This window comes from Poromitra crassiceps (assembly GCF_964638095.1).
Source record: "Poromitra crassiceps genome assembly, chromosome: 7".
Classification (NCBI taxonomy): domain Eukaryota; kingdom Metazoa; phylum Chordata; class Actinopteri; order Beryciformes; family Melamphaidae; genus Poromitra; species Poromitra crassiceps.
In genome coordinates, this window is record NC_139628.1 from 17,354,971 (window position 1) to 17,499,149 (window position 144,179).

At 46.3% G+C, this 144,179-nt stretch overlaps 2 protein-coding genes across 2 annotated transcripts; both read right to left on the reverse strand.

Annotated features, from left to right (window-relative positions):
- Positions 1-27,287: 27,287 nt before the first annotated feature.
- LOC310779775 (uncharacterized protein) lies at positions 27,288-50,274 on the reverse strand. Its single transcript, XM_083640270.1, has 6 exons — positions 50,191-50,274; positions 49,648-49,797; positions 48,852-48,974; positions 45,364-45,523; positions 30,336-30,514; positions 27,288-27,895 (listed from the first exon to the last, which is right to left on the reverse strand). The coding sequence occupies exons 1-6, from the start codon at positions 50,242-50,244 to the stop codon at positions 27,368-27,370; spliced, it is 1,194 nt and encodes a 397-aa protein (XP_083496396.1). The 5' UTR covers positions 50,245-50,274; the 3' UTR covers positions 27,288-27,367.
- A 6,830-nt stretch (positions 50,275-57,104) lies between these two features.
- On the reverse strand, positions 57,105-88,888 carry LOC310779448 (uncharacterized protein; the record flags this gene model as incomplete). The annotated part of the gene is made up of 10 exons (XM_083639981.1): positions 57,105-61,349; positions 61,845-62,096; positions 67,515-67,775; positions 69,965-70,219; positions 77,235-77,504; positions 79,335-79,583; positions 84,809-84,956; positions 85,572-85,694; positions 87,263-87,357; positions 88,882-88,888. The coding sequence occupies 10 exons, from the start codon at positions 88,886-88,888 to the stop codon at positions 61,249-61,251; spliced, it is 1,761 nt and encodes a 586-aa protein (XP_083496107.1). The 3' UTR covers positions 57,105-61,248.
- Between the last annotated feature and the right edge of the window lie 55,291 nt (positions 88,889-144,179).

A 144,179-nucleotide genomic window follows, 5' to 3' on the forward strand; every position in this document is an offset into this window, starting at 1 on the left:
GCTGGTCCGAGTGCGAGGAGGTCCGCCCTGTAGCTCCTGTGAAGACGCAGGAGCCCGGCCTCCAGGCAGTAAAGGGAGAAGGAGGGCAGCCGGCTGGTGCAAAGGGCCGGTTCCTGGCCGCAGCACTTACTCTCCAGGTCGGAGCCCATGGCCCTGCAGTTTCCACACACACACCAAACGGGCACTCCTCTGTACCGCGCGGCGGTGCCGTACGGGCGGCACCGCGGCTGGTACGTCTCCAGGGCATCGTAGACCAGCCCTGGCTGCTTCTCGAAAAGAGCCTCTCCCAGCTCCCTCCACTCCTCCAGGGTCATCTCTTGAAGCAGCCTCTGTAAGACGTGATGCAACACAAAGAGTGACAGCTTTGATCAACACATCACCAATATCCATAAACGTTCCCAGCAGAGACTCCACACATCATCCGAAAACTCAGAGCACCTCCTGTTACTGCTATACAAAACTATCATTCAACCCATCCTCCTGTACTGTTCATCAACATCTAATCATTTGTATTTTTTATTTGTTAAATCAGGGTCTAAAATTCGGCACAGGATTGTGGATATCGCGCATATTTTCGGAAATTCGCGCAGATTTGGAATTTATAATGCAGGAGAAGTCCCACATTTGTTTGCGCGCCGATGTCTATATGTTAAGCCGGAACGAACGTTGCTGAATACAGACGACTCGTCGGACACATTACACGGCGGACTGTTGGCTGTTGTGGCTAGTGAACGTTAGCTCAGGCAGCGGTGTAGCAGCCTCCCCGCTCAGCAAGCAAACCGCTTGTTGTGACCAAACATCCTCGCATTCAAAGCACTTCATACTCCATAATCATCATCATCATCATCATAACTAAAAGGGAGCAAGTGGGCTCTGCAATTTTTGTCCCAGAAGTGATGTCAGTCAACTGGAAGTGATGTCATCAGTGATGCCACTTGCGTAATTGTGCATTGTGACATAACCGATGATGTCATAGGCATTGTGACATCATCAGTGATGTCATAAGAGCAATTGTGATCTCATCAGTGATGCAAAGTTGTGACATCATCAGCGATGTAATAAGAGCAGGTGAGCCCGCACAGCGGTCGAGCTGCAGGGCGAGCGAGGGAGCAAGTGAGCCCGCACAGCGGGTGAGCCTAGGAATCTAGTGTGCGAGATGCCTAGTCCATATAAAAACCCGCCATGCTTTACCCGAAATCGTGTGAAAATCGGTGAAAGGACTTTGATTGAAAACGGCTTCCACCAATAAGTTTAGACAACTTCAAGTTGTGTTAAATACAGTCGTTTTATATGCTGTAAAACTGCTTTCAAAAAATAAAACTAAATATTTGTATCGTAATTTCAATGTGTAATCCAGTTTTATTTTTGTTAAACTGGATTTTTCTCAAATTGGTATCGAAAAAAGTATCGTTCAGGAACCGGTATCGAAGTCAAGGTATCATATCAGTATCAACATTTTTTTTTACGATACCCAGCCCTAAACATGACAGTAAGAAAGGCAGATGTAGTAGTGAGCAAAGATGGATGATTTAATATCCCATAGCTCTGACCTAACCAAATCTAACTGACATCACTACTGTGAACACAAAACAAACAAACAAAATTGAATTTGGGGCGGCCACATTTATTTCGGGACGGCTTAGATGGACGGTTCGAGGACGATTGTGAAAAGCTAGTTTTGAGCCCTGGGCTCATAGCATTTTTTCTGATAAATTCCAGGATTTGTTTGGTTCTCATACAGGTACATTCAGGACACCTAAAGCAGGAGTTTGCAGTCAACTGGTTACAAACTCCCTCTTTAGGGCTTATAAAAGTATTGTCTTCGCTGAACATCACTCCAATGGAAGTTAGCAAATTCCCATTTTATTTTATTTTACTTTTGTTTATGCCTATGTAGGTGTGTCCGCACAATAAGACACTTTGAGCCATTTAAGACAAAAGTGTTGCAAATAATAATGACCTCTACTTTTATTTATCTACAACCACCACACCTACAATGTACTTTTATTTATCTACAACCACCACCTACAATGTACTTTTATTTATCTACAACCACCACACCTACAATGTACTTTTATTTATCTACAACCACCACACCTACAGAAATGTACTTTTATTTATCTACAACCACCACACCTACAATGTACTTTTATTTATCTACAACCACCACACCTACAGAAATGTACTTTTATTTATCTACAACCACCACACCTACAATGTACTTTTATTTATCTACAACCACCACACCTACAGAAATGTACTTTTATTTATCTACAACCACCACACCTACAATGTACTTTTATTTATCTACAACCACCACACCTACAGCAATATACTTTTATGTATCTACAACCACCACACCTACAATGTACTTTTATTTATCTACAACCACCACACCTACAATGTACTTTTATGTATCTACAACCACCTACAACCACCACACCTACAGAAATGTACTTTTATGTATCTACAACCACCACACCTACAATGTACTTTTATTTATCTACAACCACCACACCTACAGAAATGTACTTTTATTTATCTACAACCACCACACCTACAGAAATGTACTTTTATTTATCTACAACCACCACACCTACAATGTACTTTTATGTATCTACAACCACCACACCTACAATGTACTTTTATTTATCTACAACCACCACACCTACAATGTACTTTTATGTATCTACAACCACCACACCTACAATGTACTTTTATTTATCTACAACCACCACACCTACAATGTACTTTTATTTATCTACAACCACCACACCTACAGAAATGTACTTTTATGTATCTACAACCACCACACCTACAATATACTTTTATGTATCTACAACCACCACACCTACAATGTACTTTTATGTATCTACAACCACCACACCTACAGAAATATACTTTTATTTATCTACAACCACCACACCTACAGAAATATACTTTTATTTATCTACAACCACAACACCTACAGAAATATACTTTTATGTATCTACAACCGGAAAAATCAAAAAAGTCCGGCTCGCGCCTACAGCCTGACGACGACCAGAGGTTGAAACGCGTTGCGTCCCTTGTGCCCTTGTCCTTTCTTGAAGATGTACTTTGTATTAACTGAATAAGTATACCTGTACATTACTTCTTTATTAAATTCTTCTATACGCATCAAGAAGCTTCCTTTTTCTATTTACATGTATCTACAACCACCACACCTACAGAAATGTACTTTTATTTATCTACAACCATCACACCTACAGAAATGTACTTTTTAACAAACTGATCCATAAGGCCAGGGACACTGTGGGTCTGGAGCTGAGCTCTCTGACAGCGGTGTCGGAAAAGAGAACGCTGACCAGGCTACGCTCTATCATGAACAAAGACTCTCACCCACTCCACGGCGTGCTGGTCAAACACAGGAGCACGTTCAGTGAGAGGCTGATCCCACCCAGATGCACCACAGAGGCACAGGAAATCATTCCTGCCTGTGGCCATTGGACTCTTTAACGCCTCACTAAGAAGAGCACCTCGGAGACACTCAGTCTCTCTGAGACTGAGTCAGCCTATAGGTTAGCTGTGCCTTAGTTACGTCACACGTAATGTGCAATTTGATTTAATTTAATTCCAGTAAGCACCTATTTTATTTTATTGTATTTTATTTTATTGTATTTTATTGACTGTTTTTTATGTTTAGGGAGATACTGTGTGATACTGTGTTATGCTATGTTGTGTTATGTGGATATTTCATGCCTGAGTGCGAGCAACTGCAACTTGTCCCAATTTCCCCTCGGAGATCATTAAAGTCTTTCTGATTCTGATTATTTATCTACAACCACCACACAAAAATTTTACTTTGTATTCGAGTTCTCCCCTAGAAGTGATTTTGGTGTAGATGGGCCATTGTATTTAAGCAAGCAGTATTCTACCACCATATAGTGACTAGGGATGCAGCGGTATACCGTTTGAAGGTATACCGCGGTTTGAAAACGTCACAGTATCAAAACCACTAAAATTTGCCGTCATACCTTCTCCACGGTATCAGCTGTTTCCCCAAAACAAAATGCCCAGGTCGCTTGCAGAGTGCAGCTTACGTGGCCCCTCCCCCTGGCTGCATGCCTACCTAGACTAGAGCACAGTAGAGAGGAGCCGCAAGGACCCCTCTGAACTTTCCCCCATCTAAAAAGATGACGTCGGCTGTATGGGAATATTTCGGCTATTGTAAAAACACAAATGGTCCGCGATACCGTGAAACCGTGGTATTTTTGTCCAAGGTTATCATACCATCAAAAACTCATACCGTTGCATCCCTAATAGTGACCTGTATGCAGTATATAGGGAGACGTTTATTTCATCATCATTGTAAACCCACAGCACAGTAAGGAAGATGTGAGATGTTGTTCTTCATAGATCTAGCTGCTAGAATTTAGCATCTTAATATTATAGGTGCTCTCTCGAAGTGGGTCTGCGGTCCACCCACCACAACAACTCCAAATCCTGTGGGAAACACACATTCCACACCTTGGTTGTAACCAAGTTATCGGCTGTTTGTTTACTTCCAGCCACAGATATAGCTACATGTGCAAACTTCATATGTAGCTTTAGCTAATCGCTGCCTGCTGCTAACGTAAGGTCATTTGCCAAATCTCGCGAGAGTGAGTTGCTGAGACTGATGTGTCTGTCTGAAAGAATGCCCGTTTAGTGTCAGAATATTCAGAAGATATGTGGCTTGTGAAAAAATGGGTCCAATATTTACTTTGGTGACTATGGAGCAAAATAATCAGTGGGCATCTGAGATCACGTTCACTTCTCCCATTGACTCCATTAGACTCAGGACCTGCTGCTAGTCTCATAAGGGGCCGTGGCAGTGACACAGATACAGGAAGTGACTGGAGCTGAACCATCCCGCTCTGAATATATTGTCTCTGGTTTGACCATTTCCTTCAATAACTGTTGTGGGCTTTCATGGTTTATGTAGATGATTTATCATTATACCTACTGTAGGGCTGGGCGATATGGCCTCTAAAGAATATTGCAATATTTTTCGGCTATATCGCGATACACGATATACTGTATATCTCGATATTTTTGAAATCTCTCATAAATGCTTGATTTAACCCTTCAGGGTTCATACACATTTTGACCAATGGATTTCCATGACTTTTCCATGACTTTAAACCAAATTTCCATGACCAAACATTTTGTAAAGTCTCGTGTATACATAAACTAGAACGACTGCAACGCAGACTTATGCCTCCGCCATTAGTTCATTCTACAGTCCAAATCGCCATTTGAGGCAAATTGGAAGAAATTCCGTCAAGGCGCTCCTGAGATGTTGCGTTACAGAGCTTGAAAATTGGGTGTGTGAGAGGTCACAGTGACCTTGAACTTTGACCACCAAAATGTCCTTGAGTCCAAGTGGACGTTTGACGCAAATTCAAAGAAATTCAAAATCAAAACATTCCTGAGATATCGCGTTAACAAGCTTGAAAATGGCATTCGAGAGGTCACAGTGACCTTGACCTTTGACCTTTGATAACCAAAATGGAATCAGTTCATCCTTGCGTCCAAGTCGATGTTTGAGCCAAATCAGAAGCAATTCTATCAAGCCGTTCTTGAGATATTGCGTTAACGAACTTGGGAATGGCGTTCATGAGGTCATAGTGACCTTGAAGTTTGACCACCAAAATGTAATCAGTTCATCCTTGAGTCCAAGTGGATGTTTGAGACAAATTTGATTAAATTCCGTCAAGGCATTCCTGAGATATCGCGTTAACAAGCTTGAAAATGGCGTTTGAGAGGTCACGGTGACCTTGACCTTTGACCACCAAAATCTAATCAGTACATGCTTGAGTCCAAGTCGATGTTTGAGGCAAATGTGACGAAATTCCGTCAAGGCATTCCTGAGATATCACGTTAACAAGCTTAAAAATGGCGTTCGAGAGGTCACAGTGACCTTGACCTTTGACCACCAAAATGTAGTCAGTTCATCCTTGAGTCCAAGTCGATGTTTGAGGCAAATTTGATTAAATTCCGCCAAGGCATTCCTGAGATATCGCGTTAACAAGCTTAAAAATGGTGTTCGAGAGGTCACAGTGACCTTGACCTTTGACCTTTGACCACCAACATCTAATCAGGTCATGCTTGAGTCCAAGTCGATGTTTGAGGCAAATTTGATGAAATTCTGCCAAGGGATTCCTGAGATATCGTGTTAACAAGCTTGAAAATGGCGTTCATGGGGTCACAGTGACCTTGACCTTTGACCACCAAAATCTAATCAGATCATCCTTGAGTCTAAGTGGATGTTTAAGGCAAATTTGATGAAATTCCGTCCAGGCGTTCCTCAGATATCGCGTTAACGAACCTCGTACGGACGGACGGAAGGACGGAGAACCCGGATCCATAATGCCTCCGGCCTGGCTATCGCCGGCGGCGGAGGCATAAAAAGTCAGTGAGTAAACATATTCTATGTAATGTAACTACTAACAGATTACAATAATTGAAAAACTAACATGGTCATTTAGTACTAAAACACGTTACTAGCCCCAACACTGACGACAACAAAGATCCTAGTAGGGCTGGGCAATATGGACCAAAAATCATATCTCAGTATTTTTAGGCTGAATGGCGAAATATGATATATCTTGGTATTTTCTACAAAGTTTTCAATTGTAAATTGGGCCGGGCGATATGGACTCTTACAAAATATATTTACACAATGGGATTTTTGATTTAAAAAAATCATCAGTGAATAATGATATAATGAATAACGTTAAGTGGGTAAAGGCAAATAATAGAACAGCTAGAACAGCCTGTCTGGTAAGCTCATAAAATGACTTTACTGCAGCCTTTAAAACCAGGAAAAGACGAGTATGCAGTATCACGATATTACCATAACAAAATCTAAAACGAGATCTAGGTCTCATCTAGTCACAATATTGGCCAGACCTAACCTTGAGTGCCACGCAGAAACGCTGAGACACAATTTGCAGAAAAACATTATTAAAGTTGATTATCAATCTGCTTCTTTAAATGATGTAGTGACAATAAATTACTTCGTTTTGAGACACGCGCGCACACACACATGCACCTCGCTGTGTTGACTTGACTCACTGGGGTTGACTTCATGAAGCCGACGGGTTTGGTGCATGTTTTGCAGATAAACGTTGTTTGTTCAACATCGTCCTTGCGATACCCAAACCACTGCCAGATGATGGATCCAGTGCTGTTTCTTTTAGCAAAAAATTTGTCCGCCTCCGGCTCCATTTTCCATACCCATTCTCTACTACTGGCTCTCAGGTACCTGCTCGTCTCGTCCTCCACGCTGCCTTGACAGGGGCGGGTCATGCCTTCGCCATCATGGGGGAAAAAAATATCGCTTGACGGTGAGTGTCAAGCAAGGCAGCGGGCGAGTGTCTGTGACGTCGCGTAGCGCCGGCGAGTGTGTCTGACGCGGTTTGATGCGTTTGACGTATGCATGTGATTCCCCCTCCCTTCCTGTTTGTTGAGTGTGAGAGAGGGAGAGCTGACAAGAGGAAAAGTGAAGCGAGTCATGCCGGCGGCTTAAGTTATAAACAATGCGTGACAATTATACTCGAATGTTCGCAATATCATTTACTACATCTCACGTGGCACAAGCCGCGATACATCGAGTATATTCGATATATCGCCCAGCCCTAACCTACTGTAGCCTCCATGTAATAAAAGATGGTTCAAACCTCTGTCTCCTCTCTCCGGCCATTACGGAACGCCTCGACACGGTCTTCATCAACTTCCTCCACTCGAGCTGCCCCAGCTCCGATGTCGCCGCCGTCATCATCCTCCTCTTCGTCGTAGTCTTCCTCCTCCTCTTCGTCGTAGTCTTCCTCCTCCTCTTCGTCGTAGTCTTCTTCCTCAGAGTCCTCCCCATGTTCCCGCTCCCACTCTTCCTGCATGTCCTCCATCAATTCATCCAACTTGCGCTCCAACATGCTCTCAATATCCTCTCCTGTTGGGGTAGAGCAAAACAATTTGATTAAATTATAAAATTATTGAAAAAGTTGCTCTGATCCACCAAAATGCCCCCTGCCCTCGTCTTCCCTTCAGATCCATATACTAATGCTAAGAATTGGGAACAATTTTCAAGTCCAGAAATCCTGGTTCCATCCTTTGTTTTCAAACTGCTGCTATCAATGCAAATATTGTATATGCCTATTTCTTAGTTTGTTGCAAAGAACCTATCCACCTTATTTTTGAATGCCCCACTGTAAAATAATTATGGGTACAAGGTCCGGTTTAACGTGACTTGATTGTTGCAGCTTGCCATTTCGCCACTATTCAAAGCATGGCACCCACTCTTCCCTAAAGCAAGGCACCCATAAGCTCTATATGTGAACATGTGCTTATCTGGCAAAATGACTCATTACTAAAGGCTTGCAGCCAATTAAATTAGGCATAGTTTGGTTGCTTAGAAATTGACATATGTCCGTTTGCAAGATGTGCGTCTATATTTCTCATTCTTTCCCCACCTCCTCCCTCCCCCTGCTCTCTTCTCCCCCACACCCCTCCCCCTTCCCCTCTCCTGCTCTCTCCTCTTGCTCCCTCCCCACCTCCTATACCCTCCAACATCTCCCATTCCCTCCCCACCCCATCACTCTCTCACATTCCCCCTGCTCTTCCCCCTTCTCCTGCTCTCTCCTCTGCTCTCTCTTCATTTCTATATTTTCTATATTATCAATTGTTCAAATCTTATCTTTATTCTGTATATTCTTGTTACTGTGTGTTAGCTCGAATCAGCTAGACATACTTTCTGTGAAGCCCTCTGAGACATGCTTGTGAATTAGGGCTATATAAATAAACTTGACTTGACATTTCCTAAAACGGTATTCTACTTGATTTGAAAACTCTGCAGGCAAGATGGCCGCCTACACTCCCTTGTAGCCTGGCTGAATTCCTAGCCCATAAACTAACATAATTTGGCCAATAAGTATGTAACATACCAAATAAAACAAACGGTAATGTCTTTATTTGATGTAGAATGCAGAGGACATGCAACGGTTTCGCTAAACTCGCGTTCCAGGAATATTGTATTTACTGCGCTGCTCTAAAATAACGTTAGTGGCGCGCGAGTCAGAGAGCCTGTTCGTCCTGGAAGCCACTCGCTTTCCGCCAGAACACAATCAATTTGGGGGTGGAACACGCCAGGATTGGCCAACGCCAACGCCAGTGCCCAGAACTGTCAAATAAAATCATAGATGACCCGCCTCCCAGTATTTTCAGTGTATCAGAGATAGATAGATAGATAGAGACGTGATAAATATAGCCACATTATAAACAACAAACTAACGCTGGTGATCCGTATGGAAACAGTGTTACTCGAAATGGTTAAAAGTTATATCAATTTGGTCATTCAGTGGCGTTTTACTGCCATGTAACATAGCTAGCTAGCCGCTAACATTAGCCACAGTAGGCGATTACACAATTGCGCTCTTAAAGGGATATTTATCGACGAGATTTTTGCCAAGCTGGAGCTGATTAGTGATTTGCTCCGTTCGCCGAGACAGGTGTCAAGCTGTCAGCAACAAGGCTGGGAGGATCACACCGGAAGAAGCACCCATAGGCATCATGGCAGCTAGAAATAAGGTGGATAAAGAAGGAAGAGACATTGGCCCAATTCCAATCCGCCCCCTTACTGACTCAAGCCCTTAGAGGCGCGTTCACGTGAAGGGAGTGAGGGTTTAGGGATGTCCCACGGTGAAATCGCAAAGTGAATGAGGGCTCAGAGTGAGCCCTTTCTGCCCCCTTACCGTAAGGGCGCAGCTATGGCCACTTAGGAAAAGGGAATTGCCCACAATGCATAGCGTTGTGACGTATAAAACGGGGAAGGCTGCAAATATCTGTCAAAAAAATAAAAAGAACACACGCGCGAAACGAACGGGGTGTTTGCGAGTGCGCTGGAATGCCTTAATTGACAATGAAACATTACATTAATAGGGATTTCAGATTAGACAAAAATATTATATCAGAGGAATGCAAGTAGTTATTTTACACAATCCTAGAATAATCATCGATCATTTCTATTAGGCTACAATTGCAATCCACAACTTTTTTGATGAATGAGAAATAGTTTTACCGAATCTGTAGGCTATTGTACAGTATTGACATTGTGTATAATGTTGGGTAACATGTCATTATTATGCTTATTTTAATTATAATTACACATGTTGCAGATTGCAGATTTTGCAGTAGGCTACATTTATTTTTAAATGAGCTGTTGTCCACTCGGAGCCAGAGCCTGGATGAGAACAGACTCATCAGGGAGTCTATTCCTCAAAGCGTCTTGACAATAAACAATATATAGCGAACCCCAAACCTGCCAGAGTCAACATCATCTTGTCAAGTGCAAAGGGCTCTGCTGTCCCAATCCTCTTATTTATCCAATGTGGATCCCTTCCACACTTGATGACTCAACCACTTTCAGATGGCGGCCATTAGAGGGACTGAGGGTTCAGGGCTTGAGTGTTTAGGGGGCGGATTGGAATTGGGCCATTGTATCATACCAACATTCTATGGCAGTGGTTCTCAACCTGGGGGTCGCAAGATTATTTTGGGGGGTCGCGGGGTGGCTGCCCATTTTTTTTTTTTTTTTTTTTCCATTTCATTATATCTCCCATGCAAATGATATAGTCATATAATGATTATATGACTACACTATATCATTTGCACGGGAGATACAATGGAAAAAAATATATAAGAAATAAAAGAAAATCATTTTCGAGGAGATGCACACCGGCTGCGCAGCCCTATGCCACATACGGCGAGGGCTTTGACGCCGGACTATGATTTCCGCTCGAGTCGCAACAAGGAAACACACTCAAGGTTAGAGTAGGTTCTCAAGGTCAGAGTTAGTTTTGTTTTGAGTCGTTTTGTCTTCATTAGAGTACTTTAGCCACGGCTGAACTCTCACCTTCATGTACATAGAGTTCCTCCGATTCAAGCTCGCGGCCGTTGACGTCGTAGAGGTCCACGTAGTAGAGCTGGGGGACCAGCTCGAAGATGGACTCTCTGTAGAAGTCCAGGTTGGTCACCTCACAGTTGTTCAGGTGAAGGGACATCAGCTTGGGAAGATTTTTCTGACGGGGAGAACATTCAAACCCAAGTATGAATTAATCTGTCGGAGGTTCCCTCCACCTTTTCACCAATGAAATTATTAGAAAACAAAACTTCCATAACACCTTTGCACATTTCCCATGACCACATTTTTTTATGAGATTATGAGATCGGAAGAAAATCTTGCCAATTTCTGACTTTATTTTTTTTTTTAAAGTAATATACATTAAAAAAAAAACTAAGATTCTGATATAAATCGATAATGGATAATATTATGATTGATATGATTGATTTCAACTGTATCCCACAGCTCTTTTAGCAGCTAACTAGATATTTGGCAAATGGCTTTGAAACATAAAACTAACGAGTGCAGCCAAAATCCGTTAGGCGCCTTTTTCTGATTGCCACGCCTCCTTTTGGCCAGTGGGTGTGGAAAGTTGAGCCACGCCTCCTTTTGGCCAGTGGGTGTGGAAAGTTAATCAGTGCTAAGTTGGCCCAGCCTTTCTACAAATGAATCGGTTTGGAAGTTAGGCACCTTTCTGTGATTCGACATGCCCATTGTTGCTACACCACCTTTTGGCCACTGGGTGTGGAAAATTAATCAGTTATAAGTTGGCCAATGACCGACTTATCTACAACGTTTTGTGGTGTTAGGTGAATCCATGTGGAAGTTACTGTACTTTTGGCCAGTGGGCATGGAAAGTTAATCAGTTCATCCTTGGCCTATGACCAACCTTTCTGCAAAGTTGCGTGGTTTTACGTGAATCCGTTTGGACATTAGGCACCTTTTTGTGATTCAGAATCAGAATCAGAAAGACTTTAATGATCCCCGGGGGGAAATTGGGACAAGTTACACGCCGATTGCCAGGCCCCCTTTTGGCCGGTGGGTAGGGGTGGGGGGGTGGGGTGGGAATCGATTCTTAGATGCATCGAGATGCGGACGTCGACGATTATGAATCGATTCGCAAATGTCAATAATCGATTATTATTTTAGGTTCGTTGTAACGTGATGTCGATGCAGCGAAAAGGCGGAACTAAACTGCGAGCACGAGGCAGTGCCCGGACGGTTTACGGCGTGGCGCAGCCGAGTGCAAAACAAACGCATGTGAAGATGGCAGAACATGAAATCAGACATGAAATCAGACACAACCAGTCAACAATCGAGCAAGCAATGCTATCAAAGCATCCACCCAACTCGGGAAAGGGCGAAACGAATCACAAAATCCATCGCAACTTTTATTGCCATGGATATACGTCCGTACTCAGTCGTTGAGAACCAGGCATTCCACGCTATGTTGTGCACTTTGGAGCCGAGCTACGACGACGTCCCATCTGGCCGGTTCTTTACTGACACAGTGATCCCCAGACTGTACAACGAGACCAAAGCCAAAGTTATGGACTCACTGAAGAAAGCGGGGAGGATATCTCTAACTTGTGATGCGTGGATCAGATCATCCATTGTTACTGCGCACTTCATCACTGAGCAGTGGCAGCTAGCGTCTCATGTACTCCAAACAAGAGTGATGACTGAGAGCCACACAGGTGCAAATGTGGCAGAGCTGTTACAACATGTAAAAGAAGTGATTCAGATTGAATAATGCTGAAGTGACGTTAATTTACTACAAGGATGCTGCTAAACTACAGGCACAACTGGCACACTTGTGTTTCTTTTCCTGTTGGTTCTTTGCAATGCTGGGAAATATGTTGGCAAATGTAACCTTCCAGTTGAGACATCTCTTCCATTTGCTTTGTTAATAAAAGATAATGGAAGTAAATTCATCTGTTTATTTTAATTATGGATAATTACAATGCAATTTAAATTCACTTTATTTTAAAAGTAGTCACACAGTGAGAAAAAAGAAAGCATGTATTGGAGAAAAGATGCATCTATAATCGATGCATCGAGATTAGGGCTGGGTTAAAAAAAAAATCGATTCTCCGATTTTGAATCAATTTTTATTTTAATCCTTTGATATCGATTCATATGTCCAGATATCGATCTTCTTATTTTTTGATTTTCGGCCGTGAATGCACCACCAGCCTCTGCCTCTCGTTCTTCGTGCATGCGCAAAGTGATGTCTCTCGGTGAAGTCAAAACATGCAACATGGCCGACGACGGCAAAACTAAAGGCAGATAATCTGGAACAATTTCAGATTCAAAGACAAAAACGAGCTTGACAAAAGCAAAGCGATTTGCAAGATCAGCCGACCGGGTCAGTGTGTGAAGTGTTGCGGAAATACAACAAATATCCGAAACCACCTGTGTGACCTGATGAGACATCACCTAGCGAGCCAGATCTCCTGCTATCTGAAGGCAAGTCGTCCGGACTGAAACAAAATAGACTGAACGATTCATTAGAATTACCAGCCAACTCTCCACGTGCCCTAAAAATAACCGAGGCTATACAGCAACTTTCATATGCATATATGCATTTCATATTCTCCTGCTTCAGCCATTATCACACATACGGTTGTAAATACAGTCAGGGACAGCTCCTCTCTACTGTGCTCTAGTCTAGGTAGGCATGCAGCCATGGGGAGCTGCACTCTGCAAGTTACCTGGGCACTTTGTTTTGGGGAAACAGCTGATACCGTGTGTCATATGTGTGGAGTTTGCATGTTCTCCCCGTGCTCCCCAGGGGGTTCCTCCATACATAACCCCCCCCACTAAAAACATGCAGAAGATCGTCATCGTCATCCGACCAGTGACGACAACATCTGAAGTTGGTCCGCGGGCGCTGGAAAGAAAAAGCGACCACTGCTCCTGGCCTGCCCCTCGGAGGAAAGGACAAGCCTGGATGGGTTAAATGCAGAGGACACTTTTCACCGGCCACCGTCAGCATGAGTGTGTGTTTGTGGCCGCATGCATGTGTTGTGGTGTTCGTGTGACAATAAAAGACGGGCTTGTCCGTTACGACGGGGGGGACGGGCTTGTCCGTTACGATATACGCCCGTATTCCGTTGTGAAAAATGAGGGCTTCAAAAGGCTCCTGAAGGTACCTGAACATGAACTACGTTATGGTGCGACGCAAACATCTGACTGTAGACCGCTGCTGTAGGCATAATCCCCAACATGTATACATCTGTGAAACAAAGCATCAAAATGAAACTGCAGTCAGCAGAGAGAGTCGGCGGCATCACCTGTGACACCTGGACATCCAATGGAATCGTACATGACTGTTACCTCTCACTATATAAACAACGACGAGTGGAGCCTCATCTCTTGTTTTGATATGGAGTAGTGACTGACTGCATTACTTTACTAAAGAAAGCACTGGTGGTGTCAGTCACTCTGCTTGTCACACTGATGCTGACTGGAGAGTCTGCACAACGTGCAGCACATAGCACAGCATTGTGTTGTTCAGGGCTGTAGTTTGATTGTGGGCCAAATGGTCATGACAAAAATAAATTAAAAAGTATATTTGTATTTCATAACTGCTTTGGAGTGAATTCTTAATGTAATATTTTTTAATGATGCACCAGGTTAGAGTTGCTAGTACAATTTACAGCTTTTGTTCTGATAATCTTTTTCATATCCAAGCAAAATGTGTATTTTAACACGTTCACTGCCATTGACGAGATATCTCGTCTTACAAAATCCAACGGTTGACTGCCAATGACGAGATATCTCGTCTTAAAAAAAAAAAAAAAGAATTTGACGATGGGACGTGGATCAACGCCCCCCACGTCTCCTATAAAAATATTGGAGCCACCGAACGTGTACAACCCATTCCACCGACCCACTAAGTGGCGACAGTGCTCTCCAGACTAGAAAAAGCAGAGCCAAAACTGCAGGGGAACGCGCGAGGAAACCATTCTCTCATACTGTAAAATGGATTGGCGAAAACTCGTTCGCTTTCGCGCATTATCGCGCTGGGAGCTGGCGGTGGGGGATTGCAAATTTGCATAATAGATTATGGGTGAAACACACTTTGAAACACGGCAGAAAGCCCACAATCGCACGCAGGCAGCTTCATTGGAGCTGAGATCAACCGAAAACCCAGAAACGAACGAGCCTCATTCTCATACTGTAGGCGAAAAAGCTTTCACGCTGGTGCACACGGGCGCACAACGGTGGGGGGTTCCAAAAATAGACTGGGTGGAAAACACACTTTGAAACACGCAGCATAAAGCCTAGAATCGCACAAAGCTTCATCAAAGCTCTCAAACCCAAGAAACGAGTGAGCCCCATCCACACTCGGGGCCGCCAGGGAGGGAGGCTGCTCACTGCTCAGACAGGCAGTAGAAACTCGCTTGTGACAAACGCTGCTGAAAGCCACCAGACACGCCCACGGAGGGAGGAGTTTGAAGGAGAGGGCGTTCAGAACTATATTGTTTAGATGTCTGATCTCTCACTGATGCCAAAAATAAATGGTTAAAGTGACTGTTCTGCCTGTTTGATTGAATTTCACAAAACTGCGATTATCTCAGCTTTCAGTCTCAGACGCTGAAACCATGCTGTACTCAACGGCTAATATCTACATAACTACTAACTCTACAAACTAACTCTTTTAGACAGAGAAAGCACACATTCTATTAGTACTTTTGTGAACTTTGTGTTCACAAAGTCCAAGCAGAAAATAATCTTCGGCTCTTGTAAAATGAGCCAGAATCCTCAAAAAAACCCTCTGGCAGAAGCTACCTACAGTAAAAAAAAACGGCTGGCAGTGAATGTGTTAACTTAAAGAGTAACTAAATACTCATTTTGAAGCTATTTCTGCCCACAGCACATTTATGAAAGATGCAATACTGTCAACATTCTGGGAGGGGTCTTGGTCCTTGCCATTTTCAACTGTTCCAACCATTAAGTACTGATATTTCATATTAATTTGCTGTCAAATGTCAATATTAATACTAGTATTGATGTATAACATAACTGGACGGTCATGTAATTCAGGTTACAGCTCCAAAAACATGTTTTAGTATCACTAACCAAATCGAAATGAATCGAATCGGAATCGAATCGAATCGGGATTAATCGATTTGGAACCTTGTGAATCGGAATCGAATCGATTCTTGAAATTTGAACCGATACCCAGCCTTAATCGAGATGCATCGATAATCGTTTTATCATCGAATTGTAGCCCTAGGAGTCGAAATCGAATCGTGAGGTGCCTAGAGCTTCCTACCCCTACCAGTGGGTGTGGAAAGTTAATCACTTCTAAGTTGGCCCATGATGACCAACCTTTCTGCCCAGTTTCATCCAGATCCATTGAGAATTTTTGGAAATATACTGCTGACAGACAGACAAACGAAACGGGGCGAAAACATGACCTCCAGCCAACTCTGCGTCGGAGGGAAAGGTGTTAACTCCACCCACCAGGGGCTCCAAGGTGCTGATGTCTTTGATATTGTTCCCACAGAGGTAGAGGTCCGTCAGGTTCACCACCCGCTCTGCCAGGACCTCCAGACCCCCTGATATATTGTTGCCAGTCACATCTAACTAGAGAGAGAGAGAGAGAGAGAGAGAGGGAGAGAGAGAGAGAGAGAGAGAGAGAGAGAGAGAGAGAGAGAGAGAGAGAGAGAGAGAGGGAGATTTATCAGTGTCCATTCAGCCAATAAGTAAAGCTTCCTGTTCTTCTGCCTGCTTCTGTCGACACTATTTCGATGCTTTTTGTTAAAAACTTTGGTATTGGAAGTTCCCAAAGTTCTGTACCATCACTTTAACTAGCCGTTGTTGTGCCTTTCAAAGGAAGTTGCTGATTTCCTTGTTTAAAACAGCAAATAAACAAACTCGCTTTTCCCAATGTGTCTGCCTCTCACACTGGACATCGACACTTGCGGGGGACTTCTCCCACTCCCGCAAATATACAGTAATGTTATGTGTAATGTTAACATAAAGAATAACGGCTTACCGAGAGGGATAGAGAGGAGGCATCGCTAACTGCTAAGGTAACAGAAAAGCATGTAAACAGACGTGGGATTAGTGAGAAAGTCGGTAAAAGAAGGAGAGCGCTACGAGTGTTTGAGTGGAACTAGTGCACGTTCAAGTGTACAGCGCGGCTAATGAGCCGCTAACTGTGATGCAGAATATAGAGAGGTTGACCAGGTTGACCAGAGAAAATACAGCAGCTGCAGCAGAGCAGAGCATAGCCAGCAGCAATATCTTCCAGGCTGGCTGCAGCCTCCTCCTACAGATGACGCCTTCAGGGTGCCTCGGTAAACGACTGCTTCAATTACTTTGTTATCTCTTCTTTCTTCCGCGGCACTCCTACTGACTCCCAATCCGAAGGAACAGCCACAATATCCTCTTTATCCCCTTGAAGCTCTCACTATGACGATTCAATACTCCAAAACCTTCAAATTCACGGAGGAAGATTATGCTAACATGGTGCTCAAGGACTCTCTTTTTGGTGACTCCGCCCGACCCGAGGACGGCACCTCCGTGAAAATGGTGGGTAAACTACAAGGGAAAGAAACGTGCCTCTTCTGCCATGCTGTGAGTGACTATTTAAAAGCCAAGATTATACCGAGGGGGCTACAGTACAAATAACAAAAAAACTCCCTTTCTGAGCCGTGACAACAAGGATTTCTGTGATCGATGGTGTGAAAGTTTGATTTAATGGCATTCACAATCAAAGAGGTCTCCACACAGCTGCCCGCGCGCGGTAAGAGAGGAGATCACCAAAACAAAGAATCGTCTTTCCGAGAGCCTGATTAAGGAGCAAATCGATGAACTTTTGGATGAATGCGAGCAGCGGTGAAACTGTCATTTTCGTAGTAAATCCACACACAGAGAACTAACCAAAGAGTAACCAATCTATAACCGAAGTTACTTCCCCATTTGCCATGAGGCGCATGTGCTGTGTGCGGTGCACATGCGCTGTGTACTGATGACTCCACACTGTGCATTTGACTCCCTTACGCTTTTGAGTTTGTCCAGTTTAGGTAAGTCCGATAAGCTGACCAGGCCAACTTTGACGATGGTGAGGCGCTCCAGGTTTACAAACTCCTCTGTGATTCCCTCGATCTTCCCCTCGGAGCGACAGCAAACCAGGGTCAAATTGCAGATCTGCGGACGAGAAGAGACACTGATGAAACCACATGGAGCTTAATGGGTTCAGTAAGGCACCGACACTGCCGAGGTGAGGGTTACTCACCCCGGCAGTGTCGGTAACTTAAGGTCTCGTTATAGTCGAGCGAGGCTCCGCAAGGCAGACTTCCTGTGTTTCAGTTTCTCAGCCCTGATAGGCTACTCTGTGCTGCTTTTAATCTCTCTCAACACAACACATTACTTGTTGACATGACTAAAAACAAACAGTTACAAATCAAAGTTTTACCACACGGGTATGGAAATGTGGTCAAAACACGGCTCAGTGTACTTCTTCATTTCATTCCTCTCCCTGCAAAGCGCAGCGCTCCCCCCGGGAGCTGCGGAGGTACGCGCCCCTGGAAGAATGTGCAGGTACGTGCTGTGCGGTTGCGTAGGGCGCGCCCAGCGCAATGGCGTCGTTTTTGGCGCGCAGCCCTCGCTCCTCCCCCGCGCCTGGCTCGCCACAGTGACCATAAAACAAGCCTTCCTGACCACCTAACGGTTAGGGTTAGTTTGGTCGCACCAGGCCCGTCTGCGCAGCGTTCCGGCTGTGCCGCGGCTTTGCTCCGTCCTCCGCACGGCGGCATGCTCCACAGCATGCGTTTCAGAAGCGGAGCGCTTCCGAGCGCTGCCTGGCAGCTGGATGCAAGACTGCGCAGGATTTACGAGATCGCACAACACACAAACAACACAGTCTGTCGTTGACTTGCTTTTCATTTGGTCATTTTCCCTTGAATTGTTGTGCTTCTACCATGGGTAAGTAGGCTGAAATTATTTATTTATTTGTCATACAGTGCCTGTTAGCAGGAGGAGAACTCTTGCATTTCTTCATCTACTTGAAAGACTACAGGGGGAGGGGGGAGAAGGAGAAGGAGTCGGTATTGGGTCTGCATGGGTTTTATTATGAAAATCGACCGGATTCTCGTGCAGTTGCTGTGTCTGACTTCCGGGCTGAACGATCTGCTCTGTGCAGCTTGACGCAGCTTCCAGGCGTCATCTGTGAAAAATAGAACTGCCGCGTATCTTTAGCGGAGCGGGGCGCCGAGCCGCTTCTGGGACACTTCTGATACGCTCCGTTGCGTGCCTGGTGGGATCACACGCGTTGATTAAAATGCCCGCGAGCAGCTCCGACGACCGCGTCGGAGCCGGAACGCGTACGTGACGTGCCAGGTGGGACTTCGCCGTTAGGTGGTCAACTCCCTGTGAAGCTCATTGGGGAGACTAGAGCAAGGCACCAATGCTTGTATGCTTTGTTGTAACAGGGTATATGCAGGAATGCTTAAGTTAAATCCAATACCTTTTAGGGCTGTTGAAACGAATGTTGGTCATTTGGAACACTGTTGGCCAACTGAAAACTCACCCAGTCTCTCTCCGGATGCAAACATAAATTAGATATTAGATCAAACAAAACAAACTGCATGTTATTATATATTCTCCACATAGAATATTTTTTGGATAGTAACACCAATAATATTGATGATTAAAAAAGGCTTCATTATGTAGCACTTTTTATTCACAAAGTGCTACAGAAATTAATTTAGATCAGATTTAGCGTATTGATGATGCATTCACCTCATAAATCATGACACACCGCTCTCCCCTACATGAAAGCACATGCGGAATCCCGCGGCAGCTATAACTAGTATGAGTTGTGCCAAACAAACGAAATATGAATAGGCTAACTCAAAAACTATACATCACATCGCTTATATTTTGACATTCTGAGTGAGAGCAGAATTAGCTCAAGAGTTTGATGTATAATAAAATATGCATGTGCCGGCTAGAGGCAGACACTCAAGCCTCCCAGTGACGCGGTTTGTTTACAAAAATGCTGCCCCTCCTATCGGATCGAAGAAGCCAAATGTTGTGGTATCGCCCATCCCTACGAAAACACACACACACACACACACACACGCACGCACACGCACGCACGCACACACACGCCTATGGAGACGGGCTCCGACTAATCTCTGGTCTGGAAAAGTGGCAATGTTCATTACATCCAGTGCTGACTGCTATGGGGCAAGATGGGCTAGTTGTCCTAGCTACGCGGGACGCTCCAGTGGGTGATGAAGCCATTTCATCACCACTTCCATCATTCACGTTGCGTTGTTGTCATTTACCATGTTCCTGCTACTGGCATTTTAAAAGCGGCGCTCAAAGCAACCGAAAGGGTTCAAATCACAATCTGCCATTCTGAGTACAAGTGACCACACACGCAATAAGATGTGAAACAGCTTTTAAACTTTTAGTCCATTTCGGTCCAGACATTAGCCTAGGCCCCAGAACACCCGGAGGTGTGTTTCAGCGCCTTCACTCACATCTGCCGGCGTGTCGGACCCTACGATGCTGGAAACGGATTGTTTCATGTCCATCTCCCTGTCCTTGATGTCTATGTCCTCGGGGTCTACGTCCATGTACATGTCCTCAGATTTCTTGTCGTTCTCGGCGAAAAACTTGAGATACATCTAATTGCAGCGCCGCAGAGCCAGCTGGCTACGCCTCTTGACACGGTCTGGCTACGCCTCTTGACACAATCTGGCTACGCCTCTTGACACGGTCTGGTATACACATCACCCTTCAAAATAAAATACTCGTTATTTTTCTCTTGATTTAAAGAATTACAAGAACAATTATGCTTTCTATCTTCCACACTGAGCGTAGTTAGGCTCGTTTTCAACTCACCCAACACATTTTGTTTTTCATACTGTATATTTTATGGATTTGGAAAATGTTTCTAAATCATTTTTAAAGGTTGTAGACAGAGTAGAGTTTTGCTATACAGTATTTACATTTCTGTATAAAATATTTGGTCAAAATAATTACATTGTTCATTAAAAATAATTTTTTTTTACCTTCAATGAATATTCAAAATTTGACAGTTTCAAGTATAAATGGTGGTAGTGCATCAATGCTATATTTAATCCATAAATAAAAATAAATAATATAAAAATAAATAAATAAATACATACATAAATACAAAATAAATGAATAAATAAAAATAAATAAATAATAGGCTACAAAAAATAAAAAATAAAAATACATAGCTAAAAAAAAAATCAATAAAGTCTCTGCCTTTATACACTGTTCTCAAACTTTTTCATGTCAAGGTCCCCTAAACTAAAACAAATTAGACCACATGGACCCTCATTCGATCATATTTGATCAGGGTCCCCCATCTGATATTAGATGTTTTATTAGGAGATAGTGTGTGGCACCCATGGCCAACATTCTGTCATTGTCAACACAAAAACAGCCCTATATTGCAGCAGACAGACAGACAGACAGACAGACAGACAGACAGACAGACAGACGGGGATCACAGACAAAGCTGTCTGTAGCAGGGCTGAGCAAGTGGACCTGGCTGAAATATCAGTTCTGGAATGAAGGTGAGTAACGTTATTTCGGTATGTTTTATGTTTGTCATTTTTATGTTGTCCTCTCCATGTGGCCATGCTTGCAAACTTATATCAGCTATAACAGATGTGTATGTTACATTAATGTGCTTTCAACAGGTAGACAGACAGTCAATATCCTACTTTCCGACTTTCTGTCTGTCTGCTCGACTGTCTCACTGTCTGCCTGTCTACCTGACTGACTGTTGTCAGACTGACTGCCTGTCTACCTGTCTGTCTGTCTGCCTGACTGTCTCACTGTCTGCCTGTCTACCTGACTGTCAGTGTCTGAACTGACTGTGTGTTTCACTGTCTGTCTACCTGACTGACTGATGTCTGTCTGTCACTGACTGACTGACTGTCTGTCAGACTGTCTACCTGACTGACTGACTGACCGACCGTCTGTCTGTCTAATTGTCTGCCTGACTGTCTCACTGTCTGCCTGTCTATCAGACTGACTGCCTGTCTACCTGACTGTCTGTCTACCTGACTGACCGTCTGTCTGTCTCACTGTCTGCCTGACTCTCTCACTGTCTGCCTGTCTACCTGACTGACTGTCTCACTGTCTGCCTGACTGTCTGCCTGTCCCACTGTCTGTCAGTGTCTGAACTGACTGTGTGTTTCACTGTCTGCCTGTCTACCTGACTGACTGATGTCTGTCTGCCACTGACTGACTGACTGACTGACTGTCACACTGGATGTTATGGTCTTCGTCACCAGTGTCCGGGCCGGCCTCCTGAAAGGTTCCGCCTGTGTCGTTGGTGTAGAGGGCGTACAACAGGTGTAGAGGGCATCCGGGAGGCAGGGCCGAAGGGTGGAGCAACCCTGGACGATGGCCCGGACACCAACGACACAGGCGGAACCTTTCAGGAGGCCGGCCCGGACACTGGTGACGAAGACCATGACGTGGCTGGGCGGTGCAGAAAGCTGGCGACTAAGGATGGGCAAAAACAAAAGGGGTCAGACGTCACAGCCCTAAAAGAGGCCTTGATTGTCATGCCTGGCCTAATGTCAAATTCAAAGCAACAAAGCTATACACTAAATTACATAACATCCAGTGTGACAGTCAGTCAGTCAGTCAGTCAGTGGCAGACAGACATCAGTCAGTCAGGTAGACAGGCAGACAGTGAAACACACAGTCAGTTCAGACACTGACAGACAGTGGGACAGGCAGACAGTCAGGCAGACAGTGAGACAGTCAGTCAGGTAGACAGGCAGACAGTGAGAGAGTCAGGCAGACAGTGAGACAGACAGACGGTCAGTCAGGTAGACAGACAGTCAGGTAGACAGGCAGTCAGTCTGATAGACAGGCAGACAGTGAGACAGTCAGGCAGACAATTAGACAGACAGACGGTCGGTCAGTCAGTCAGTCAGTCAGGTAGACAGTCTGACAGACAGTCAGTCAGTCAGTGACAGACAGACATCAGTCAGTCAGGTAGACAGACAGTGAAACACACAGTCAGTTCAGACACTGACAGACAGGTAGACAGGCAGTCAGTCTGACAACAGTCAGTCAGGTAGACAGGCAGACAGTGAGACAGTCGAGCAGACAGACAGAAAGTCGGAAAGTAGGATATTGACTGTCTGTCTACCTGTTGAAAGCACATTAATGTAACATACACATCTGTTATAGCTGATATAAGTTTGCAAGCATGGCCACATGGAGAGGACAACATAAAAATGACAAACATAAAACATACCGAAATAACGTTACTCACCTTCATTCCAGAACTGATATTTCAGCCAGGTCCACTTGCTCAGCCCTGCTACAGACAGCTTTGTCTGTGATCCCCGTCTGTCTGTCTGTCTGTCTGTCTGTCTGTCTGGCTGTCTGTCTGCTGCAATATAGGGCTGTTTTTGTGTTGACAATGACAGAATGTTGGCCATGGGTGCCACACACTATCTCCTAATAAAACATCTAATATCAGATGGGGGACCCTGATCAAATATGATCGAATGAGGGTCCATGTGGTCTAATTTGTTTTAGTTTAGGGGACCTTGACATGAAAAAGTTTGAGAACAGTGTATAAAGGCAGAGACCTTATTGATTTTTTTTTTAGCTATGTATTTTTATTTTTTATTTTTTGTAGCCTATTATTTATTTATTTTTATTTATTCATTTATTTTGTATTTATGTATGTATTTATTTATTTATTTTTATATTATTTATTTTTATTTATGGATTAAATATAGCATTGATGCACTACCACCATTTATACTTGAAACTGTCAAATTTTGAATATTCATTGAAGGTAAACATTTTTAATTTTTAATGAACAATGTAATTATTTTGACCAAATATTTTATACAGAAATGTAAATACTGTATAGCAAAACTCTACTCTGTCTACAACCTTTAAAAATGATTTAGAAACATTTTCCAAATCCATAAAATATACAGTATGAAAAACAAAATGTGTTGGGTGAGTTGAAAACGAGCCTAACTACGCTCAGTGTGGAAGATAGAAAGCATAATTGTTCTTGTAATTCTTTAAATCAAGAGAAAAATAACGAGTATTTTATTTTGAAGGGTGATGTGTATACCAGACCGTGTCAAGAGGTGTAGCCAGATCGTGTCAAGAGGCGTAGCCAGACCGTGTCAAGAGGCGTAGCCAGCTGGCTCTGCGGCGCTGCAATTAGATGATGTTGAAAAACTTCAGTAGTTGAGGACGGTTGGACCAGTTAAGCTAGCAGGAATAAAGAACTAGAACTTCCGGTTTCAAAATAAACCCCTCCGTCGAATCTTTGATTTTTTTTTTTTTTTTTTTTTTGATATCTTGTGACATCATCGATGTCAGAGGCACTGTGACATCACACACACAAGAGACAGACAGACAGACAGACAGACAGACACACACAGACAGACAGACAGACAGACAGACAGACACACACACACACACACACACACACACACACACACACACACACACACACACACACACACAGTATAGCCTACTTGTAGTATACACAGTGATCTCATAAATTGTGACATCAGTGATGTCAGCGGCATTGTGACATCATCAGGGATGTCATAAGAGGTTGTGATGTCACCAGTGATGTCATAAAAGCAGTTGTGACATCATCAGTGATGTCATAAGAGTCCCACACACACACACACACACACAGTACTTGTAGTATACACAGTGATCTCATAAATTGTGACATCAGTGATGTCAGCGGCATTGTGACATCATCAGTGATGTAATAAGAGGTTGTGATGTCACCAGTGATGTCATAAAAGCAGTTGTGACATCATCAGTGATGTCATAATAGTCCCACTGATGTCATCAGTGATGTCATAAGAACAAAATCAAGTCCCCTGCACTTCAGACCCCCATCTTCAGCCATGGACAGCTGCATGTTGCCAGCTCCAGGACAGGTGAGCCAGCATCCCTGAAGTATGCCATCAAGGAGCATCCAGGGCGAGGCCGCCCAGCGGCCAAACTGTGTATGCGAGCTGCAGGGCGGGCGAGGCCGCACAGCGGGCGAGCCTAGGAATCGATGCCTAGTTGTATACTATTTACCTAGGCTGAAATGATTGATCCTCCCATTTAAATACAGTGCTCTTACTATTTGGTAATGTATCATATTATCTGCTATGTAATAATGTTATAATCTAGTTGCTATTAGCCCATTCTTTATTTTGATCCTGTATTTAATTTATGATGTATTTATTAAATCGTCTTACTCAGTTTATGCTTTGTTATTTTTGTTTTATTACTTTTAATCTCAATGCAAAAAAGAAGCCCTAAATAAATAAATAAATAAATCATATGATTAACATTAGGTGAACAATAATTTGGATGAGTTTAAACTCACATTCTTTGTATAATTCAAATGGGTTAGCAATTAGCAAAGCATGTTTGGAAATAAATCGTTTGCAGGTGTCGAGCAGGCAGACATAAAACAGCCTTTTACAAATGAAGCTCCATGAGTTGCTCTCGTTATCCTGGTGTGTGGCCCCATCTAGTGGAGTCAAAGCTATACTGTCCAGGTTCACTCACTAGTTTTCCTAGCAAATCCTAGGCTAATCTGAAGCTGTCAGGAATGGTCATCAGTATATCATATATATCTATATATCTATAGATATAGATGCAATGCAGATTCTTTTCATCTCAACAGGCTGGTTAGCCAAAGAAAGGTTAAAATATGTGAAAACCTGCTCAACAAATATGATTGTAAACAGAACAGTGTCCAAAACATTGCATTAACCATTGCAAAGATAGTCTGTGAATTTTACTTTAAGTTTCAAAATCTCTTTGTTTGTTTGTTTATTTGCACATTTTAAAAGCAAACAGGTTAAACAGAAAATAAAATGTATAAAAATAGAAAAAACATGTGCAGTTGAGATAGAAACCCACTACGGGCTTATCTAGAAATCTCACCTAAAGACAAGAAATATACATAACAGTAAATGCAAGATAATACATTAGTTAACGTGTATCAATTTTTACGTGCTAGTTCGGATTTGTGTAAAAAGATTAAAATAAAATGAGATCAAAAACAAAATAGCTCTTATAATAAATCTTTATTGAACACAATTATATTTACAGTCACCAGGATGAGGAAACAATAAAAACTCTTCTCACCCAGTCAGAACAACTGTCAAACTTAAACCGCAACAATGCTTTAAATCGCTCTCTTTAGTGTGGAAAAACAGACACATTTTAACAGGTTTGTCTTTGTCAATTTTGTTGACTACTTTTCTTTTTGAGGATATAAATCAAACTGGTGTGCTTGTTCACCTGGAACATCAAGTGACAAAGATAACATGACAAAAATGAAAACATACATCTCACAGTGTGTATGGTTCATGTTCAAACACATCTACAAGACAATTCAATACGTAGAACATTTTAAATTCACACTCAATGTGATGTATTCAGTAGGCTACAAGTCACAGTAGATCGTAATATGGGGCCCAATAGAGAGCCGCAGTAACGAGTCCGGAAATCATCGATGCTAACAGCCCTGGTTCAACACAGTTTTCGCCTATGGGAGTTTTGAATGGGTTTTTGGCGCGATGCTTCTAATAAGCTCTCTGGGCAACGCTGGCTTAATCAAACGCGAACCAGATGGTAGTAACATCATCTTCACACATGAAGACCACTTTTATGAGTTTTGAAGCTTTTATGTGCCGTTAAAAGGGCGGCTAGCTAGCAAACGGCTAAATGGGACTACACTGTTGAGTCGATGGGGATATATACGTCAATAACGTCATCACTCAAAGGACGAACACGGAAATTCTCTTTCCCTCACCTGGTTCAGCCCCGTTCAGCCCGAGGTAATCAGTGCACACATCAACAACAGTCCAGGTTGAGTGCTGACGTGACGTGGAAGCCTATGCGACAGTGTGTAGTTCTGCATTAGCTTAGCACAAGCTTTTTACCTCTAGCGCTCGCATTTACGCTTCAAAACTCATGAAAGTGGTCCTCATGTGTGAAGATTATCCCGCTGAACCTTGGTTCGCGTTTGATTAAACTTGCGTTGCCCAGAGACCTTATTTGAAGCATCGTGCCAAAAACCCATTCAAAAATCCCATAGACAGAAACAGTGTTGAACCAGGAAGTTCGGGACTTCCGCATTCAGCCTACAAAAATACGTCATCCCTGCGGCTCTCTATACGAGGAGGATCTAGCGCACAGACCACCCTCGAACCCATGGCCCTCTCCCACCCATCCCCCCCGCCACCCACTCAAGAACTAAACAACTCAGAAGAGATGTTGGTATGCAATTGAAATACTGAATGCTAGACTCCAGGTTTAAAACGTGTATACTGCCCCCTGGAGATGGTTTGTAATTCAAGTAATCATTACTTGAATTACAAACCAACACCTCTTCCCTGCATTGCTTAGTAACGCATGCTAGAATCCAGGCTTAAAAGGAGTATACTGCCCGTGGGGATCGGGCCACTTGTCCCTGATCTGCCATACACAGCAGCTAGGAATAACGAACCGGTCTTCCAGGGTTTCCGGGGCGGCTCCGACTGCACCGCATCGCCAAAAGACAAGCGATCTGTACGCAGCATGGCGGTACTCCCGGTTGTCTTCCGCAGGCTCCTTTGCTTCGCCCATCGTAGTGAGTTCCTCTCGGTATCTCCTGTGAATACGCAGGTTCCCAGCTTGCAGGCAGTACAAGGAGAAGGACGGCAGTCGGCTGATGCAAAAGGCTGGCTCCTGGCCGCAGCACTTCTTCTTCTGCGGGTCTGCGGGCAGCATCTCCCTACAGTTCCCACACACACACCACGGTGCTGCTGGCAGCCCCGCGGAGGCTGGAGCACCGTGCCGGCGCCGACGCGTCTTCAGGACGTCAAACACCAGCCCCGGCTGCCGGTCAAAGAGAACCTCTCCCAGCTGCCTCCACTGCTCCAGGGTCAGCTCTCGAAGCCGCTTCTGTAAGAAGATGATAAAGAACAAGCCAAAAAATAAACATGTTATATCCCACCAGTGATGTGGTCGCACCCTAAGATTAATATGAAATCCACGTCATTTATTTATTTATTTCCAAATTGCATTTTATTTTTTTTCCAAATTGCGTTTTTTCACATTTAAATTTTATTTGGGAGTTAGAAACTATTTTTATTTTATTTATTTATTTGTTTGTTTGTTAGTGTATTCATTGATGGCCCCCCTCTCAAAACACCCCAATCGAAAACGGAATTATTTCTCTAGGCCTATTTTACAATTATAAAATAATTTAGGTTACTACAATAATTACCGTAGGTATACTTTTGATTTTGATAATTAGACCTACTTTTATGAATTTCAGTCAAATGATGGAAAATTCTGCAATATTGCATGACCAAATCCCACGATTCTATCTTTTCTGTTCCGTTTTTTCCCCGCATTGTGGAAATCGTATGGCCCTCCTAGAGGCAGCAAGCCATCCCTAGTAAAGTACCAAGCAACAGATAAAGAAGTCTACCTGTTGGTGCGCAAAAGGTCCAGTATTTCTCTGGGGAAGGTTGAAGTTTTAGCCCAAATCGAGTGGGTAGTCGGGGGTGGAGTTATTCCCAAAACAAAGTGAGGGGGGTGGCGAGGGTTTCCCAAGATGCATTGTGGCAAAATGGCATCAAACCATCCATATTGGGAACTAGGAATTTATAAGGTCAAGGGACAGGAATGCCCGTTGTGATGTCACCTGACCTTGGATTTCCTACCCCGATCTCAGGGGAGCTTCACCCGCAGCACCAACCGCAAAATCCAAGATGGCAGCTCCGCGCTTCAACAGAAGACAGCGAAGAACACACTCACACAAACAGTGTTGTTGTTCACACTACGCATTAGCAACTTAATGCACTAAATATAATTTTTTTAATTTGCCCCCCAAATTTTGTAAATGCCCCCATTTTTTAGACAGTGGGGGCAAAATTTACCACAAAAATAATCTTCAATGTTCCTACACTGCACTTCTATCTGTGGACAAGTTGCTACGGTGTTTGTATGCGCAAAATACCATGAAATGCATTGTTAAACTGTTATTGCTAACCGTGGCTAGCCTAGCTAGAGCTAACCCTGGCTGGTTTCCCCGACTGTTTTACTGGGACGCGGTCAACTTGGGTGTGACGTCGCTCGACTGGGATATTTCTAGTTCCCAATACAAATGGAAGACAACCGAACCAGCATAAACCAGCTTAGACCAGCAACACAATGATGCTGTAACCATGATCACTATGAGCAGATTCCACTCTACGTCAATGCTTAAGGCCAAACTGTCATTTCACACTATGCTAATAATGATTGTGCCATCATTTCCTTCAGAGATGCTTTGTTCATTGCAGCAGGTAAAAAAGGCACATATGGTACAAACCTCTGTCTCCTCTCTCCTCTCCTTACACAAGGCCTCTACACGCCCCTCTGTCTCCTCTCTCCTCTCCTTACACAAGGCCTCTACACGCCCCTCTGTCTCCTCTCTCCTCTCCTTACACAAGGCCTCTACACGCCCCTCTGTCTCCTCTCTCCTCTCCTTACACAAGGCCTCTACACGCCCCTCTGTCTCCTCTCTCCTCTCCTTACACAAGGCCTCTACACGCCCCTCTGTCTCCTCTCTCCTCTCCTTACACAAGTCCTCTACACGCCCCTCTGTCTCCTCTCTCCTCTCCTTACACAAGGCCTCTACACGCCCCTCTGTCTCCTCTCTCCTCTCCTTACACAAGGCCTCTACACGCCCCTCTGTCTCCTCTCTCCTCTCCTTACACAAGTCCTCTACACGCCCCTCTGTCTCCTCTCTCCTCTCCTTACACAAGGCCTCTACACGCCCCTCTGTCTCCTCTCTTTACACAAGTCCTCTACACGCCCCTCTGTCTCCTCTCTCCTCTCCTTACACAAGGCCTCTACACGCCCCTCTGTCTCCTCTCTTTACACAAGTCCTCTACACGCCCCTCTGTCTCCTCTCTCCTCTCCTTATGCAACACAGATGGTACAAACCTCCGTCTCCTCTCTCCTCTCCTTACACAAGGCCTCTACACGCCCCTCTGTCTCCTCTCTCCTCTCCTTACACAAGGCCTCTACACGCCCCTCTGTCTCCTCTCTCCTCTCCTTACACAAGGCCTCTACACGCCCCTCTGTCTCCTCTCTCCTCTCCTTACACAAGGCCTCTACACGCCCCTCTGTCTCCTCTCTCCTCTCCTTACACAAGGCCTCTACACGCCCCTCTGTCTCCTCTCTCCTCTCCTTACACAAGGCCTCTACACGCCCCTCTGTCTCCTCTCTCCTCTCCTTACACAAGGCCTCTACACGCCCCTCTGTCTCCTCTCTCCTCTCCTTACACAAGGCCTCTACACGCCCCTCTGTCTCCTCTCTCCTCTCCTTACGCAACACAGATGGTACAAACCTCTGTCTCCTCTCTCCTCTTCTTACACAAGGCCTCTACACGCCGTTCATCCTCAATTTCCTCCGCTCGATACGCATCAATTCCGCTGTCTGCGTCATCATCATCGTCATCCTCTTCGTCCTCCTCAATGTCCTCCCATTCGTCGTCCTCTTCGTCCGAGTTCATTTCCACCTCCTCTTCTGGCGTACAGGAGCACAATAGACACAAACAGAAGGGGAAAAAACAGATTGAGATGGAACAGATTTGATGTATTTAAAGGGCATTTATCTGTTTCTGACTCTGGGAAAGTGGGGAAAACTGTCAAAATTCCCCACGGTATCTCTGAACTATCCCTTTAACCAAATCACACACATTTAAGCTATTCTAATTGATGTGGTCTCCTTTTGAGAACGAATGTATTCTTTTTTCACTTTTATTCACCGAGCCTCCCCTGAAACTGCTTGGAGCCCCCCTGGGGAGGCCGCCTCCCACTTTGAAAACCTCTGATTTAGAGAAAGGGTGAAACTAATTTTAAGACAGACAGACACACTGCCTGCAGTGATCAAATCACTATCCGCCCCCCTGCAAGTCAAGTCAAGTCAAGTCAAATTTTATTTATATAGCACCTTTCATACACAAAGGCAATTCAAGGTGCTTTACAAAAAAAATAATCGAAAAAACAAGCAGCAAAGCAATGCACATATAAAAAACACATAAAAAACACAGCCGACAGTTTTAGTTAAAATATATACTCAAATTAACAAACATGAAACATTATTTCTGTTTTAAATAAGTTACAAGGCACTCTTCAGTATTATTATTACATGTACAGTCCATTTGTTGGAAATGTACAGGAAAAATCTTTTTAAAATTACAGGCCGAGAGAGGCAGTAGTTTAATAGCAGTTAAAAGCAAGAGTAAACATAAAGGTCTTTAGCTTGGATTTAAAAATAGGCAGAGTAGGGGCAGATCTAATGTGTTCAGGGAGTTTGTTCCAGTTATGAGAGGCATAGTGGGAGAACGCGGCTTCACCATGTTTAGATTTGGTCCTTGGGACAATTAGTAGACCAGTGCCTGAAGATCTCAGGGATCTGGATGGTTCATAGTGTAGAAGCATTTCAGAGATGTAGTGTGGGCCTGACCCGTTGAGAGATTTGTAAACTATTAGCAGAATTTTAAAGTCTATTCTAAGATTTACTGGCAGCCAATGCAGGGATTTGAGAACTGGTGTAATGTGTTCAGCTTTCTTGGTTCTTGTTAGAACTCTAGCAGCCGCATTCTGAATGAGCTGAAGTTGTTTAACAGCTTTTTTGGGAAGACCATTGAAAAGACTGTTGCAGTAGTCTAGCCTGCTAGAAATGAAAGCATGAATTAGTTTTTCAAGATCTTGTTTGGACATATAGCCTCTAATCCTTGCTATATTTTTTAGATGATAGAAGGCAGATTTTCTTATAAGCTTGATGTGGGAGTTGAAATTTAGATCAGAGTCAATAATAATGCCAAGATTTTTTACCTGGTCCTTTGGCTTCAGAGATAGGGATTCGAGGTGAGCAGTAACTTTGAGCCTATCTTCTTTTTTGCCGAAGACAATTATCTCTGTTTTGTCTTTATTAAGTTGGAGAAAATTCTGGCACATCCAATCATTAATTTGCGCAAGGCACTGACACAGTGACTCTATGGGGGCATAGTCATCCGATGAGAGGGCTATGTAGAGTTGGGTGTCATCTGCATAGCTATGATAAGCTATTTTGTTTTTTTGCATAATTAGGCCCAGAGAGAGCATATAAAGGTTAAACAGGACAGGACCTAAAATTGATCCTTGGGGTACCCCACATGTCATTTTGGTTTGGTCAGATGTGTAGTTGCCAATGGAGACAAAGTAGTTCCTGTCTTGCAGATAAGATCTGAACCACTCTAGGACCGTGCCGGAAAGCCCGACCCAGTTTTCCAGTCTGTCCAATAGAATTTCGTGGTCAACCGTATCAAAGGCAGCGCTGAGGTCTAGTAACACTAAGATTGAGATTTTACCTGAATCAGTGTTCATTCGGATGTCATTTATAACTCTGATAAGCGCAGTTTCGGTGCTATGATGGGGTCGGAAGCCTGATTGGAAAGGATCTAGGAGGTCATTGGAGGATAGAAAGGTATTGAGTTGTTGGTAGACAGTTTTTTCGAGTATTTTGCTAATAAAGGGAAGATTTGATATTGGTCTGTAATTGCTGATTATAGAGGGGTCGAGGCTACGCTTCTTTAGCAAGGGCTTAACAACTGCAGTTTTTAGAGATTTTGGGAAAATGCCTGTAAGAAGAGAGGTATTAATTATCTTCAGTATGTCGGTCGCCAGGCAACTGTAGACATTTTTTAGAAAGCTTGTTGGCAGGGTGTCTAGGCAACACGATGAGGATTTAAGGCCTCGTATCGTTTCTTCTAGTTTCTTGTGGTCAATGACATTGAACTGAGTCATGTTAATTAAGCACCTATTCTGTGGGTGCGGCGGAGCCACATTTGTTCTTGATGTGGAAATAGTTAGTCTGATATTTACAATTTTATCCCTAAAGAAGGTCGCAAATTCATTGCATTTGACATTGGATAGAAGATCAGGGGCAATTTGTGGGGGGGGGTTTGTCAGCCTGTCAACAGTGGCAAAAAGAGTGCGAGCGTCATTTGTGTTTTTGCTGATAATGTCGGAGAAGAAGAATTTTCTGGAATTTTTTAGTTCCTGGTTGTAGGAGTGAAGACTATTTTTATAGATGTCATAATCGATGTGAAGTTTAGTTTTCCGCCATTTGCGCTCGGCTTTCCTACAATCTCTTTTTTTGTTATTTACAGAGGGAGCGTTTCTCCATGGTGCTTTTTTCTTACCGGAGATTAGTTTAGATCTAATGGGAGCTACAGCATCAATAGCCTTTAGGGTTTTAGAATTGAAGTTATCTAGGAGATCATTGACAGAGGCTGAGGAGAGGGAAGGGGCCAGCGAGAAAGCCTCCATGAACCGTGTGCTAGTACTCTCGTTGATGTAACGCTTTTTGATGGTTTTTGACCGAATAAGAGCGATAGGGGTGATCTTGAGTTCAAGAAAAATACAGAGATGGTCGGACAGAGCAACATCACTAGCTGAAAGAAACGATGACTCAAAGCCCTTGGTGATAAATAAATCTAGGGTATGGCCTCGATTGTGAGTGGGCCCAGAGACATGTTGTAACAGGTCAAAAGTGTCAAGGAGGTTATTCAATTCTTTGGCATTATTATCATTGGGGTTGTCAATATGAATATTAAAATCTCCTGCAATAGTTAAACAGTCATGTTCTATGGAGATTATAGAAAGGAGTTCTGAAAATTCATCAAAAAAACTACTAGAGTACTTAGGTGGTCTGTATATAATCAGTAGTAAAATAGAGGGAGAGCACTTCAGAACAGCGGCCAGATATTCAAATGATGAAAAGTCGCCAAACGATACCTGCTTGCATTGAAAAGCATCAGAGAAAATAATAGCTACTCCTCCCCCTTTCTTACCGACTCTGGGGGCGTCAATGTAGTTAAAGTTAGGTGGGGCTGACTCATTAAGAACATATTCCCTGTTGTTTAGATCAAGCCAGGTCTCTGTGAGGAACATGAGGTCCAGTTTATGACTCGTAATCAGATCGTTTATTAGAAGCGACTTGCTTACAAGTGACCTAATATTTAGCAGTGCAGCCTTGATAGCTGCACTGCTAGGTTGAATTTGTAAATGCTTTTCAGAGTGTCCCTGGAGAACAGATACTAGGCTTGGTCCTGGAACAGGACGTGCTGAGAGATAATCTTTGTTTGTTCTGTAGCTAATCAGGGTGGGGATAGTTAGACATCTGATCGTTTCATGATCCTCTGTGACCTTGTTTTTGGGGCAGAAAATGCTTTTTTCTTCAGTTTTCCCCTTTGGGGCGGGCAGGGAGATTGAGGGAAGGGTGAGCGGGTGGGAGGGGGAGGTGGTTTTGAGGGTGGGGGGTCGGAACAAGGAGGTCTTGGGGGTGGGGAGGAGCGAGGGGGTCTTTGGGGTGGGGAGGAGCAGGGGGTGCTGGAGCGAGGGGGTCTTTGGGATGGGGGGGGGCGAGGAGGGGGAGATGTTGAGGGTGGGGAGGAGCAGGGGGCGCTGGCTATTCTGGCGTGAGTCTGTTCAGCCAGTGTGTTCATGACAGATGGAGAGGGCTGATTAGCCAGTTCTTTTAGGCCAGGAGTCTGTTCGGCCAGTGTGTTCATGACAGATGGAGAGGGCTGATTAGCCAGTTCTTTTAAGCCAGGTGGAGGGGTGCACTGCAGGCTAGCTAGTCCAGCGTCAGCCCGCTCAAACAGTTTGTTGGAGGTGCGGAGCGGGCTAGCTAGACTAACATTAACCTCCTCAATTAGCTTGTTCATGCCAGCTGAGAATGGCAGTAGGTGGAGGGAGGGGGAAAGGGAGGAGGGCGATGAGAGGGAGGTGGAGGAGTGGAGGGGGGGGGAAAATGAGGTCTCCAAGGAAACAGCTGGGGGGGCGTCGCTCCCCGCCGGGTAAACACCTGGGGGGGCGTCGCTCTCCGCCGGGTCATCAGGCCGTTGAGCTGCGGTGGGGGGCGAGAAGAGGGAGGTGGGAGAGTGGAGGGGAGGGGGAAAGAGTGGGGAAGGGGGGGTGGAGGAGAAAGGGGGGGTGGAAGAGAGGAGGGGAGGGGAGAAGATGAAGTCGTCGTCGTTTGGTGGAGCGTTGACCAGTTGAGCCGTGGCGTCGACCTGTAGAGCCAGGACAGCGGCTGCCGGATGTGTGGCGTTGGTCAGTTGGGCCGGGGCGGCGGCAGGAGGTGGGGCGGCGACCTGTAGAGCCGGAGGTGTGGCGACTGCCGGAGGTGTGGCGTCATTGGTCAGTTGGGCAGGGTCGGCAGCTGGGCCGGAAGCTGCGTCGATCTGAGCATGGTCAGTGGCTGCAGGTGGAGCAGGGCTGGAGGAGAGCTCTGTGGCCGCTGCGTCAGGCTGTCTGTCTTGGAGAGGCTTTAGAGGGATCTTGACCTTGTAATAGTCCACCGTGTATAGTAGATTAGAACTCAGTAAAGCCTCGCCAGCACTATTGAGATAGCGCCCGTCCGTAGTGAAGAGGTGCTCACGCTGCCAGAACAAATTAAAATTCTCAATAAAGTTTACTTTATGTAGTGGGCAGGCGGTGGAAAGCCATGAGCTTAGGCCTAGTAGTCTGCTGAAGCGGTTCGTGCCCTGAGATGGTAAAGGACCACTGATAAAAGCCTCAATGTTTAGAGAGGCTAGCATATTCAGCAGATTGGTAAAATCAGATTTCAGTTTCTCTGATTCTTGCTTATAAATGACATTTTTTCCAATGTGCAGGATCACCCTAGTCACAGCTTTGTGAGATGTAAGTAGCTCTGTGATTTTTCCTGTTATGTCAGAGATTGCGTCTTGAGGGAAGCAGTATGTTTTGGAGTTTCTCCAACTCCTGATGTTTTTCACGGTGTAATCTCCTACTATCAGGGTTGTTATGGCTTGAGTGTCCTTGGGCCTTGAGACAGTGTTTCTTCCCTGAGGCCTTGTGCTAGCGCTAGCCTGATTTTCCTTCTCATGGAGCTGGGCAGCTATGTCAGCTGGAGGTGATCGAAGCAGGCCAAAACGATTCTCAAGTTGCAATTCCATTAGCGGAGGAGGGGGGGCTGTTCCTCCTCTCGTGACAGTAGTCCATGACCGCTCGTTTTGGTGTTTGTGGTTAAGCAGTTGACGACCCTCATCTCTCGTGCGGAGAGCCCGTGTCAGGCCATTAGCTTGCCGAGCCGAGCACCGCAGGCTGGAATTTAGGGAGGGCCAGCCTGTTGCTGAGCTGATTTCTGGGTTTTGTGGAGTAGTTGTGGATTCGGAAATCACTAATCTCTTTGGGATATGTCTTTGTTTATGCTTCGGGCTCGCAGTTTGGTTAGCGATGTTAGCACGGGCTTTCTCCGGAGCTGGCAGGCTAGCCGCATCAGCTAGCTCTAGGTTGGTAGCCATAGCAGTTTGACTCGGTAGCAGTGAGTCAGCATCCCTGAGAGCTAATGACAATGTACTCACGTTGCTCGTGACATTCCGTGCAATTTGACTCGATGGCAGTGAGTTATTTGAGAGATGAAATATCGTTGTTTCCAGTACGGCAATCCTTTGAAGATGATCACAGCAGCTTATATGAGGCATATTGTCCGACAGTCTCTGGAGTGCTAGGCTATGCTAGGCTATACTTAGCCTGGGTGAGCTCCGAAAGTGCTGTTAGTGGTGATTCCATAAAAATAGGTTAACGATTCAAAATGAAAGATCGTTACTAGAAAGTGGCGTAGTAGTAAAATCAGGGGGATAAAAGAAAAAAGAAAGTTTCGTAGTTAAAAAGCAAAAAGCTGGCAGAGAAGCAGGAGCAAGCAGAGAGGCGACTGTTTCTCTATCGGCAGCAAGGAGGACAGTGAAACACTGAAACACTGAAACAAACTGAATTTCTGAACGACAGTTCAGATGTTGCTCTGACCTTTTCAGAATGAATTGATCATGAACACACCCCCATAGCGAAACAATATAACTGTGTGTGTGTGTGTGTGTGTGTGTGTGTGTGTGTGTGTGTGTGTGTGTGTGTGTGTGTGTGTGCTGTAGGCTGAGCCTAGCCTGGGTAAACCCATCCCCCACGTGACCTGCTCTCAGACCTGTTCTCAGTCACTATGGTCTGGATTCCCACCATTGTTAAACGATTTCCTGCGGTTGTTGGCCCCCCCCCGATAGACCGCTCCATTACGCAACCGTCATCCAACCAGCTTTGTGCACAGAGCACATGCGCAGTGCAGCAGATGGCGTCATCGCTCTGCGACCTTTGTTGTTAGCAAGCGAGCTAACACTTTTCATTTCAGTACTGCTAGCACGCAAATGGTTACAACCAGCTACAAGAAGAGAGAACATCGCGTGACGGTGGTCAGGGAATGAAAGAGGAACAGGACGTGTCTACACGGACCCAAACCTCGATCCCTGCTGCAGATGGCCGCAGATCTGGAGAGATATTTGTGGCTGTGAAGAACAGTCATCATCTATACAGCTGCTGCCAACCTGATGAGGAAACAGGCGTGCTTGTTATGCTGGACACTGAATGCCAGACTGCAGACTTCATCCTCCAGTGCTGTTCGCCTCAGGACTTGAAGGGCTAACGTTGTACCATGGACTGTATACATTCTGTGCTAATAATGCTAGCATGCTAACATCCTTTTCACACACACACACTGAATATACCGAAATGCTAGATTTGATCATGGACTTAACGCTAATGTTAATCAAAAACGGCCACAGTCATAACGGTAAGGTGTGTTTGACCTAATTGAAATATTAACGTTAATGCCCTCACATTTCAGCGTGGTTACAGATAAACCTATTTAACGCTAGCTAGCTACAGTAGATTTTTGGAGGCGTTAATGTGAATGTCATGACGTAGTGAGCGTAGTATTATACTGTATATTATACATAATCCAGATGTAACCTAGCTATAGCTAGACGTTAAGAGGTTAGCGTGAATGCGACTGAGACCTGACATTACTGGCTTGATATCATATTCCAGATGCAACCTAGCTAGATAAGCTCCACACGGCTGTATGAGTAGCTACAATCAAATGTATCAAGCCTTGATATCATATTCCAGATCCAACCTAGCTAGCTAGATGTTAAGAGGTAGGAATATACCGAAATGCTAGACTTGATCGTGGACTTAATGTGAATCCAAAACGGCCACACTCATAACGTTAAGGTGTGTTTGACCTAGCTAGAAATATTAACGTTAATGCCCTCACATTTCAGCGTGGTTACAGATAAACCTATTTAACGCTAGCTAGCTACATTACTGGCTTGATATCATATTCCAGATGCAACCTAGCTAGATAAGCTCCACACGGCTGTATGAGTAGCTACAATCAAATGTATCAAGCCTTGATATCATATTCCAGATCCAACCTAGCTAGCTAGATGTTAAGAGGTAGGAATATACCGAAATGCTAGACTTGATCGTGGACTTAATGTGAATCCAAAACGGCCACACTCATAACGTTAAGGTGTGTTTGACCTAGCTAGAAATATTAACGTTAATGCCCTCACATTTCAGCGTGGTTACAGATAAACCTATTTAACGCTAGCTAGCTACATTACTGGCTTGATATCATATTCCAGATGCAACCTAGCTAGATAAGCTCCACACGGCTGTATGAGTAGCTACAATCAAATGTATCAAGCCGATATCATATTCCAGATCCAACCTAGCTAGCTAGATGTTAAGAGGTAGGAATATACCGAAATGCTAGACTTGATCGTGGACTTAATGTGAATCCAAAACGGCCCCACTCATAACGTTAAGGTGTGTTTGACCTAGCTAGAAATATTAACGTTAATGCCCTCACATTTCAGCGTGGTTACAGATAAACCTATTTAACGCTAGCTAGCTACATTACTGGCTTGATATCATATTCCAGATGCAACCTAGCTAGATAAGCTCCACACGGCTGTATGAGTAGCTACAATCAAATGTATCAAGCCGATATCATATTCCAGATCCAACCTAGCTAGCTAGATGTTAAGAGGTAGGAATATACCGAAATGCTAGACTTGATCGTGGACTTAATGTTAATCCAAAACGGCGACTGAGACCTGACATTACTGAAGTGAATACAAGTGACCTATATTTTTCAATCCTGTCTTTGAATAAAAGTTGTACATTGTGTTATGCTTGAAAACCATGTCTTTGCTCCCTTATGTGTTCACAATTACAACAAATCTGTATGGTTTATCTGTTGGCATTAAACCGTGGTATTTCCTTGGGTGATATTCCATATTTGTCATTAAACCTAGCTGTTCACATAAATTTGCAATGATGATCGACCACGTGAGATATCACAAGTAGCCTACTTTTATTAAAAAATAAAATGCAAAGAGAGGTTTCCTTCTCTAACTATTGGTGCGTTCACAAAATATTTCAGCGTTTCATAACTATAATAGCCTAATGTTACTGTAGCCTGGATGACGTCAGCTAATGCTACCCAGCCTTCCAGCGTTTATCTTCCATAATGCATTAAATCATAATCACAATGCGAAGACATTAGCTGATCACAGAGCTGCACAGACAAGTTTATCAGATAATTTCGCCGTAAAATGTGTCCAGGTGATCAGCTCTGAAGCCCCGGCTTGTATGGTCCGCTAAAATCCGATTTCGATATAGGTGTTATTTTGATCAATATTGTATAGCTGGCTAGACAGAGGAGTTTATCTGGAATCAGTGTGACAAGATCCCTGCTGCTAGCTTGTCTGCCTTTCTGTGTCAGAGTATCTAGCTACATTATCTGCATTACATGCTACACCATGCAAATATATTTCGATATAATTCAAACAATTAGCCCACTGTACTACTGGACTGTGTATTGCTGTGAATAAGTTAGATTTGATTGTGTAAAGTGTATCAGCTTTAAATATCCAATATATCCAGCATTAAACAAACGACCAGCAGCATTCAAATGTGCAAAAACGTTATATTTATTGAAATGTGGTGATCTCATGTCACATTACATAATGTTATGCCCAAATGGTCTACTGCCCAGAAGCGTCACTTTACATGTTTGGTAGGGAATTATTTTAATTATGTTAAACCAGCGTTTATCTTCCATAATGCATTAAATCATAATCACAATGCTATGAAGACATTAGCTGATCACCACAGAGCAGCACAGACAAGTTTATCAGATAATTTCGCCATAAAATGTGTCCAGGTGATCAGCTCTGAAGCCCTGGCTTGTATGGTCCGCTAAAATCCGATTTCGATAACGCTAGGTGTTATTTTGATCAACAGACCTCAACCTCAACAGCTGTTTTCACTTGAATTTCCTCACGTAGTTGCATAGCCATATAGCTAGCCAGCTAGTAGCTAGCTCGGGAGCTATGCTTTAGAGAGGCCAAATGCTAACGGCTAGGTAGTGCTAAGCCGCTGCAGCTGTTACACGTCATTGACAAAGACGCACTCTCTGATTGGCCGATCACGGCAGGACTGATGTTGGCAGTCACGCCGTCACTCATTGGCTGCGGGGTGGCTGCGGGTCTGCGCGAGTCTTTCAATCGCCCCAGAAATCGATCTGAATGGCCCGTTCGCTAGACGATAGTGACTGGGAACTGAGAGAGCAGGTCACGTGGTGGCTGGGTTTACCTAGGCTAGGCTGAGCCTACCTAAGATTATGAGTGGGGCAGCTGAAAATGGCATTTCTCTAACGGCACTTTTTACTTTCCTTCATGTTCACTTTGAAGGTCGTTTCGGCCAAAATGTAAAAACCATAAATCTACTGGAGAAGTCTCTCAGAGGTGGGCAACTGGCGGCCCGTGGGCCGCATGTGGCCCGCGAGCGCCCCCTGTGTGGCCCGCGCTGGAATTGCGAAAAGAAAAGAGAGGGGGAAAAAGTGCACCTGAACGCAACATGCAAGATACCCGCTGAATAAGTGTCCAAATGTTCATGTCATTCTGGCCAATACTCCACTTCTGTTATAGCATTTCAGTCTGGAATATGGAATATCTTTCAATAATCTTTATGACTAAAAGGCTAAAAGTAATCTCACATGTAAGAAATTACTGTTCTACATTGAAGTAAACATTTAAATAATTAACTCGTTGGTTTTGGATTTATTTCGCTTCAAGAGTGCATTTTTGTTCTTGTGTGACCCTCAACACAGGCTTTGAGAATCCAGGGCCACTTGTTGATACTTATGCTTAAATTAACCCACTCATATTCTGGTGTATTTCAAGAAAAACATTTTGGCTAGTGGAAATTCTAATTGGCTGGTAACTTTAAAATCTAGCAGCCATATTGGCATTCAAGCCCTGCAGGGAGAGCAGGTGGTGACATAGGAGTGAGTGAGAAAAGGATCAAATATTGGTGGTTAAGACTGAATAATGACATCACAACTGTTCATTTAAAATGAGTTATTCCTCTAAACCGGCATTCAAATGCCCCAAATTTTTCTCGCCGGCGCCGTTCGGCCCCCAACCCTCAGCAAAATCTGGCCCTCTGGTAGCGAGGACATTTTTTTGTGGCCCTCTCTAAAATCAAAGTTGCCCATCCCTGCTCTATGCAGTGTGCGTACTCAAGTGGATGAGCTTTACTTTTTATTTGTACTCTGCATGTCCGCTCAGTGTTTTAGGCCATGTTTACACGACAACCGTCTCTGCATAAAACGGCAAACTAGCGTTGCGTTTAGGGGTGTCGCGGTATATGTATTCATACATACATGGATACATGGATACATGGAGCTCCACGACAAATACGCCAAATCCAGAAGGTGGCAGTAAAGCACCTAAACGAACGCTGTTTGAACGCCATTAAACGCCACAGAAGAAGACACGCGAAAACAACACGAGAAAGCCGTCCATTTTGTCAGTCACTTTAACTAACAATATGGCGAGAGGCGAGGCATGCGAGATACCAGAGCATGAAGAGCCGCCGCCTTCTTTTAAATCAGCGGTGTGGGAGAGTTTCGGCTTCCCAGTCGACTACAACAGCGATGGGGTGCGAGAGATTGATCGAACAAAGACAGAACTACTTTATAAAAAAGCCCTGAAAATACTAGATAAAAAAACCCTCTCTCAACACCACTGTCATATCATACGTAAATATGACATGCTAAGTTTTGAGAACTTTATAAATTTCACCTCTGCCTGTCTAATATACAAAGTTCTACATGGACTGGCGCCGCCTCCTCTTGCAGACTTCATTAAATATCGTTCAACCTCCAATTCGACTCGTGTCACCCGGGCCATCACGAATAAGGTCTGTGAGGTCCCATTTAGAAAAACTTCCTTTAGTCAGAAGACCTTATCCTTCATGGGAAGCACCCTCTGGAATAATATACCCTCCTCTATTAGAGAATGCCCTAGTCTCGCCACCTTTAAAGGCCAGTTGAAACTATGGCTCAGATCAAACCAGCAATGTGATCATATTTAACATATCGTTTGTCATGTTTCGTTGCATGTTCTGTGTGTTTTACTTAGGTTTACGCTTTCTAACCTTTTGTATTATTATTATTTTTTTTTTTTAAGATTACATCAACCTGCCATGGGACTACAGGTGGAAACTAGCCCTTGGGCTATAACCTGGCATGTTTACTGTACGGCTGTACTGTTCATCAATGTGCAATGTCCCATTCTTTAAATAAATGAATCTGAATTTTGAAGGAAAAACGCCTAGCTTCCCCTATAGACCCCTTATACAGCTGTCAACATTGGAGCTGCACGCGCATCGTGAAGGCAAAAAGCCGTGAGCCCAGCATTGACAGACACAGAGAGCTGTGTAAAAGCCGCCGCTGTCAGGACTGCTCTGTGCCCATCTGCGACACACAGTTAGATTTTAGTTTTAAAATGCAGTTCTCGGCTTACTACCACAGCTTATCGCCTAGTGATAAGCAATGTTATGCATCGAAATTAACGTTGTTTAATGGGATACGTCTTACAGACCCATACGCACTGGCCCTGTGTCAATGGATAAAAGACAAGAAGAATTGGCCAAGCCTAGAGTGGCCATAGCGTAGATAGTTATTCTGTAACTTGCAAAGATATATTGTTATGTTGATAATGCAGCACACAACTCAATAATGACATTATGTAACGTTACTTGGTTGTTAACTAACCGAGCGATGTGGCTGTTAGCAGCCTACAGCTACAGGCAGCTTACCTGATTATGAAATGAGCACTGCAAAGTCGGGCATTTTTAATGATGTCCTCGTTCCAATCAGTTCAACTCAATAATGACATTATTTAACGTTACTTGGTTGTTAACTAACCGAGCGATGTGGCTGTTACTAGCAGCCTACAGCTACAGCTTACGTGATATGAAATGAGCGAGCACTGCAAAGTCGGGCATTTTTAATGATTTCCTCTTTCGCCTTGCAACCAAAGACGCCTATGGTTAGCATTGAAAGCAGTATGAGTTGACGGGATTCGGTAAAACTTGTCTTTAGTCCTCCTTGCTTTGTTGATAGTGTAACAGACTGTTCAGTGTTGTGTTGTGTTCTATTGCGTGTGTATGCGAGGCTGTGTATGTTCCCTCGAGTTGCAGTAGAACAGGATATGTGGGGAGAATTAGGTGAAGCTTGTTATAACGTTACAGCCTGGCTCTATCGTTTATTATTTTATTAACCAAGTGTGAATAGGCAGACCCGAATACTCTGCTACAATAGCTTTCCGATTCTGGCATCCCACTGCACAACACGAAGACATGTCTTGCTCGTCTAGTTTTCCAGCCAGTGGAAAACTACTTGCCAGGGCTGTGCGGACTCTGTCTTTCTGTCTCTGTCATGCGCATCGACGCTGCGTGATGTCAGTGTGACGTAGTCGTATAAGGGGTCTATTCTGTCTGTTTCTAACGGGCTTGATTTAGCTTTCTAGGATTAAAGTTTAAATTAATTTTCCACGCAATAGAGTGACACAGAAGTCACGAATGGTAATTAACTGCTCCAGATTGGATTATTACAGAATAAAAACACAGTAAAGCAACAGAAAAAAGACCCGTTTTCTTTGCAGCACAATTGGGACTTGACTTGAGGAAATGCATCGCGGTGAGTTGTCTTCAATGATTCAATGCGGGAGACAGTGATTAATAGACTATGTGCGACGTTTGTAGGGGGGACTTAACGCAGATTAGGCCTATGTGTTTTTAGCAAATCGTTCTCATGTTTGTTGAATGTCAATGCGACTCATTGTGCCTGTGCCATAAGGCTGTATTGGGCTAGTTCAATGTTCCTATTGCCTACCATTGTCTTCCATGGTGAAGGGGGGCTGTGTCAACACCTGAATTGCGTTTCTCCACTTTACACGGCGACAGTAAGGGGCGGCGTTATCAAGAATTCCACTCTGGAACCTGTTTTCACTTTTTTGCATTTTCAGGCACCAAGAACGCCGTTCCCGTGTAAAAGGCACTAACGCTAAAAGAGTTTGCCGTTTTATGCAGGGAGCGTTGCCGTGTAAACTCACTATTAAACTCACTATTTCCGTAATACGGATATACTCACAAGAGGGCGAGGTGATGCGCCAGGAGGGACGCACGCGTAAGGGGAGCTTACTAGAGCCGTACTTGTTTTAAGCAAGGTTTAGAGGAAAAAACCAGCCCGATTGTCTACGGGCAACAGATGACGCAAGGTACAAGCGGGGGTATGCTTGGCGTCCAAACTGCAGTATAGAGGAAAAGAGGACACCGTACCCAGACCTGAGTTTTATGTGTGTGTAGTCATGTTTCTTATATAGTCATGTCGGGGGACTCAATATAGATAAATTGATTTATTCTATTATGCAAACCCAATGAGTCCTCTATAAGTTTTTTGCTCTTTTTGCAACTGCTGCGCCTGTTGCTTAATGCACTTTTTATGCTCTTTTGTTGTGATGCTTTTAAATGTCCATTTTATTCTCTTCTTTTATTCTTTTATTTTCCTGTCAACCATTTTATGTGAAGCACTTTGAATTGCCTCTGTGTATGAAATGTGCTATACAAATAAACTTGACTTGACTTGACTTAAACAGGGTCTTAGACGGATCGCTCCTCGTGTTTCAAGCATCGAGCGTCGTCCACATCGATTCTACAGAAGTATAACCACACTTTAAAATGTTCAACGTTACTTCTCTCTCATCTCGCCGTCTATGACTGTGTGTGTATCATCATCAGGCAGTGTGCGAGTGAGAGCGAGCTGGGAGCCTTCTCCTGATAGACACATACGGCACAGAGGCAGGCTGAGTAGAGAGATGTTGCGCTCTTCTGGATCATGGAGTAGCCAATGAAAATATAGACTATGATATTTCCCTTATCCCAGACGGAAAAACGGAAGAGATAATTAACGTTTGACTGAAATCAGTCTGTAGACGGAGCTCTGCCACCCGCGCCTATTTCATACTGCCTAGGAACCTCTATATCAATGCAAATGTATATTTTCTAGTTTGTTGCAGAGTCACAACAAGGAAACAAACTCAAGCTCATAGTTCATTTCATTTAGTTTTTAGTTGTTTTCTTTTGTACTTCAGCCATTTGGCACTGAACTCTCACCTTCGTCGTCGTCGTCCTCATGCTGCTCGCGGTTGTCGATGTCGTATCCATCCAGGTAGGTGAGCTGGGGGAGGAGCTTGAAGATGGACTCTCTGTAGTCGGGCAGGTTGGTCACCTCACAGTCTTCCAGGTGTAGGCTCTCCAGCTGGGGAAGATTTTTCTGATGGGGAGAACATTAAAACCAAAGTATTACTTAAAGTCTAACTTAACCCGTTCGTCACGTGCATATGAGTGCGTTTCAGACTGAAAACATAGTTTGTCTAAGATGACAGGTTGAGAGGCGGGTCATAGTATCATGTCGAAGATTTTATTTGACGGGAGGTTAGTGGCTGAGTGGAGCTCAGCGAGCTGCAGGCTGCCAGCTGCCTTCGTGTTGCCGAGCGGAGAGTGCAGCACGGCCTGGAATCTCCGAAGTGCGACCCCTGACAACCAAGCTCTCGGATGCGTGCGCCATTATCGCTGCTGTAAATACGATATCCCTGGAATGCGCGTTTTAACGAGCCAGTTACATTTCTTTGCATTCTTAGAGATGATAGTTTTAGTTTTTTGTCCATGTTTCTAACAATTGGCCAAGTTAGTACCGTAAATTCCGGACTATAAGCCGCACCTTTTTTCCCGTTTTTTGGGCTTTTTTGGCCCCTGCGGCTTATATAACGGTGCGGCTTATCTATGGATTAAAAAAAAAAAAAAAAAAAAAAAATCTCTCTTTTTTAGCACTCTTTCTAACTATAAATCCTATATAACTATAATAAGTTTTAATTTCCTCTCTTGCCCTCTTTTCACCACACTGTATGACACTGTATGACACTGTGTGCACTGTAAAAAACAACACAGGTGGTGTTGTGTTATGTTGTTTTGTTGAAATGTTAATAAATGGGAGCTTCCTCTACAATCCCCTCTGTGCATGAACCCTTACATATGGTAATTAAACATTAAAACACAAAAAAAAAAAAAAAAAAAAATACCATTAAAACACCCGCGGCTTATAGTCCGGTGCGGCTTATATAAGAAAAAAATAGTCAACTTTGAAGGTGCGGCTTATACACCGGTGCGGCTTATAGTCCGGAATTAGTTAGTTTATGGGATAGGAATTCTGCCAGATGACAGGCACTAGGCGCCATTTTCGACTTCATTTGGAAGAGCAAATTATCCTGAAATGAAGATTTGATTGACAGCTGCATGTCGTGATATGATTGGTTGAAATGGGGTAGAAATTTGATAGTACTAGGTGATGTCAGCAAACTGTACATTACTGTTATCAATGAAATCTTGAAAAATGAACTTTTGAAAAAGTGTGAAAAACTAAAGAAATTAGATTGTTGTGATTTTGTTTGCATACATTATTAAATAGGTGCACTGCATACCCAGGTATTTGAACTAAAAGAAAAGAAAAGTCATTCTTGGGTTCAGCTCGACTTTAACAAGAGAGCGCCGATTTGCGAGCGCCGAGCCAACTTGATTTGCTTCTGATCTGGGGGGTTTGTCGCCGAGTTCCAAAAACAGCTCGCCTGAGGGCACGGAGCGCATAGTGTGAACTCGCTTTAACGAGATATTTAGGATTATACAACTGCATACAAGCGTCAATGATAACACTGTAGCATAGTCAAGTCACTGTATCTCGAGGCCAAGTAGATCGTAATCTCTCGAGACGGACTTGCGACTTGCATCGAAAATCTGTCGTCATTCTACGTCAAAAGGGGTGCAACAGCGCTCGCACGCACGCTGCGCTTTACCCGATCAAAATGAAGTGAACGTGAACGGTGTGTATAGTCAAAAGTTGAAACTGACCATTTTCAGCATATAGCAAGTTGCTACTTGCTACTAGCAACGAGCTAGAGTTGTTATTGTTGTTTCATAGCGACGGACGGATTTGAGAGCGACACGCAGGGAGCGGAAAAGAAATGCATTAATGGGCAGAGCCGGTCGGTTGGAGCCAATGGCAGAGCTTGCAGGGAGCGGAAAGGGATTTTCTTCCGCTGCCGACCGCACCTCTTGAGTTCCTGTTGCACCACATTGAAACAGAGCTGCCCCCAGAGGTTAGAGGGGAAAAAAATTTAACCGATGGGTTCCCAGATTGGGTAGTCGAGTCTCTCGAGTCCCCAGTGTTGGTAGCCGGCACTACTTTCCAAACATGGACCTCTTTTCCTTCCAAAAAGACAGATTATGTGCATTTTGGATTAACATTTCATCGTGTGGTGAGTACCCGAAGCACACCATGTATTTTGGCGCCGTGAGATGTGTGTTTTGGCAGATTTTTAACAGCAGTACCATTAGCCTCCATTCTATGGCGATAATTAATAACTTCACGACTGTAGCTCACTGTAAACTGAGCGGACAGTGCCGGTAAGGCATGGTGTATCTTGGTTATGTTGGGGGGATGTGGCAAATGAGCTAAACTTCCAAAAGAGTGGTGTATCCCTTTAAGGGGGAATCATACTACAACACCCAGAATACATTGCACACATCACTGACTGGAAACTGGACACCAAGACAAAGTTGGCTGCATTAAATCTCTTTACTGGGGCATATTTTCATTTACAAAACGTATTCTTCATCGAGTCGGGGTAAATCACACCCATTTTCAAAGGATTATGAAACTAACCAGTGCAAAGGAGTCAGTTACGTTATGTGGAGTTTGTGGACCAATTTTATCTGCTGAACGGATGGCTCTGGATGTAATTTGCAGCAAGCTAACGTAACGTCACAGGTAAAGTGAACACCGTCACTATTCGTTGTTGTTCTGTACTCAGAGTTGGCAAAGTCCATAAATATAAATAAATACATAATAAATACATAAATACATAAATAAATCTGTCAGAAAATATGTCCGGTTCAGCAAAGCACCGCTACGTTTGTGCAACGCTCTGTCTCCCTCTTAATCATCACAGGGAAGTCTCTGTTGTTGTGTGATTCAGCGACGCGATGCCTCCTATCACAAAACTAGTTTCCTTCCAAATATACGACGATCTTTTCAATCTTTTAAAACCTGCCGCAAGCGTAGTGGCAGGACAGGAGTGTAACCACGCAACATCAAACACCTGGTGCCGCTTCGTCATCGTTAGGGAAGGGTAAATAAAAATATATAATAAAAGATAAAATACCGATAGCAGCAGCGAACGTCCAGGACCCTTATCGATACTCCTGGTACCAACCAATCAAGAAAAGGTACCAATTAAATACCGGTACCCATCCGTAGTGGGCGTGGAAAGTTAATCAGTTTGTCCTTGGCCTATGATGACCAAACTTTCTGCAAAGTTGTGTGGTTCCATGTGAATCGGTTTGGACGTTAGGTGCCTTTTTGTGTTTGAACACGCCCATTACCACGCCCCCTTTTGGCCGGTGGGCGTGGAAAGTTAATAACTTCTAAGTTGGCCCACGACCAACCTTTAGTTTCTGCCAAGTTTCTGACAAACAGACAAACGAAATGAGGCGAAAACATGACCTCCAGCCAACTCTGTGATGGAGGGAAAGGTGTTGACTCCACCCACCAGGGGCTCCAAGCTGCTGATGTCTTTGATATTGTCCCCACAGAGGTAGAGGTGTGTTAGGTTCACCACCCGCTCCGCCAGGACCTCCAGACCACCCGATATCTTGTTGTAACTCAAATCCAACTAGAGAGAGAGAGCGAGCAAGCGGGAGAGAGACAGCGAGAGAGAGGGGGGGGGGGGGGGTGAGAGAGATCAAGCAAGCGGGAGAGAGGGAGCGAGAGGGAGAAAGCAACAGAGAGCGAGAGGGAGAGAGACGGAGCCAGAGAGGGAGAGGGAGGGAGCGAGAGAGAGAGCGAGGAAGAGAGCAAGAGATGGAGCCAGAGAGGGAGAGAGCGAGAGAGATTCATCAGTGTCCATTCAGCCAATAAAACAGCTCAGTTACGAGCAAAGCTTCCTGTTCTTATGTTGCCATGTTGACGCGCACACACCCACCTATCAGCAGTAAGCAAGTCTGTTGTCTGGCGGATCAGTATGACATACTGGTATTTTGGGGACCCGGGACCAAAATCTGTATGTCACTTTTGGTTTCTTAGCTTCACATCTCAACTATGGACGCACGATTATGTTGATTATATGTTTCTATACTGCTGATATGCCAAATTATGTTCTATGCTCAACAGTGAAATTGCAGCATACGTGAGTGACTATATTATGTTAATGGCACACTCATGTTAATATCACATTCACACATTATAAAAATACACAATATTTTTTTATTTCCCTTCCTTTTTGAGCTTGTACAGTTTTCTGATTACAACACCTTTCTGTCCAGTTTGGGTGCGTTTGATACCCTTACCATTTCGAGTTTGTCCAGTTTGGGTATGCCCAAAACGCTGCCGAGGCCGGCGTATGTGATGCTGAGCTCCCCCAGGTTTACAAACTCCTCTGTGATTCCCTCCATCTTCCCCTCGTTGGATCGACAGTCAAACAGCTCCAACTTCTCGACCTGAAGACAGTTATGAAACCATGTGCTTAATGGGTTCGTAAAGTTTCATTCCCCCCCCCCGTTCCTGGGCGATGACCAGCATCTTCGTCGACATCACGTTCCTCTACTTGCATTTGAAAAGCAGCCGACTCGTGGGTCTGGACCGTCTGGACTAGTCTGGACGTAAACTTGTTTGCTGTTGTTTGTTATTTGCTTTTCTTCTTCTACTTCTTCTTCTTATCACTATCTAAGGCATTCTGAGTACACACAATAACATGTTGAAACATCTTTTTAAAATGGACCTGTTGGCCCCCCAGGAGACAAGGAGGTGCGTTTCAGCCCATGCACGCAGCTGCATCAAGTCTGACTTCTGACATAACGAGACCGTTTAAACTGCCAGAACCGGTTACTTACATCTGCCGGCGCTCTGTTCTGCAGCTCAAAGCAAAGTCGTGTTTTCATATCCATTTTCCTCTAATTTCTTCTCTTCCACTCGTGGGTCTGGACAGTCTGGACTCTATGGTCTGGACGCAAACTTGTTTTGTTGTTTGCTCTTCTTCTTCGACTTCTTCTTCTTCTCACTTTCCGGCAGACTGGATGCCTTGCGGCACACTGCTGCCTCTACAGGTCGGGAATATATTGCTGTTCATGGAATTTGCCACAGTATGCAAGTGAGACACTGTAACCTTGGTAAGTGTAAGTGCTCTGAAGGCAGTGTGCAATTCTACAAATTATATAATGCAATGAAAAAACCTCTTCCAACATTTTTAGCTGGGCAGAGCTTCTCCTTCATAACTGCATAACACCCACGCACGCACGCACGCACGCACGCACGCACGCACACACACACACACACACACACACACACACACACACACACACACACACACACACACACACACACACACACACACACACACACTAAAAGCATAGCTTGCTACTTTCTTTTCCCTTCTTCTTTTCCTTTCTTTTTTTACACTGGAAATGCAACTCAGACAATATATATTTATATATATATATATATATATATATATATATATATATATATATATATATATATATACACGAAGACAAATTCATCGTATTTTACATGTGGTATTCCTCTCTCCACATAACATCAGTATGATAGACTTATTGAGTGACAGTGTAGTGGCAGTGTGTAGTGACCATAGGTATTGACTCAAAGTCTCAAAATGTGGCCCAATAGCCATGGAAGCAGAGAAACTGCAGCTCGAAGATACTGGAATTTCAAGAAAGCAAATGTGAAAAGTGTGGTTAACATTGGGTAAAACCATTAACTTAATATGTGATTTTTATGTGGAAATGCATTTCCACCCCACCTCGTACTGCACTGGTCTGGAAAATCTTGATAAGCATTTCCTCATTCCTACCATGAGGGGGCAGCAGCAGTCCACAGACTGGCTGGAAAAAGATGATCATCTCATATAAATATATATAAGATATTAGATATATTAGATATTAGATATAAGAACATCTACTTGTTCTACTAATATATGTTTGAGTGTTGCCCATTAAGTCTCAAAGGTGCCCTATTATAGGAATTACGGTAATTATACTGTGCAGGCTGGAAACCAAACAAAAATTGTTAGGTGAAATGATAGTAGTGGAATATCACAAGCAGAAAATATACCCAAACCCCCATGAAAATTATGAAGTCATTTTCTATATGACATCTCATTTCCACAAGGTAAACCTCTTAGTCTATATATCTTATAGAAGTTTTGGGTGGCGTCAGGAAACTTTAAAGAGGAAGACGAGAGTGAAGTGAGGTACAAAGTGTGGTTTGATCTGAAATTAACATTGGTTGAAAAGAGATGGATACATAGTTGCCATGTTGCTGATTGGTGGCATCTCTACAAATGATGCAACACAGAAATGATCTGCATGTCTTATTAGTAAAGAAATGCATTTAATTTTATCAAGTAAGTCATTGCATTGTTATTCTGTGGAAACAGCGAGGCCTTTAGTTGGGGTTGCGATGCAGAGAGCAGAAGCCCAGTCTTCCTGTGGTCGACACCTTGCTGGCTCAGATAGTCAGTGCTGTTTGTCTCTGCAGTGGAAAATAACTAACCTGACGCTGCCAGATAGGTGGTTTTGTTTTGGTTGAGTGATCTGATCAAGATCTCACGAGAATCCAGCTGGCGTGCAAGTTTAGAAACTGACAGCTAGGGGGCATAAAGACTTGTGCATCCAAACACACCCAGGCAACTTTTCATTCACACAGTTGACTTACCAGTATAGACCAAGGACACATGAGGTTATATCAGAAACTAAAATATCCAATACAATATAGAAATGCTAAATACCATTTACACACAAACATCTACACAAATGTAGATCATATGTTGTTTACTTGGCAGAAGAAATGATACTAGTACTCATTGCTTCCTTTGACTCATTGACATGACAGGACTTGTGGTTTTCACCTCACTTGTCCTCTTGCCTCACTGGTCTCTTCCCGTCAAAGAAACTGGTTCCTCCCCTCCTGCAGATGCTCCTTTACTGGCCCCTCCTCCTCTGCACATTCCTTTGCTCTCAGAATGAGCTCTCGGCATAATAAGAGGAAGATGTGATTTGGGCAAAGTGAGACAAACCTGAGCACGAACAAGAGGATGTGAATCTTACATGATCTTTATGAGAAAATGTTTATTCTGTTTATTCCACTGATAAACACAACACACTTGCAAATCAGTTCCACTCTTGAGTTGCATTTCCAGTGTCTTTTTGGTCTGGTGGCAGCATACACATCTGTTTCTTCCTGTATTTCTTTGAATCTTTCCATTTCCAGAAAACGGTCACGAGGTAAAAAAAAAAAAAAAGACAAAGAGAAGAGGAAGAAGGGAAAATAAAGTAGCAAGCTATGCTTTAATGGTGTGTGTGTGTGTGTGTGTGTGTGTGTGTGTGTGTGTGTGTGTGTGTGTGTGTGTGTGTGTGTGTGTGTGTGTGTGTGTGTGTGTGTGTGTGTGTGCGCGTGCATGCGTGCGTGCGTGTGTGTTATCCAGTTATGAAGGAGAAGTTGTATGTAAATGTTGGAAGTGTTTTGTCATTGCATTATATAATTTGTAGCATTGCACAATACCTTCAGAACACTTACCAAGGTTTACTTCAGCAAGTATGATAGACTTACAGAGTGTCTTACATGTGCTATTGCTCTCTCAACATAACATAACTACAGTATGTGTAATGCTGTGATATTGGACCCAGGAGCAGAGATGACAAAGTCAAAAATCAGTTTCAAGTATTTTACTGACTTTAACGGATTCACAAAGTAAACAAGGAAAAACGGATGCCTAACCTAAACAGGGTCGGGTGGCCGACAATAAACTAAGGATGCTAAAGGCAGGCAGGCTCAGTCCAGAAGCTTGAAACAGGTTTCCCAGGAAGCAGGATTTAGTCCAGAGAGCAGGCAGTGGCACAGCAGCAGTGAAACAACGATCAGCAACGGGGTCTGAGGTGAAATGATAGTAGTGGAATATCACAAGCAGAAAATATACCCAAACCCCCATGAAAATTATGAAGTCATTTTCTATTATGACATCACATTTCCACAAGGTAAACCTCTTAGTCTATATCTTATAGAAGGTTTGGGTGGCGTCAGGAAACGCTAAAGAGGAAGACGAGAGTGAAGTGAGGTACAAAGTGTGGTTTGATTGAAAAGAGATGGATACATAGTTGCCATGTTGCTGATTGGTGGCATCTCTACAAATGATGCAACACAGAAATGATCTGCATGTCTTATTAGTAAAGAAATTAATGTAATTTGATCAAGTAAGTCATGTCATTGTTATTCTGTGGAAACAGCGAGGCCTTTAGTTGGGGTTGCGATGCAGAGAGCAGAAGCCCAGTCTTCCTGTGGTCGACACCTTGCTGGCTCAGATAGTCAGTGCTGTTTGTCTCTGCAGTGGAAAATAACTAACCTGACGCTGCCAGATAGGTGGTTTTGTTTTAGTTGAGTGATCTGATCAAGATCTCACGAGAATCCAGCTGGCGTGCAAGTTTAGAAACTGACAGCTAGGGGGCATAAAGACTTGTGCATCCAAACACACCCAGGCAAGTTTTCATTGACACAGTTGACTTAGCAGTATAGACCAAGGACACATGAGGTTATATCAGAAACTAAAATATCCAATACAATATAGAAATGCTAAATACCATTTACACACAAACATCTACACAAATGTAGATCATATGTTGTTTACTTGGCAGAAGAAAAGATACTAGTACTCATTGCTTCCTTTGACTCATTGACATGACAGGCCTTGTGGTTTTCACCTCACTTTTCCTCTTGCCACACTGCTGTCTCTTCCTGTCATATAAACTGGCTCCTCCCCTGCTGCAGATGCTCCTCTACTGGCCCCTCCTCCTCTGCATATTATTTTTCTCTTAGAATGAGCTCTTGGCATAATAAGAGAAAGATGTGATTTTGGCAAAGTGAGACAAACCTGAGCACTAGCCAGAGGATGTCAATCTTACATGATCTTTATGAGAAAATGTTTATTCCACTGATAAACACAACACACTTGCAAATCAGCTCCACTTTGAGTTGCATTAGTGTCTTTTTGGTCCTATCTGGTGGCAGCATACACATCTGTTTCTTCCTGTCTTTCTTTGAAACTTTCCATTTCCAGAAAATGGTCACGAGGTAAAAAAAAAAAAGGAGTAAGAAGAAGTAGCAAGCTATGCTTTAATGGTGTGTGTGTGTGTGTGTGTGTGTGTGTGTGTGTGTGTGTGTGTGTGTGTGTGTGTGTGTGTGTGTGTGTGTGTGTGTGTGTGTGTGTGTGTGTGTGTGTGTGTCTGTGTGTGTGAAGTTATACAATATAACTAAATCCCATGAAAATGATGAAGGCATTTTCTGTATGACATCTCACTTTCACAAGTTAAGCCTCTAATATCTTATAAAAGTGTTGGGTTGCATCAGGCATTTTTTTCTGCAAATTTGAAAGCGGAAGATGAGTGAAGTGAGGTGTGAAGAGTGTGGTTTGGCCTGAGATGAATGGAACAACATTGAAAAAAGATGGATACACAGTTGCCATGATGCTGATTGATTGCATCTCTACAGATACAACACAGAAATGATCTGCACGTCTTAGTAAAGGAAATAATTATATTTGTCATGAAGTAATGTCATTATCATTGTTCTGTGGAAACAGCAAGGACTTTGATTGGTGTGGTTGTGATCCAGAGCTGAAGGCCAGTCTTCCTGTGGTTATCAGTGGAAGCAGTGGAAAATGACAAAGGCATAAAGACTTGTTGCATGCCCACGTGTATCACCCATACCTAAATGTTGCTGTATTGTTAGAATTTTACATTTGACTTACCAGTAGAGGGTGACATGGGAGGTTTTTCACTCGTGTCCCATCCCACTCCCACAGAAATATCCCCATCCTGTCCGAATCCCGGGCCAGGGTAAACAAATAATCCTGTCCACGATTTCAGACGGCAGCCCGTCTTTATTATCACACGAACACTACAACACATGCATGCGGCCACAACACACACTCTGACTCATGCTGACGGTGGCCGGTGAAATATGTCCTCTGCATTTGACCCATCTAGGGTTGTCCTTTCCTCCAGGGGGCAGGCCAGGAGCAGTGGTCGCTTTTTCTTTCCAGCACCCGGGGACCAACTTCAGATGTTGTCGTCACTGGTCGGATGACGATCTTCTGCATGTTTTTAGTGGGGGGTTATGTACGGAGGAACCCCCTGGGGGGGCACGGGGAGAACATGCAAACTCCACACAGAAAGTCCCTTTCGACGAGATAGCCCACCTGGGCAGTAGGCACTGAAGATATGGGGGGGGGTCACAACTCCAGCGCCCACAGCGTCCCAGACGAGAATCGAACTCAGGACCTTCTAGCTGTGAGGCGACAGCGCTACCGACTGTGCCACCGTACCCCGTCCTGTCCCACTCCCGCTAGAATGACTCCCGTCCCATCCCCCTCCCATTTCTTTTATGATTTCCCCCTCCAGATTGAGGTCTAAGATAGGCACAGTAAGAGGAAGATTTGTTTTGGCAAAGTGAGAGAGAAATGTGAAGAAACAGATGAGAATCAAACCTCAGTACTAGCAAGAGGATGTCAATCTTGCATGAACATTGGGAACTTTATGACAAAATTTGACTGTTTATTCCAATGATAAAGAGAACACACAAGCAAAAATGTGACAATATAAAAGCAATAGCTCCGTCCTGAGTTGCATTTCCAGTGTCTTCCTGATCTGGGGCAGCATACACAACATTAGGTTTAGCTCTCTCTCTCTGATGCGGGCCTCCTGCTTCTCTTTGGCTTTGAAACTCACTGCTGCATACTTCAGCTCATCTAGCAGTGTTAGAATAAGCTATATCAAACTATTACTGGAATATATTGTTTACAATGTTGTTCCTGTCTTTGAATCTTTCCATTTCTTTCCATCAGAGTTGATTTGAGTTGTTGTTGACCAGTGATGTAATTCATGCACAAATCACATCACTGGTCCATAACTTAACTCAAATCAATTCTCAATAATTGTCAAACTAATGTCAGCAAAACGGTTTGGTGTTTATAGTTTTTGGATATGTGTGAGATCATGCACGGAATAAATCAGCATTATTTTTCGGTGATGTGTCCCTTTAATGGTGTGCGTGTGTAAAGAAAATGGAATTTCAAGCCAACAACATGCCGCCATCAACTTTTATAATAGGTAGCCTATAGAGCCATGGATAGGCTATGCGCTGTGCAGGCCTACATTCCGTATAAAGTAGAAAGTCAGGTTGCAAGCACACTCGAAAATATTTAAAAACTCACTGGGTGCAGGGCAAGCACGAGATATGAACAAGAGAAAAGCCAGCAAGACCTTCCTCAGCGTTGACAACGCTGAGGAAGGTCTTTGACTGAAACGTTCGTTGCTGCTGCCCAGGTACATGAGGAAATAAATCAACAAAAAGATATTTGGAGTGCTGGCTTTTCTCTTGTTCTACATTCCGTATAGCCTGGGTAAACCCAGCCCCTGGGTTTACCCAGGCTACATTCCGTAGGCCTATAGCTTTGATTTAGATTTTTAGTGGATGTGATATGTTAAGAGAGGACATGCAATCATTTTGCAGCAAATTCATGTTGAAGATAGAAAAGTTTAGAGTTTGAGAAATATGGGCGTAGAAGATAGTCGGGAGATGACTCTGCATATTGTAGGCCATAACTCCCCAAAAAGAAGTTGAGGACTGCTCACCAAGTTGCAAGACACAGGTTAAAACAATACACATTTCATTCAGTTTTAGTTTACTCAATTTATTTCAAACATGTTTCAAATAAAATAAAATATATTATGCAAGAAAACAAAGCAAGCCAACAAAATCATCAAAATTCCAGTATAAAAAGATACAAGAAGATAAAAAAATATATATAATATAAAACATTCTTTATATTGCATTTAAAATTTTAGATAAAATAGAGTACTGCATGCAGGATTTTAGTATGGGGAGTTTGGTTAAATGCATGAAATAAGGCCTGTGGTTAACACAAGTTTATGGGAGTGGAAATTTGTGTTCAGCAGGATAATCTTCACAAACATTTAACCGAAATCCCCATTGTAAAACCCTATAGCCTTTTCCCCTAAGAACCAACATGACTCCACATCTGAATTTAACAAAGACGCTTCTATGCTGCGTTGTTAATATACTTTGTACATATGGCTATGTATCAAAAACACCTTTAAATAGGTAATAAGTGCACAGATTGTTCCACCCAGGTTTATTTATTAACTGGAGCCATTTCTTTCTGACAACAACTTTCTGACAGTGCCAACATTCTTTAAGACATCTCTTGAATAGACGATATCTGTGCAGGCAAGTTGGGACATACTGTATATTTGTCAGTGGAAAGGAGGGGGCAAGACAGAATAGCAAACACATAGTAAAAACATAATCAAGTTAACAATGGATATGTATAACAAAAATATTAGTATAAAAAAAAGAAAAGAAAACAAGACTCCTTTTTTACACCCTGGACCTTATTTCCAGCTTTAAATATGATTTCTAAGTCAACCTGATAACTTCGGTTTCATTAGCATCAACAGAAACTATAATCAGTTTGAACTGCGTCCTGAAAACGAGGAAAACAGGGCATGTGAAATGCCTGTATTTATGTAGGCCTATTGTAAATAGGTTATTTTCCGACACACAGCGGCATATGCTTATTATATCAGAGAGAGAACGAGATAACAGCGATCTAATGTAGGTGCCGCCGGCAGCCTGCTCTGTTTGCTGTCCGTCACATAGATAGCAGCTCCCGCTGTATTCCTGGCTGCTGCTTGTAATCCATATAGGACGTTATTCCATATGGGCGGCCATTGAATTCAAATTAATCATCCATAATATTGTAATCAGATAAATATCTGATAGGCTAGGCCGGAAGTAGTTATTTTCTTCTTCTGTTTGGTAATACGGCGGAACAGAAGAACTACTTGCGGGGCAGGTCATACTGTAGTTGACTTGCATCCAGTTTGTTGTGTAGTTAGCCTGCCTAGCCTAATTTTAAGTTGTGAATCTGCTGATGATATAACCTAATGTGCTGTGCCGTGCGCACATTTCACGTGTGTGTTTTACGCAGAAGAAGAAAGTGGTGTATATAATAGGAGAGTTTTGCATATTTTGAGGAGCTGAAATTGGATTATTTGGAGAATAGCTGTGCTGTATCATGAGTGCTACAAAGAGTTTGGAGGCAGGTTATTGGAGTTATTATGCAGACCTGTGTGGTGCCTCATTATTAACATTGCCTGCATATTGCGTCATGCATACTTCAGTATTGTTGACACTTTGAGCACGTTATGTGTATGGATTGGCATGTTGGCGTTTGTGTGTTGTTGCTGGTATGGCACGTTGCAAAATGGAGCGGCATAATTGTTTTTTGCATAGAGCGGCAGAAGTGCACGCGCCGGCACTGTGTCTATGGAAAAATAAATGCCGGGTGAAATCCCTTGGTGCGTATGCAGATTCCAGGAGAGGGTGTGACGTTGGCAACTCTATTAAGCCATCAGTCTTTGTTTTACATGTTACGGTACTGATTAATGTCTTCCCCTATAGAAAAAAGCTCAAAAGCTCAGGTGGGATTCTTAACTAATTTCTACTCTGATTTAGTGATGGGAATTACGGCTCTTTGAAGGGAGCCGGATCTTATGGCTCTGTTCCTTTCCGAGAGCGGTTCAAAATAGCTGATCCTCGTTCTTTTTTTCTTCTTCTTTTTTTAGGGGGCGTGCACTACTGTTTATCTGCGAAATCACTAGGATAATGATATGATACGATTTGGATCAGATTTGATCTTAGAGCCACCACTATTTAATTTTGGTGAACTGCAGCAGCACTAAATTACTCATATTTCCACTAAATTACTCATATTTCCAGACCTAATGGCAATGATCTGCATTGTAAACATTACACAAGGTGACGCCATATCCATCTGCTTAGTCAGTGAATTTACTTCTATGAAATGTGTTGTGTAAATAAAGTTGGTTTTCCTTGAATGCAATTCATGCAACACTTCGCTGCCCAGAAAGTCGGCAGATAATATCCTGTTTTGATATTAAGCTGAGTCCGCCCACCCAGGCCACCCAGTTACAGCATGCACCGGTAACGAGTGCACCTATCCTCCGTGCTCAGCGGACTAGCAGAGGGAAGGAGGGAAGTCTACCCTGTATGTGTGGTGGGGAGCGGCAGGCAGTGAAATTTGGGCACAACATTAAAACGAACGGCTCTCAAGTAGGACTCGGTTCCCTTCGTTCATAGCAAAGAGCCATTCAATAGATTTGGATCGTTCGCGAACGTCACATCACTACTCTGATTCTCCTCATATTTATTTCAAAGTCATTCAGGGAGCCTCACTCTGTGTTCCAACCGAAAGCGGTTTGACCGTGCTAATTATTTGCCAAAGTTGAAAAATGTCAACTGGAGGGAATGAGCGGCTGAGGCGAATATCTCATTATTCGCGCCGCGGGGGCTGCCCTCGACCAAAGATTATCATGGTCGACCAGAAATCGACCACAGCTCCGACCATCGATTGGTCGAAACGGGGTCTAAAAAACAAACAAACAAACAAAACTTTTTTGCAGTGTACTTTTTTGTTTTTATTTTTTGCAGTGTACTTTTTTGTTTTTATTTTTTGCAGTGTACTTTTTTTCTTATTTTGTGCAGTGTACTGACTACTGAGCGCACTATACCTGATAGCTGATAATTATAAATAAAAGCTATTTGCAGTGTTGTAAAGTTACCAGAATGGACAGACTGATCAGCATGCTGTGCAACACCTGGCCATATTTAGTTAATGGGAAACAGCTTTGAGTTGCGTGTGCGATGGTTATGGTTATGTAACGTTAGCACATGTGGCATGGTTAATTAGTTGGCAGAAAGGACAGCTAGACAGCTTTTGCAATTTATTCCACTAACATCTTATGTCTGTCTAACATTACCGGAGTTGGAGTGTATCTCTGTGGACGTAGTCCAGTCTCACTGACGACTGCAGTCTCAACTCATAAGGTGCGTATTAGCCGCTCGTTAACAGCTGATGGTGGCTGCGTGCTGAAACGTGTCCATTGTTTGCGCTGATAGCTGAGCCATTTAATTGTTAATTCCATCACTCTGCTGGTTGCTCTCCTTTCTGCTAACTATTAGCCTGTCTCTTTAGCCTGGATCACGTCCTGTATGCTTCTAGAAAAGGTCCGTGTTGCAACTTGCTTCCGCGGCACGTTACTTCTTTCCGGATCGTTTTTCTTGTTATAAAATTTAATCTCTCTTATGAAATTATTAACACCAGCGATTGTTCGACCAACGTGAATCTCGTCGCCCAAGAGCACGTCGACCGACCAATCGACCAACCGATCAGGAGGGGGCAGCCCTACACGGCATTCGCCTCATTCGCGCCGCCCAATGAAGCGCCGACTGCTTGCATGTTTGCATGGACTTCACAAGATGGCGGTTCAATAATTTATTTATTAATTATGTCTCTGATCTTGATGTTATTTCAATAAAGTTAAACTTGGCCCATTTTGTCACCATTTTTGGGGGGCGGGGGGCATGAAAAATGACGTAATGTAAAAATGATCTTCCTCCAAATGAGGGCATGACAGAAAAAGTTTGAGAAGCACAGTTTTATATTAACATTGAATGAAATATAGCCATGGGTCAAACAGCAATTTTTAGAAATTGAAACAAATAAAGAAATACAGTAGTACAAACACGAATATTTCCCTGATCATATACAATTGTTGACTGTATAAAAAACATGTGGCTCAAGTAGACCTTGTCTATAGATTTGATCTAAAAATGAATTTAACCATGACAATTAGCCTACTCACTTTTGAGGTCAGCCATAAGAGACTGCTCCTGTTCCTTAAGGATATCACAGAAGATATATTTGCCTCTCTCTCCACTGGCATGCAGTGAGTTATAGAGTTCCCTCATCTTTTCCTGAGTGGTTGGTTTAGACATCATATTATCGTAACATTCTTGGTCAGGAGCTTCTCCACGATTGGTGCGACCATGGTCACTCTCTGGATCAGCTCTGCACGGTGTTCATCCACAAAGTGGCCTGAGGAGAAAGGGAGTGAAAAATGACTGAGTTAATATCAGACTGTAATCCGCTTGCACCTTTTTAGTTTACTATTTAGTCAGATAGATGATTTTCCTGTAGCAAGGCTATCTGACATTGTAAATCTTTTAACTCTGTTAGCTGGGGAATCAGCCTTAGGGCATTTCATCTGACTAATTAAAAAATCCAGCTCAGTCAGGTCACCCGCACGGGTGCTCTTTACACCCCCTGAAAAGTTTCAGCCTGATCACACGTAAAACGGCATAGCTGTGGCTATTCTTGAAACAAACTGACAAACAAACAAAGTGCACATTGCAAATGTATATATAGATTGAAACACAAATAAAGAAATACGTACAAACACAAAATATTTCCCTGGTCATATAAAATTGTTACATGAGTGTATAAAAAACATGTGGCTCAAGTAGACCTTGTCTATAGATTTGATCTAAAAAATGAATTTAACCATGACAATTAGCCTAGTAGCCTACTCACTTTTCCTGAGCTCAGCCATAAGAAGCGGCTCGTGTTTCTCAAGGATATCACAGAAGATATCTTTGTCGATCTCTCCACTGGCATGCAGTGACTTATAGAGTTCCCTCATCTGGTCCTGAGTGGTTGGTTTAGACATGATGTTATCGCAACATTCTTTGTCGATAACTTCATTGGTCAGGAGCTTCTCCATGATTGATCTGACCATGGTCACTCTCTGGATCAGCTCTGTACGGTGTTCATCCACAAAGTGGCCTGAGGAGAAAGGGAGTGAAAAATGACTGAGTTAATATCAGACTGTAATCCGCTTGCACCTTTTTAGTTTACTATGCTCTGTGTCAGATAGATGGTTTTCCTGTAGCAAGGCTATCTGACATTGTAAATCTTTTAACTCTGTTAGAATTTTGGAACTCTTAATTGGACTTTTAATAGAGTGCCGCACGTATTCTTGTAGTTGCAACGCGGAAGTCCCGGACTTCTGGGTTCTTCACTGTTTCTGCCTATGGGATTTTTGAAAGGGTTTTTGGTGCGATGCTTAAAATGAGATCTGTGGTCAATGCAAGCTTATTCAAATGCGACCTTGGTGACCTCTGTGGTCTTCACACATGAGGACCACTTTCATGACACCAAATCCTGGCACCACATCACCCCAGTCCTTCAACAACTCCACTGGCTTCCCATCTCCTCCCGGATCAACTACAAAATCCTTGTCATCACTTACAAAGCTCTCCACCAACTGGCCCCCCCATATCTCACCAACCTCCTCTCCCCCTACCAACCCTCCCGTTCCCTCCGATCCACCTCTGCCGGCCTTCTCTCCACCCCCAAATCCAACCTCCGCAGTTTCGGCGACAGAGCTTTCTCCAGGGCAGCTCCCAAGCTCTGGAACTCTCTCTCCCCCCGGACATTAGAGAATCAGACTCCCTCACTGTCTTCCAATCCCGCCTCAAAACCCATCTCTTCTCCTCTGCCTTCTCCTAGCTCCCCCCTGCCTATCCCTGTGTGCCTGTGTCGTGTTTGTCCATTGTCTGTTGCAATTACGTCATCCCCGCCCCTTTAGTGTTTCTTTTTTGTAAAGCGTCTTTGAGTCCTAGAAAAGCTCTATAAAAAACCCATGTTTATTATTATTATGAGTTTTGAAGCATAAATGCGAGCCCTAGAAGTAAAAAGCTCATGCTAAGCTATTCCAGAACTACACACAGTGTCGTATAGGCTTCTACGTCACGTCACCACAGCCAAATTCAACCTTTTATCAAAATAAGCATTGTTACTGTGAGCTGACAGAGAGCAGTGTGTGGGATGGAGGGGGGAACTAGGGTTGCCGGGGAACATGCACCCAATTAGTTAGCAATCACACACACACACACACACACACACACCACCCACACACAAACACACACACACACACACACACACACACACACACACACACACACACACACACACACACACACACACACACACACACACACACACACACACAAATAAAATTAAGAAGTTTATTAAACATAAACCAACTGGCTATTAACATTAATGATAAACTAACTAAGTATCCCCATCTTTCTTACTTTACATTTTATCCCACTCTCCTATCCCTCCTTATTTCTTTTAATCTTGTCTCTTTTAATCTATCTTGTACCACGTTGCCTTTAATGTTCCTGTCTGTATTTGTGCTTTGCTTATCTGTTGTTTTGTTGTTGTTGTTGTTGTTGTTGTTGTTTTTAGATGCTGCCATTTTGGCCAGTAGCCTGTACTACGAAGCTAGTTTAATGCCTTATCCGAGTAAGTTTGAGTTTAAACCTGGTTTAGCCGTACTACAAAGCAAGTTAACTTTCAATCACCATGGCAACTGACGCTGCAAAGCTAACCTGGTCGCGACCAGTAGCCTGTACTACGAATGTTGGATAAGAAGATCCAGGATCTGTCCCTTGATCTGGTTTGTCTAAACCAGATCAGCTCGATTGTAGTTAACTTGTACTACGAACCTCGTTTGCCAGTCGTTAACTCGAACCAGGTTTTTCTAATCAAGTTGACTGCGCGTGCACATGAAAATGCCCGTGCACACGAGCTCGTGCCCGCAAAAGAGGCGTGGTTTTTAACAACTAGCCAATCACAATGCAATATGGACCGCTCAGCTCAGAACCGTAGCTTTTACAGCGCCATACACGCCTATTTCCTCATTCATCAAAGCCATCGACTACTATGTCAGAATCAAAATCCGCATTGGATATTTTTAGTCTGTTCCCGAATGACTGTCTAAAGTTACCACTTTTATTCACATCAGTCATTTATTTGAAGAGCGGTTTCTGCCTCCACGTATCCTACAGCAGCTGAATTCACCCTCTCAATAAACTGCGAGTGGAAGCAATGTGTAGCCTAATGTCTCAGTCCAAAATCCGTAGACCATTTAGGCTCAACGAATAATAATGATGTCATGTTTAGTCGCACTGATTGAATAATTCCTATAGGCTATCAATAAAAAAAAGAATGATAATAAAATTAAAAGAGGCTTCTGAACGACACGGTATGTGCGGGCATAGATTTCATTTATAAAAAATAGCCTATTTTGTGGTCACATATATTGTCAGCAGAGTCGCATATCTCCATATTTCATATAATGATGCTGGAAATATGAAGTTCAATCACATCATACAGGCCAAAAGCAACACTTGCAGCTGCAAAATGCAGGAGTAGGCTAGATATGAATCATCTTAATATGGGATCGCCTGTGTGCAGGTGATCCCATATTAAATTGCTTAGATGTAGTAGGCCAGCATGTAAGCTATGACTATTTCAATTCCAACCCAACGTCAGTCTCAGCTCCATTGCGCACACGGCACCGTGCGCTTTGGAGACGTTTATGTAACCTTTTTATGCCGGTTTAGTGATATTTCTCCACTCACTATTCAGCTGCAATCGATCAGCAGGATCAAACAACGTATCTAGGCTACTTGAGAGCACAAAAATGAATATATAAAAACATATTCCAAAGTGGTATAGGGCTTAATTAAAATAGCCAACAAGTGCAAGGCTTTAGTCCTTGATTAACATTAACATTGATTACCATTACTCATTCAACATTACAATTCGTGCTCCTTCGGGAAACTCATCCAGAAAGGGGTTGGCCATTTTTCCAAACTGCTGATTCGATTGGTTCGTGGGCGGTGGATTTAAGGTCTAATCTTATCCTTGCAACTTAACCTGCTACGGACCAGGTTAAGTGTGAAGCATAAGTTGCTATGGAAATATATGTCGGTAAGAAGTTAACTTGCTTTGTAGTACGGCCAAACCAGGTTTAAACCTGAAGTTACCTCGCTAAACCACTAAACTGGCTTTGTAGTACAGGCCTCAGGTTAGCTTCAGAGGATAAGATCAAAATCCATGACAGACCCATATAATCGGCTCTCTGGAGTCACTCACCGTTCATATAAGATCGCCATATGAAAAATAGATTGCAGTCAACTGAGAATATAACAAGAAAAACATTTGTGGCTCTGTAGGCTACATAATTAAATTAAGCCTACTTACCACTTTATGTCTTAACAGCTCAACGATGCGTGGAGAAATATGATCACTATTAATCACCGCGGCGCATATCATGAACGGACCCTCAAATGGAGTGAGGGTGATATTCTCCTACATGCCAGAAAAGCCTATACATATAATATAGATATTAGTTTAAATATGGGATAGCCCCAATACTAAATATGCAGGCTATTCTTGCATCTTTCAGCTGGAACTGTGTCCTGTAGGCTGTATGCCAATATATGAGCAAAAATAGGCTAGTTTTTATCAATGATAACTATGCCCGCATCGTCTCAATTCAGTTCAGCAGTTTTCTCTTTTATAGTAGGCTATTAGGCTTTATACTAGGCTATTTTATATATGAATTATTCGATCAGTGCAACCACACACATGAGTGATAGAGATCATTATTCATTGAGCATGTGTTTCTAAATCTATGGTCTAAATAGGCTTACAGATTGTGGAAATGTATAGACTGAGATTACACTTTTACATTTGTTGCTGCTGCCTGTATCAATGCAGCTGTATCAGACAGAAATCGCTGATCAAAGTAAATCAAATGAGTGAATACAAGCTGCTGCTTTAGACAGCCCTTCAGCAGACTATCCAACGCGGATTTTCATTCTGACATTAAATCGCGGATACATTAAATATCCGCAAAAATCTCTGATCACACTGTGGCTGCGCTGAATGAGGAAATGGGTGTGGAAATGGGTGTGGGCGTGGATCAACTCAGCTGTTCATAATGTGATTGGCTAGCGCACCTCTTTCGCGTGGACGCGCGCCTGTGCACGAGCGAAAAACGTGCCCGTGCACAGGCAGATCCCAGGTCCACTTACCTAGTAAAAAACCAGCGTCGTAGTATCAGTTAACTAGATAGCTTTGATCCTGTTCAGTCAAACCAGATCAAAGGGACTTATCGCGGATCTGTTAAACTAGTTTCGTAGTACAGGGCTCAGGTCTTGCTCGTAAAAGAGATCTTTGATCTCAAGTGACTACCTGGTAAAATAAAGGTAAAATAAATAAATAATAAATAAAAGTACTGGCATGAAACTAACTAACATGAAACCCACCACTACACAGGTCTCTACAGGTGAAGAGGGGATTCTCTCCAACAAACCATTGCGAACAAACTAACATTAGATAATTTGTTATTCTAGAATGTACACGTTTTATTCATTCATTCAGCGATCCGACAACTCTCCTGGTGTTACACTATAACACGTCCGGTCCGTGTGGGAACATATCACAACACGGGATGCTATTGTTACAATGGTAACTACAATTGGAAAAAAATACTATAGGCTACTATTTTTTTTTACGAAAATACTAATAAATCTATTTTGAAAGAGCGAGTGCGCAATAGCTGTGTGACTGAACGGCGAGGGAAAGATAATTTCCGTGTTCGCCCTTCGGCGTGATGACGTATAATATCCCCGTCGACAGTGGAGTCTCATTTAGCCGTTTGCTAGCTAGCCGCCCTTTTAACGGCACATAAAAGCTTCAAAACTCATAAAAGTGGTCCTCATGTGTGAAGATTATCCTCCTGAACACTGGTTCGCGTTTGAATAAGCTTGTGTTAACCACAGACCTTATTTTAAGCATCGCGCCAAAAACCCATTCAAAAATCCCATAGGCAGAAACAGTGAAGAACCAGGAAGTGCTAGCATCTATGTTTTCCGGACTCATTCCTGCGGTACTCTATTCCTTTACATTATAACTTACTTAATATTCATAACATAAGGCCAGGGAAAATATACCAGGCTCTACATGTTGACCTATAGAATTCTTATATGACAAAGACTTATGTACTACCCAATTGTCAGGGGAAAAGAGGATGACAAGACGCAATAAAACATAGGGCTTTTCACACTACATGTTCTTAGCCTGGGGCTATCTAAGCCCTGGGCTAAGAGTAGTTTGCGTTTCACACTGGCACATTTTAGCCCTGCGTGTTTATATGGAAAGTCGGGGTTATCCCCGAAAAGTCAGGGATAACCCTGCTCCAGAGCAGGGCCAGCTAGCTGGGGATGAAGTCGGGGTGTGGGCCAGGATTGTGCAAGTGTGAAAGCTTTTTTAGCCCCAGGCTAAGAGACTCACTTAACTAAGTGTAGTGTGAAAAGCCCTCATGACAATTAGCCGACTCACTTGTCTTTATGTCGGCCATAATACCCGGCTCCTGTTCCTCAAGGATATGACAGAAGTTATCTTTGGTTCTATTTCCACTGAACTGCAGGAACCAATAGAGTGCCATCATTCTAGCCTTCGTGGTAGGTTTAGACATGATGTTATCATAACATTCTTGGTGGATGATTTTCTTGGTCAGGAGGTCCTCCATGATTGGTGCAACCTTGCTTATGTTCTGGATCAGATCTTCCTTGTGTTCATCCACAAAGTGTTTCCTCTTCCCTGAGGAGAAAGGGAGAGAAAAATGACTGTGTTAATATCAGGCTGTAATCCACTTGTGCCTTGCGTTTAGTTATTTTGAAAACCTTTGAAATTCACTATGATCTGTAGATAGATGAGTTTCCTGTAAGGCTATCTGACATTGTAACCCAGCAAGCAAAATTACATCATGATGACGTTGTGATGACGTCTTCCAGTGATGTCCAGGACTAGGCCAAATCACAGCCGTAATGGGGATGATTTAGACGTGTCTTCCAAGTTGTCGAGCTGACGACTCGAAATATGACGTTACCACGAATGGGCAAATTTAGTTATTCTGCTATGTACACAGTGTGTATTCAGCAGCTTTATACATTATGCTACATTAAAAAAAGATACCCATGAGGCATTTGAACCCAGGTCTTGCAGCGAACCTCTTTACCCACTATGCGATCTGATTGCTGAGACAAATGGTGGCACATTGAACTGATATACCATATTCAAAACATGGATCACTGTTCACTTGTGTCAGTGTGTGTCACATCCAATCAAGAAGTCGGGACAGTTTAAAAAGCGAATTTTCCCCCTCAGGTTTTACAAGTGTAGCGTGTACAGCCAGCAGTAACATTAAATAGGGCAGGCTTAATTTTATAACTTTTAGCCGCCGCTCCTGCACACCACAGCACAGGCTAAATTACAAGAGACAAATATACTGTACATGTAACGTTATGGCATAAAGGTGTTTTTTTATTTAAAAAGTGGGCATCAAGTAAAGTCTTTGTTGAGTGGACATCACAGTATGACCGTCGATCACAACAATTTCACACCCAAATGAAGTGTCGATCAAATATTCAACAACAAAAAACAAAGACATGCATTTGCTGTGAAATGCTGGTCGGAATTTGAATAAGAAAGGACAAGGACAATATAAGGATGGATAAAAAGATGTGATTTGAGCTTGATGACAACCATTTAGTTATCCTTGTGGAGATTTCAGTTTAATTATGTACATTTGTATGGGACCCGTACGTCACCTCACAGTTGAAAAAAACAGCATTTTTCAGGGAGATAAAAATAAATAAATAAATATATATATATATATATATATATATATATATACCGGTATATATATATATTTCATTTGGCCCTACAAAGGGAGTTGGTCCCGTTCAACCCCAGGGCTTAAAATTCACTTTGCAAACTGGGGGGGAATTCCCCCCTTACTGTATGTTCTTCAGATGGGGGGGATTTATATATTTTGGGGGGGATCTATAGACTTTGGGGGGGCTTTTTTCAGCCGATACTATAACCGACAAATATTTGCTTCTCCTGTCCAATAAGCGCTAATTTCACATTTTTGTATTTAAAAAAGGAATTTCTTAACCTGTAGTTTATGCACACCTGAGTTTAAATTACTATGGCTTTTTGTCAATGTGTTTTATCTGCAGACTAGGAGCCATAGGCTTTTGGTTCTATCAAACCTTTATTTTTTGTATTGAGTGATACACTTTAATAAAACACTCATCATATTAAGGTCATCATAAGGTGCTTACTGCATAGTTACTTCATTCCGGATCGCTTTTCTTGTTATGAAATTGAATTTCTCCTATGAAATTATTAACACCAGCGATTGTTCGACCAACGTGAATCTCGTCGACCAAGAGCACGTCGACCGACCAATCGATCAGGAGGGGGCAGCCCTACGCGGCATTCGCCTCATTCACGCCGCCCAATGAAACGGCGACTGCTCGCATGGTTGTATGGACTTTACAAGATGGCGGTTCAATAATTTATTATTGCAATATGAGACATCTTGTAACTTCATAAAACTTGGATGTATAATGATGGTTCTGTCTCTGATCTTGATGTTATTTCAATAAAGTTAAACTTGGCCCATTTTGTCAACATTTTTGGGGGGCGGGGGGCATGAAAAATGAGGTAATGTAAAAATGTTCTTCCTCCAAATGAGGGCATGACAGAAAAAGTTTGAGAAGCAAAGTTTTATATTAACATTGAATGAAATATAGCCATGGGTCAAACAGCAATTTTTAGAAATTGAAACACAAATAAAGAAATACAGTAGTAGAAACACGAATATTTCCCTGATCATATACAATTGTTGACTGTATAAAAAACATGTGGCTCAAGTAGACCTTGTCTATAGATTTGATCTAAAAAATGAATTTAACCATGACAATTAGCCTAGTACTTACTTGTCCTGAGCTCAGCCATAAGAAATGGCTCCTGTTCCTCAAGGATATCACGGAAGATATCTTTGCTTCTATTTCCACTTTCATTCAGTGACTTATAGAGTTCCCTCATCTGGTCCTGAGTGGTTCGTTTAGACCTGATGTTATCGTAACATTCTTGGTTGATAACTCCATTGGTCATGATGAGCTTATCTATGATTGGTGCGACCACGGTCACTCTCTGGATCAGCTCTGCACGGTGTTCATCCACAAAGTGGCCTGAGGAGAAAGGGAGTGAAAAATGACTGAGTTAATATCAGACTGTAATCCGCTTGCACCTTTTTAGTTTACTATTTAGTCAGATAGATGATTTTCCTGTAGCAAGGCTATCTGACATTGTAAATCTTTTAACTCTGTTAGCTGGGGAATCAGCCTTAGGGCATTTCATCTGACTAATTAAAAAATCCAGCTCAGTCAGGTCACCCGCACGGGTGCTCTTTACACCCCCTGAAAAGTTTCAGCCTGATCACACGTAAAACGGCATAGCTGTGGCTATTCTTGAAACAAACTGACAAACAAACAAAGTGCACATTGCAAATGTATATATAGATTGAAACACAAATAAAGAAATACCTACAAACACGAATATTTCCCTGGTCATATTTCAATAATGAGAGACTAGTAGAAAGTATAAGCTTTAATGATACAACAAATTAATTTTGGCGTATGACTCCATGATATGATGACGCTCTCCTGAGATGATGAGAGGGTGTCGTCAGTGAAGAATAGGATAGGAAATCCCCCATAGGGAATTCTTCAATCAGGAGTCATGACGATGGTGGTGGTCAGGGGAGGAGGTGGGGCGAAAACAACTGGACCCTGATATACTATGCTGATCAGGTGATTGGGATCAGCTGGAGAGGAATAGCTTGGGCTGATTGGTTATTGCCACATGTGTGGTAAACTGTGAATGGGTGAGGAGACAACATCAGAGAAAGGGGGTGAGCCTAACAATGAATGGGTTATACAACCTCAAAGTGATATGACGAGAACTGGGCGTTGGCTGTTAAGTAGTCTTCATTATTGAAAATAGTCCAAGACATCATAAAATTGTTACATGAGTGTATAAAAAACATGTGGCTCAAGTAGACCCTATAGATTTGATCTAAAAAATGAATTTAACCATGACAATTAGCCTAGTACTCACTTGTCCTGAGCACAGCCACAAGAAGTGGTGTATTTAAAAAAGCAAGTTCTTAACCTGTAGTTTATGCACACCTGAGTCTAAATTACTATGGCTTTTGTCAATGTGTTTTATCTGCAGACTAGGAGCCATAGGCTTTTGGTTCTATCAAAGCCTTTATTTTTTGTATTGAGTGATACACTCTACTAAAACACTCATGATATTATATCAGAAGTTCTTTGTTTTGTGTTCACAATAGTGATGTCAGTTAGATTTAGATTTGGACCTCTGGAATATTAGTTAAATCATCCATCAGCTCACTACATCTGCCTTTCTTACTGTCATGTTACTGGCAACGTTGTAACAAATTTGGCATTGGGGAGAGTTCTATTGAAGTGAATGGGCAGGCATGGGAAGTCTGTCCCACAAACCAGGCTATCTGTCTGTGTGTTTCCACCTGATTAAAGAAAATACATTATGTGATGTTGACTGATGTTTTATGTATAACATAAAATCACATGTTTTCTTTAATCAGGTGGAAGCTTTTTTCAATCAAAGGTACGACAGATATTATGGTTTATGGAGGGACTTACCCCACACGCAATTTAACGTTAGCTCGGGTTAGCCACTAGGGTTGCCAACTTTTTGAAATGGAAATAAGGAACAGGCGCGGTCCGGCAGGGGGCTAACTGTAATGGCTTCGGCTTCAACCATTTACCCATTAGTACAAGCAAACACACAAACCTGGTTTTCATCAGTTTTGATATAATTTCATTACATTACATTACGTCATTTGGCAGGCGCTTTTATCCAAAGCGACTTACAATAACACACTTTTTGTCGGCAATAGAGCAATCAACTATGGAGCACAGTCTATGACAATTACAAATCCTGAAGGGACAGTGGTACGTTTAGTTTAGGATTTTTTTTTTTTTTTTTTAATAGAAAGAGAGAGAAAGAAGTTAGATCAAGAAGGGCCCATATGGAGCCTGAAAAGGTGAGTCTTTAGTCTTTTCCGAAAGATCGGCAGTGATTCAGCAGTCCTGACCGAAGGTGGCAGCTCAAAATCAAATCAATCATATCAAAATGTAATTTTGATATAATTCATCTTCACATTGGCATGTAGCCTACTCATTAAAGACATTTCTTTCAACAGTGCAAAGAGCAATTTTACATAGTGTAACGGCACAGGCGAGGCTGGTTTCGAACCCGAGGTCTCCAACTTACAAGCCCAACACGTTAACCATCCCCTTTGGTCCCTTTTTTAAGCCCTGAAACCCCATGTAAAAGTAGACGATAGAAAATGCTGCGTCATTGAATTGGCCTCGTGTGTGAACACTGTGAACACGACATAAATCCACTTGAACGGCCCCCTCATGTGGATGTTCACGACTTGGTATGTGGAATCTTTCTGAAAGCTTCGAGCTCACCACTTGTGATGTGCCTGTGACGTTTCACAAAATGGCGGACGCATTGGACAATCACCTGGACGATCTGATCATCTTGGGAGATTCAAGGGAGCAGGCTGCCACACACACAAAGTCAGTGGAGCATTTCCAATTATTGGGGTTCGCCATAAATTGGAAAAAGAGCTCCCCCTTCCCAAACCAGTGACCAACAGTGGCGTACCTGGGGATACACCTCAATTCCATGACTATGAGAGGGAGACTGTCGGAAGAAAGGGCAGATGCCCTCCTCCACCTCCACCTCCTCCGAGTCTGTGTTCCTGGGGCATCAGTGACAGTCATCATGGTGATGCGCCTATGGCAGCAAGCCATGACGCTGGGTCTCCTCTCCTCATGAGGAGGATACAGCGTTGGTTCAACCACACATGGGGTGGATCCAAAACGAGACAAAAGGCGCATTTTGAAACCCCCCACTCGATCCAACCGGATCTGGTGTTTTGGGAAGCCCCCAACAAGCTCTCAGAGGGGGTCCCCCTGGGGAGAGTGACGTCACACGTAACGGTGTTCACGGATGCCTCCCTCTACGGGTGTGGGGGGGGACATTCATGTCTCAGCGGATAGGCGGGCGCTGGAAACAGCCCACCTCCCTACACATAAATGCCCTGGAACTCCTGACTGTGTCAAAAGTGTTGAGACATTTTTCCACCCAGCTGAAGCGCCAACATGTGTTAGTCAGAAGAACAGACAACACAACGGCATCGGTGTATATCAACCGCCAGCATTCCCTCGCTATTCCCAGGAGTTTGGCGGAGTGTGTCCCCCACTCCGCCAAACTCCTGGGAATAGTGAGGGAATGCTGACTTGGTCACATTCACACCTGCTATCCATAAAGTCCCTCTTCATTCCAGGGGTGGAAAATCGCACCGCAGACCTTATGTCATGCGGCGGTCCTCGGCACAGAGAATGGAAGTTGCTACGCGTTCTAGTGCAAGGATTATTGAGCAGGTTTGGCAGGGCAGAGGTGTGTGTCCATGAAAAAAACACGCAATGCCCTCTATGGTTCTCCCTGGATCCCAGGGACGAATGCCCTCTAGGGGTAGATGCGTTTCCCACCGACATTGGCCCAGGACCCTCCTGTATGCCTTCCCTCCCGTTCCACTGATTTCTCACCTCCTGTCACGGATAGAGGAGGAGGGCTTGTCCCTAATTCTGGTGGCACCAGAGCGCACGAATGCATCATGCTTCCTAACAGTGGTACAACTTCTGACAGGCACACCATGGAGACTTCCTGGCATGCGGCCACACTCTCACAGCTGGGCGGAACCATCCTCCAGCTGCCGGTGCTGTCCCAACGCCTATGGACTTGGGTGCTGAGTGGGACCGCTTGGCAGGGCTAGGCCTGCCCCCAAACGTAGTGCGTACTATTCAGGACGCAAGAGCCACCTCCACCACCTAGTCACAGAAACCATCAAAGGTTACGCTGCGGCAATCTCATCCTGTCACGAGGGGTTTGGGGACAGAACAGTGTTCTCCCACAACCTCCTTAAGCGATTCCTGAGAGGATTAAGGCACAATAAACCCGTTGTGTGCTCACTGGCTCCACACTGGGACTTATCCCTAGGTTTTACGCGCTCTGGGAGAGCCACCTTTTGAGCCGATAGACAAAATATCGCTCAAAATGCTTTCCCTGAAAACAGAACTCTTATTGGCTCTCACTTCAGCCAAGTGAGTGACTTGCGCGCTCTGTCGGTGGCTCCTTCATGCCATCAGAGCGGATGGAGGCTCGGCCACTCTGTTGCCAAAGCCCTCTTTCATCCCCAAGTCCCTGGACAGCTCGTTCAGGTCGAGAACAATCTCCCTGGAGGGTTTCTTTCCCCCACCTCACAGTGATCCCACTGAGGAGGCAGCTCATCGCCTGTACCCAGTATGTGCTCTGGCGCAATATGTTTTACACACGAAAATCAGATGGACTGTCCACTACAGAGTCCAGACGCCAGGGACCTCCCCCTCTACGCAGCAGCTCTTACACTGGCTCTGTGATGCCATCACAGAAGCCTATGTGGCATTGGGGACAGAACCCCCACAGGGCATCAGGGCACACTCCACCAGAGCCATGTCTTCCTCCATGGCACTGTTGAGAGGTATGTCAGTAGCAGACATCTGTGCAGCGGCCTCATGGGCCTCAGCGGGGCCCTTCATCCGCTTCTACCTGAGGGATGTGTCAGGGGTCTCCCTAACCCACTCGGTACTGGGCATGCGGGAGAACAGATACATTCTCTCCCCATGCGTATTTACGCACAAGTTTTGGTGCAAAATACCCCAGAGTGTTACACGCTTACGCCCCCGGCCTTGCCTGTGCGGACGTTAGCCAGACCGAACGGGGATACCCTGGTCCCCCCTCCTCCCGAAGGGGCGTGGCCAAGGACAGATGCCTATGTGAGGTACCTGGGCTGCAGCATCTTCTCCGCCACTAGACCTATGGGGTCACAGTGTGCGTTGAGGAGATCAGGCTCTGCCCTTTACCCAATAAAGCTGTTTTCCCACATGCGCCTTTTACCGCTAAATGACCAGAACGCGGTCTAATGCCTTCATGTGTGAAAGTTGTTTTCCGGTATAAGTGCGACCCCGTCGTCGCGGACATTTCACCAGTTTCGAGCCAGTCAGAAGAGCGGTATGCCGCGATAAGGGACACAAGTGTGAAACGTGTCAATTAATTTGCCGGTCCTTCTCTCATGGGCGAGGTGTACACACGTTGCTTAATGTTCCAGCGGGCATAATCTAATCATTCGCGCACATCAAAGCAAACTACTTCCACATTTCGCTTCGTGCATTTGCTTTGTCTACATACATACAAGCGTTGGGCGGCTTGCAAGCCGCTGCCATTCTCGCTGTGTCTGTCCTGTGTCAGGCTGCTGCGAAGTGCGGAGGACTGAAGGACTGGCCTCTCTCGAGCAGAGAGGGGAGGGGGGAAATCGGACACGGATCCCAACTTCTTCAAATATTTCAGTTCAAAGACTGGTTAGCGAATGTGAATGATACAACATACATGCCCTCTTAAGTCAAACGAGTGTGATTTATTGTGTGACAAGCAAACTTATTTCACCATCGGAGTTTTGCCGACATGTCACTCCCCACCCGCTCTGCAGTCCCGCTCCGCCCCCCAACATACAGGCAATTTCGCTGCTATATTCCCACATGCGAGCGCCCAGGTGTGAAGGGAAATGTCCGATATTGACTTACAGGTAATTTTCCGGTACGCATGTGGGAAAACGGCTTAAGTGAGGCCTAAAGGGCGGAGCTAATAGAAAATAAACTAAGGTTTAGAGAATAAACCCTAGTTTTTAGATATTAGCGTAGCCCTTTAGGCTCGGTGCACCCTGCTCCCCGAAGTAATGAAGAAAAATTACGAATTTGAGAGCTGAGCAATGGGCTCGCCAACCTTATATGGCATGCAGCAGAGTTGGCCAGCCATACTGTGTGGCTGGCCACGCCCACATGTGATATCACTAGGAAAAATCTTCAGTCTATTTCGCTGTCGCGAGGGATATTACCCAATAAGGGAGGCCTAAAGGGCTACGCTAATAGGCTATCTATAAACTAGGGTTTATTCCCTAAACCTTCGTTTTCAAAGCTACTGTATGCTGGTGCATGCTGGTTTTTTCAGCAGGGAGAGGTGTATAAATATTTGATATTAATGTTATTGGTTAGGCTATTCCCTTTTATTGTATACGATATATAGGCTACTGTAAGACAGGCTATAGGAAATATGAGATGAGTGTGTAGGTCTATGCATGCACATTCCAATAATTCCATTCAGTAAATTCAAATAACAACCCTGTGATGTTTTTAATAGTTTGTTACCGTTTATCATTTAATTGGGACATCCTTTTTTGGCGTGTTGCTACTCAAGTGCTTTTGGCACTATGCCTGGAATACAGTATATAATAAAATAAAGTAGCCGACAATAAAACATTAAAAGAAATGCGGTGATGACCGCGGTATTGTTACCGTCACAGCAAGTGGCCCAGACTCTCATCGAACGTGAAGTTGGGGGCAGATTTTACTATGTCAAGCCAAGTTACAAATCACTTCCTGTGTTGCCATAGGCAGCGCTATGACTATGCGCATGCCCAGGTTCTCCGCAAGTCGAATGGACCAATGGTTGTCGAGATATGCAAAGGACAGATTTCCAGGGGGGGAAAAACGTCTATTCCGACTAATACGATCATTTTTCTAAAATACAACAGCTTTAACTATTAACTATTAACTTTATATATTGAAAATAAAGCCATGGGTCAAAGAGATTCTTCCCCGTGCCCCCTGGGGGTTTCCTTCATAATAGGAAACCCACACAAAAACATGCAATATCCTGGTTGCTGTGGTTCCTCCTCTGGTCGTTAGGGGCGCCTGTTTGGAGGGAGGGGAACTCATTGGAATAGCGTGATCCTCCCACGTGCTATGTCCTACCAGTGAAGTCCTACCGGCGATTTTGACTCAAGAATGAACTAATGGCGGAGGCATAAATCCACGGAGCGGTCGTTCTAGTTTTAAATTGAAACTCAAATAAAGATATAGAACAAACATGAATATTTCTCTAATCATATACAATTGTTCCATGAATGTATAACAAATATTTGGCTCAAGTAAACCTTGTCTAAATGTTTGGTCTAAAAATTAATTTAACCATGACAATTAGCCGACTCACTTGTCTTGAGATTAGCCATCTTGATCTCGTCCACAAGATACGGCTCCTGTTTCTCAAGGATATCATAGAAGATATTGTTGCCTCTATCTCCGCTGGCCTGTAGTGATCTATAGAGTTTCCTCATCTGCTCCAGAGTGGTGGGTTCAAACATGATGTCATTGTAACATTCTTGGTTGATAACGTCCTTGGTCAGGAGCTCCTTCACGATTGGTTTGACCATGCTCACTCTCTGGATCAGCTCTACCCGGTGTGTATCCACAAACTGCTTCTCTGAGGAGAAAGGGAGTGAAAAATGACTGAGTTAATATCAGGCTGTAGCTGTAGGTATTTTGAAGACCTTTTTAGTTTACTATGCTCTGTGTCAGATAGATTAATTTCTTGTAGCAACGCTATGTGACATAGTAAGTGTTTTAACTGTTAGAATTTTGGACGTCTTACTTGGCTTTTAATTCTCTTTACATTATTTCCCCTTAACTCAGCCTCTTCCTCTTCTCCCTACTTATAGAGCTCAACAGGCACAATACTTTTTCCTGACGTCACTGCCCTGGAAGTAAGTTCCCCATTCATTTGGCCACTTAAAGCCCATCAGAATGCCACATTTATTTTCAACTATAGCCTACATTGCAGAAAAAACACACACCTTGATTTGAAAATGAGAATTCGTTTGTCATGGTTTTATTAGGCTGCATAATTCCCGACCATACAGGTCTGTGGTGTTAGGTGTAGGCCTATAACAGTAGATTACTTTTGAGAAAGTTGTGCCGGCCAGTACAGTAACCTCTTTCCCTGCAATTGCATGCATGCAAGACCAGCTTCTCCACAGCGCGGATGGCGTGACCGCAGTCAATAGCTTAACCCGAGTGGACAATTCTGATATAGGCTATTGAAATAGGCTAGAATTAAAATCTCACACATCCCTACCCTATTAAAGAAACACATATTTTTAAATGTGTATGTTATAGCCTATAATATGAACGAAACAACTAATTACAGTAAGCGCACGCTTTGGGACATAATAATACCATACCATGGGATATTCACTGCGTAACTGCGCGGCAGAGCCCTTTGGTGTGTTTCAAATGGATCGTTCCATCAGCACCAATTTCCGTTTCCAATTCTCTCCCTCTCTCTCCCCTCTCTCATCATCTTCCCTCTCTCTGTCTCTCTCTCTCGCTCTCCCGATCTCTCTTTTCTCTCTCGCCCTCTCTCTCTCTCTCACTCTGTCCATCTGCCCACGGCACTCAGCAAGAAAGAAGCTGCTGTCACAGACGTGACTGTGGCTTTTAAGGGGAGTGGAGATGATCTCACACTTGTGAATACTGTTTTGGGCATAAACACGCCTATATGGGGCGACACACCCACAATTAAGGCTTTGCGCGGCTCTATTCCAGCGCAAAATGGGCGCCAACGCAAAATTACCGCCTTTGCGACAATAGAGCCCTTAGTTAGGAAATGTAGTGGCTAACGGCTAACAGCTAGCTAACAGCAGATGGAATTTACAGTAAATGTTGTATTTGTCTATGACACGTCACTCGTTAGACAACATAATGTCTGACGTCATCACCCGTTTTTAACAGCTTAGTTTTAGGACTTTGAGCCCAAAATAAGGTTGTCAACAAAATACACTGATAAAGATATAGTACAATCATTAAAATTTCTCTGATTATATAAAATTGTTCCATGAATGTACTGTAAATGGCCAATTTTCCCCTGCTGCCCCGGTTGCTGCCCCACCATCTGCCGATGTGGGGAGAGCTGTAGACAGGCACCATGCTTCCTCCGACGCATGTTGCCAGCCGCTTCTTTTCACCTGACAGCGGGGAGCTTCACGGGAGCTTCAAGGGAGCTTCAAGGGAGGATCACGCTATTCCCACCAGTTCCCTTCTGCCCCCACCGACCAGAGGAGGCGCTAGTGCAACGAGGACACATACCCACAATCCGGCTTCCCTCCCGCAGACGCAGCCAATCATGCCTGTATGGATGCCCGACCAAGCCTGAGGTGGTGCGAACCTGCAACCCTCATGTTGGTAGGCAGGGAATCTACCGCTACACTACACGGATGCCCCTAAAAATTTAAACCATCACAATTAGCTTACTCACTTGTCTTGAGCTCAGCCATAAGAAACGGTTCAAGTTTCTCAAGGAGATCACAGAAGATATCTTTAGCTACACTGGGATTCAGTGACTTGATGAGTTCCCTCATCTTGTCTTCTCTTTTAGGTTTAGACATGATGTTATCATAACATTCTTGCTTGAAAACACCCTTAGTCAGGAGCTCATGTATGATTGGCTCGACCATGGTCACCCTCATGATCAGCTGTGCCCGGTGTTCAACCACAAAGTGCTTCCCTGAGGAAAAAAAGCAGTGAAAAGAGTTAATATCAGACTGTAATCCACGTCCACCTTTTCAGTTTACTATGCTCTGTGTCAGATAGATGCAAGGCTATCTGCTATCTGGCGTAAATGTTTTAACTCTGTTATGATTATATGGGCTTTTCATTCCTGTTAGTATATATATATTCATAACATAAGGCAGGGGGAAATATACCAGGCTTTACATGTTGACCTATAGAATTCTCATATGACAAAGATGTATCTACTCAATTGTCAGGGGAAAGGAGGGGGACAAGATACAATAGCAAACAAGTAGTAAAAACATAGCCAAGTTTACAATGGATGTGTATAACAATTTTTTTAAATATTTGTGTATTAATTATGCACATTCGTATTTGTAACTTCCAAAAACAAGACTCCAACACTCTTTCTGTCTGTCCTAGATATCTGTTCAGTGGATAGATGTATCCATTTACTATCTGACAGAGTGAGGAATGTCCAGGCTAATTTAGCCCTAATGGCCTGGGCCTCATCAAAATGTGTAAAATGAAGAAAGAGATGAAAAAGAAAGAATTGAAGCACAATACGCTGCATAGCATTAGCTTATTTGAGAGAAAACTCAACCATTCCCTTCACAGACTGATTTAGATTGTATTAAAGCTAGGATAGTCTGTCTAAAAGACAGCTAGGCCTATTAGGCTAGTGATGTAGAAGGAGTGCAGTGATGATTTAACAAACGCTCAAAGATCTTATAGTGAGAGCACACATGCACTCAACATGTTTTGGCTAGGAGCAGAGGACATGTGACCTTGTGGAGCAGAGACGAAGGGAGAGCAGGGATGAAGGCCACAGCTGAGTGGGTCAGAAAGTCTACTACAGCATTTATCTATGTGTATTTATGAAATCCAAATCCAAATTTCTATGTCAGCTACTGAAAGATAAAGAGAGAGAAAGCAAGAAGCTCTATTTCCATTAACTTGATATTCCATATTACAGTCTTTCATCGGAAATAGAGTTGATAGATACCAATTAAGCCATCAGTTTTGTTTTACAAATTAAGGATAGAAGCAAGATAACGTTAGGGTTGTGCTACAACCCGGGTTTTACGAGTGAGAACGAGAGCTCTCACTAGTGCCTAGTTCGCTGCGCACGCAGCACTATGGAAGACTGTCATTTTTGCTCCAAAAATTACTTTACATTAAAACCTGACCACGCCCCTTTAGGTGACGTGGTGCCCCCCTGGGGCTGACTGGGCCACCCACCTCACCCACGTCACGGCCAGTCAGCCCAGGGTCCGCCACTCATTTCTTCCAGCCAGCTGAGATCCGACGCACCCAGAGACGCATCGACGCAGCAAGGCTGGGTAGTGAGAGCTCTCGTTCTCACTCGTAAAACCCAGGTTGTAGCATAACCCTAACGTTTTACTTCGTTTCGAACTCAAGCTCTCACTAGTGCCTCAATTCAACCGACCTTGCTGCCGGGAGCACCCACAGGGCGACCCGAAAGGCACTGGTGAACCACGGCTATATGGCAACGTTTATGCCTAACCGAATGACATATTAGAGTGGCAACGATACTACTTTCTTGCCACCGACAGCACCGCGTGCGCGAACTGCGAACCGGACACGTCGAGACTGTAGTACCTGACAAAAGTGTGATGAGAGGACCATGAGGCCGCGGCACACATGTCCTCCACCGACACACCAGGCAACAACGCAGAGGATGTCGCAATACCTCGCGTAGAATGCGCCTTGATACCCTCCGGGGGAACCTTGCCCACGGCAGAGTATGCCAACGCGATCGCCTCCACTATCCAGTGTGATAAGCGATCCTTGGAAAGGGGTCCGCCCTGGGCCCCTTGCCCAAAGCAGACCAACAGCTGATCTGTAATGCGTAATGAACGCGTCCTGGCCACATAGGCCGAGAGTGCCCTTACGGGGCACAGCATGTGCAAACGTCTCTCCTCGCCCGAACTGAACGGCGGGGGACAGAATGCCGATAAGTCTATAACCATAGACCTATAGCTGGCATTAATATTCTTGGGCTGGTACGCCGGGTTAGGTCGCAACGTAACCCTGCGCCCATCGTCCCCAAAAACCATACAGGCCTGCTGCACTGAGAGGGCAATCAGGTCACCGACTCTCTTTCCTGACGATAAGGCCAGCAGCAGCGCGGTCTTTAAGGACAGAACTTCAAATCGGCGGAGTCCAAGGGCTCAAACGGATGACCCGTTAGCCCGTCCAGCACCGTAACCAGGTCCCATTTGGGAAAAACGCACCGCACCGGCGGGCGCAGTTTACGCGCCCCCTTCATGAAGCGCGAGACCAAAGGGCACACCCCCACTGGGGTCCCTTCAATCCCCATGTGGCAAGCCGAAATCGCGGCTACGTACACCTTCAGCGACTGCGGGGACTGGCCCGCGTCAAGCAAGCTTTGAAGGAAACAGAGAACTGGATGCACGCTGCAGTTCACTGGATCCACACCCTTACTTGTGCACCATCGCGAAAAAACCCGCCACTTGTACACGTACTGAGTGCGGGTCGAAGCAGCCCTAGCACTCTGAATAGTGCGCACCACATTGTCGGGCAAGCCCCGTGCTAGCAACTGGTCCCGTTCAGGAGCCAGACTGCTAACTTCCACCTGCCTGGGGAGGGGTGGAACACCTCCCCCTCCGCCTGGGATAGGAGATCGGCCCGCACCGGCAATGCCCAAGGCGGGCCCTGCGCCAGGGAGACCAGGTCCGCAAACCATGTCTGCCTGGGCCAGAACGGAGCCACTAGAACGAGCCGGAGACGCTGTTCCTTCACCCTGTCCAACACCTGACGGATCAGGGGGATCGGTGGAAACGCATAAAGCCCCTCCCGTGGCCACGCGTTCGCCAACGCGTCGTGTCCCAACGGGGGGCTGTCCTCCTGGATCGAGAACCACAATGGGCAGTGCGTCGCGCGCCGCGATGCGAAGAGATCGACGCGGGCACGACCGAACCTGGCCCAAATCTGTTCCACCACCTGAGGGTGGAGGCACCACTCCGTATGACGGGGGTAGCCTCGAGACAGCAGGTCGGCGCCGTAATTCAGCCGTCCCGGCAGATAGACCGCCGACACTGACAGGAGACGGGGATACGCCCACAGGTGAATCTCCGCCGCTAACCGGTTCAAAGTCTTCGACCGCACACCGCCCTGTTTGTTCAGGTGGGCGATCGCCGCCATATTGTCCGAGCGAATCAGCACATGGCGTCCATGTATGACTCGCTGGAAATGAAGCAGAGCGAGGCGGATCGCCTCCAGCTCCAAGACGTTTATGTGGCGATGCTCCTGAGCCTCCCACCGGCCGTTCGCCGACAGAAGCCCGCACACCGCACCCCAACCCCAGAGGGAGGCGTCGGTGCGAATCACTAGCCTGAGCGGGACCGGGCCCAATCGAGTGCCCCTCGATAGGTAACGGGGGTCTGCCCATATGGCCAAAGCCAGGCGGGCTTGACCTGTCATAGGCACCCTGCGATGACGGTCCCTGGCTGGATCCAAGCGCAACGCAAGGAACCAGATATGGAACGGACGCATGTGTAGCCTCCCCAGGGGGAGCACATGCAGTGCCGAGGCCATCAGGCCCAACATGACTGTGCACTGAAGCACTGACACCGAGGAGCATCGACTTAATGCCCTCGCTGTCCGCACCGTGCGCGCCTGTCGCTCCCGCGAAAGGCGGGCTCGCATGGCCCGGGAGTTCAACTCGAGCCCCAGGAAGATCGCCGTCTGCTCTGAGGCGAGGCAGCTCTTTTTCCAGTTCACCAGGAACCCTAAGGTTTGTAGGTGATCGGTCACCACCTTGGTATGTTTCATGGCATCGATCCTCGAGCCGGCCACAATAAGAGCGTCGTCGAGGTAAAGGAAGATGCGAACCCCTCTCGCGCGGAGGGGGGCCAAGGCCGTCTCCACGCAAGCCGTGAAGGTTCGCGGGCTCAAAGACATGCCGAAAGGCAAGACACAGAACTCGTAAGCCTTCCCCAGGAAGGAGAACCTCAGGTATTTCCTGTGTCTCTTGACCACGTGGACATGGAAGAACGCATCTTTGAGGTCCACGGAAGTAAAGAAATCCCCCTGTCTCAATGCGTTGAAGAGGTGGGGAAAAGAGAGCATTCGGAACGGGAGCTTCCTCAGCGTCTTGTTGAGGCGCCGGAGGTCCAGAATTGGACGCATGGAGCCGTCCTTTTTGGGCACGAAGAAAGTACCTGTGGTAGAAGCCCGAGCGCACCTCTGCCTTGGGGACCAAGCGGATCGCCCCCTTGGCGAGGAGCGAAATGACCTCCTTGTGGAGTATGTCCATGGACTCCCCTTCCACGGCCGTATCGTGGGTCCCGTCGAACCTGGGTGGGGCCCTGGCAAATTGCAGGGCGTAAGCCTTCCGAAGGGTGCGCCGCAGCCACGGGGATGGGGAACACAGACGCTCCCAGGCCTCGAGCCTGTCGGGCAACGATGGTCTGAGTATATTGTTGGGCACCGGGGGACCCGGTGCTTTGGTTGGGGAAGAAAAAGGGGGGGGCGGGACCAAAGAGGCTAAGCCCCCCTGCCGGTTTCTTACGCGGGCTCCACCTACTGACGTGCCCTGTGAGCGTGTTGAACCGGCGAAACCCCCCAGCCGTGCAGCTTTCGCCGGCTGGGGGGAGTAAGGAGGCAAGACTCTCTTTTGAGCGCCGGATGCGGACTCGTCCGCTCGTGCGGTCCCCAGGAGAGCTCCCGACCAACGATGGGCCCATGGCACCATCGATGGTGGGCTTGTCCCGGGGGCCTCCTGACGGCGGATAAGCGATCCTGGGAGAGCTCCCGACCGAACTCGGGCGCTGGGCACCGAGGACGATGGGCTTGTCCCTAAAGCTACAAGCCGAAGGCTGGCCCTGAAGCCAAGCCCCGGCGAGCTGGGTTGGGTAGGCCCCTGCTGAGTCCCAGACCGAAGTTGAGCGCTGAGCTCCAACGACGGTGGGCTCATAGCCCCCCCCCTTCCCCAGGGAGGTGACTAAGTACGGGACTGGTTACCCGCTCCCCGCGCACCCCCTCGTTTTGGGGGGCGGGGGCCGCGTACCCTGGCCTGCCGTGGAACCCATGATGGGCCCACCGCGGCTGGGTGGGGCGCATCCATTGGGGGCGCCCTAGCCGGTGAGACTCGTACCCGCTGGCGCGGGGCGGCCCGCGGCGGCGGAGGCCCCGGAGGGCGACTCTGCGCGCGCGCTTTGACCTGGAACCGGCGGTCCTCCCCTTTCACCCGCTTGGGCATGAGGGTGCTGACCGCCGCCGAGTCCCTCTGACGCGTCTCCAACCGCTGGGCCCAGTTTTCCACGGAAGGGCCGAACAGGCCCTCCGGGGGGATCTGAGCCCCCAGCAACCTCTTCTTATCCTGCTCAAGGAGCTGGGTAAGGTTCAGCCACAGGTGGCGGTGGGTGAGAACGGAGAAGGCCATGACCTTCCCACTGTTCTGCGCCAGGCAGTCTACCATACGCATGGCGTAATCTGTGGCCATCCTGAGCTCTGTAAACAGCTCGGGGGCAGGGTCACCTTGCATCTCCCGCAGGAGCACGGCCTGGTAGCCCTGTAAAATGGCCAGGTTGTTGGTCATGGCGGCGGACTGCCCCGCCGCCAAGTACGCCTTTTCGGCCAACTTGGCTGTAAGTTGGCACGCCTTAGAGGGCAAAGCAGGCCTCGCGGGGTTAGGGGCCAGGTGTCTGGCCACCATATCCTCGAGGGGAGGCATCGCGGTTAACGCGAGTTTCTCCGCCCCCTCTAAGGCCGACCACGGAGCCATGCCCGCGCAGAGCGGCTTGGTCTCCTGAGGCCTTTCCCATCCTGACTGTACAGCGCGAACCACGTCAATACAGACGGGCAGCCGGGGCTTCGGGCGGGGTGCCTGTGGTGCCTGGAGTGGCTGGTAATAGCAACCCAGCAGCACTGATTCGGGGGGCGGAGGTGGCTCGGCCCGAGCGATGCCGAGCTTCGCCGCAGCCCTAAACATTACCCCCAAAAACTGCTTCTGATAGGGCTCGTTGAGGCTAGCCTCCGAACGGGTCCCCACCAGAGAGGTGACCGTGGTAGCGCGGTCCCATTCCTCCCCGCCAGACAGCTCCCCTTGGGGGGCGTCCTGGGGGGGAATAATGGGGTCGTAGGGGAAGAGCCCCCCCTGTTGTAACACAGGGTCGATGGGCTCGTCCCCCCAGTTTAAAACCTGCTGCTCGGGTAGGACCGGGGAGCCCTGCTCGTCAGGTAGCTCCTCTTCCTCCGAGCGGTCAGACCCACCGCATGCGCCTCCGTCGGGAGGTGCATGGCTAAGCCGCGGGCCCACCTGGACAAAGAGCATCGCTCTTTCCCGTAAAACGGCCAGGGTAAAGCCTTCGCAGGCCCGGCAGAAATCTGGCCTAAGCAGAGCGTCGCTAGCATGGTTATGCCCGAGGCAAAACACACACTCCCTGTGGCGGTCCTGGATCGCCAATGTAGCCTCACAGCTAACACAGCTCTTGGCTGTCTCCCCCTGTCTCATGGCAGCCGCCCGGTTCATTATGCGAGTAAGCAAAGCTAACCCGCCAACAAGCCCCGCCGACTGTACCAGAATTAGCGGGAGTTAACCGTGTAAGTCGGCTAATTACAGTAGCTTGCAACGGTGAAGATGCTGGAGTGCTACAAGCTAGCTGCTAGCTGCACGAGACAACTAGCTAGCTATCTATCTAACGTTACTCCAGCCGGAGAAACGCGCGCGCTCTAACGCTAGTAGCTGGCGCCTAAAGTACCTAGCAAACAGAAGCAACCGCACGGATGCAAAAAAGCTATCTGTGACAACTGTGCTGATTAGCCCGTTGTTCTAGTGCTAACGGTACAAGCTATTCTGCACGTATGCAACCTAGCTAATAGTTTTGAGTGCAGACCTGAGTCAGCGCCCAAGCCTAACACAACGTTACCCCAGCCGGGAAAAACGTTCACATGAGCTGCACGGCGGCAGCTAAACAACAGTTAACAATGAAAGACACTCTTAGCTTTGGATGGCTTGATCCGATGCCGCTGGTGAAGAGTACAGGAACGGGTCCCCGAATCCTGATTTATCTCGTCCACGCGAACCTCTTGAGGTGGGCAAATCAACCGGAGCGAATCTATTTATCCAAGCTATGAAGAGCGCTAATTTCAGAGCTAACCGCGGAGCTTAAGAAACGACGTCCTCACACTGGCTGGAAGAAACGAAGAGTGGCGGACCCTGGGCTGACTGGCCGTGACGTAGTCACGGGGTGAGGTGGGTGGCCCAGTCAGCCCCAGGGGGGCACCACGTCACCTAAAGGGGCGTTGTCAGGTTTTAATGTAAAGTAATTTTTGGAGCAAAAATTACAGTCTTCCATAGTGCTGCGTGCGCAGCGAACTAGGCACTAGTGAGAGCTTGAGTTCGAAACGAAGTAAAACCATATTTTTTCTCCCCATGAATGTATAAAAAAATATGTGGCTCAAGTAGAGCATGTCTATATGTTTGGTCTAAAAATGAATTTAACCATAACAATTAGCCTACTCACTTGTCTTGAGATGGGCCATAAGATATGTTTCATGTTTCTCAAGGATATCATAGAAGATATCTTTTTCTCCACTGGCATGCAGTGACTTATAGAGTTCCCTCATCTGGTCCTTAGTGGTAGATTTAGACATGATGTTATCATGACATTGTTTGTTGATAACGTCCTTGGTCAGGAGCTCCTTCATGATTGGTACGACCTTGCTCGCTCTCTGGATCAGATCTTCCTGGTGTTTATCCACAAAGTGCTTCCTCTTCCCTGAGGAGAAAGGGAGAGAAAATGACTGGGTAAATATCAGGCTGTTATCCGCTTGCACCTTGCGTCTAGTTCAGGGGTGGCCAAACTACGGCCCGCGGGCCAACTGCGGCCCGCTGCCCGTTTTTAAGTGGCCCGCCATGAATTTAGCAAAAAAAAAAAATCCCCTAAAAACGTTTTTCAGTTTTTCTGTTTTAAAGTTTAAAACAGAAAACAAAAACGGGAAAAAAACAGAAAAACAAAAACATAAAGAAAAAGAAACGGAAAAACAAAAACAAAAAAACGGATTCCCCCCATTTCGTTTTTTCAATTTAAAACCATTGAAAATGAGTTATACTTGAGTACCCTGACCTGGTCTATTTATTTTTAAACATTTTTAATACTGAATGAATGTTTAATACTAATGTTATGTTAAATTATCTCTGTCTTAACCTGTTGGCACAGGAAAAGAAAATTTGAAAACATACAGAAATAGCCATTGTAATAGGTGAGCACATCAAGAAACTGTGTGTCATATATTTATTTAGATATTAATTAAATTTTTGATGGCACAAGGGTTTTCTGGTCCAATTTTCTTGCTGCGAAAACTGCCGCACTTAAAGTCCCTGGAAACCAGAAATATTTTATTATTATTTTGCATTTTGAGTTCATCACATCACAGGAGCCTATGTTAATAAGCCACCAGCCAAATTTGAACGATGATGAACGTCGCAAAGTATATAAATTTAGCTTTGACAGCCATGCCAAAAGTCATGAGAATCAATTAGTTTTTAGAGTGTATTTTCTCCCGCGGACTGTGTGGGCGTGTCCCGTCTGCAGCAGGGCTCCGAGAGAGAGAGAGCGCGAGACAGAGGGGGGGAGGGAAACGGAGAAAGAGAGATCAAGTGCTTGTGTCGAACACACTGTGTGTGTGTGTGTGTGTGTGTGTGTGTGTGTGTGTGTGTGTGTGTGTGTGTGAGTAACCTCGCGTCACCAGGCTGTGTCGAGCGCTATGCTGCGCTCTCTCTCTCTCTCTCTCTCTCGGGACTAGTGAGAGAGAGAGAGAGAGAGAGAGAGAGAGAAAGAGAAGCATAGCGCTCGCACACAGAGTGGGAGAGAGACACACAGACACTGAGCCAGCGCTGTCACTGGGGGAAAAGAACGGACAAAAGGAGGGTGGGTGCGGATTGCGCGCGTGTACAAAGGTTATATGGAGCTTATGACGTCATAAGCTCCTGCATTTTAGCACCTCGCGCACTGCTCTCTTCAATGAGGAAGTACCTTGTACAATCTTGTAGAAAAGTGTTGATTTTAAGGCTTTGGGTTGAAAGTAATGCATAATAATTTCGGAGGCACATAGTTACTAACATAACACCCTAAATAACATAGTTAGAACGTTTTTGTGGATTTTGGTTTCCAGGGACTTTAATATTGTAGCGACCCGGGGTTTTGACATGTAATGGGGGTGTCTCGGTGTGTAGCTAGGAACTGATGTGTGGGGGTGTTCCTGGGGGGGAACGCAATGAAAGGGGGAACTTCCTGTCTGACAGCGCATGCCTGGAGTCAGTCTCTATGAACAGGAAGCAAGGAAGCAGCTAGCTAGCTAAGAGCGTGACAACCGCCTAGAGTTGTAATATAAAAACCCCGTACCAACTATAAGCCTATTGATTCCGGACGAATACCTGAATCGTTACATTGGTGTCAGGAGTGAAGCGGGGAATATTGCCTCCGTTGTTGGCCAAGATGGTAAATAAGCTTCTCAGGAGGGAGCGGAGAGGAGTAAGACGAAAGGCGGGGAGGGAGAAAGCCCGGACGGCCAGCCAGGCGGCCGGAGAGAAGCACGGTCAGGCGGACAAAGTTGCTCCCGCAGCGGCCGGAGAGAAGCACGGTCAGGCGGACAAAGTCGCTCCCGCAGCGGCCCAGGCGGAGCGAGCAGTGGCAAGCCGGGTGTTGGTGAGGGTGAAGCTCGAGCCAGACGCCGGAGCCGCCGTAGCCACGGAAGCTATCACGCGGGCCAGTGACGGGGCTATGGCGCGGACCGAGGCGGTGCGGGACGGTGCCCGCCGAAGCAAGAAGGAAGTAAATCCCCCGAAATACAACGGTAAAGGCGAGTGGGAGTCATACTGCCAAATGTTTAACGTGGCGGCAGACATGAATGGTTGGTCGAGAGAGGAGAGAGCCAACCATCTCGTGATGTCCCTCGAGGGCGATGCTATAACGTGCGTGTCGGCAATGGCCGATACAAAGAACTTTGATGTGGTGGTGGCGGCCCTGCGGAGGCGCCTAGGCCGATGCGAGGAGAAAGGCATCGTGGTCGCGGAACTGTGTAACAGGCTTAGACGGCCGGGGGAGTCGCTGCGGGCACTGGCAACAGACATTGAGATTCTCAGCCGGCGCGCGTACAGCCAGCTGCCACCGGAGTCGCTGGATGAGTTGGCCAGAAACTACTTTATCCAGGCAATCGTACCGCGGAGTCTAAGCAATCAAATAATGCTGAGACGGCCGAAAACACTAGAGGAAGCGCTGGAGTTGGCGCTGGAGAGAGAGACTGTGGAGGGCTGGGGCGCGAGCAGCGGCACGATGGAGGCCGCCCCTGTGGCGAGAATGGCAGTGGAGAGCCCGCCACGGGAAGAGCCAGCGTGGAAGTTGGTGGAGCAAAGCAGCACGGTGTGGGAGCTGTCTGAGTCGGTGCGCCAGTTAAAAGAACAACTGCTCCGAAGCGCGACCCTACAGCCCACCCCACGAAACAATAACCGGCCCAGAGGGTCCGGGAGCATGATCTGTTGGGGCTGTGGGCGCCCCGGACATCGGGAAGCAGAGTGCCGCCGAAGAACGTGGAACCAGGTAAACGGCACGGGGCCCGTCTAGAAGGGGCGAGACGGGTCTCCGATGTCATATCCCCCATGGCCACGTCACCGTGGGAGGGGGCCCATCGGCACAGATGGGGAGGTGGGGCCACCGGAGTCGCTGGATGAGTTGGCCAGAAACTACTTTATCCAGGCAATCGTACCGCGGAGTCTAAGCAATCAAATAATGCTGAGACGGCCGAAAACACTAGAGGAAGCTCTGGAGTTGGCGCTGGAGAGAGAGACTGTGGAGGGCTTCCCCTGAAGCAGACGACCCCTACCCCCGCCCCTCCCCCAACCCAGTCCCCTGCCCCGCGCAAAGCCCCTCCCCCAACCCAGACCCCTGCCCCGCACCAAGCCCCTCCCCCAACCCAAGCCCCTCACCCACCTCAGAACACTTCCCCTCCGCCACCGCTATATAGAAGGGGAGACAGATAGGTTGGTGGTGCTGAGAAGGTTGCATAAACGCCAGAGCGAGGGTTTAGAAACCCAACAGAGCGAAGAACTGTGGCAAGTAATAGAGGAATATAAAGACATTTTCGCGATGTCAGATGATGAGCTGGGCTGTACACACCTGGTGCAGCACCAGATAGACACCGAGGGGGCGTGGCCCATCAGGTCGCATCCCCGTCGAGTTCAGGCAGCGCGGAGGGAAATAGCGAATGAAGCCGTGGAGAACATGCTGCGCGCGGGGATCATTGAGCCGTCCGAGAGCCCGTGGGCGTCGGGGGTGGTGTTGGTAAAAAAGAAAAATAGCTTGAAGATGAGATTCTGCTTGGACTATAGGGGGCTGAACAAAGTGACTAAGAAAGACGCGTACCCGATGCCCATCATCGAGGAGCTGTTAGACGCGGTGGGGGAGTCATCCTGGTTCTCATCCCTAGACCTTCGCAGCGGCTACTGGCAGGTGCCCCTCTGCGACGAAGCCAAGCCGAAGACCACCTTCCGCACCGAGAGGGGGCTGTGGCAGTTTCGAGTCCTCAGTTTCGGGCTGTGCAACGCACCAGCAACATTCGAGAGACTAATGGAGAAGCTGCTGACGAACATTCCCCAAAGCGAATGTGTCGTGTATCTGGATGACTTATTGACACACGGTGGCTCGTTCCAGGCAGCAGTGGGGGCGTTACGGAAGGTCCTGAAGAAGATAGCCGAGGCGGGTCTGAAGTTACACCCAGACAAGTGCCACTTCATGAAGAGGGAAGTGGAGTTCTTGGGGCATGGCATCGGCGTGGGGGGCATCCGCACCCTAGAGGAGAAGACACGGGCGGTAGTGGAGTGGCCCACCCCCAGGGACAAGGGACAGCTCGAGAGCTTTGTGGAGCTCGCCTCATACTATAGGAAATTCGTAAAGGGGTTTTCTAAAATCGCTGAGCCACTGTTCCGGCTGAAGGAAAAGAACACAGACTTCCACTGGACGACAGAATGCCAACTAGCGTTCGAATCCCTCAAGAAAGCGCTGACAGAGGCTCCTGTGCTCAGAGCACCAGACCCCACCCTGCTGTTTCTACTGGACACTGATGCCAGCAATGGGGGTATGGGAGCCGTGCTGTCCCAGGCGGGGTCGGACGGAGAGAGGGTGGTGGCGTACTTCAGCAAAACGTTTGACAAAACGGAACGAAACTACTGCGTCACCCGCTGGGAGCTCCTCGCTGTCGTGGAAGCATTACGGCACTTCAGATACTACCTCCTGGGGCAGCCTCGATTCACCATCAGGACCGATCACTCAGCGTTGCAGTGGCTGTGGTCCTTCCGAGAGCCGGAGGGTCAGGTGTGCCGCTGGCTGGAAAGGATGGCGGACTACAACTTCACCATAGAGCACAGAGCCGGGGCGCGCCACGTCAACGCAGATGCCCTGTCACAACGGCCCTGCGCCGAGAGGGGGTGTGTGTACTGCGAGAAGAGAGAAGTGAGAGAGAGAGAACTCCAAGAGGAAGAGAGGATATGCCCCAACCATACTGGGAACGGACCGGTGTGCAGGGGGCTGCAGGTGGCAGAAGCGGCGGATTGGAGAGCCCATCAGGAGCATGACACAGAGTTGTGGCCAGTCCTGCAGTGGGTAGAGGGCGGCCAGAAGCCGCCCTGGAAAGAGGTGGCAGGGGCCACCGACGCAACAAAAGGACTGTGGTCAGAGTTTGAAACCCTGAGTCTGAGCAACGGGGTGCTGCTGAAGTCCTGGAAGGAGCCAGCGACGGGAGAAAGCAAGTGGCGGAAGGTAGTGTCAAAGACGTTGAGAGAGGAGGTGTGCAGGAGCTGCAGTGGAACCGCAAGAGCTGGACACTTTGGAGTCAATAAAACCCTCCGCCGCCTTAGACAGGGTTTTTACTGGGGGCGGATGAGGAGAGACATCGAAGACTTTTGCCGCCGTTGCGACCTCTGTGCGGCGTACAAGGGTCCGCTAGACCAGTCTCGCGCCCCGCTCCAACAACTAGCAGCAGGAGCTCCCATGGAGAGGGTGGCGGTGGACGTAATGGGGCCGTTCCCACGCACGGAGAAGGGGAATCGATACGTCCTGGCAGCCATGGACTATTTTACAAAATGGCCGGAAGCATACGCGCTGCCCGACCAGGAGGCGGGAACGGTGGTCGACGCACTGGTGGCAGGCATGTTCAGCAGGTTCGGAGTGCCGGAAACCCTCCACAGTGACCAAGGGAGGAACTTTGAGTCACGGGTGTTCGCCACCATGTGCGAGCGACTGAACATCAAGAAGACGCGGACCACGGCACTACACCCCCAGAGCGACGGCCTTGTGGAGAGATTCAATCGGACGCTGGGGAAACAGTTGGCCATCCTCACCAAGGAACACCAGAGGGACTGGGATACGCACCTTCCCCTCATCCTCATGGCCTACAGGTCTGCTGTCCAAGAGTCCACCTTCTGCACACCCGCTCTGCTCATGTTGGGCCGGGAACTGCGGACACCAGCGGAAATGGCGTTCGGCAAACCCCCGGACGCACTGGATGCGCCCCCGGGGAGAGAGTACGCCAGGAGGCTGCAAGACCGGTTAGAGTCCGCTCATAACTTCGCTCGAGATCAGTTGGACAAGGCGGGCATGAGACAAAAAAGGAACTATGATGTGAGGGCGAGGGGGAACCATTTCCAGGTCGGGGAGCCGGTCTGGGTGTACACACCCCGGAGGAAGAAAGGGCGATGCCCCAAACTGGACTGTCACTGGACAGGGCCTTGCAGGGTCCTGGAGAGAATGGGGGAGGTGGTATACCGAGTGCAGATGCCACTTGGTGGCAGGAAGGTACTCCACCGGGATAGGTTGGCCCTGTACAGGGGGGGGGGTGCATCCTCCCTCCGGGTCTCAACTGCCCAGCGGTCTCACCCAGACCCGCTGGATGGAGGACTCCTTTTCCATGGAGAGGGGCGTCCGGCCGTGACCGGACGACCACCACCCAGAGACTTGCTGTCTCCGAGACACTGCAGGCGGGGCCGGTCCCGCAGGCAGAATCACAGAGGGTAACACGGCCGCGCAGAGAGCAACGGGCTCAGGGACATTTTGGGGACTTTGAGATGTACTGAAAAAAAAAAAAAAAAAAAAAAAAAGAGAGGGTGGAAATGGTGGTGGTTGAAATGTATGTAAAAAGAAAAGAAAGAGATCATGTACATGGAATGGGGTATTGTTGAATGAAGATGTGAAGTGAAGAAATGGTGACGGGGGGAAAAATGTTATTGTGTTGTGTGTAGGGGTGTCACAATATATCGTCCCACGAAATTTCGCGATAGTAAAACGTCACGATATGGATCGTTGAGATGAAATCTCATATCGCGATTTATTTATTTTTATTTATTTTTTCAAAAATAGACTAAGAAACGTCTTTGTTTGTTGAAGTTCAATGTGTGGAAAGTAGTTCAGTTGATCAAGTCTCTGAAGAGACACATGAGAAGTTATACAGGAGAGAAACCATTCAATTGAGTTTCTGGCAAAACTGTTTACTTGACAGGAAAAACTGAAGATGCATAAAAAATAAACTAAGAAAAGTCTTGTTGTTTGAGTTTGAAGAAAAACTGAAGATGCATAATGAGAATTTATACTGCTGAGAAACCTTTTAGTTCAAAGTAAATCTAAGTGACGGTGTAACTCAAAAAAATATTGTTAAAATCGTATCGTATCGTATCGTTATCGTGGACCCAGTATCGTGATACGTATCGTATCGTGAACTGAGTGTATCGTGAACTGAGTGTATCGTGACACCCCTAGTTGTGTGTTTTGGTACAGGGCGATATGTGTGGGTTGTGGGTGCCAGCGTGGGAGCTGGCTTTTGTCGGGCGGGGAGTATGTAGCGACCCGGGGTTTTGACATGTAATGGGGGTGTCTCGGTGTGTAGCTAGGAACTGATGTGTGGGGGTGTTCCTGGGGGGGAACGCAATGAAAGGGGGAACTTCCTGTCTGACAGCGCATGCCTGGAGTCAGTCTCTATGAACAGGAAGCAAGGAAGCAGCTAGCTAGCTAAGAGCGTGACAACCGCCTAGAGTTGTAATATAATAACTGTGAATAAAACCCTGTATCAACTATAAGCCTCTTGATTCCGGACAAATACCTGAATCGTTACAATATTGTTTGGCCCGCGACTCCTTATATTTTTCTGTATGCGGCCCACAACCAAAAAAGTTTGGCCAGCCCTGGTCTAGTTATTTTGAAGACCTTTTTAGTTTACTATGCTCTGTGTCAGATAGATGAGTTTCCTGTAGGCGAGATTGTTATTCCTAGGTGAAACGCAGGATGCCCCGAAAGCATTTGATTGGTCGCTGCCACTGCTTCTTCCTGAAAACGTGCTGCAAGTTAAAAAAAAAATGTCTTTAAGATTATGTTGTATGCTCACGCAATAACCATTAATCAATATAAAGAACGAGACCGAGAGAGTGGTATCAACAATAGCTTAACTTTTACTTCTCTTCTTCTTCTCTGCTTTTACATGTCATGCAGTACTACACCGTAAGGTAAACAGTGCCATCTAGCGAGATGGAGTGATAGAACACACTACTGAAGACACAACATTTCCCCTCTTGTTTAAGAAGCTTACTGGGTAACATAAAAATGCACAGTGTTTTAAGTCAAATAAGACCTCAACTGTAAATAATGTAAACATAAAATCTTCTTATCTTGCATAGCAGTAGCACAACTTTTCCAATAACACTGTGACTATACTTATAACAAATAGCCTTACTGAACAGTTTTGATAGCAGCATGAACTCCTATTTCAAACACAGCGTTTAACTCAGCTAACATGGGGAACAATCCGAGGTAGACATTTTAGCATCTGAGTATTTTAACCTTTTTTTTCTCGAACCAACAGATACATTTGCCAACTTGTAATTACTTTTCACAATGTTGATTTCTTTTTCTTTTTCTTTTTTTTTACATTGTCATCCCCTGTTTTTCTGAGAGCAGGAACTCCTGTATGAATGGTTTCCATGGTTTTCTCCCCTGCTCGGCAGTGAGGAGTGCCTCCTTGAGAACGCGGTTCCAGCACTCTATGGCTCCGTTTGCTTGTGTATAATACAAAGACACTCTCTGTTAGTGCGGTATGACATGTACTCCCGTAGGATTTTTTTGCTAAAATTGATTTTTTTGCTGTTTTGGCTTTTACAGGGACCAAACTGTCAGAAAATGACGGGGTTCAAATTTTCAGACCCCTCCTTCACTTCCTCGGGGGTCACTTCAGTTTTGGCCCTCTCAAAACTATTCTTATACCTATTTCTGCGTTTTGCTAACCAATTTGTATAATATGAGAAACTTTGTGTATGTTTTTAAGTATACTGGGTTTGTTTATTGTACTTTCAAAGCTCCTGGAAGTGTCTTTTACCTATTTCAGTACACCAGCTACAGTCCCTCCTCACCATTGTAGACAGCTATGTACTGTATGCCACTAATGGTCCAATTCACAAAGTGTCAGAGTCATTTTGAAGGTTTATTAGTATTCTCAGTTTATTTTTTACCATTTTTGTTAAATACAGTTCTGGTTGACAGGAGTTGATTATAAAGAAAGAGTCCCACACACCGTCCAAACTTGCAATTGTAGAGTTTATTCCGTGACGTTTCGGTCACCGACCTTTTTCAAACAAAACCTTTTTGTTTGAAAAAGGTCGGTGACCGAAACGTCACGGAATAAACTCTACAATTGCAAGTTTGGACGGTGTGCGGGACTCTTTCTTTATAATTGATGGACATTTCTGTTCCTGTCCGACGCACCTGCCCGAAAAAGAGATGTGCGGAGCTCTCTTTCTAATGACAGGTGTTGATAAAGTAATTTCAGAAATACAGGGTGATCTATTTCTCATCATTGTCATCTGGAATGTCCTCCTTAACTCATTGAGTGCCAATGACGACTATCGTCGTCAATTCAAATAGTAACGTAGAGTGCCAATGACGACTATAAAGTCGTTAATTGCGTTTTTTGACGGTGGGACGTGGATCAAAGCCTGATGCATCTCCTGTAAAAGTATGGGCGATGTTGAAGGTGTACAAGCTATTTTACGGACCCATTAGCTGGCGACAGTGCTCTCCGGATTAGAGAAAGATGAGAAAAAAGAGTAGAAGAAGCTGTGTGGGGGAATGGAAATGCTGTAACGTTAGCTGTGAACAGCAGCCAATCTGCTCCCACAATTGAGCCCCTCCGTCTCCGCTGCGATAGCCCTTCCACATGATTAGTTGCCAGAAAAGGACCACCCGACCAGGCCCGGCGCCACGAGGGGGCCTCAGGGGGCTTAGCCCCCTCAGTTCAATTTTTGGCCCCCTCACTTTTTTTTTAAAAGAACAGTTAATCTATAAAGGCCAGTTAGGCAATGTTTGTACCTGACATGTTTAGGCTGCTGTTTCTGCAGTCTTCATCAAATTTGATCAGTTTAAGTTGATGTAGGCTACCCCCTGTAAACATAGCTCTGTTGTTTCAGAATTGGCAGGGAAGCGCTATTTGCTGTGCTTTGGTTGTCACAAGGTGTCAGAGATGTAGCTATTTATTAAATTTGAACCTATGAACCCTTGAACCTCTATTAATGCCTTAATCTGCTGCTGTGAAATAAATGTTTTATTTGATTTTGAATAGTAGTCTTTCTTGTGTTATTGCGCTTTTCAGAGGTTATTATGGTTAAAAAGTCCAGAAATAGGCATAGCGGGTATATAACCTATGTTTTACGATATAAAAATATCATAAAAAAAAAAAAAAAAAAAAAAAAAAATCAGCCCCCTCGCCAGTTATAACAGCCCCCTCAGTCATTTCATCCTGGCGCCGTCCCTGCACCCGACACTAGCGTCTTTCTGAAAAGCCAAATCATTCTCAGTTGGAAGCGCTGGGAGCCCCTGTTGGCGACAAAAACGGCGGAACGCTGTGAAAATAGAGCTGGGTGTAGCGCACTTTGAAACGTGCAGAGCAAACGTGCAGCAGAGAGCCACCAGAGACACTCCCACGGAGGAGTTTGCAGTTGAGGGGGGTGGGGCACGCAGGGCACCATACAACACGTACCGACCATAGGTACCGACCCAGACAGCAGGCTCGATGGACAGATTGGCAAACAAGCTAGAATACCTGATGCCCACCAACTGTAAATCAAGACCAGCAAGTAGGTGTAGGGTCTGCGCACGCAGGGGCCAGTGCTGCTGGTTGCAGCTAAAAAATATTATTTTGCTATCAAAATTCCTTTGTTTTCGCTGTTTTATTGAAGGAAATTATTTTTGAGATGTCACTACATCAGAAAATATTAGCTTCAGAGTCAGTGATGTGCTTGAAATGCTTCATTTCACAAAAGGCTCATTATCTCAGCTTCTAGTTTGAAACGTCTGTTTTACTTCGTTTCGAACTCAAGCTCTCACTAGTGCCTTAAACGCTGCAATGCAGCCCTATGGAAGACTGTTATTTTGCTCCAAAATTACTTTTCATTAAAACCTGACCACCCACCCGTAGGTGGCGTGGTACCCCCTGGGACTGACACGGATCCACGTGACTACGTCACGTCCTGCCAGCCCAGGGATAATCACTCTTACGCTTTCTTCCAGCCGCTGATAAGACGTGTTTTCTGAAAGCTCCACGGTTAACTAGGAGTTAGCTCTTTTTACATAGCTTAGATACTAGGCTCGTTCCGGCTCATTTGCCCACCTCAAGAGGGTGGCGTGGACGGGATAAAGCAGGCTTCGGGGACCCGACCCTGTACCCTTCACCCTGCGGCGTCGGAACAAGTCATCAAAGCTAAGAGTATCTTCCTTAGTTAACTGTTTATTGCTACCGCCGTGTAGCTCTACTGCTATCGCCGTATAGTGGTTATTGCTGCCGCTGTGTAGCTTTGCTTCGCTCCCCTGGCTGGGGCAGCGTTTTCGTTTGAGGGCCGATTTAGGTCCGCGCTCAAACTGTTAAGCTTTGCATACGTGCAAATAGCTTGTACCACGTAGCACAGGAACAAAGAGGCTAAGTAGCCCAGTTGTTACAGATAGCTACCTTGGCACCCGTGCGGGTAGCTTTCGTGTGCTAGGTACTTTAGGGGCCGGCTTTAGAGCGCGCGCGTTAGATAGTTAGCTAGTTTGCTCAGTGCAGCTAGCTTGGACTACCTTGTAGCACTCTAGCTATCTGGCTGCGTCCCCAGACAGGGTAACGCACCCGGTTTTTGTGGCAGATAGCTAACGTGCACACGTGCAGTTAGTGTCTGTGTGCTAAGTACTTCACGCCAGCTACCTCTGTGTAGGGCGCGCCTTAAGCAGAGTAGTAGCTAGAAGCCATGCTCTTCAGTTAGCTAGATAGCTAGCTTGCTCCCGTGCAGCCAGTATCTAGTGATGTGTAGCACTCCAGCTCTTACCGTTGCAGGCTTAGCTTGCACGTTAACCCCATTATTCCTGTTAGCAGAGAGAGGGGGGAACAGCTAGGTGCTGTATTAGCTGTGAGGCTACGCTGGCCGGTTACGACTAGCACAATTAATTTGATGTGTGCATGCCTAAGGGCAGGAGCACGCCGCACAGGCGTTGCTGTGACCTACATAAATGTAGTGTAGCTTTACTGGCGTCTGGGATTTTAGCTGGGCGATTCGCTAGCTAGGTGAGCTCGCCCCGCACCTTGTGTGGGCCGCTTCTCTCAGTACTTACGCCATCTTAGCCAGCTTGCTTGTCTGCTAAGTGTTGCTTGCCTCGTGCAATTAGCATCTACTAGATTGCAACTCCCTTTGAGGAGTTTCTTCTGAGATTGACTAGCTTCGCGGGCCGCTGGCCTTTGCTTGCGGTCACGCTTGCTTCCCCGTGTTACTCAGGGTAGAGACGCGCTGCACCGGCCTGTACGCAGGCTTGTGTTAGCGCACGCTTGTCTCTCAGTGCTTATGCTAGCTTAGCTAGTGGCTTCCACGTCTGTTCTCTCGGGTTAACAGGTTGTGGGTATTGGTGCCCCCCCTTCGGGATGGGCTATTGCCGCTTACGTTACCATTGCACGCGCACGTTCGCTAGCCTCCGGGTTGCTTACTGTCTAGCCTGTGCTTCTTGCTAGCCTGCTAGCTGGTTTAAGCAGTACTCCCGCTGATAGGGTGCACCCTGCGGGAGCTTGCTATTAGTGGTTAGCTTCCTGCTTCCTCTTGCTACTGAGCAGGGAAGGTCAGGGAGGGGATGGGCCGTGTGTAAAACTACCTTGGCCGAGTATGAATCGGCACGTTAACTGCGTGTTCTGCCTTGGGCACGAGCACGCTGCACAGGCGCCTTGAACCCTCGGTCTTGTCCGCAGCTAAGCTCTTGAGAGCTGACCAAGGTCCGCTCTCAAAGAAGTGTGAAAGCTAGCTTGCCTTGCATAGGTGCAGATAGCAATATTTAGTACTGTTTAGCACAGAACGATAGTATTTTGCAGATAGCTGGTGTGCACCCGTGCAGTTAGTATCTGTGTGCTAAGTACATTGGGCGCGAGCTACCTCCGGTAGAAACAATAGACATACTGCTCCTTGCTGGCGCTACGCGTCCAGCAGGGCTTACAGCTCGCCAAGGTCTGGGCTCAGTGCCAGCCTTTGGCTTGTAGCTCTAAGGACAAGCCCACCGCCCTTGGTGCCCAAGGCCCGGGGTGGTTGGGAGCTCTCCATGGGTCGCACTCCCGTGTTGGGGCGCCCCCTGCAAGTGCAGGGAGCCTGGCTGGGGGCACAGCGCACCTTGGTCCATGGCCACGGCCTGGCCTCGGTTGGCAGCGCCCAGGTCAAGCCCACCGGTTGGCTCACCAAGGCTGGGCTTAGTTCCAGCCTGCGGCTTGTAGCTTTAGACCCACCGTCCTCGGTGCCCAAGGCCCGAGTTCGGTCGGGAGCTCGCCCAGGGTCTCATACCCAGCATCAAGGCTCGCCTTGGTCCATGGCTACGGCCTGGCCTCGGTTAGAGGCTCCTAGGACAGCCCACCATCAATGGCACCAACGGCTCATTGCTGGTCGGGAGCTCGCCTGGGGGCCGCACTGTCGGACAAGTCCACGTGCGTCTCGAGAAAGAACGTTACCTCCGCAGTCCCCCCAGCCTGCGAAAGGCGCACGGCAGGGGGGGGGGGGGTTACTTCGATACAACAGCGCGTCAGTAGGCGGAGCTTGCGTAAGAAGTTCTCCCCCAGCATGCACAGTGTTGTGATCGACACATTATGGACTGTACTGTATCATGAGAAATATGAATGAACATATCATGATTTAACATGTTGTCCTCTCTAGCTAAGAAACCTCTATTCAGAGGAGACAAATGGCTTTTGTGGTTGCCCCAGGACGTTTCACACCTCTCAGAGCCTCAAAGGATTCCGGCCATTGTTTTATCTCCAAGGGTAATCAAGGCATAAAACCCCCTTTTCCCTTGCCTCACCTTACAGAATGGGCACAGTCCAGCTCACAGAGCGCTATCATTGGCCAGAACCATCACAAAAGACACATGAGAGGCCAATGAGAACCCTTCGTGATTTTCCCCAGACAGTACCAAAACTGTTGGAAACAGTTTTAACTAAGAGTCAAAAGGAAGCTTTCGCACGCAGCTGAACCGAGCTGGCTGGAGGGGCCAGGAAGCCGGCTCCCCTCCCCCGCTCTCTGTACCCTCTCTGAGCCCCACGACCTGCAACAAAGGGGGAACCAAGGCCTGCAGGCCTGACCAGGGCCTCAGGAGGAACCAGGCCTCAACCAGACAGCAACACCAGAGGCAGAAACAGGCCCAGGGATCGCCTACGAAAGGCCTTAAGTCCCACCAGACAGAGCATGCGTAACTGAGATAGCTCTACTTAATCTCAGTTTAATTTAAGTCGGTTTAGCGTTATAAGTCGCAGGGAAAAAAAACCTTACGCTTCCAGACTTGCCACAGCCCGGCCCAACGCCCAGCTGTTGACTAAGCTTCCAGGCAAGACCGCCTGACGACGACCCTCCTAGCGCACCGCACGTGCAGGAGAAGAAGAAGAACGCCACACCGCAGCAGGGCAAACCAACGGCTGCAGAAAAGACACACCGTGGCCCCAGTCGCAGAACCAACAGCCGACGAAGGACGCAAAAGACCCACCGTGGTGCCAGCCACAGAGAGCAGCCACCCACTCCTTCGACTCAACGAGCAGAGAGACTGCACGTCAACCCCAGGCACGTCAACCCCCAGCAGACGTCCGCTGCACGCTTCTCCAGGCCAGGGTGAACGGCGCTGCAGGCCATCGCTCCCACAAACCAAAGCCATCCTCTTCGCAGCACGTGAACCCACAGCGCACCGGACCATCATCCCCACAAACGGAAGGATCCCGCTCAACCGAGTGGAACCCACGTGAGAGTTTATGGTTTAATGGTTCTGGGCAGTTAGGGTTAAAATGCATTATCATATGTGTTGATTACAGTATCCTGTATGTGACTGTTAGCGATCTGTGAGAATTGAGGCCACCAGCGTGTTCTCTCTCTCCCCTGCTCTCCCTCTCTCTCTCTCCCCGTCGATCCCCCTCTCTCTCCTTCCACAAAATTGACAAAACCGCCATTTTGAAAAGGAGGCGGTCTTCACACGACCAGACCGCCCCTCAGCCAATCCTGGGGTGACATAAGACACTCCACCTTCTCCGCCCTCCTTCTCTCTCACACATACACACACACACACACACAAATGCTAAGTAACACCCACATACGCACACACACATTCAAGCCTGCTTCCGCCAGGCAGACTTAAATCACTGCACACACACACACACACACATAAGATAATGCTTATTCATATTAGTTATTAGCTATAGATGTGGTAGACTATTAGTTGTAAAGTAAATGTGATGAACTGATATTTTAATCATTATCTTGATGTCAATTGATATTGTGATTTATTAAATCTTTTTATTACATAAGGCCCTGAATCTTGGTTGTTATTCATGAGGTATTTTATCTGTGGAAATCTGTGACAGAAGCTTACTAACTTTGACCCTTCAATCAACTGTACAATGTACATTATATCACTATGAGACTGATATGACAATTTGGTTTGGTGTCTAATCTAGTCATAACTGACTTTTAGACAGGTCTGTAGCCTTAACTACAGTGGTGCCCCGAATCTTACAGAGAATACAATATTTTCTGTCAAATCTAATAAATCTATGAATATTAATAATTCATAATTATTAATAATCATATTTCATAACCAAACCAGCTCCTGCGAGCACAACAACAGCTTCTACGGAACTGTCCATGCGGCGGGGGGGCGTAGCCTCTCACGTCCCGCCCCCCCATCAGGGCACCGGATCGAAAGGTCCCGGTGCCCAGCAATATGCTCATGACTATACTTTCAGGGATCATTTCTATAGTTTCTAACTTGAGAAATGTGTTTCTAAAATGTTCAGTCTCGCTATCCACGATGTTGAGATGGTGATACTCTTTTCTGAGCGCGAAGCGGGCAGAGAGACTTGATTCAGTTCATATGCTCTCTGCTTTTGATGACCGTTCACTGTCTCCTATGGGGACATTGAGGAAGAGAGTATGATCCGAGTGGTAGAAAAAAAACGGGTTCCGCTCCTGTGGCCACAAGAGACCATCTTGTCCAACAGGCTCGATGCCTGGGAGCATCTATGTTCCCCGTCCCCATTACGGCGCACCCTCCAGAGGGGATACGCGCTACAGTTTGCCCACCCACGTTCGACGGGACCCCCGATCTGGCCGTGGAGGAGGACGCCATGGACGGCTCCATGCGTCCAAAATTGGACCTTCGGCGTCTCAAGTGGTGTGCGTGGAGGCAGCCGTGGCTCCCCTCCGCGCGAGGGGGATCCGCGTCTTCCTATATCTCGACGACGTTCTCTTAGCGGCCGACTCGAGGGTCCGTGCCACGGAACATACCAAGGTGGTGACCGATCACCGGCAAACCTTAGGGTTTTTGGTGAACTGGCAGAAGAGTTGCCTCGTCCCAGCGCAGGCGGCGACCTTCCTGGGGCTCGAGCTATACTTCCTGCGAGCCTTTCGCCAGAGCGACAGGCTCGCACGGTTCGGACAGCAAGCCAAGGACGTTAGGTCTGTGCCCTCGGTGTCAGTGCATCAGTGCGCAGTGATGTTGGGCCTGATGGCCTCAGCACTGCATGTGCTCCCGCTAGGGAGGCTACACATGCTCTCGTGGTCCAAATATGGTTCTCAGGCTTCGCCTGGACTCGGCCGGGGACCGTCATCGCAGGGTTCCTCTGACAGGTCAGGCCTGGCAGGCGCTGGCTATATGGGCGGACCCCCGTTACCTCTCGAGAGGTACTCGGTGGGGCCCTGTCCCGCTCAGGATGGTGATTCGCACAGACGCCTCCCTCTGGGGAGGGGGTGCGATTTACGGGCATTTTTCGGCGAACGGCCGGTGGGAGGCTCAGGAGCTTCGCCACATAAACGTGCTAGAGCTGAAGGCGATTCGCCGGGCTCTGCCTCAGGACAAGCCCACCATCAATGGCGCCGTGGGCCCATTGTTGGTTGGGAGCTCTCTTGGGGACCGCACTGCCGGACAAGTCCGCGTGCGGCCAGACTCGAAAGAGAACGTTGCCTCCGCAGTCCCCCCGGCCTGCGGAGGTAACACTTCCAGCGGCTCACACATGGGCACCATGTGCTGATTCGCTCGGACAATAGGGCAGCGATCGCCCACCTGAACAAACAGGGCGGTGTGCGGTCGGGGGCGCTGAACCATAGCGGGGATTCACCTGTGGGTGTATCCCCGTCTCCTTTCAGTGTCAGCGGTCTATCTGCCGGGACGGCGGAGTTACGACCGGCCTGCTGTCTCGAGGCAATCCCCGTTATACGGAGTGGTGCCTCCACCCTCGGGTGATGGAACAGGTTTGGGCCAGGGTTGGTCGCGCCTGCGTCAATCTCTCGCATCGCGGCGCGCGACACACTGCCCACTGTGGTTCTCGATCCAGGAGGACAGCCCCCGTTAGGTCATGACGCGCTAAAAGCGCACGCGTGGCCGAGGGAGGGGCGCTATGCGTTTCCCCCGACCCCCCTGATCCGTCAGGTGTTGGACAGGGTGAGGGAACAGCGCCTCCGGCTCGTTTTAGTCTGTTTTGGCCCAGGCAGACATGGTTTGCGGACCTGGTCTCCCTGGCGCAAGATCCGCCATGGGCGTTGCCGGTACGGGCCGATCGCCTATCCCAGGCGGAGGGGGAGGTGTTCCACCCCTCCCCAGGCAATTGGAAGCTGGCAGTCTGGCTCCTGAACCGGACCAGTTGCTAGCCCAGGGCTTGCCTGATAATGTGGGATGCACTATGCAGCAAGTAAGGGCGTGGACCCAGTGAACTGCAGTGTGCGACCAGTTCTCTGTTTCCTTCAGAGCCTGCCTGACGCGGGTCAGTCCCCACAGTCGTTAAGGTGTACGTAGCCGCGATTCTGCTTGCCATATGGGAATTGAAGGGAGCCCCGTGGGGGCGTACCCTTTGGTCTTGCGCTTCATGAAGGGGGCGCGTAAACTGCGCCCGCCGTCGCGGTGCGTTTTTTCCCCAAATCGGACCTGGTTACGGTGCTGGACGGGCTAACGGGTCATCCGTTTGAGCCCTTGGACTCCGCCGATTTAAGGGTTCTGTCTTTAAAGACCGCGCTGCTGCTGGCCTTGTCGTCAGGAAAGAGAGTTGGTGACCTGATTGCCCTCTCGGTGCAGCAGGCCTGTGTGGTTTTGGGAATGATGGGCGCAGGGTTACGTTGCGACCTAACCCGGCTTACCAACCTAAGATTATTAATGTAACAGCTTTAGGTCTATGGTCATAGACTTATCAGCATTCTGTCCCCCGCCGTTCAGTTAGAGACGGGTGAGGAGAGACGTTTGCTCATGCTGTGCCCCGTAAGGGCGCTCTCGGCCTATGTGGCCAGGACGCGTTCTTTACGCATTACAGATCAGCTGTTGGTTTGCTTTGGGCAAAGGGCCCAGGGCGGACCCCTTTCCAAGGATCGCTTATCACACTGGATAGTGGAGGCGATCGCGTTGGCATACTCTGCCGTGGGCAAGGTTCCCCCAGAGGGTATCAGGGCGCATTCTACGCGAGGTGTTGCGACATCCTCTGCGTTGTTGCGTGGTGTGTCGGTGGAGGACATGTGTGCCGCGGCCTCATGGTCCTCTCATCACATTTTTGTCAGGTACTACAGTCTCGACGTGTCCGGTTCGCAGTTCGCGCACGCGGTGCTGTCGGTGGCAAGAAAGTAGTATCGTTGCCACTCTAATATGTCAGACGGTTAGGCATAAACGTTGCCATATGGCCGTGGTTCACCGGTGCCTTTCGGGTCGCCCTGTGGGGTGCTCCCGGCAGCAAGGTCGGTTGAATGGAGGCACTAGTGAGAGCTTGAGTTCGAAACGAAGTAAAACATTAGGGTTGTCCTACAACCCAGGTTTTACGAGTGAGAACGAGAGCTCTCACTACCCAGCCTTGCTGTGTCGATGCGTCACGGGGTGCGTCGGATCTCAGCGGGCTGGAAGAAATTAGAGTGATTATCCCTGGGCTGGCAGGACGTGACGTAGTCACGTGGATCCGTGTCAGTCCCAGGGGGTACCACGCCACCTACGGGTGGGTGGTCAGGTTTTAATGAAAAGTAATTTTGGAGCAAAATAACAGTCTTCCATAGGGCTGCGTTGCAGCATTTAAGGCACTAGTGAGAGCTCTCGTTCTCACTCGTAAAACCTGGGTTGTAGGACAACCCTAATGTTTTTGGTGAAACCAAGCTATCTTCTACTGCTGATAACTAAAGAACGGAAAATGATATCAATAAACTTTTTTTTTGCTGATGATACAAGAGAGTCTCATCGTTCTTTGGGTGTGTTCGGTGTTTACATAGTAATATCCCACAATATTCTGTGGGTCTTGAGAAATCACTGAAAACGCTCTGAAAGGGCTGGCACTGGGAGCATCCATTTTCCAAAAGTGGCTGGCACTCAATGAGTTAATAGTGTTTGCACAGTCTCCACCATAGCATTTGCAGAGAGGAGTGCAAGCAGGTGATTGGTTGAGCAGCTGCAGCGCCCCTTGCAACCTGCTTTGCAGCCACATTTGATGAGCTCAAGTACTGCCCGTGGAGAAGGGAGGGCAAGACACCTGACTGGACCATACCCTCCACTCTCGGAATTCCATCCATTCTCTTCGATTGGTGGAAGCTCAGGGCAATTTGCCTGATATGATTTATCCCACATTGTAGCTTCAGAGCATTTGCTCTTTACATTACATTACATTACATTACGTCATTTGGCAGATGCTTTTATCCAAAGCGACTTACAATAACAATTTTTTGTCAGCAATAGAGCAATCAACTATGTAACACAGTCTATGATAAATACAACTTCTGAAGGAACAGTGGTACAAGTTAAGGTTAGTTTAGATTTTTTTTTTTTTTTTTAAAGAAAGAGAGAGAAAGAAGTTAGATCAAGAAGGGCCCAGATGGAGCTTGAAAAGGTGTGTCTTTAGTCTTTTCCGAAAGATCGGCCGTGATTCAGCTGTCCTGACCGAAGGTGGAAGCTCGTTCCACCATTGAGGTGGGACGAGAAGAGTCGAGATCGGGATGAGCGACTTTTGAGCCCCCGTAGCGAAGGAGGGGCGAAGCGTCCTGCGCTGGTGGAGGAGCGAAGGGAGCGGTGAGAGGTTTGGAACCTGACCATAGATTGCAGGTACAGGGGAGCTGACTGGTGTACTGCCCTGTAGCCCAGTACCAGAGTCTCTTGACTTCAATGCAATCTCTCCTGAGAGCTGATAATGTTCTGTCCTTGAAGAAGATCTGGAAGCTTTTGGAAAGCTGTTGAGGTACTGATTCGCTAGACCAGCAAGATGAGGTGTGGTAGTGACTAGTCGGTCCAGAGCTGCTTCAGCTTCATCTCTACTGAGTCCAACCATCCCATCATGTCCCTTTGGCTTCTTGATTTCCTGCTCGAGGGCTTGATCAGTGAAGAGATGAGTGTAGGGTATCTCTGACTTTGCCACCACAAATGCACCAGACTTCATTGCATTCCATGTTTCGGAGTCATCCTCTTCAAGAGCATTCATTTGAGCAAGATAGACTGCCATCAGCCAGTCAGCAAAGAAATACTTGATGAGTTTCTATAATGATGACAAGTAGCCCGCCCAGTCACCTGAGCGACAAGAGCTGATGAGATTAAGATTGCTTTCTCACTGTGAACGATTGCTTTCATTCCGTTCCGTTCCGCACTCAGTAACGATTGCCTCTCCCCAACTGGTCAGCTTTCACATTACAGCATTTCTTCCGTGCACTGAAACGGAAAAGAGTGCACTTGCATCATCAACTAATCCTGGAGTTTATCCTCGCCCGTTTGTTGTCTATGTGGTTCGGAACAGTTGGCTTTCACGCTCGCAAGTGTTCTGTGCCTGGGCACGCCAAAGCACTCCCCAGACCACCTTTTCAAGTCGATCCTGTCACGGTTCCCTGTTGCGCCCCCGGGCACGGAACACAACGCAACGCTCACACTTGTCAAATGTTCCGAAACTGGGGTCAATTTGGCGACAAGTGTGCTCGGGAACGGTACCTGGGCGCCAGTGTGAAAGCACCCTAAGAAGACTCTACCTGGTAAAGATACTGGGTCAAGAACTGAGAGAAATCGCCAATGTCTTTTTCATCTTCGAGTGGCTTGACATTTTCTGAGTACCAGGAATGAGATTTCTTCAAAGATCTCTATCATCTGTGGGTTACGTTCATGGAGTTTGTCCTTGAGAGGCAGTGGTGGCCCAACGGTTAGAGAAGCGAGCTTGTGACCGGAGGGGCGTCTGTTTAATCCCCAGGACCGGCAGGATAAATCTAGCTGGGGAAAGTGAAAAGGCAGCGTTTGCCCCTCCCTCATTATCACCCCTGAGGTGCCCTTGAGCAAGGCCCTTAGCCCCAACTGCTCCAGTGGAGCTGCTCAGTGGCCAGCCGATCAGACTGTGGTTGTACTGGTCAGCTTCCAGGTGTGAATGTGAACAGGGCGCTCCTGAAAAAGAGAGCATTGCTCTCAGTGAGACTCCCCCTGTATAAAAAAAAGGTAAAAAAAGAGAGCAATGCACTGCTTCCAAATTAGACCATTTGGAAGGTATCAAAATGTAACATCATAATTGCAAGGCTGGTAGTGATGTGGTACTCAAGGCCTCACTTGTAAGCTTTGCCACCAAAAATCCCACGAAAAGCTGATGTGTATGCACATGTCAAGGCCACTTCCATGAATTGTTTTACCAAGAGCATGCAAGGCAGCAAATGCAATGTGAGAGAGTCCCAGCTCTTAGGATCCAATTGGTGTTCCCAACTGACTGCTGAATCTTTAACGCGCAACTTCAATGAGGATTCTGCTACATTGGCCATATTTCAAACCTTGGTTTTTCAGAATCAGAACAGGAAATGCCTTTCAGAATGGTCTACACCTGCAGTAAAGTATTAATTGTCACTGGATGCCCCTGAAAAAATAATTGTAAAAGTTGGATTGGCCGAGAAAAGAGCAGGAGTAGAGCGGGGAATGTAATGATGACTGAGATAGGCACAGCGGTCAGTCCGGGGTGGCCCAGGTGAGGAAAGACCCCAACCGAAAGTCAGAAAAAGATTATTCTGGCTGCTTTAAAAGTGTAATAAATCAACTCAGAATATTTTAAAACCTACAAAACAACTCTAATATTATGAAAATCAGACATTAACTGGCTGGCATACTGTTCTGGGAGGTCCCAAAATAGATGACCCCCCAGAAAGAGGGTGGGGGTCTGAAAAATTTGAACCCCATCAATTTCTGATAGTTTGGACTCTATAGAACCAAGAACTGCAAAAAAGTTAATTTTAGCACAAAAATCCTACGGGAGCTGTTTTCTTGATATACCATACCACACTATGTGTGTGATGTCTCTCACTGCAAGGAAATCCGCAAACTCACTTGAAGCGAACTGTGTGCCATTATCACTGATGAGTTCAGTAGGGTTGCCAAGGCAGGAAAACACTGTAGACAGGAAGTTGGTGATCGCCGTCGTTGTGATAGAGGAAGTAAAGGCGATCTCTGGCCACTTGGTGTAGTAATCGATCATTGTCACAGCATAGCGGCAGTCCAAGTTTGCTGACGGTCTTGAACAGTCCGACAATATCGATTCCCACTTTCTGCCATGGGCCATCTGACAGGGGAACCGGCTGGAGTGGTGCTGCATGCGTCTTGGCATTTTTATCATTGATCTGGCATGTAGCACATGCACTGATGCTCTCCTGAACACAGATGTCCATGCCGGCCACCAGTATAAGTCTCGCAATCTCTGCTTAGTGCGAACAACACCTTGATGGGTCTCATGTGCCAAGTCCACAAGCTGCTTCCTTAGGCCCACAGGGACTAGCCGTCGGTGAGGGCCCCTGTATATGGTCGCATCTTGGGCTGACAGTTCCTCTCTGATAGCAAAGTATGGCTTGAGCATTGCAGGTAGGGACTTTGCTGTTTTATGCCATCCCTTTTCCATTTGCTCTCTCAGGGCAGCAAGCTCTGGGCAGGCCTCACATGCTGCAGCGAAGTCCTTCACTGAAAGAGCTTTCAGTTCTGTATCCAACAGAGCTACGAGTTCAGGCTCTGTCACTGTTTTGTGATGATTTTGTGAACACGCATCCCTGCCGAGGCCTTTTGTGAGCGTGGTCAGGGCCTGGTGATCTGTGCGCAGTGTGAATCTAGTCCCCCATAAGAAGGTTCTCCACTTTTCAGCTGCCCACACAAAGGCCAATGCCTCCTTCTCCACAATAGAGTATTTCCGTTCAGCAGGTGTCAATGAACGTGAAGCAAATGCAACCGTGCGCTCTATCTGATCAGGGTGCATTTGTGTCAGTATGGCCCCCAGACCGTAGTCTGATGCATCTGCAGACACGAAGGTGAGAAGGCTGGGGTCGAAGACGGACAGCGCTGGGCTGTTCACGATGACTGCCTCAAAGCTTCTCTGTGCTGCTTCAGTCCACTCAAATGAGTCGGTGTCGTCAGTGTCACGCAGGCATTCTCTCATAGGCTCCATCAGAGATGCATAGTTTTCCACAAACTTTGCATACCACCCTGTGAGCCCCAGGAATGAGCATAGCATGATGGTGTCGCTGGGCGCCGGAGCTTCTGTAATAGCTGTGAGGTGATCCTCATTTGGCAGCAGACCCTGGGCTGAGATGATGTGCCCAAGGAACTGTAGGCTAGTCCGCTTGAAGTGGCACTTCTCATGGTTTAGCTGGAGGCCGGCTTCCTTGAGCGCAGCGAGCACTGCCTGCAGATTACGGTCATGGTCCTCCTGATTCATGCCATAGAGTATAGACGATCACGTGATCTAGATAGTTCTGGACCCCCTTGAGATCTTTCAGCACCAGAGACATGAGTTAAGAGAACGCAGCTGGGGCTGAGCACAGTCCGTATGGCACATGGCAGTACCTGAAAAGTCCTTTGTGTGTTATGAATGCTGTCATGTCCTGGCTTTCTTCTGCCAGTAACACCTGGTGATAAGCATTCGCCAAATCAATGGCGGAGAAAAGAGTGGCTCCACGCATTTCAGAGAAAAGGTCATCCATATGTGGAAGTGGGTGGCTGTCCATCACTACCGCTTTGTAGTACTTTGTACATACAATACTCACTAGAGCAGTGATCCTCACTATTTTCTCCATGAGAGCCACACTAGCCGGTCAAAGTCAAGAGGAGAGCCACTTTTAGTTTATAGTTTATTCAAACTTTTTAGTTTATTCAATGATAAAACCAATGATAAAAATGTTAGAAACTATTATAAAAATCATAAAAACATTCAGACTGACTTTATATATATATATATATATATATATATTATGAAAAACATTCAGGCCGACTTAATAAAAAATGATAAAAGTGATGAAAACATTCACACCGACTTGATTAAACATTCTGATGTCCGATGTATCGTTAAAACTCTGACGCTGGGAGGGGGGGTTAACGTGACTCGATTGTTGCAGCTTGCGCATTTCGACGTTAACGAGGAAATGCCAGCTGCAACAATACGCCCTGTCATTCACACCTGTAGCACTCTTCTGCTCCCTCCCACTGACCCAATCCCTCCACGAGGCATTGGCTTGTTTGCAGTGTTGCCAGATAGGCTACCGGTTAGGGGTGCACCGATCACGTTTTTTGCCACCGATCACCGATTGCCGATCACCTATGAGAAATATCTGCCCAACCGATCATCGACCGATCACCGATTACCGATTACCGATCACCGATATATATATATATACGCCCTGGGGTGTCCGTAAAAACACGAGGCAGGAGACAGATGGGAGTTCAACCGTTTAGTTGTCAGTTCTCTTCAGTACAGTACAGCAGTATAGGCTCTTTACAGCATTATGACAGGAATAGTAGGATTGTGTGTGGTCTGGAAAAAGGAGGCAATAAAATATACAAACAGGTCAGTAACCAAGCTTGCTGTTATATAGGCCAATTATAGTGATAATTAACAACTAATAATATATAAATGATAATTAGGTAAACTGTAAGTCAGTTACTCTTAAACACCAGTCTTGAACCATGACTAAAGCCAAAGAGCTCCCACTCATAGAACCGGGGTTATGCACAATAACCGTCATACATTGGGATCCGCATCGAACGAACATCAAAACGACCCGCCCATCGAGGCCGAGTTACAGTGTTATAATTAGCAGCACTATGAGTGCGATCTACATAATGGTGACAGGGTTACATGACGGGAGAAACAACAGAATCACAAGCTACACACCAGCTAAACTCCATCTGAGTAGTGGCATTAATTAGCGCAACAGACAATCAAACGGCAAATGCACGCCTAAACAAACGTTATTGCAATGATTGCAGGTAGATCGATCTAAAACCAAAAGGGAATGCAATACAGGAATATTAACATAATAATGACTTACTGGTTGGTCATATACGCACACATGGAAGAAGGGGATTAGAACATGTTCAACTGATGTTAAAAGAAAGGAAGAAAGTCCGTCTGAACGGAGCGCACATCCACATACTGTACTCAGCCGCACACTTTCGCTTCCTTCAAAGTGCCCGCGGGAACATCAATGCTTGCGTGGAAATTGTCTGTGTGTGCGCGTGCACTACCCCGACTACCACAGTACCACCGTGTCAATCTGGGACTTTAATACACACGGACTTAACAGCATGCAAATGCCTCGGTAGGCGGGAGGACTGGAGGTAACTTCTCTCTGCTGAGGCTGCTCTAATCACCAGCTGATTTGTGTGATTCAAAGACGCAAGGGGTGTGTTGACAGTCTGGTGCGGTGTGTGCATGGAGGTGAGTACACTGACGAAAGCAAAGCGTGTGCTTTGCAACACAATGATATAAACGTTAGAGCACAAATACGAAAGTTAAACGATTGACATTGAAGACATGAAAATGGGCTGCCTCATGTTTCTCACGTGCAGCATGATCGGCTATGCGATCGGCAACATTAAAGGAATATCGGAAACAGCAGATCACATATTTGAGGTCCAAATCGGCCGATACAGATTGCGTGTCGATCGATCGGTGCACCCCTACTACCGGTATATGGTGAGTTTCAACCCCCATTTGGTGCTCCCAAGGGCCACAAACCTGGCAACCACGCAGTTTGACACCGCAGTGAGGGAATTGTTTTGACAGTGATTGTATTATTTATATCAGCCGCGAGCCGCCAATGAAAGAGTCTAGAGCCGCCATCGTCTCGCGAGCCGCGCAATGAGGAACTAGGTAGTAGAGCAAGATCAAAGTCCTTTTCCTTCTGTGAATCAGACATTTCCTAGCCTCTAGACAGGGCATCGGCAATTTTATTTTTCTTGCCAGAGATGTGTTTGACGTGGAGATTATACGGTTGCAGCACTAAACTCCACCGAAACACTCTCGTGTTAGCTGTGCGGAATCTCGCAAGAAATGCTAGAGGATTATGGACAGAGTAAACAAGAACAGTATCACTGCTAGCAACGTAGACTTCAAAGTGTTCGACAGCCAAGACCAACGCCAAGGCCTCCTTCTCGATAGTCGAATATGCTTATGTTTCTTTAGCTTCTTTGAAAAATACGCTACTGGTTTTTCCGCTCCGTCTTCCTCCTGCAGCAACACTGCACCAACTCCTACCTCCGAAGCATCAACAGCTAGCTTAGACGGCTGGGTGAAATCCAGAGCCTTAAGCTCCGGAGAACTAGCCAGGATCCCCTTCACCTGCTCCACTGCTTCCTGCCACTCCAGCCCCCAAGTCCACCTCACCTTCTCGCTCAACAGGTTGGTCAGAGGCGCTGTTATATGGGCGTACTTATTCACAAACCTGTTGTAAAATCCACACATTCCCAGGAAACGCCGCAGCTGTGACCTGGTCTGCGGGACAGGATATTCTAGAATAGCCTTCACTTTTGCCTCCTGGGGCAGCACCGAACCGCACCCAACCTGATACCCTAGCTACCTAGGGTATCAGGTTGGGTGCGGTTCGGTACCCTACCTCTGCCGAACTCACATTTCTTCAGGTTGATCACGAGACCAGCATCTGCCAAGCGCTCAAAGAGCTCATTCACTTGCTGCACATGTTCCTCCCACTAGAAAACGATATAAACCATCATGCGTAGCAAAGGTGGACATTTCGTTAGATCGTTTGGTCAGTGGCACCTGAAAATAGCCTTTGAGAAGGTCAATTTTAGTTACAAACTTCGCCTGCCCGACCTGGTCAATGCAATCGTCTAGCAACGGGATAGGGTAAGCGTCAGCTTTCGTCACCTGATTAGGTTATCGAGGCAAAAACGATCCGCTTTCCCTTCCTGTGCCACGAGCACCACCGGTGAACTCCAGGCTCCGTCAGCCGGCTCTATCACGCCGATGTCCAGCATATACTCTACCTCCTCCTGTATCACTTTCTTTTTCCACGGGGGTAATGATATGGATGCTGTTTGATGGGGCACGACTCACCCACATCCACATCATGCACCGCCAGAGGTGTTCTCACCGGGACGTCCCTACACAGAGAAAGGTGCGAGTCTAACAACTGCAAAACATCATCTCGCTGTTCTCCCGTGAGGTGACCCAAACCGCCTTCCAGCTCCACTCGAGCTTGAGAATTATAAAGACGTGCACTAGCGACTTCCGGTGGAGGCCCAGACAGCTCCAGACCCTGTCTACCTCTATCCCTGCACAACCCACAAATGCCTCACGCTCCTCGTAGGCTTTTAAGAGGTTAATGTGGCACAGTGTCGTTTTCCTCCATCTGTCAGGAGTACTCAGAAGGTAACACACCTCCCCAACCTTCCTCACTATCTGATACGGACCCATGAACCCAGGCCCCAGGGGGTCCCTCGACTCTGGGACAGCTAGCAGCACCCTATCCCCTGGATCGAAAGATCGCCTTACCGCCTTCTTATCATACCGAGCTTTCATTTTAGCTTTAGCTCCAGCCATGTTACGTCCTGCTACTTCACACGCTAACTTCAGTCTCGTACGGAAAGTGGACACATAATTGCTCAGTCTCACCAGGCTCTTTCCGTTCGACCACCAGCTCCTTGAACATACTCAGTGGGCCCCTCACTTGATGACCAAAAATCAACTCAAAAGGGCTAAACCCCAAAGCCTCAGATGGAGCCTCACAAACCGCAAACAAAAGGAAGGGGATGGCCTCATCCCAGTCCTTGGGCTGTGCCGCCACAAACGTTTGAATCATGCCCTTTAAGGTACTGTGAAACCTCTCTATGGCTCCCTGTGACTGAGGATGGTAAGCTGAGGAATATTTGGTGGTAATATCCCACCCAGCCATTGCCTGTCTGAACAAACCTGATGTAAAGTTTGTCCCCCGATCCGATTGAATCGTACGTGGAACGCCAGCCCATGCAAAGAACTTCTGCAGATGCGCCACAATGACCTTTGCCCGTATACTCAAAGGAATTGCCTCTGGGTACCGGGTGGCTGCATCTAAAATCGTGAGCAGATATTCATTCCCCCGCTTGGACTTCGGCAGCGGTCCCACACAATCAATTATCAAGTGGGCAAACAGCTCTGTCTCCACCGCTAAAGGTTGCAACGGCGCAACAGGTGGGAGCCTCCCAGGCTATTTGGGAGCAGCTGCCAGTGTGCGGACTCTATTTTTATTACTTAGCCTCCCAGGCTTCCCCACCACCTGACAGGTCGGACATGCTCGACAATACTGCCCTGCAAAGCTAAAAGGGGGTAACTCAATTTTGGTAAAAAATGTCAGTAACTTCCAAAAGCCCTAGAAAAGCCAAGCAAGACTGAGATAACCATCAGTTACGGTTGTTTGGTTTGGTTTGACTGCACTCTGAATGCTCTGCCCTGCAACGGAAAAAGGGGGTAACTCACCAGAATGCTCAGGTTGAGTTGAGGTATGAGTTACATTACTGGGCAGGCCTAATGTCATGATTGTGACATCGGACCAATACCACCCCCACCCACACAGACACCCACACCACCCACATTAACTCCCAAGGTTGCCAGCTCATATGACATTAACCCCCGAGGCACCAGCTCATACCACATTTACCCCTGAGGCTCCAGCTCGTACAACATTAACCCCAGAGACGCCAACTCATATGACATTAACCCCCGAGGCGCCAGCTCATACCACATTAACCCTGATGCGCCAGGTCATACAAATGTAACCCCCGTGGTGCCAGCTCGTACAACATTAACTCCTGAGGCGCCAGCTCATATGACATTAACCCCCGGGGCGCCAGCTCATACCACATTAACCCCGAGGCACTGCGCATATGAAATTAACCCCAGAGGTGCCAGCTTATACGACATTAACCCCCGAGGCGCCAGCTCACACCACATTAACCCCGAGGCACTGCGCATATGAAATTAACCCCGGAGGCGCCAGCTCATACCACATTAACCTCAGAGGCACCGCTCATATGAAATTAACCCCAGAGGTGACAGCTCATACAACATTAACCCCCGAGGCATCGCTCATATGAAATTAACCCCAGAGGTGCCAGCTCATATGGCATTAACCCCTGAGGTGCCAGCTCATACAACATTAACCCCTGAGGTACCAGCTCATACAACATTAACCTCTGAGGCGCCAGCTCATACCACATTACCCCCAGAGGCACCGCTCATATGAAATTAACCCCGGAGGTGCCAGCTCATACAACATTAACCCCCGAGGCGCCGCTCATATAAAATTAAGCCCAGAGGTGCCAGCTCATACGGCATTATCCCCCGAGGTGCCAGCTCATACAACATTAACCCTCGAGGTACCAGCTCATACAACATTAACCCCCGAGGCGCCGCGCATATGAAATTAACCCCAGAGGTGCCAGCTCATATGACATTAACCCCAGAGGCACCAGCTCATATGACATTAACCACTGAGGTACCAGCTCATACAACATTAACCCCCGAGGCGCCAGCTCATATGACATTAACCCCTGAGGTACCAGCTCATACAACATTAACCCCCCAGGTGCCGCTCATATTAAATTAACCCCAGATGTGCCAGCTCATACAACATTAACGCCCGAGGTGCCAACACACAGACACACAACGGGCCAACAAGAGTCCCACCAAACTAGGCTTGAAGGATGTGTAGCGGCCTGATAATCTAGTTATATTATATTTATACGTATATTATATTAAGCGTTATTGTGCCATGAACATGACACTTCATGTCTATGTTATCATTATTATCATATATACTGGTTTTATATAGTGATAAGCAACCAAGTGAAGGATCAAATTGAAGTTGCTGTCTTTTTGCTTTTATCCTTCTGTCTCACCACTATGTGATAGGTGTCGGGTCTCAGAGGGCACACTGCATGCTTTTTGGTTCTGACCCTCACTATCCGGATTCTGGGCCAAAATATTTAACTGGTACTGCAAGTCCTACAAAATAACCCTATAGCCGGAGGCAGAACTCGCCATCTTCGGCTGCTCGGAGTCCTCTCTGAACTTCCCTAGAACTGTGCGATCTCTGACACTGGGGACAACTGTTGCAAAAATACTTATTCTGACCTATTCTTCCTCTTCACCTTCTTTTCAGGTGTGGCTGATGACATGATTTCTGTAATACAGATGGAGAGACTCGGGTCCCTGAGAACCAACTCATTCAAAAGGTCCTCAACTGTCTGGGACCCGTTTTTGGCCTACTTTGACGAGGTTAAGAATGATAAGTGACTGAGGTTAGGGGTGGTGTCTCCTGGACCCCTTGCGTGGGATCTCATGCGCATTGTCTCTTGCAAGCACATAAGCAATAAGTGGCTGATAGCACCAAGTTGTAATGATGAATGTCCATGATGTATTTTCTTTCTTTCTTTCTTTTCCGGTGTCTGAGCCTGTTTGTCTTGTTTGCATATTCTATAAAATAATTGAAAATAAAATATATTAAAATAAAGACTGCCCAAATCTCGTTTTTGCTGGCATTTGGGGGGCGCAGATGAGTTGGCACGCCTCCAATTTGCGCCTGCGGCAGGTGCTGTGAGCAGTTCCATACCCGCGCCAAGAATTGCATCCCCACCATATTTCGGGGGTGTTTTAACTTAAAAAACAGGGAGGTCACGTCTACCCAGACAATTATATAATTTTTAAACAGTTACTTTTTCTGTATAAATCATTACAATATGCTCCCGTGAGGTGGGGATGCGTTTAGCGGCGGCCGGGCGGGGGGGTAAAACTCAGCATAACACCTGGACACTTGCGTGTTGCGGACTGCTATCATCCCTGCAGAGACAATAGCATAAAGCAGGCATTAAGGCACACAAACAGGTGCACAAGCGCAAAAAGGGGATAGCGCCTGTACCAAGATAGGGCCCAAAATCTATTTGTGGTGGTCAAAATCTATTTGTGGTGTACCGCCACAGAGTAAGGATTTGTTTCTGATGCTTCAATTCACTGTCCATACTGTAAATATACCATAAAGCACAATTCTATCAGAATAAGAAACACACAATTTGGGTCTAGACTAGAGTTTAACAAGGCTGTAATTATCCTAGAGCTATGAGGCCATATTTCATCATGAAATACAAGAGTTAAATACATGAATACAATTGGGCTCTTTGGATTCACAAGAGTCTCAGCTTTGTAGCCATACCCAATTTCTACAATTCCAAGACTGTTTTGGTACCACAGTGGGCATTATAGGCGCGTGTGGCTAACGTTGCTCGTGCACGGTAGCTGGCCTCGCGGGGTTCGCTTTTAGCTTCTTTCAGATTAGCTAGAAGGCTTCCTCTTGCACCATTAGCCAGCCGCCTAGGCTTGGTCGCGCTTCCCCCAATTAATTTAGGGGACTTTTTGGAGGTTGCTTTTAGCTTCCTTTTAGGTCTGCTTAAAGCTCTCTATCGTTAGCCGTTTCTTCCCCTCCTGCTAAGCTATGGATAGGGTTGAACAGGCTAGAGGGTGTGCCGTGGGCAAGGCATTGGCGTCAGGCGACCAACATGCTAGATGTGGCGTTTTTAGACGCTCGTTTCTGCAGCCGCTGCGCTATTTTCCGCACGACGGTGCTCCATCACAGGGCTGGATGAGTTGCCTCCTAGCAGGACGCCTCTGAGGAGTGCATCCGTGGAGTCTGACCAAGGCCCCGTAGGCTGCCTCCCACCCCACCCCCAAGGGGGTAGAGGACCAAGCCCCTCAGGGCGAGTTACCTCCACTGCAGTGGGGAGACGAGCCCCCGAATTAGAGCAGGATGCTTTTCAGTATGAGCCCCTAGAGATTTCCATCCGAGGGGACGTAGCCGAGAGGGAGGAGGTGTGGGAAGGTAGCACCATCGCCGAGACGGTGGATGACGTCCGCCCTGCCGCAAACAAGCCTTATCAGAAGCAGTTTAGGGGAGTGATGGCCAGGGCCGCAGTGAAGCTGGGCATCTTATGGGCTGGGCATCTTATGGACTGATCGTCCCCCACCCTCGGCCTCAGTGCTGCAGGGGCACTTCTTTCAGAACTACCAAGCCCCCCTTCCAACGTGTGACATGCCCCTCTGTGAGGATGTGCATGTTGAGGTGCAGTCGGTGTGGGATAGGCCCCAGGAGGCCAAGCCGTTGTACGCACCCGTGGCATCCTGGTCAGCCCTACACGGTGAGGCCCGGCTGGGCTACACGAACATGCCTCCTCTAGAGGAGGTGGTGGTAGCCCACCTGTCTCCCACCAGCAGGCCCACCCTCCCCTCCAAGGCATGCCAGATGACGGCTGACGGGGGTTGAGCTCGCCGTGGTCTGTAGCCTACGCCAGACTCCGGTTTGTAGCCTCAAGGACAAGCCCACCATCGTGGGTGCCCAGTGCCCGACTTCGGTTGGGAGCTCTCCTAGGGTCCCAGTCTGATTGCTGGGGAACCCCCGGCAGGTGCAGGACGCCTGGCAAGGGGGTCAGCTCGCTTTGTAGCTTCCAGGACAAGCCAATCGTCGACGGAGCCCAAGGCCCGTCTTCGGTCGGGAGCTCTCCTAGGGACCTCGCCCTGCTATTGGGACGCCCTCAACGGGCGCGAACCGCCGGGCGGGGACACCAGCCCTCCGTCGTTGGGACCCAGTGCCCGGCTTCAGACAGGAGCTTTCAAGGGACCCATTCTTGGCCTGCGGAACGCCTCCAGCTCACGGGAACCGCCTGGCGAGCCAGCCCACCAGTGTCCACGCCCGCGGGCCGACACCGGTTAGGAGCTGTCAGGAGATTAGTCCGTGGCCTTCAGGGTGCCCCACTTCAGTGCAGGACACCGAGCAGAGGAACGAGCTGGCCATCGTCAGTGCCCAATGCCCGACTTCGGCCCAAAGCTCCAAAGAGGCCTTTGTCCCCACAGTCCCCCGGCCGGCGAAAGCCACACGGCGGGAGGACCAGCCCGCCTTAGTCCGCCCCCATGGCGCAACTTTGGCCCGGAGCTGCACAGGGGATTTTGCCCCGGCGTGCCTCATCTCTGCGGGGCGGGCCATGCGGCAGGTGGCTATGGAACACACCAGGGCGGTGATGGATCACCTGGAGGCCCTGGGGTTGTTAGTGAACTGGCAGAAGAGCTGCCTCGCCAGAGCTATAAGCTTGGGTCGCACGGTGTCGGTCATCAGTGCACAGTCATGTTGGGGCTTATGGCCTCAGCGGTAGTGCTCCCGCTGGGATGGCTTCACATGCGCCCATTCCAAATATGGTTTCTCAGTCATCGCCTGGATCCGGCCAGGGAGCGTCATCGCAGGGTGCCTCTGATGTGTCCGGCCCGACAAGCTCTGACCAAGTGGGCAGACTCCCGTTGGCTCTCGCGGGGGACTCGGATGGGCCCGGTCCCGCTCAGGCGTGTCATCCGCACCGACGCCTCTCACTGGGGGTGGGCCGTGGTTTGCGGAGGCTCTGCGGCAAACGGCCGCTGGGAAGCTCAGGAGCTTCGCCACATAAACGTGATAGAGCTGGAGGCAATTCGCCTATAGCGCTGCGCCGCTTCCAATGTCAGATGCATGGGCGCCATGTTCTGATCTGTTCGGACAACACAGCTGCGATCGCCTACCTGAACAGACAGGGCGGTGTGCAATCCAAAGCACTGAATGAGTTAGCGGCGGAGATTCACCTGTGGGGCATATCCCCGCCTGCTCTCGCTCTCAGCGATTCATGTGCCAGGTAGGTTGAATTTCGGTGCCGACTTGTTGTCACGGGGAAACCCACGGCAGACGGAGTGGTGCCTCCACCCACAGGTGGTGGAACAGATTTGGGCCAGATTCGGACGCGCCCGCGTCGATCTCTTCGCATCGCGGCGTGCCAGAGAATCCTCCCTTGGGCCACGATGCGCTGGCGCATGCCTGGCCCCAGGAGGGTCTCTATGCGTTCCCCCCAATTCCCCTGATTCGACAGGTGTTGGACAGGGTGAGGGAACAGCGCCTGCAGCTCATTCTGGTGGCCCTCTATTAACCCAAGCAGATTTGGGTTGCGGACCTAATCTCCTTGGTGCAAGGACTGCCCTGGCCGCTGCCGTTACTGCCGGATCTCGTATCCCAGGCAGAGGGGGAGGTACTCCACCCCTCCCCTCGCGGGTGGAAGCTGGCGACCTGGTACCTGAACGGGACCGCCTGCTAGCCCAGGGCTTGACCGAAAATGTGGTCTGCACTATACAGAGTGCTAGGGCCATTTCTACCCTCTCTCAGTACACGTACAAGTGGCGGGCCTTTTCACGCTGGTGCGCGGATCAAGGAGTGGATCCAGTGAATTGCGGTGTACAACCCATTCTCTGTTTCCTTCAGAGCCTTTATGATGCGGGCCAGTCCCGCAGTCCCTCAAGGTGTACGTGGCCGCGATTTCCGCTTGCCACATGGGAATTGAAGGCAGGCCCGTGGGTAGCCTCCTTTTAATCTTGCGTTTCATGAAGGGGGCGCACAGGTTGTGCCCGCCCTCACGGTGCATCTTTCCCAAATGGGATCTGGTAACGGTGTTGGAAGTTCTGGCAATGGGTGGAAGGGTCACCCGTTTGAGCCCTTGGACTCCATAGATCTGAAATTCCTGTCTCTGAAGACCGCGCTGCTGCTAGCCCTGTTGTCAGGAAAAAAAGTCAGTGACCTGATTGCCCTCTCGGTGCAACAGTCATGCATGGTTTTCACTGATGACAGGTGCAGGGTTACGTTGTGGCCTAACCCTGTTCATCAGCCTAAGAATATCAATGCCAGCTTTAGGTATATGGTCATAGACTTGTCAGCTTTCTGTCCCCTGCCGTTTACCTCAGATGAGGAGCGATGTTTGCATGCGCTGTGTCCTGTCAGGGCGGTATCGGCCTTGGGCGGCTGTGGCTGTCAACTGCTAAGCGGTAGTGCCGTTGTCACTCCTATGCCATGCGGTAGGCATGGGCCGAATGCCATGCGTCCGTGTTAGCCTCTGTCTCTCGGGGTCGCGCTTGCGAAGTGCTCCCTGCAGCAAGGGCGGTTGTAAGTTTGGACTAGAGTGAGAGCTCGAGTTCAAAACGAAGAAAAACGTTAGGGTTGGACAATCCTGGCGTGTTCCGCCTCCAAATCGAGTGTGATTCAGCGTGTTGTGGCGCTCTCAGAGCCTGCTGACGCGAGGTTAGTGGCTGAGTGGAGCTAGGTGGGCCGCAGGCAGCCAGCTTCCTTCGTGTTGCCGAGCGGAGAGTGCAGAGTTGTGTCTAACGGCCACGGGTCCACTAGTACAGTGGTTCTCAAGAGGGGGTCCGGAGACCACCAGAGGTCCTTCCAGGGGGTCCCCAGCCAAAAGGGGGGCAATTTATTTTAGCTATAATTCCATTCATAAGTAACACAATGACTATTTTGGTCATGGGTTTTATACACTTTCTGTAATAAAACATCTAAAAGCATCAATCTTATTCTCATATGGGGGACCGTGGGACAAAATCCTATAAAATGGGGGTCCGTGGTTTAATTTTTGTCAGTTTAGGGGTCCTTCATGTGAAAAAATTTGAGAACCACTGCACTAGTGTATATAATTGGTGATGTCACCAGTGATGTCACTGGAGCACTCAATGAGTGATGTCATCAGTGATGTCACCAGATTACATCACATATGAGGTACTTAGGGGACTCATTAGGTAATTAGGGCAATTAATTAGCCCTAATTAACAAATTAAAAAAATCTGACTCTGTCAGGTCACCCGCAGGGGTGCTCTGATTCAGCCCGATTGCACGTAAAATGGCATAGCTGTGGCAGAACAAAATTATGCTCACTCACACACAGAAATTAATATTTCCCTGATCATATAAAAATTTTCAATTAATGTGTTACAAGTCGGTCCAGTCAAATCTTCTATTGGTCATATTTGTGACACTTCCTGTCGGTAGGGACCGCAACTCGAGTGTTTCAGTTTTCCACTAGGGGGATCTAAAGTATATTTATTGAAAAAAAATGTTTTTTCATTTTTTACAGTAGTACACCATAGCTTATTTGAACTATCCATTCCATATAAAATGAAGACGTTTTGGGGTCATTAAGTACATTCATCTTGTTCAATAAAACTCAAGTTGTCTTAGTGTTGGAAGCCAGGAGAACAAAGGCTCACTCTTGTATTTGCATACAGAGTTTCGATTGGCTATTCGGCTTTTGTTTACATCCGAGTAGCCATGAGTTTCCCCCTCCCCAGCTAGCTCACTGATTAACCCAGGACAACACATTGAGGTGAAAGGCATCTGTGCGGATTAACTTTTTTAAACTATATTTGCTAGTACTGCCGGGCCACTTTCCTGACATGGAGGACGCACAGAATTCACAAGGAATGCCTCATTGCCACCTGACAATAACGTTAGTGTTTCCCGTGAGATGAACTTGGGTGAGTTTCATAATCTACAACGTGTGTGTGTGTGTCTGTCCGTCCGTCCGTCCGTCCGTCCGTCCGTCCGTCCGTCCGTCTGTCTGTCTGACTGTCTGTTTGTCTGTCTGTATTTATTGCCAAACAAAGTTTGTGGATGGCTCTCTGGCTAATGTTAGCAAATGACTTAAAATAAGAAGTGACATTTAATCCATTGAAAGCGCACAGAGCCAAAATGGTGGTATAGTAGTGCTATTGTCTAAACAGTGGTTCTCAAATGGGGGTCCGTGGCACTTTGCAAGGGGGTCCGCAAAAAGTTTTCAGGAAAATAAAAATAAAAACTTTTATTGTTGTTGCAAAAGCTTCATAGTTCAATGAAAATATGTTAAGCTTTAAATCTAAAATGGTTCAAGGATTACATTCTAATCTAATAAACCTATACATTTAAAAGTCAAGCATGTTACCATGGAAACAATTAAGTTTAGCCCAAAATTACAAATCAGAATGAGGGGGTACCCGGCATATTTTCTATCTTGTGAGGGGTCCTTGGCTGAAAAACATTTGAGAACCTCTGCTCTAAAGCATACAGTTGTCGACTCTTGTCTTCAATACTCTTTGACAGCTAGCTTGATCAGCTAGATTGTCATGTCAGAAAATAGACATGGCAGTAAGGATGCAAGTATTGCATCCATTTAACCCAGTACGCCTGGCATCTGCTTACCTACAACTCAAATCAAGGACCCCTAAACTGACAAAAATTAGACCATAGACCCCCATTTCACAAGATATTTTAGATGTTTTATTACAGAAATGCATGAAACCCATGACCATCTATCGTTTTATCAAATTATATATATATATATATATATATATATATATATATATATATATATATATATATATATATATATCAAACCACTGCGGAGCATCTTAAACTAGCTAGCCCTAATGTTGCAGCTCTGCTTGCCATTTGTTTCACGGACCTTATGTCTCATGGCCGATTGCCAGATTCCCTGTTGTCTGTTATTCTTGTGCCTGTTATTAAGGACAAAGCAGGTAAGGTTGGGAGCCTTGTGTGCTTACTAGCCAGTGTGCTTACCAAAGTACTGGAAAGAATTTTACCTGATCGGTTGAGCCTTTTTATTTCTACTACAGACAATCAGTTTGGCTTCAAGGCTAAGCTTAGTACTGATCTGTGTAGATATACGCCCTGAAAGAAATTGTTGAACTGTATAGAAGGCAGAATTCTTCTGTGTTAATTGGTTTTATTGATGCCTCCAAGGCTTTTGATCGCATCAATCATCAGAAACTGTTCTTAAAACTGAGTGAAAGGGGTGTGCCTGGCAGTATAATACGTATATTGTCTTACTGGTATGCCAATCAGAGCATGTAGGTGAAGTGGGGGAATAGAGTCTCCACCCCCTTTGGTGTTGGTAATGGGATCCGGCAGGGGGGGTTACTCTCCCCTGCTCTCTTTAATTTGTACATGGATGACTTATCTGTCCAGCTAAGACTGTGTAGGACTGGGTGACACCCTGGTAAACCATCTTATGTATGCGGACGATCTGGCAATCTTTTCCCCCAGCAGTGCTGGGTTCCAACAGTTATTAAATATATGTTCTGCTTATGGTGTCAAATTTGACGTTAAATACAATGCTAAAAAGAGTGTTGTCATGATCTGTAGAACAAAGGGAGACAGGGATCTCACTTTTCCTGCCTTTTATTTGTCAGTTAATGTTCTGTCTGTTTGTGATAAAACAAAATATCTGGGTCACTTCATCACTGACCAAATGTCTGATGATGAGGACATGTATAGACAGCGGCGTGTGCTATATGGGCAGGCTAACATGCTGGTCAGGAAATTCCCTTCATGTTCTGATGATGTAAATATGAACCTTTTCAGAGCCTACTGTACCCCTATTTATACTGCCCCCCTGTGGGTGAACTTCAAAAAAGCGAGCCAACATAAGCTTCAGGTTGCATATAACGATTGTATGCGGATTCTGATGAAAAAACCTAGGTGGAGTAGTGCAAGTGACCTGTTTTGTAAAGCAGGAGTCTACACTTTTCAGGCCCTCCTTAGAAATTTAATATACAAATTTATCGGCAGACTAAATGTGTCCCAGAATGCCATGATAGTACTGCTAACCAACCCTGTTTTTAGTGCTGTGAGATACAACTCACGAATGTGGTCCTATTGGTATAGGTGCATTCTATAGATCTTAATTATTTCTTGTGTGTTTTATTTTTCTTAAGCGTTGTTCATGTATGTGTTTTTCTATGGACCTTGTGTCTGATAATAAAAGTTGATATATATATATATATATATATATATATATATATATATATATATATATATATATATATATATAAGGCTTGCCTCCCCACTCTCTCCCCACTCATCACCAACATAATCAACTCCTCCCTGTCCACTGGTCTTGTCCCCACCTCCCTCAAGCTTGCTGCTGTTACCCCCATATTAAAGAAACCCGGTCTCGACCCTGACATCCCCAACAACTTCCGGCCCATATCCAACCTCCCCTTCCTGTCTAAAGTCCTTGAACGAGCCGTCGCCACCCAACTCAAATCCCACCTTGAAAACAATAACCTCTATGAACCCTTTCAATCCGGCTTCCGCACCAAACACAGCACAGAAACAGCACTACTAAAAATCACCAATGACATCCTCCTCTCTGCTGACTCCGGCTCCCTCACCATCCTCATCCTCCTCGACCTCACCGCTGCTTTTGACACCATCAACCATTCCATCCTCATCTCACGCCTTCGCTCCCTTGGTATCTCCGGGACCGTCCTCTCCTGGCTCACCTCCTACCTCTCTGACAGACATCACTACATCTCCATAAACCACTGCAAATCCTCCACCACCCCAGTCACTCATGGTGTCCCCCAAGGTTCAGTACTCGGCCCCCTCCTCTTCATCCTGTACTGTACATACTTCCCCTTGGTCAAATTCTCCGTCACCATGGACTCCGTTTCCACTGTTATGCAGATGACACCCAACTCTACCTCTCCTCCAAGACCATCACCTCATCCACCCACTCTACCCTCACCACCTGCCTTACAGACATAAAAACCTGGATGCAACAAAACTTTCTCCAACTCAACTGCAACAAATCCGAAATTCTACTCATTGGCCCAAACTCCCTCACCCGATCCGCTCAGACTTTCTCTCTCAATATTGATGGCTCCATCGTCACCCCCTCCACCCACGTCCGCAACCTTGGAATCATCCTTGACCCCACCCTCTCATTCCTTCCCCATGTCAACCACATCACCAAAACTGCATTCTTTCACCTTAGGAACATTGCCCGCCTCTGTCCCTCCCTGTCCCCTTCCGCTGCCGAAACCCTCATCCATGCCCTCATCACTTCCAGACTCGACTACTGTAACAGCATCCTCTACGGCTCACCAAACAAAATTCTCAATAAACTGCAATATGTCCAGAACTCCGCTGCCCGCCTGCTCACCTCCACCCGTCGCCGAGATCACATCACCCCTGTCCTCCACAAACTCCACTGGCTCCCAGTCAAACACCGGATAGACTTCAAAATACTACTCATCACCTACAAAGCTCTCAACAACCTGGCCCCTCCCTACCTCTCCGACCTCCTCCTCCGCCACACCCCTACCCGTCGCCTCAGGTCTGCTGACACTAACGGCTTGATAACCCCGAGGACCAAGCTCCGGACCTGGGGCGACAGGGCCTTTTCAGTTGCTGCACCCTCCCTCTGGAATGCCCTCCCCATCCACATCCGTCAGGCAACCACTCTACCATCCTTCAAACAGGCCCTCAAGACCCACCTCTTCAAACTCGCCTTCACCTGCTAAATCATCCTCCCCTCCATCATCACAACTCATCCATCTCTAAATCACATACTCTGTTTTATTGCTATTTCTATCGCTATGTTCTTTTATGTTTTGTACCTATTAAATGATTTTATTGTGTGTAAAGCGACTTTGAGTATTCAGAAAAGCGCTATATAAGTCTAATGTATTATTATTATTATTATATATATATATATATATATATATATATATATATATATATATATATATATATATATATATATATATATTGCTGGGGACCCCTGCAGTGTTTTTTTGTCACTGGGTTGTGGAGTGCACACAACCCATCTGACAGAGACTGACAGCTGAAATGGTTTGCGAGTGGTTAATGTAAATGAGGAGCTATTGTCCACTCCCCCCTTACCTGGATGACTAGGTGTGAAAAACTTCTCTTTGAGGGTCAATTTGTGAACATTCAAATAAGCATACCGGTATCTCAATTTTTTTCAGATTACAATGTGTGACACATCATTTGAAAGCTTACAGTCTGCAGTTTCAGAATCTGTAATTTTTTTTTAAATGACCTTGGCCTACTTGTGGGTCGAAATGCCAGGAGCTGTCACATTTTACCGTGTCTAGGGGCTGACTGTGACAGTGACAGTGACTCGCAACATAATGAACAGGAAGGATGAATAAGGCTGATTTGTCAAAGAGGGTGTGGGTACTCACTCATTATATTTCTGTTGTAGCCTGGAAGCATCTGGGTGGTCACGAGCCCGGGCCAGCTCCACTCGATTGTATGCGGGAGGCATCCAAGATAATCCTCTCGCGCTCAAGGTGGTCCCAAAGGTGGGACGAAAACAAAAAAACATGGAATGGTGCACAACGAAAATATAACCTAACATAGGCTGACAACAAACTGTCCTCCGGGCTGTGAGTCTTCTGTGACCGACTGAGGCCCAGCGTGCAAGCGCGGCGGCTATTTTAACCACAGTTACGGCAGCCCCGAAAGATGAAAGGGCACCCACCACCTGTCGTTACAACTGAACACCACACACATCAAAGACAAATCAGCCATAACCAATAGAAGTGAATATTATCATATATGCAGGGAAAAGGGGCCGACTATAACATGCCCCCCTTAGAAAAAGAGAAAAGTAAAAAAATACTTTGCTTCACAAGATTAACACTTAATTACATTTATAAATTTGTTAGCGAGTTTACTCCATTTTTCTCTGTCCAGTTTTTCTCAACTCGCAACATTTACCAAAAATTACACACAACCGTTTTACATATTTACATTTATGTTACATCGTGAACATTTTAAGTCGAAAATTTTGATAATCCTTTATGAGGAATTTCCTAGGTTTCAAATAACCCACAAATTATCCTAATCAGGGAGAACCGCTTAATTTAATTCAAACTTAAATTTTTGTTTAGACAAATTCCAATTCACTTATTTACTCTATAAATATTTCGGAATTTTATCTCATCCTGCAGACCAAGAGTGGGCAATGATATATAATTCTTGCATACATTCGGCTTGGCCTCATTTGCTATCAGGCAATCACTTTCATCCATTCTCTCCAGGACATCTCTAGTGCTAGATCAGGATCAATCATGTGAACCCCTTCCTGCACCACTGTCAGATAACCTGGCTACTCATCAAGCTCAGTGTCTGTGAGCTCAAGCAGTCATCACGCCTGACATTCACAATGTCAGTTCTCCCATCTGGAGGTTTTAAAGAGTGATCCAGCCTCACTTCCATGAAACCTGGATCCCCTGGATCGAACATGAACAAGGCGCTCTCTAACAGACGCAACCCTTCTCATATCGTCCTCTGTCACACCTAGATTTAACTCTGCATGGTCTGTGTGGTGATTATGAGATCTTTCACTTGACCCCACTTTCTCCTCACTCCTCTGTGAGAGCCTCACATTGACTTCAACTCTGGCGAAACCAGAACAGATGAGAGCTTCTCATCACTAACGTTCAGGGTCGAACACAATCACAGTCTGACTCCAAGACTCGCATGCTCTGCATCACTGTTATCACTTCCTGCAAGTCTACTAGTGAGTGATTCCGTACCACAATCAACCTCAGCCACTGTACACAGCTCCACAGCTGCACCAGCCTTCTTGGATTCATCACTCACTCGAGTTGCTGAAGGCCACTCCTTCTCTGCAATGCCCCTCGCCTATTGACTCTTTCAGTGGAGTTTCTCTAGCAGCAACATGAGACTCTTAACTTTTCAGTAGCCATCGTGTCTCCCAACTGCTCCTCCTCTGAAATGCCCTCCTTAGGCTCTGACCACTGTTTCTCTAAACCACCGACAGTCAAATCACCGGTGAAATTACTGTCCAGTGCTACCTCTTGACTGTTACCTGCCAAGTCATGACTCTCCTGGTCTTGATTCGACAGCTCACCCACTGCTAACTCTTGTGCAGGTTCCTGTAATTCTGCGGTCACTACCACTACTCCCACCGCTATGTCTGGTACATCAACTGTTATGGCCTCAGCCTTGTCTTCAGTGGCTCTCTGTGACATTGTTTCCACCTGAAACTCTTCCCTACTTTGCTCCAGTGCAGCTACTCCTGTTAGCATCACTGCCTCACTCTGGAGCTGCTCCAGCCACTCCCATTGAGCTTCAGCTAGCAAGCGCTCTGTGCTAGCCTGCTTAGCCTTCCTGTCAGCTGCCTTGTTCGCTTTGCGTTTCTCTTTACGCTCCTCTGTTGCTCTGCACGCTCTACAGGATCATAGAACATGAACTGTTTCTTTAGCTGTTCCCACCTCTCCAGGTAATGCAACTCTTTTTCCTCTGGTGTTTCCTCTACCACATCCGTACTGGTAACTACACACACAGGGGCGGGCTCTACGCTCTCTTCCTCAGGCTGCAGCTGCACATTTGATTACTGTGGCACCGAATCAACCGGCCCAGGGAAGACTCCCGCTGCATCGTTACCCAGCACCAGACCAACCGTTCTAAAGGGGAGGGACTCGACCACTGCCACCATCACATACCCAGTCACTAAACCTCAACATAAAGAAATGCGTTGGAGCGGCACCTGGAGGTATCCGCCACCCACGCCTTGCACTCCTATGTACTTCCCTGTGAATGTAGACTCCGGGAGCTCCATTACTCCCTCACGAAGCAAGGTTAGCTCAGCTCCAGTGTCTCTAAGCAGTATGAATGGTGACCACCTGCCATCTACCGAAACAGTCCGAAACAGTCCCTTCAGAGGTAAACCCCTTATACCCATGGAGATCCCTGTTACCAACAGCCTCCTGTTCTGCAATTACCAACATAATCCGCTTATACTATGGGCATTGGTCTTTCTTGTGACCTATTTTGTCACACCAGTGGCACCTAACCTCCAGCCTACCTGTAACCTGCTGATCCAAAATTGGACCCACACTTGGAGATGAACCACTTGGTTTGGATTGCCGTGAGTTAAATGGAAGAAAAGGAGGGCCAAAATGTGCCAAAATGTGATATTGTAAGTCGCTTTGCACAAAAGCATCTGCTAAAATGACATAATGTAATGTAATGTTAACCCACCGATCAAACAGAATTGATTGTTTACGCCACAGGTCCAAATTAGATCAATCCTTTGATCATCTCAGTTCAGGAAACTGGCTGACGATATGCCTCTGGTACACTACCGTAGGCCTCGTGCACATCTTTTCTCAATTGTGTATAATCCAGGCCCGTACGTGAGTCAAGAGCAGTTACTGCTCTCTGTGCTTTACCCTCAAGAACACTTTGAACTAACAGCGGCCCAAATGTTACAAGTCGGTCCAAATCTTCTATCGCTTATATTTTAGCATGTCTAGGGGCTGACTGGTATCAGTGAATCGCAACATAATGAACAGGAACAATGAGTAAGGCTGATTTGTCAAAGAGGGTGCGGGTACTCACTCATTAGCTTTCTGTTGTAGCCTGGAAGCAGCTGGGTGGTCACGAGCCCGGGCCAGCTCCACTCGATTGTATGCGGGAGGCATCCAAGATAATCCTCTCGCGGTGGTCCCAAAAGTGCAACGAAAACAAAAAAAACATAGAATGGTGCACAACGAAAATATAACCTAACATAGGCTGACAACAAACTGTCCTCCGGGCTGTGAGTCTTCTGTATGGGCCGACTGAGGCCCAGCGTGCAAGTGCGGCGGCCATTTTAACGACAGTAGCCCCAAAAGACGAAAGGCACCACCAGTCGTTAGAACTGAACACCACACACATCAAAGACAAATCAGCCATAACAATAGAAGTGAATATGATCATATTTATGCTGGGAAAAGGGGACGACTGTAACAAATGTATAAAAGATATTTGGCTAAAAATGTATTTAGTGTATTTGACTAAATTTGAGTAGAAAATACCTATTGGGTCGAATAGTCAAATAAACTAACCTGGGAGCTTACTTCTTTTCAGTGTGTGTGTGTTATTTATTTTCTGCCCTAAGTTTATCTTGTATTTGTCCTGCACCTGACCTGCTGAGCTGATGTGCTGATGCGTCCTACTTCCTCCTTCTTTAAAAATGAATTTAACCATGACAGTTGGCCTACTCACCTCTCTTGAGATCGGTCATAAGAGACTTTTCATGTTTCTCAATGATATCACTGATGAGATCTTTGTCTTCAGTGGACGGCAGAAACTGATAAAGTTCCCTCATCTGCTCCTGAGTGGTAGGTTTAGATATGATGATGTCGTAACGTTCTTCGGTGATAATTTCAGCATTGCGGAGGTCGTCCATGATCTCTTTAACCTTCCTCACTTTCATGATCAGCTCTAACCAGTATTCATCCAAAATGTGCTTCCCTGAGGAGAAAGGGAGTGGAAAAATTACTGAGTTAATATCAGGCTGTAATCCGCTTGCACATTTCTAGCTATTTGGAAGACCTTACTATGATCTGTGTCAGACAGATGAGTTTCCTGTATGGCTATCATTGGACATTGGAAATGGTTTAACTCTTAGAATTTTGGACCTCTAAATTGCGCTTTTCATTCCCTTTACATTATAAGTTACAAGTTTAATAATCATAACATAAGGTAGGGGAAAAATTATACCACGCTCTACATTTTGACCCATATAATTCTCATAATCATTATCATCATCATTCAAAACATCTACAGCCAGATAAACTTACTTCCCTGTCATTTACAAGCACTTTAAATGTTTTCTAACTGATTCCAAGCAGAGGGAGCTGCATACCTGAACGCCCTTTTACCAAATTCAGTCTTAATTTTGGGGACAGATAATAGGAAGATGTCCTGGAGCAAAGACTGTAGCTTCTGATACTTATTATTTGTATGGTATAGCTCCATAGGTAAAGTGGAAGCAGAACGAGAATACCCTTATAAATAAAGAGATGCCACTGGTTAAGTCGACGGGTGGAAAAGGCAGAGCAACCGACCCAAGCATAGAAAGAGCAATGGTGAGTGAGGGTTTTAAGATTAGTGATGAATCTCAGTTCTCCATGGTAGATGCCGTTATCCAGTTTGTGTAGGCATTGCGAAGATGCATGTATAAAATACCGCCATAGTCTAGCACAGACATAAAAGTGGCAGCAACTAGTCTCCTTTTGGCTACAAAAGAAAAACTTCGTATTTCTAAAATAAATTTTAACTTGTATTTGCTCACCAATTATTGAATGTGAGGCTTGACAGTGAGACTATCATCAATTAAAATCCCTAAGTACTTGTATTTAGATACAGTTTCAATCTCAGAGCCCTGAAGAGCAGTGACAGATGGCAGGTTAATTGGCTTGGATTTTGCATTAGAAAACATGATCCCCCCTGGGAATTTTAAACTAGTTTTAAATCACACAGGGTGTGCTGTACAGTAGTAAATGCATGTGTAGTTGACAGAGATCCTGGTTTGGTGTAGCAATATAGTATTAATTAATACACAGGACAAGATGTTACTATCCCTTGTGCCAAAATCCGAGGAAAAACACATTTAGAAGCCCAATCCAGAATAAAACAAGCTAACAAGCTAACAAACTAATAAACAAGACACAAATCACCAGTTACCTACCCTAGCCAACAGCAGTATGAAGCATGTCATTGGGGTTTTCAAGTGGGCACCTTCCTTCACCGACGTTTCGTTAAGTTAGGCCCACGACACCTCAAGAAGGCTTAACGGTGTAATCCAGCATCCTGGAAACACCCCCCTCCATGCTACCACCGCACAACTGCATATTACCTCACTATCTAAGCCTAGCTATCCAGGTCGATTCGGTATGACATTCCTGACTACACCACCACTGTCAATGATTCAGCCCTGTTGATGCGGACCGTTAATCATGACCAACAACAAACAATCCCTAACTACACCACCACTGTCAATGATTCAGCCCTGTTGATGCAGACCGTTAATCATGACCAACAAACAATCCCTAACTACACCACCACCGTCAATGATTCAGCCCTGTTGATGCGGACCGTTAATCATGACCAACAACAAACAATCCCTAACTACACCACTACTGTCAATGATTCAGCCCTGTTGATGCGGACCATTAATCATGACCAACAACAAACAATCAATCTGACCTTAGCGAGCTCCCCAGCTAGCATGTTTCCTCCTTATCCACAGCCATTCACTTGCTCGTTCTGCTGCCTGAGACATGTTGCTAACCGCAAGTTTCAGGCTCCGTCCCCGAATGCCCAACTCAGTTAGTAAGGCAATAACAGACTTTGCCACAAAACCACGGCAGCCCACCTCTACAGGCCGCACTCGAGCCCTCCAACCTCGCTGCTCTGCCTCTGCTGCCATTTCAGCATACCTAGCTTTCTTGCGCTCATAAGCCTCCTCAACTCGATCTTCCCACGGGACTGTGAGTTCGATAAAATAAACTCTCTTCTCTACCTCAGACCACAGTAACAAGTCCGGACGTAGCCGGGTGCTAACTATATATGCTGGGATGACTATCTGTTCATTCAAGTCAACCCTCATTTCCCAGGCTCCACCTACACTTAGCTGCCCTAACTTGTGCCTGACCTTAATTGGTCTAATCTTTTCTCCCTCACGTACAAATTTGATCTGTCTAGTCTCTTTGCTAGCAACTAGAGAATTTACTTCTAGCCGCTTTTCCTCAACTGCAGCTGCCAAACATTTCAACACCTGGTTGTGACGCCATGTGTATCGCCCCTGGGAGAGACTGACCTTACACCCTGACAGTATATGCCTCAATGTACATACACTAGAACACAACGGGCAGGCACCATCCTCGCCCAACCACTGATTTAAGTTCTGGGGAGATGGCAGCACATCATAAGTAGCCCCTAGAATAAATCTAATTCTGCTGGCCTCCATGCTCCACAACTCTCTCCACTTCAACTTTCTCTTCTCTACACTCTCCCAGTTCACCCACTGTCCTTGCTTTGCCTGCGACACTGCCTTAGTACATCTTACTGCCTCCTCTTGCCTATGTACTTCTTCAACTACCATCTTCCTCTTTTCTATTACTGATGCCTTGTTCCACACAGGTTTCCCTATGCACAACCCTAAGCCTCCACGCCCATGCTGCACCTGACCTATGATATCCCTGTGTCTAAGAGCTGACTGTGCTTGCTGTACTGCCTCCTTTGGGTTCCACTTCCTCCCTGTTTTAACTGTGGGCGCTACACTCCTAACCACTGGATCCTTTGACTGAGTCAGAGTCATTTCCAGTCTAACCTTAGCACACTTGAACTCCTCTGTCAGGCTAGATAATGGCAATTCCAATATGCGTTTCCCATATAAGGCTACACTGCTTAGGCAGCGTGGGACTCCGAGCCATTTTCTAATGAATGAGTTAATCATCCTTTCTAGCTTTTCTACCTTTGAAAGGGGAACCTCATACACTGTCAGTGGCCACATCAACCGAGGCAACAATCCAAACTGCAAACACCACAACTTTAACTTTCCTGGGAGCCCTGACTTGTCTATACTTGAAATACCTTGAATCATTTCCTGCCTCACCTCCTCAAACTGTCCCTTATCACTGAGACTTGCATCATACCATCTTCCCAAACTCTTGACTGGTTTCTCTAACACTGTAGGCACCACCTCATCATTTATAACAAACTTCTTACCTACTATCCTCCCTTTAATGATTGAAATACTCCTGGACTTACTTGGCTTCACTTTCATTCTAGCCCACTGCAGATTACTATTTAACTTATCCAACAATCTGCTAGTACATGGAGCGGTTGACGTCATAGTCGTCATGTCATCCATGAATGCCCTAATTGGAGGGAGCCGCAGCCCTACCTGCAGCCTTTCTCCACCCACTACCCATTTTGAAGCCCTAATAATGATCTCCATTGCCATGGTAAAAGCTAATGGGGAAATTGTACACCCTGCCATAATGCCTATCTCCAGCTGCTGCCAAGCTGTAGTGTACTCTGCTGTGGTAAAGCAGAGTTGAATATCTAAGAAGTAGGCTTTAACTAAGCTCTTTATACTACCTGGCACTCTAAAGAAATCAAAGGCCTCCCATAACAGACTATGCGGCACTGACCCGAAAGCATTAGCCAGGTCCAAGAATACTACATGCAGGTCTCTCTTCTCACGCCTAGCTGACTGGATTTGGTGCCAGATCATGCTGGTGTGCTCTAAGCACCCGGAGAAGCCGGGAATTCCAGCCTTTTGCACCGAAGTGTATTGTCAGCATAAAAGTGGAAATTTGCATTTAAAACATTGTTCTTCACACATGAGGACCACTTTTATGAGTTTTGTAGCGTAAATGCGAGCCCTAGAAGTAAAATGCTCGAGCTAAGCTAATCCAGAACTACACACTGTCGCATAGGCTTCACGTCACGTCAGCAGTCAACCTGGACTGTTGTTGGATGTGTGCACTGATTACCCCGGGCTGAACGGGGCTGAACCAGGTGAGGGAAAGAGAATTTCCGTGTTCGTCGTTTGAAGTGGTGACGTTATTGACGTATATATCTCCATCGACTCAGCAGTGTAGTCTCATTTAGCCATTTGCTAGCTAGCCGCCCGTTTAACAGCATGTAAAAGCTTCAAAACTCATAAAAGTGGTCTTCATGTGTGAAGATGATGTTACTAAACACTGGTTCGCGTTTGATTAAGCCAGCGTTGCCCAGAGAGATTATTAGAAGCATCACGCCAAAAACCAATTCAAAACTCCCATAGGCGAAAACTGTGAAGAACCAGGGCTGTTAGCATCGATGATTTCCGGACTCGTTACTGCGGCTCTCTATTTGGGTAAGGTGCCTGAATTGCTCAATGGTTTTTGTGAGACGTACATGTTCAAAATAATGCTAATCGCAAGCAAGAAGGCTATCACGAAAAGATGGATGAGCAAAAGCCCACCTACTCTGTCAGACTGGTTTAATGTGATGCATAGTATCTTTGTAACGGAAAAGCTAACATTTGCTCTGAGACTCAAGACGGACGCTTCTGAAAGGTTTTGGGAGGGATGGGGTGAATTTGTCAAACCATTCAGAACAGATTTAGAATAATAGGCTGTAGGGTTAATACTTGGTATTCACGGTAGATCCATTAACTTGATATTCCATATTACAGTCTTTCAGCAGAAACAGAGTTGAAACCAATCAGTCTTTCAGTCATTATTAGACACTTTCTTATGATACTGAGCTCGACTGCAGCCTCACCTGTCTCACATGTCTGCTGGTGGTGGAGGGCTCCCACTTCCTCGGTAGTCCATGTCAACTCTATTGTAGAAAATGTTTCAGTTCAGTTTCACTTCATAATTATAATGTTTTTACTTTTGCAGATAATAGATCCAGATACAGACCCCCCCCCCCCCGCTTTTATGACCATTGTATGGCAGCATTTTGCTTTATCAGACAAACCGCACCACTGCAGAGTTTAACTCATTCCCCACCAGAGGTTCAAAGGAAAATCGCCAGCCATCGCCAGGGTTTCTGATCATTTTCACAAATGTTCCAAGACCCACAGAATATTTTCTTCTATGACTATGTAAACACAGCATATCTCAAAAGATATCTCACATATCTCATCTACTTTCATAGAAAAAAGTTAGATTCTATCTTCATCCATTATTTAGTTATCGACACTTGAATGTAGGTAGTTTTCACTGAAAACGTCCATCTGTCCCCAAAAAGCGGAAAAATTCATTTTTGTAAATGAAGACATCTTCACGGGTCCTGAACCAAATAAATGTCTCTGATGGCGGATACTGGCCGGTGTTCCACTCAACTATGATCGCCATAATGATTTGGCTTCCCTTTCTGGCCAAACACGCCCGAGGTCACAGCTTTTACCATACCACCGGTTTGCGAGAGAGATTCACCCCGCTCTTGGGAGAGGGTTGTCCGTGTCTGGCGGTCAGGAGCAAATCTACCGGCTGAAATTTACATGGTGTAAGAGTTTAGGAACTGGATTACTAAACTACCGGAGGACAAGTCGACTTAAGAATGTTTTTTCCGGGCCTGGTGAAAAGAGAATCTTTCAGGTTTGAGTGACAGGCTGCCCCGCTGTCATATGGAATAATATATGGAGACAGACGGGGATGAAAGAGGGAGGAAGTACATCCTCTGCTGTGCCTTCTTGGTGAGAGCTCTGATGTTCAGCTCCCATTTTAGGTCTTGGCTGATGATGGATCCCAGGAAGAGGAAGCACTCCAGTGTTGACAGGCGAGCCACCCAGGATGATGGAGGAAGGTGCGGCTGGGTTCCTCCTGTAATCCACAATCATTTCCATTGTTTTTTGAGCATTTAACACCAGGTTGTTTTGACTGCACCAAGTCACCAGATGGTCAACTTCCTGTTTGTATTCCGACTCAGCTCCGTCTTAAATGGGCCCTATGAGGGTAGTATCACGCGCAAACTTCAGGAGCTTGACGGACTGGTGACTGGAGGTGCAGCTGTTGGTGTACAGGCCGAAGAAGTAGGGAGAGAGGACACCTCCCTGGGCGGCGCCGGTGTGGATACACCAAAAGTAATTTATGTGCTTACCCAGCCTCACATGCTGCTTCCTGTCAGTCAGGAAGTCTGTGGTCCATCTGCAAATGGAGTCAGGCACACCCAGCTGGGAGAGCTTGTCCTGTAAGAGGGCTGGGATGATCGTGTCAAAGGCAGAGCTAAGGTCCACAAACAGGATCCTGGCATAGGTTCCTGCATTGTCCAGGTGTGTGAGGATGTAGTGGAGGGCCATGTTTATGGCATCATCTACAGACCTGTTGGTTCTGTAGGCGAACTGTAGGGGGTCCAGGAGTGGGTCTGTGATGGATTGAAGGTAGGACAGGACAAGGCGCTCAAAGAACTTCATGACCACAGAGGTCAGGGCGACGGGTCTGTAGTCTTTAAGTGCTGAGGGCCTTCCCTTATTTCGGAACGGGATTATGGGTGATGTCTTGAACCAGGTGGCAGGTCTCCACTGAGGTGTTGAAAATGTTAGTGAACACTGGGGCCAGCGGGTCAGCACAGTGCTTCAGCGCAGTTATTGTACCTCACTGTGGGGCGCGTGGGAACACAGCTGTCCTCACAGAAGCTGATATATGATGTAACTGTGTCAGTGTATTCATCAAGACTGTCTTTTGCAGCTTTGAATATATTCCCGTCGGTTGAATCGAGATATGCGCGCAAATCCTCTACACAGCTTCATTAGTCCACTTTTTTGAGATCCTCTTCACATGTTTCGAGAGTTTTAGTTGCTGCCTCTACGTGGGAATCAGATGTATCATGGCATGGTCCGAGTGGCCTAATGGAGCTTGGGGGACCGCACAATATGTATTGTTCATTATCATGTATGTGATTTAGTGTGTTTCCCCTCTGGTCGAACATTTGATCATCTGGCAGTATTTGGGGAGTTCTTGGGTTAATTTCCCTTGGTTAAAGTCACCAAAGACTCCAGGAGAGGAAGAATCTCCACCCTGTATCTGATCGACGAGCAAGCATTGTGCTTCATGCACGTTAGCTTGGGGTGGAACGTATAGGCCGACCAGAATGAGTGAAGAGAATTACCATGGGGAGTAGAAGGGTTTGCAGTTAATTATACATGTTTTGAGAGTGGGGGAACTGTACTGTAGGATCACTGACACATCTATGCACCAGCCACTGTTGATATAGAAACACAAACCTCCGCCCCGGTCCGCTCTGAGCAGCTGGAAGCACCTGGAGCTGTTTTGTGGAGCTTTTCTGATGAAAGATTGTTGCTTTTCTCGTCTTTAAGGGTTTTGTTGGACAATCGTGGGCGCTTCTGTACAACTCTGGATATGCTCTAGTGTTTCATGAGGTGAGCAGGACAGCCATCTATCACATGACGGTGAAAACACGGATTGATGTAATGTCACGTCAATGCGTATGCGTATGCGTTGTCTCATAAATTATGTAGAAACACGTAAATGGCGGGGAATGAGTTAATAGCAGCTGTAAATGAGTTTCAAAAGACTTGAGACTACTTCTTACCTTTCCTTTCTCTTTTTGTATAGAGAATTACAAACATAGCTACAGCTAATGTTACAATAAAAGCAGCAGCAGCAGCAACCAGTAGACGACTTCTCTTCGTTCTGACCAGTTGAACGATAAACAAATGACCTGTTGAAGAGAGGAAAGTTTTAATGCTCTGTTCTCTATTGTATCAAGACTATTAGGGATGTGCCGATTTATCGATCGATATTGCCTTGTTGACTGCCATTGGCCTATTGGCAAATAAGATGGCGTTCATTGCAGTGGCTGACGTTTAGCTAATCTGTTGTGTCACATCATTTCTGCCTGGCTAAAGTACTCACACACCTCGTAACAGCCACTCTTGGACACAACTCTGGCATGATGCCAGTGACATTTCAGAGGAGGGACTACAACCAAGAATTGTAACAAATTAAATATCATCGGGCATTTCAAAAACAGACATGGAGAAGTGTACAACGACTACCTGGAGACTGATAGAAAATGGAGAAAAGGCTCTGAGGACCTTGTTTATGGGGTATCTTGCCCTGCAAGATGACCTAGAAGACGATGATCTATACACCATTGAGGAAACAATGGAATGGGCAAAGGGGCCCCCTGCGCCTGGCATGGGGGGGGGGGGGGGGGGGGGGGGGTGCCCCTATATATGCCAAAGTGAGGGGTGTGCCACTTCAGATTTGTCTCTCTTCTCGAGCCGACAAGACTGTTTTTCCACTGCTCTTGCTTCCGCTGCTCTCGCTGCCTTTTGTCTGAGGATGAAAGTGATGAGGACGAGGTGGGTTTCGGCATGTTAACTGATGCCAATTCCCTAACTGACTCCGCTTCCTTGGGGAAGTCAAGCTCTCTCCACGGCATCCTATACAAGACGTACAAGCCCAGGGATTAGCTTGGCACAAGCCTACACAGGTCATGAGCGGCAGGAGATACAATGTCTTCCCCACCCCAAGGCCCCAAGGAAGCAAGTGGTCCCAATCGAACCCGACTTCAGCAAAATGCTAAAGGGGACCTGGGATAAGCCTTTCATGGCTAAGAGAACTGTCTTCGGATCACGTGACCTGAACACGAAGGACATGGAGACCCAAGGCCTGCTTCAACTCCCCGCCATCAAGCCGCCAGGCCCCCCACCCTGCAGCCCCTCATGTTCAGTGGCCAACCCACCCAGCGCAGGTGACCACAGCTCCGTGGCCTTGCAGGCGAAACAGAGCCCTAAACCTGCAACCCAGCAGAAGGGCAAGAGTAACCAGAAGAATCCCGGGTGACGCGCCCTCTCTTCAAGGTGTGTGCCCACCAAATTCCTTGCCATGCTCCACCGGGTTCAGTATGCTGGTCCAGCAGCTGCGTCTCGCTCAGCCGGCCCAAAGGACATCAGACATCACGCAGGGGTGGGCAACTATTTTTCATGGGGGGCCACATGAGAAACCCAGATTGTTGCCGGGGGCCCAACAAATATTGTCATGCCGTAGCCCATGGATGGGCAACTTTCATGATAGAGAGGGCCACACAATTTGTTGCTTTTGAAGCCAGGTTTAGAGGAATAACTCATTTTAAATGAACAATTATGATGTCATTATTCAGTCTTAACCACCAATATTTGATCCTTTTCTCACTCACTCACCACCTGCTCTCCCTGCATGGTTTGAAATTAACTTTTTTGACCACCTGCCAATATGGCTGCTAGATTTTAAAGTTACCAGCCAATTAGAATGTCCACTAGCCGAAATGTTTTTCTTGAAATAAACCAGAATATGAGTGGGTTAATTTAAGCATATCAGTAAGTGGCCCAGGATTCTCAAAGCCTGTGTTGAGGGTTACACAAACAAAAATGCACTCTTGAAGCTAAATAAATCCAAAACCAAAGAGTTAATTATTAAAATTTCTACTTCAATGTAGAACAGTCATTTCTTACACATGAGATTACTTTTAGCCTTTTAAATGGTAAATGGCCTGCATTTATATAGCGCTTTTATCCAAAGCGCTTTACAGTCAGTAGGTACATTCAACCATTCACACACCGATGGCAGCAGGTTACCACGCAGGGTGCTGGCACACCAACGGGAACAATTTGGGGGTCAGTGTCTTGCCCAAGGAGACTTCGACATGCAGACTGGACGAGCCAGGAATCGAACCACCGACCTCTTTTATCCAAAGCGATTAGTGGACGACCCGCTCTACCTCCTGAGCTACAGCCGCACTTTTAGTCATAAAGATTATTGAAAGATATTCCATATTCCAGACTGAAATGCTGTAACAGAAGTGGAGTATTGGCCAGAATGACATGAACATAGAATAGAATATAATAGAATAGAATAGTAATTTATTTGTCATTGCATGATAAATCATACAGCGAAATTGTAGTTGCAAGCTCCCCTTTGTGCAGACATACAGTACAACCAGACAATTCACCAACGATTCACCAGACCCCACAGTAGATAGACTTAATAATAAATAGGGTAGTAATGGTAGTAATAGTAGTAAATAACTATATGCAATATAAATCTATATATATACTCATATATACATACAGGTATATACACACATATGACAGCAGCATAATACTTTATACTTTATAATTTGGGAAGTGATTGTGATTTATTGAGTAATGTGAAGAAGGAGTTATGGAATCTGGAAGTGCGAGTTTTTAGTGTCCTGTAGTGCCTTCCGGAGGGTAGGGGAGTGAACAGGTGGTAACCGGGGTGAGTGGGGTCTTTGAGGATGCTCTTAGTTCTGTTCAAGCAGCGGGTGTTGTAAATGTCCTCAAGGGTGGGGAGTTGTGTTCTGATGATCTTACCTGCTGTTTTGATGATGTTATGTAGTGGTTTATTGTCCTGAGCTGTGCAGGGCCGTACCAGGCAGTGATGGCATATGTCAGCATGCTCTCTATTGCACATCTGTAGAAAGACATTAGCAGGTCCTTTCTTATATGTGACTTTTTCAGTGTGCGGAGGAAGTACAGTCTTTTTTGTGCTTTCTTTGTTATTGCTGCTGTGTGTTCTGACCAGGTTGCATCCTCGGAAATGTTGATGCCGAGGTATTTGAAGGTTGGTACTGTCTCTACTGGCTCGTTGTTGAGTAGTAGTGGTGCTGCAGGGTGGGGTTTCTTTTTCCTAAAGTCCATGATGATTTCCTTTGTTTTATTTGCATTGAGGTCCAGGTTATTTGATGCTGACCACTCTTTGATGCGTGTGACTTCCTGCCTGTATGCAGTCTCGTCATTGTTCTTTATTAGACCTATGATAGCCGTGTCGTCCGCGAATTTGATCAGGGAGGTGGAGCTGTGGGAAGTCAGGCAGTCGTGGGTGTACAGTGTGTAGAGCAGAGGGCTGAGAACTTGCCCTTGTGGTGTACCGGTGCTGATGAAGAGAGTGGATGATGTGTGTGTGCCGAGCCGTACTGTTTGGCGACGGTTCGACAGGAAGTCCAGTATCCACCTGCAGATGGAGTGGTCCAGACCGATGTTGAGTAGCTTGGGGATGAGTAACTGGGGGCTTATTGTATCGAAGGCAGAGCTGTAATCAATGAAAAGTATCCTGGCATAGGTGTTTGGTTCTTCCAGGTGGGACAGTGTGGTGTGTAGCAGTGAGGCGACGGCGTCATCTGCAGACTGTTTTGTGCAAAGAGTTCCCAGTTGGTGTTTTCAAAGCAGTCTTGTAGCTGTTCTATACTTCCATTTGGCCATGTTGTCACAGTTTTAGTAACTGCTTTTGACCTCCTTATGGTGGGGATGTAGGCTGGAGTTAGAAAGACGGGCAAATGATCTGATGCACCAAGATGGGGGAGGGTGCTAGCCTTATAGCTGTGTTTAACATTAGTGTAAACATTGTCCAGTGTATTTTTCCCCCTCGTTGGACATTTTACATGTTTCACGAACTTGGGGAGAACAGTTTTCAAGTCCGTTCTGTTAAATTCTCCTGCTAAGATACATACTCCGTCGGGATTGGCTGCTTGCTGTTTGTTGACAGCAGTTAGCAGATGGCTAAGCGCTAGCTTGGCATTAGCGTCAGGAGCTATATAAACAGCAGTGATTATAACCGAGCTGAATTCCCTTGGCAAATGAAAGGGGCGTGGCATTTTATGGTAAGGAATTCTGCGTCTGGAGAGCAGTGTCTATCAATCACTGTAGAGTCTGTGCACCATTTATCGTGAACATAAATACATAGACCACCTCCTCTGGTCTTACCGGAGTTAATGTCTCTGTCACTACGATGCATCCTGCGGTCTGCTAGCTCGGTAGCCTCGTCTGGAATCGATGCATTTAGCCATGTCTCCGTTATT

Excerpts from the sequence above, each read along its gene's own strand:
- LOC310779775 (XM_083640270.1), bottom strand. The coding sequence starts at position 50,244 with ATGGATATGAAAACACGACTTTGCTTTGAGCTGCAGAACAGAGCGCCG. Across the intron at positions 49,798-50,190 it reads AGAACAGAGCGCCGGCAGAT|GTCGAGAAGTTGGAGCTGTT; the intron begins GTAAGTAACCGG and ends AACTGTCTTCAG. Across the intron at positions 30,515-45,363 it reads TGAGGACGACGACGACGAAG|AAGAGGAGGTGGAAATGAAC; the intron begins GTGAGAGTTCAG and ends CCTGTACGCCAG.